General features: G+C 34.3%; 11 protein-coding genes, 1 long non-coding RNA gene and 2 pseudogenes across 17 annotated transcripts in view; 11 read left to right on the forward strand and 3 right to left on the reverse strand.

Annotated features, from left to right (window-relative positions):
• LOC123883382 (2-oxoglutarate-Fe(II) type oxidoreductase hxnY) overlaps nucleotides 1-2894 on the forward strand; it is a 13097-nt gene extending 10203 nt beyond the window's left edge. The window contains exon 11 of one of the 2 annotated variants that reach the window (XM_045932162.1): nucleotides 2245-2815. In XM_045932162.1, coding sequence (XP_045788118.1) covers nucleotides 2245-2332 — 88 coding nt within the window. In that variant the 3' untranslated portion in view covers nucleotides 2333-2815. Of the gene's footprint in view, nucleotides 1-2244 lie in introns of both variants that reach the window. The other variant, XM_045932164.1, reaches the window with a different exon arrangement.
• A 3727-nt stretch (nucleotides 2895-6621) lies between these two features.
• LOC123883383 (transcription factor KUA1) lies at nucleotides 6622-10266 on the forward strand. Its single transcript, XM_045932166.1, has 3 exons — nucleotides 6622-7184; nucleotides 8772-8980; nucleotides 9518-10266. The coding sequence occupies exons 1-3, from the start codon at nucleotides 6899-6901 to the stop codon at nucleotides 10007-10009; spliced, it is 987 nt and encodes a 328-aa protein (XP_045788122.1). The 5' UTR covers nucleotides 6622-6898; the 3' UTR covers nucleotides 10010-10266.
• Nucleotides 10267-13009: 2743 nt separating this feature from the next.
• Nucleotides 13010-20193, forward strand: LOC123883151 (peroxisomal acyl-coenzyme A oxidase 1-like). Its single transcript, XM_045931880.1, has 14 exons — nucleotides 13010-13481; nucleotides 14585-14693; nucleotides 14792-14853; nucleotides 14931-15140; nucleotides 15390-15477; nucleotides 15564-15726; nucleotides 16008-16206; nucleotides 16795-16992; nucleotides 17696-17827; nucleotides 18304-18424; nucleotides 18808-18918; nucleotides 19090-19159; nucleotides 19372-19555; nucleotides 19662-20193. The coding sequence occupies exons 1-14, from the start codon at nucleotides 13344-13346 to the stop codon at nucleotides 19869-19871; spliced, it is 1995 nt and encodes a 664-aa protein (XP_045787836.1). The 5' UTR covers nucleotides 13010-13343; the 3' UTR covers nucleotides 19872-20193.
• A 1863-nt stretch (nucleotides 20194-22056) lies between these two features.
• Nucleotides 22057-24321, forward strand: LOC123887559 (protein MAIN-LIKE 1-like). The gene is made up of 3 exons (XM_045936889.1): nucleotides 22057-22471; nucleotides 22562-23281; nucleotides 23372-24321. Exons 1-3 carry the CDS (start codon nucleotides 22430-22432, stop codon nucleotides 24122-24124), a joined length of 1515 nt encoding a protein of 504 aa, XP_045792845.1. The 5' UTR covers nucleotides 22057-22429; the 3' UTR covers nucleotides 24125-24321.
• A 946-nt stretch (nucleotides 24322-25267) lies between these two features.
• Nucleotides 25268-27754, forward strand: LOC123886826 (protein MAIN-LIKE 1-like). The gene is made up of 3 exons (XM_045936107.1): nucleotides 25268-25798; nucleotides 25877-26599; nucleotides 26696-27754. The coding sequence occupies exons 1-3, from the start codon at nucleotides 25268-25270 to the stop codon at nucleotides 27482-27484; spliced, it is 2043 nt and encodes a 680-aa protein (XP_045792063.1). The 3' UTR covers nucleotides 27485-27754.
• A 1420-nt stretch (nucleotides 27755-29174) lies between these two features.
• LOC123882794 (PKS-NRPS hybrid synthetase cheA-like) lies at nucleotides 29175-33094 on the reverse strand. The gene is made up of 3 exons (XM_045931390.1): nucleotides 32787-33094; nucleotides 30639-32458; nucleotides 29175-30536 (listed from the first exon to the last, which is right to left on the reverse strand). The coding sequence occupies exons 1-3, from the start codon at nucleotides 32818-32820 to the stop codon at nucleotides 29502-29504; spliced, it is 2889 nt and encodes a 962-aa protein (XP_045787346.1). The 5' UTR covers nucleotides 32821-33094; the 3' UTR covers nucleotides 29175-29501.
• A 5094-nt stretch (nucleotides 33095-38188) lies between these two features.
• LOC123883528 lies at nucleotides 38189-75284 on the forward strand. The gene is made up of 5 exons (XM_045932365.1): nucleotides 38189-38368; nucleotides 38492-39102; nucleotides 39202-39793; nucleotides 63192-63214; nucleotides 74808-75284. The coding sequence occupies exons 1-5, from the start codon at nucleotides 38189-38191 to the stop codon at nucleotides 75139-75141; spliced, it is 1740 nt and encodes a 579-aa protein (XP_045788321.1). The 3' UTR covers nucleotides 75142-75284.
• LOC123883531 (ethylene-responsive transcription factor ERF039-like) lies at nucleotides 54764-55804 on the forward strand. Its single transcript, XM_045932369.1, has one exon. The coding sequence runs from the start codon at nucleotides 54917-54919 to the stop codon at nucleotides 55670-55672; it is 756 nt and encodes a 251-aa protein (XP_045788325.1). The 5' UTR covers nucleotides 54764-54916; the 3' UTR covers nucleotides 55673-55804.
• Nucleotides 67762-72600, forward strand: LOC123883527. Its single transcript, XM_045932364.1, has 4 exons — nucleotides 67762-69482; nucleotides 70631-70777; nucleotides 71519-71635; nucleotides 71859-72600. Exons 1-4 carry the CDS (start codon nucleotides 68046-68048, stop codon nucleotides 72495-72497), a joined length of 2340 nt encoding a protein of 779 aa, XP_045788320.1. The 5' UTR covers nucleotides 67762-68045; the 3' UTR covers nucleotides 72498-72600.
• On the reverse strand, nucleotides 73498-82015 carry LOC123883529 (probable glycosyltransferase At5g25310). Of its 5 annotated transcripts, none has more exons than XR_006800227.1 (7): nucleotides 81772-81934; nucleotides 81043-81591; nucleotides 80810-80940; nucleotides 78519-78867; nucleotides 76928-77722; nucleotides 76150-76287; nucleotides 73498-73793 (listed from the first exon to the last, which is right to left on the reverse strand). XR_006800227.1 is itself a non-coding variant. In XM_045932368.1 (5 exons), the coding sequence occupies exons 2-5, from the start codon at nucleotides 81457-81459 to the stop codon at nucleotides 77048-77050; spliced, it is 1572 nt and encodes a 523-aa protein (XP_045788324.1). In that variant the 5' UTR covers nucleotides 81460-81591; nucleotides 81772-82015; the 3' UTR covers nucleotides 76569-77047. The 5 variants fall into 5 exon arrangements, 3 of the variants coding, with proteins under 3 accessions (XP_045788324.1, XP_045788323.1, XP_045788322.1); XR_006800226.1 differs by having other exon boundaries at nucleotides 73500-73793; nucleotides 81043-81636; XM_045932368.1 differs by lacking the exons at nucleotides 73498-73793; nucleotides 76150-76287 and having other exon boundaries at nucleotides 76569-77722; nucleotides 81772-82015.
• A 737-nt stretch (nucleotides 82016-82752) lies between these two features.
• Nucleotides 82753-87972, forward strand: LOC123885224. Its single transcript, XM_045934495.1, has 10 exons — nucleotides 82753-82981; nucleotides 84167-84226; nucleotides 84332-84371; nucleotides 85102-85280; nucleotides 85424-85462; nucleotides 85604-85690; nucleotides 86224-86284; nucleotides 86502-86626; nucleotides 87451-87542; nucleotides 87647-87972. Exons 1-10 carry the CDS (start codon nucleotides 82934-82936, stop codon nucleotides 87759-87761), a joined length of 846 nt encoding a protein of 281 aa, XP_045790451.1. The 5' UTR covers nucleotides 82753-82933; the 3' UTR covers nucleotides 87762-87972.
• Nucleotides 87973-88747: 775 nt separating this feature from the next.
• On the reverse strand, nucleotides 88748-89647 carry LOC123885225 (annotated as a pseudogene).
• A 1182-nt stretch (nucleotides 89648-90829) lies between these two features.
• On the forward strand, nucleotides 90830-100751 carry LOC123886827 (annotated as a pseudogene).
• Nucleotides 100752-105521: 4770 nt separating this feature from the next.
• Nucleotides 105522-107631, forward strand: LOC123887566. The gene is made up of 3 exons (XR_006801581.1): nucleotides 105522-105802; nucleotides 106044-106148; nucleotides 107278-107631. It is a non-coding gene; the product is annotated as an uncharacterized LOC123887566 (long non-coding RNA).
• The last annotated feature ends 1950 nt before the right edge of the window (nucleotides 107632-109581 follow it).

Below are 109581 nucleotides of genomic sequence, written 5' to 3' on the forward strand. Positions count from 1 at the left end.
AATATATGGATATTGACGCGTATCCGACATCGGGATATGCCTATTTCGAGAAGTGTCTCTATTTCATAATAAGAGATTTAAAGGTAGCGGCACTTGATATCATTCGGGAGGCTAGACCCAAAATTGAGTCTTTATTTGAAGATTCGTAAGACTGATATATTTTGGCCTTCGTGCAGTAGAGGATAGGATAGCTTCTTATCCTATTAAGGTTAAGGGGTTGTGGTTGTATTGAGTAGTAGAGGTCAACTCGTATGATTTTTTGGTTTTTAGGGCTCAGTCTCGAATGTTACAAGATCATATATGACAGACAATAGAGTATGTGGTATGAACTTTGATTTTGACAATGATTTGAATGATCTCCGTGATAGGATTTCAACTTATGACTTTAGTAGTTTCACTAGCAAGGACATCGTCCCCCCTAAAGTCCAACATGTGTTTTGGCGAGTGCCCTATTTAGTAAAATTGTTAACGACATGAAAGTAAGAGAGTATTGTACAATATCCCCATCAATGGATTAGGTCAACACATATCACCGATAGAGTATTGTACCATCCTCAAGTATCGCCTCATGATTCTATTATTTCCTATTGATGAGGTTTACCTTGTTTGCCATAAGGCATGCCTGGATAGATTTAGGGAGCATGCGGTTCATTGTAGAGAGCTTACATGCTTCAAATACCGATATGACTTTGTTCGAGATGTCCTTTTTGATGTTTTTAGGCGGGCAAGAGTATCTGGGAAGAAAGAGGCCTGTGAACTTCTTGACTGACCCACAACCACTAGGAGGAAAGATCTACATTGAGGCTAAAAGATGTTCTAGTGTACTAGTGGGTAGGAGGAAAAACAGCATGTGTAGACATGACTGAAGTTTTTCACTTGTGGAATTGATGACTGAAAATTTAACTGTGGGACAGACGACCCTCAAAGGCTCAAAGTTGCTTCAAGCAAAGTGGTCAAGCATGAGAAAGCACGTTATAACAATCAACATGCTTTAATACTATTTGTATTTTGCATTTTTGGCTTCCTAGCACCAAAGCCTCCGAACCTTCTAAAAAGAGTTCAAAGAGTAATGCACAACAATTTGTGTCTCCTAGGTCTCTAGCTAGAAATAGTTTTTGAAAAATATTAATTTTACCATCCAAAAAAGATTATTGACGCACCTTATCACACGCTGTGAAGCACGGACTCCGACAGGACACCACGACACGTCACAGACACTACGACACCGCTAATGTAAAAAATATAGGACAGTGACACCGCTACATATTTATATAACATATGAATTGAGAATCAAAATATATACATGTAAATCTAATTTGAGCAAGTTATTTCTTTAAAAAAAGTTTTAAAACTAGTATTTTACTTTTATTTATCCATCTATTATCGAAAAACTAAAAATATTATTGTTTGGACACATCTTTAACTCTTGTAGATATGTCTGATATGTGTCTAAGGAAAGTATAAGCAAAGAAAAAATAATATTTTTTGGGGCACTTGTCCGACACGTGTCGTACGAGTGTCTTACAATTGTCGGGCACCGATCAAAGGAGTGTCAAAGTAAAGGAAAACTTGATTTTTTTCCGACACCAATATGAGCTATCCGACCATGTCATACAAGTGTCATACGAGTATCGGACACCGACACGTGTCGGACACCGCAACACGCCTAATCATAGAGGTGTCCGTACTTTATAGAAGTGTAATTATCTTGAATATATATAATATGAACTTAAAGAACAAAAATTTGGCATTTTTGGAAAACTTAATTAGCAAGGAATTACCAATGGGTATCAAAATCCCTCACTTTAAAATATTCAAACACCAAGGATTGATTAAAACTATAAAAGCTTGAAAATATAGTAATTAAAAAGCTATATAAGTAAAAAGTTAATCTTTAAGAAAAGGAAGGAAAAAACCAATCTTTAGTGTTTACCAGTTTAGAAAAGAAAACAAATTTATTTTTGTCATTAAGTACTTCCTCCGTCCCAAAATATAAGCAAAAAGTGGTCAACTAAAGTGGATGTATTTGGTTAAAAATTTAGTCCAAATACATCCGCTTTAGTTGACCACTTTTTGCTTATATTTTGGGACGGAGTAGTACAATTATATTGATCTTTTTGGTAAGAAAAGTTTATATATAAATCATAGATGCTTGATGGGTAGTCTTTATCTTTATTGAAAGTTACATATAAATCTTATTTTTACATGTAAGATGTTACAAACTTTTGACAATGTTCTGTGCAGATTCCCTCCAATACGTAGTGGGGACTACTTGAATGAGAGGTTCAAGCTCACATATGATTCTGAGAAAAATCTTAAATGCTCTATCTAAGTCAAACAACTAAAGGTGCACGTTCACACAATCCGTTTCACACAGAAAACAATCCCAACAATCTCAGCTATCACACAGAAAAACAAAGTTCATGGTTACAGCAGGAAATTCAACTCCATTTATATCGCACGCGTATATATGCTTTTTTTAGAGTTTAATTATCATGCGCTGTCGGTGTAAAGATTCTTTAAGCATACATTCAATAATGTGTTGCCAGATATTTAATGAATGTGACACATCATGTGTTTTTAAATATCATACATGATGTGTCAGTATAGTATTGAATGCATGTGTAAAATAATTTTACACTGACGGTGTATATAAATTAATTTTTTTTTGTATTCCTCCCAATAATGAATCATATATTCATATATGATCAAAAGTTATAAATATGTTTGGTATTATTATTGAATTTTGTGAATAACTTTGTTTTTAACTCTTAGTGGAGCTTAAAAATAAAGACTGATGGTTTGCATGAGCCTCAAAATTTATATTGCATGTAATATACAGAAATTTAAATTTGAATTCTTTTTTTTTGTCAAGAAATTTAAATTCTTATACATCCACTTATTTATTTTAAAATATAATATCCTAACTATAAAGTTGAATGATAAAATAATTTGAGAAATGGTGATAAAAATGACCTTTGGAGTGGGGCAAAGTGGATAAGCATTCATAATCATATCCTATCCTATTGATATTTTCTCTTTAGGCCCCATGGTTCTTTTTCACCCTCTGGATTTTACTTTTTTGCCCTTCAATAAAAACTTCGGTTTCTACGAACCGAATTTTTTTTGCCTTGAAAAAAAAATTCGGTTTCTGTTAACCGAAATTTTCCTGAATTTGAACTAGAAAAAACTTCGGTTTTCTGCGAACCGAAGTTTTTATTGAGGGCAAAATTAGAATATTGAGGGTATAAAAGATACATGGGGGCGGAGAAAAAATATCTATCCTATTTTGTACAAAAGATTAAGATACCCTATATGCTATTTTGAACACAAGAATATACTCAACCTTCAACCTTAGAAGCATTCCCACGTGTACTAACAACCCTGCATAATATAGATTTGGATTTGGTGCATCAATAGTCTAATTTGAATCAACGGTTTAAATTGTTTAAATGCATTAGGGTGTATTTGATATGCTAAAAAATAGGAGACTGGATTGAACAATTTTTGTTGTAACCTGTTTGATTTGAAACTGGTTATAAGACTGGACAAATTATGTAGCAAAGGACGGGACAAAAACAAGATTTTTTGTCCCTCACTAAACAACATGACAACTTTTTGTCCACAATACAACTATAAAAAATACGAAAATACTCATTTTATTTTTGTATATAAAAATATTATAGCCCTATATCTCTCCGATACATTTTTGTCATGTCCTGTATTATCTTGTTCTATTCTGTGTTGTTCTGTCCAGATTTTGCTGTTTTACGAATCAAACGCATGTACTCCTATGATCTAAATTATTTGATCTCAAATTAATGGAATGGTATTAAGAATAGGTAAACTCTAATATGGACTATTTCATCAGGTGGTCCATGGTGGACCAGTCATGAATAACATTATAACAAATACGAATTTTACAAAATTTATATCATATAGATCATCAATAGAAAAATTGGAAATCTGTTATTGAGACCCATCAATATTAACGGTTTATTAAATAATCGTTAATCTTGATGGATCTCAATAACATATCGAATGATTTTCAATTTTTCTAAATTTTTTTATGGATGATCTATATGATATAAACTTTCAATCTAACGGTAAATTTTGTAAAATTCGTATTCGGTAGATCACTTGTCCATGATGGACCATTTGTGAAGGTAGTTCACCATAACATTAGCCATTAAAAATAATGTCAAATTGTGTGAAACTTTACAACAACATATTCATGTTTGCTAAATATATTTATAGATGTCTTAATAAAGTTTTTTTTCTTCTTTTTAACGGATGTCTGAATTAAGTTTAAAATACAATTTCAGAAAAAAGAATATATACCGACAATATAAAATAATTTTATATTATCAATCAATCGTAATCATATTTTTCGTCACGTCATCCCATTTATTTTTTTATTATATGATATAAAAAATTAAACCGTGTCAAAAAAAAATTAAACTATTCTTATTAGCTATCAATATAAAATTAATTTATACTGATTTTACATATCCTTTAGGATTCGTTTGGTTGAGCAAAAAAAAAGTAAAAAAAAAAAAGAAAAAATACGAAAATCAATGAATAATTCATCCATCAATTTTCGTAATTTTCCTTCCTTTCATTTTCTTTCCTTTAAACTCATACAATTTTGGGGATGGGATGCATTATCATGTCAAGGTTGAAATGAATAATTTAACTTTTTCGAAAAAATATACAATTCGATTTGGCTTAGGTTGAATTCAAATTATCTAGGAATATTATATCACATGGATAAGACATAATTTTTTATTATAAATAGCACGTCCACTTGCCAAGGATACTTACCGATCGAAATGGATAAGTGGTGAAGTGAAATCATTAGAAAAGTTTATATTTTTTTGTTGAAAGATGGGATTAGCAATATTAGCATCTTCTTCTTTGTTTTGTTTGGCAGTGTTCTCGATAGCTTTTCCTCCAAAGTAGATCTCTACCAACGATTTTTTTTTAATAATAAAAGATTAAATTAACGAACTAGATCGTAGTACTCTCACAATTCAGAATTAGAAGAATATGTAAAAAATTATAATCAAGAATAATTAAAATTGGGGAAAAAGGAGCATCAAATTCCTTGTTGAGAGTCGACCTATTTGAAACAATGTTAAATATTGACAACTCAATCCGAAAGATTTAGTAGATTAAGAACATTTTTTATGAGAGGTTTGAGATAAGATATGATGGTAGAATAATTGAGAACAACATCTGTAATAAGGGTAAAGACGTATGTTTCAAAAATAACACGGTCAAGATAAATAACATGAACTAAACTCCACATTTCAGCACCTTGAGAATTATTGCGGCCAAGATTGCAATAAAAACCCCGAATAAAACCACCCCTAGAGTTTCTAAGCAATCCGACACAAGCTGAAAAACCATTCCTTTTACAATGTGCTCCATCTACATTAAACTTAAAAGTAATCTCTACAAACGATTTTTGGTCTAAAGTATGTTTTTAAATTTTAATTAATGTTGTTAATTTTGTTTTACTTTTTGCTATTAAATTTTTTTAGAGCACATATATATATATATATATATATATATATATATATATATATATATATATATATATATATATATATATATATATATATATATATCAATTCAACTGACAATATTAATATTATTAGGCTACAGATTTTTGGTCTTAAGTTTATTATTGTTCCGGATACATTAAAATAGTCTCACATCGTTTGGTAATCGAGGTTAATAGTAGTTTATATATACAACACTCACATCTTTCAAACCATTGAGACGCTTTTTTTTACAAAGGGCAAAAGTTTGACGGGTTAACCCCAAAGCGGACAATCTCTCAGGGATGTGGACACATTGGTGTTGTCTGTGGGATACGAAATCGTGCATGCTCGTGGGTCGACACCCTTTAGCCCCTTAGCCTCGACTAGGGGGCTACTGTTCCGGATACACCAACATAGTCACACATTGCTTGGTAATCGAGGCTAAGGATAGTTTATATACAACACTCACACCTTTCAAACCACTGAGGTGCCTTTTCTACAAAGAACAAAACTATGACGGATTAACCCCAAAGCGGATAATCTCTCGGAGATGTGGAGTTGAGGTCGGATCGGAACAATTATCTTAATTATTCCATTTTGATTTTTTTTTTCTTTTAAAAAATCAAACCAAAGATGTATGGTACGAATCCGGATTATGTACAATCATTAACTGCATGTAGTCGTGCAGTCATTAATTCCTGACTGTTTAATTTTAGTCAGACGATCCATAATAAAAGTATATTATGATTTTATAAAAAGTGAAGTTTCGGTCAAAAAAATTTGAACTATTCAATTGAAATCGAACTATAAAAAACTCATGAATGCACAACTACGGTCTGTGAGAGTGCACTGAATCCAAATACGTATATGGTACTCCTCTACATCAAGTTGTACCTCTAAATCAAGTTGTATAATCAACTTGATTGATGATAAGTCAATCTCAAACGCCACCCAATAAAAGTACAAAACATCTAAACCTCCACCACGTCACCAATCACCAAAACCAATCAACGGTCAAAAAAGACACAACACCTATCATAAAAAAAACACCCGCGAAACACTTAATCATTACCGCTCTTTATCCACGACAAGATAAATGGATAGTGTTGGCTTATTGTTTCTCTCTCTCTTTTTCTCTCCCATCTTCAACAAAACCCGAAGAGAGACCAAACAAAAACATAACATAACAATAAAAAAAAAACCACAAAAAAAAAACCAACAAAAAAAACCCTATTCAGAGTAGTTCCAATTTCCAAACCTTAAAACCTTCAATTTCATGTCTCGGATCCTGTAATTCGGATCTTCAATACCCGATAAATCGAATTCACTTCGATCCGGTTCAGAAAACCATGACGCGGCGTTGTTCCCATTGCAGCCACAATGGGCACAACTCAAGAACATGTCCAAACCGTGGTGTTAAGCTATTCGGAGTTCGATTAACCGATGGGATCCGGAAAAGTGCTAGTATGGGTAATCTTAGTCATTATACTGGTTCCGGGTCTGGATCCCTTCATACCGGGTTAAATAACCCGGGTTCTCCTGGTGAAACACCTGATCATGCTGCTGTTGCTGATGGTTATGCTTCTGAGGATTTTGTTCCCGGTTCTTCTTCTGCTTCCCGTGAAAGAAAAAAGGGTTTGTTTTTTGTTTTATTTTTTATTTATTAAAAGTGTTTTTTTCCCTCTTCTGCTTGCATGTGTATTATTGGAGTTTAATTTAGTTCTGTTTTGAGCTGGTTTTTATTTTTATGAATTAGATGAATTCAAGTATATTGAATTAATGGTGTGATCTTAGCTTGGATTGGTGTGTATTTTATGTAAGTATTGACACTTATGATAGAAGGCGGTGCCCGACACGAACACTGACACAGCGATTACGCTGTGTAGGGTCGTGTCGGGTGTCCGTGTTTGTTTCAGTGATTCATAGTGTATTTTTTTTTTATTGCGACAAAAAATTGTACTTTTAATTTTTGGTTGGTGTCACCTGGGAATAGCTAGACAAGAAATGTACTGTACCTGTTAACTTCATTTGTGATTTTTTTTTTTGGTATATGTCATTTTTTTAATGAATTGTTGGAATTTTTTTTATCAAATATGTTTGTTGTATAAATTGAGTTTGAAATGTATTGAAAATTGGCCTAAGAAATGGATAGATATGTTGTGTGTATGTATCATGTGCTTCAAAAATAGTGTTTCTCATGTGCTTCAAAATCAATGATGCTCATGTGCTTCAAAATCATTCTGTTTGTTTCTATCGGGTTACTGTTTGTTTACTTTGTACCTAAATTATGAAGCTATGTGTTCCATTTATGTGCACATATTTCACTGTTTCAATCATCTAAACTAGGCTTTATATTTTACAAAAATGTTTTTTTGTTAATATAAGCCTGATAGATTAAATGTCAGACTGTAGCAAGTGTTTCATGAAACCTTGCCTAGCTTGTTTAGACCCCTAATGATCTGTAAGAGTTAGCAGAGTATGCACTTTTTTATGATGATTTCTTAAGTTTCTTTTTCAAATTACACAACTGTGAATAGATCCACAGTTCTTAAATGATATGCAAAATACATTATGCGGCCATTTAAGTTATTTAACTATATCAAATTAGTTCTAAGTTTTTTTCCCCATGTGTTTTTAAGTCCGTTTTTCACACGTTCTGTTGAATAAATATACATGTGTCTGTTATGTTAATGACGTGCTATGAATGCATTATGGAGTATGCCACTTATCCTATGTGTACTCCTTTCCTATCTCCTTTGTGCAACTCTTTCCTGGTTTTGAAATAGGCTAAACAATTTCGAACAAATATTATGCAAGAGAAAAGAGGAATCAGAGGGAATTGCTCTCTGATATTTTTGTACATTAGACGACGAATATTTCTGGGGATACACTGCCTATTCCTCTTCTCTCTTGCACAATATTTGTCCCAACTCGTTTAACGTAATTTTGCCAAAATGATAACATGTCTTAGCCTATTTCCTCCCCTAATACTCTGTGCAAGCTTTGCCTGCCAGCCCAACCCAAGAGTTAGCAAGGGCTAGATTAAGCTTTAGAATGATCCTTTTTTTAAGCTGAGTATTAGGTTTTTGGGCCGGCTGTTTAACTGAATATGCATTTTTGTGTTTTTCTTTAAGTTCACGTTACATTCACCTTCAATGGGGATTTCGGAGAAATTCTTGTGTTATATTTGTTAAGGTTTAATTTTTAATCTTTTATTTGCAGGTACTCCATGGACCGAAGAGGAACATAGAATGTTTTTACTTGGATTGCAGAAGCTGGGCAAAGGTGATTGGCGTGGAATTGCTAGGAACTATGTTATATCAAGGACACCTACTCAAGTGGCCAGTCATGCTCAAAAATATTTCATCAGGCAAAGCAATGTGTCTAGGCGGAAAAGACGGTCCAGCTTGTTTGATATTGTTGCAGATGATGTTTGTCACTTTTCCTCCTTATTTGCAAATACTTGTGTTGCATATATGTCTTTCCTTTACATTATGTTGCATATAATTATTGAATTGATGCTACATAACCTGTTCATTACCATTTGATAAGCTTATCCAAATATGTTTCTTTCTTTTAAAGATATTATGTAACCTTTTTATGCTTTTGTGACAAATAAGTATTGTGAATCTCGTTCACAATACATTGTTTGCCATCTATGAAATTTGTCCATTTCCTTGACATTTAAGATAATGTTCTGTTTAGATAATTTATAGAACCACAACTTTGGGGTATTTAACATTGTTTTCAGGCTTAATTGCATGTTCGGTCTCTTACGTTTATTTTAGTTTTCAATTAGTCCCCTACGTTTAAATAGTAACTACTAATTTATGTAATGTTTGGAGAAGTTACATAAATACCACCAGCATTTATTTAGTTCTCCAAACATTGCATTATGTAGTTACTTTTCCTTTGGAACCTTCTCATTTTTTTCTTCGATTTCTTGAATTTTCATATTGATTTTGCAGGCAGCTGATGCTTCAATGGTACCGCAAGACTTCATGTCAGCTAATCCGCCACAGACTGAAACAGAAGGCAATAACCCTTTGCCTGCTGCTCCCCCGCTCGATGAAGAATGCGAATCAATGGATTCCACAAACTCAAATGATGGAGAGTCTGCCTCTGCCCCATTAATGCCTGATAGCAACACACAAGCGTCGTCTTACCCGCTAGTATATCCGGCATATTTTTCTCCATTCTTCCCATTTCCTCTTCCTTATTGGTCTGGATACAGTCCGGAGCCGGCTCCTAAGAAGGAGACACATGAAGTGGTGAAGCCAACCCCAGTACATTCCAAGAGCCCAATCAATGTCGATGAACTTGTTGGCATGTCAAAACTGAGTTTAGGAGAGACTATTGGTGATGCCGGCCCCTCAACTTTGTCTCGTAAACTACTCGAAGAAGGACCTTCTAGACAGTCGGCATTTCATACAACTCCAGCTTGTGGGACTGTTCTGTGAGCATTATTATCATGATGTAGTCTTGTGTGATTCATCTTATATATGTGACTGTGGGATAACCTTAATAATTTTTTATTTTCCATTTCATAATGGTTAACCTAGTTTGTTTCTTTGCTTGTAGGCATTAGCATCTAGGAATTACTTGGGTTTAAATTAAAACTTCATGTTTGTTAAGTAGTTTTCAACTTTTCATTTCTTAGAATTATGTAAAGTTGATTGTGCAGTTTGACAATCTATCAAGTTGTGCTTCCTATTTATGTGTTTTAAGTTTTGATATCTAGACTTCATCATGGTAAAATTAATCATGTAGAACAGGATTTTACAGGACAAAATAGCACGCGACATAGGTTTTAGATTTTTTATTTAAAATTATGTAGATTGGTATCAATAAATTATTTAGAATATTCTTTGAATTTCTATTTTCTAGTATATCAATCATGGCTTTTGCCTATTTACCCTTTAAATTATGAAAAGATTAATTGAAATTATGCAAATATAATAGGAAATCATGCTCTACATTATTTGTGTTTCAGTCACTTTCAGTACATGAAACACAAAGTGGTATTTTGGAAGACATAAATATTATCTTAATATCTTAGACAAATAGAGCAGTTCGTGGCCGATGGTGCACATGCTTTGTCTCAAATGAATGTGTGGCTCGTACGACATCTCTAATGGTGATATCACTTTGGATATCATACATTATTAAGAAGTAGTTTTTACAATGTCATGTAATATTTATTCAACTAATACATATTTCGCTCTAATGGTGATGTCACATTGGATATCATACATTATTAACAAGCGGTCCCTTACATATTTATTACCTTAAATAAGATATTGTATCATCAATTTTGATATTCCCTATGTCATGTCATGGAACTCCAATGATAAAAACAATTAAGGTACAAATCATTAAACTATGATACTCTCTTTGATATTCTTATTGAAGATGCTCTTAATATCGATGACAATGTCATAATAAGATTCACAATGTGGTTCCTTACATTTGGGGGTTTGTTTAAGTACTTTCCACGACATATATACATAACTCATCTATATTATTAGTGATCGTACCTAATCAGATTGATTGGGGCCAATGAAACACTTCTTCAATACTATTATGGTGAACGGGATAGTGTACATGTAAGACATTTTGACACTCAAGGGTGATATGTTAGAGAATATATAAAAAAGATACATAATTCTTGTGCACGAGAAGGATATATACAGTCCAACGCGGAATCAATGTTATCAATGTGAGGGTAAATTTCATGGTCTCGACGTTGATGGTCGTTGGGATAACAGTTGAAACGTCATAATTGGCCGTAAATGTCAATCATTTCTATGTTTTGTCATCACAAAAATGTCAACTTTTGTGCCATTGAGTAGGAATGTGTGGCTTTGGGCCAAAGCGATATTAGGCTGAACTCGACTATTAAGTGGACCGTGCTCGACGCTGAGTTGGGCTTGGGCTCAGTTCAAAACAATTACATTTCAATAATATCTATTTATTAAAATAAAATATAAAAAAACCCAAGTTTGACTTGAAAAAAGTGAAGAGATAACTCCCCCTCCTTAAAAGGTAATTTAAAAAATTTGTTAAATGCTATAATTTGTTAAGAAAAATTATATAGATAAAAAAAAAATTCTTAATTTCTTACTATTTTTTTTTTTTTTACAATAAGTCGAAAATCGAACCCAAGATTGATAGCATATTACTCAAACCCCTCACCATACCGAACCTAGTGGTTTATTAACTACTACTAGTATAACTTACCCGTGCATTCGCACGGGTTAATGCTCAATGAAAAATATATTTAAATTAATATATTTCATAAATTTAATTAAAATTAAAATAATTTTTAGGGGCTAAAAGTAAATATATATTGAATATTGGATATTAGTGTTAATAATAGCAGGACATACATCACACATTAATCGTATGATATGGAAAAACACTTAATTCATATTGAATAGTGTTGTGTAAAATTAAGAAGAAAACTTAGGTCAATTACTAACATCCTTTTGATCATGTTCTCCACTTAAAATTTAATACATCAACATCTTAAGAGGAGAAAATAGAAAAAATTGTTGATGCGTCAAATTTTAAAAGGAGAACATGACCAAAAAAATGTATGATATTTTACTCCTAAAATTAATTTACCTGGACATAATATATCCATTAAACTTTACTAAAATAAAAATTAGTTTAGTAATTGACAAATTTATATTTATCAAAGCTAATTTATTTATTGAACTTATAAGATAATTATAAAAAAAAAACTTATAAGATAAGTTAAAGAGTAAATTAAATAAATGTAAGACCAAAAAAAAAAGTAAATTAAATAAAAAATTGAATATTGTTTGTTAAAGAATGTTACTGATATTCGCATGTTTAATTGACTAAAAAATAAATGGAAGTTTAAAAATAAAAAAAATGGTTGAGTATATCTTCTACAGTTATTTTTGTTGACCAAATCTTCTACATTTTAACGTTGAAAAAAGATTTTTTTTTTTTTGTTTTTTGAGCAAGAAAAAAAAAGGTTTATTTGTTACTTTACTAATTACTAAATAATAGGTATCTAAAAAAAAATTACTGCTAAATAATAGCAATAGATAGATAGATAATATTCTTAATTTCTTACTAATTTTTTTTTTTTTACAATAAGTCGAAAATCGAACCCAAGATTGATAGCGTATTACTCAAACCTCTCACCATACCGAACCTAGTGGTTTATTAACTACTATTATATATTCATCATTATCATCGGTAAAAGTAAAGATAATGACTAGATAAATGCTATAATTAAAATTAAATAGTTAATTTTGTGAAATATGATTTTTTTTCAATTTTTCCATGTTAAGTTTTATTTTTCAGATCAATACATTAATGAGATAGGATAAGATAATACCATCTGTCTGAAAATATTTTGCGTTTACCTAATTGACCGCCAGAACAATAAATAACTAACTAAACATAGACAAAGAAAAAATAACAACTTACTCCAATAAAATAAAGAAAAGATTTGGAATTTTTTAATGTGAATGTGAAAATAAAAGTACAAAAAATGGACTTTGAAAAGCGTATCTAATTTATCCCTTTTCTATTTTCTCGATAAGAAAAGACAAAATCATCCTCAATATAAAGAGAATAGAATAGACGCTAATCTCTTGCGTCATTCATTGCATTTACATTTGGTGGTTGTTGCAGAGATCAAGCTACTTCTCAATTTTCATTCATTCATTTCTTCTTCTTCTTCTTTCTTTTCGATTATTATTATTCGAAAGAGAAGAGGATTGTGTTGTTGTTGTTGTTAGGATAATTTGAATTATGGAAGGTGTAGATCATTTGGCTTTTGAAAGAAACAAAGCTGAATTCGATGTCGATGCGATGAAGATCGTTTGGGCTGGTTCTTCTCATGCTTTTGAAGTTTCTGATCGAATGTCTCGTCTTGTTGCTAGTGATCCGGTTAATTTCCATACACTTTATCTTCTTATTGCTTTTTCTTACTCATGTATTTAATTTGATTCAGCTGTTTAATTTTTATGGATCCAATATCTTTTGATTTATTTGCTTAATCATCGTTTTTGTATTTCTATTTTCATGTTGGTAAGCACGGACACAGACACAGACACTCGTACATTGACACCATAATAATTTGAGAAAATGACATAATTAAGTGTAATTATAAGTGTCAGCCTCATATGGTGTCAATCGACACTGTTCCACACGGGATAGTGGCTAATCTGAGTAGTGTCCGTGCTTCATATTTTGTACTCCTTCTGAGTTATTTACTAAAAAGATAGGTGATCTATGTTTTAAATGACGTATCATACAACCCGGATGACATGGAATGATTAACTCATGCGAAATTACAAGAAAACTCTTTAAAAACTTTAGTCTAAATATGATGCGTCACAATTTTAAAGTTCAAAAATGTCAGGGAAGGAATAAAACTGAGTGATTTTAAAATAGGGGACGAATTTTGTCGATGAGTGAAAATAGAGGACCAAAACTGTAATTAAACTTTTATTTTAGTACATATTTTAATAAATTAAATCAACGGATGACATTTTGAATTTTTATTTTCAGCTGATTAGACCACTTTGTTAACTGTGAAGAGGTTGTGTAAAATATTTATTTGTGAAAGGATTTAATTTATATACACAGTCGATATAAAGAATGTTTTACATTATCATCAATCATAATTTTGATTCACATTTTTTTTTTTGTTAAGTAGCCTAGTGGCTAGAAATTTCACTCTTAAGGTGGATAAGTGAGGTCCGGAGTTCAAACTCTGGCCCTTGCATATATAATGCAACATCCCTACCAACAGAGACTATTATTCACTTATTTGATTAGTAATGATTTGTTGACAGTTAATGGACAATGCATCAAAATTAAACTGAGTGAAATTTGTATTGTTGCTATGCTGATGTGAAATGGATTGGTGTAGCAATGCTTGATGAGAGTTTGATGTGTTAGTGTTTATTGTATCACTTACCTGTTCCTAGCTTAAAGCATTTTTACCTCTTTTAAGTGTGTCTGAAACTTTTGATCCTTGTGTGTAGGCATTTAGAAAGGATCATAGACCCATGCTTGGTAGGAAGGAGTTATTTAAGAGCACTTTGAAGAAAGCAGCTTATGCATGGAAAAGGATTATTGAGCTTCGTCTTAGCGGTGGGTTCTATTCTTTCTCTATTTTGCATTTGGTATCTTGTTAATTTCTTCAATGGGAAGTTCCTTAATGGTGTTTTTCACTGATATTTGTCATACAGAGGAGGAAGCTTCTATGCTTAGATCCTTTGTGGATGAACCTGCTTTTACTGATCTTCATTGGGTAAGCTCAATCTCTTGTCCTAGCGGCATTCTTATCTTTAATATCTTTACTGATTTGAAAGAGATTTGTGGATTCAGGGAATGTTTATTCCTGCTATCAAAGGACAAGGAACTGATGAACAGCAGCAAAAGTGGCTGCCTTTGGCACAAAAGATGCAAATAATTGGTTGCTATGCCCAAACTGAACTTGGCCATGGATCTAATGTTCAAGGGTTAGAAACAACGGCAACATTTGATCCCAAAACAGATGAATTTGTTATTCATAGCCCCACATTGACTTCCAGCAAAGTAAGTAAAATTGGAGATGACTTATGAGAGCCTTAACTTGTATTTTAAGATGCATTTTCATGATGTGAGGATCTATAATCTTAAGATATCGATGTTTCATTCATAAGCACAATTGGGGAAACGCAGCTGGCACACCCTTTTTTTTTTGCTATTTACTGTGCATATTTGTTTTCAAGAGTATTTGGTGAGCATGATATTTTTATACATCTGTTGGAATTATCTTCACTCTGTTGATGCTGATTTAAACAGTGGTGGCCTGGTGGATTGGGTAAAGTGTCAACACATGCTGTTGTTTATGCCCGACTAATCACTGATGGCAAAGATCACGGAGTGCATGGTAATTATATACTTAATCATCTAAATTTCTGTTGTTAGATTCAGATTTCAATTAACTAACAATATGTCCAATTGGAATATTGGAAGGCTTCATTGTCCAGCTGCGTAGCCTGGATGATCACTTACCTCTTCCTGGCATAACTGTTGGCGATATTGGAATGAAATTTGGAAATGGAGCATATAACACTATGGACAATGGAGTTCTGAGGTTTGAACATGTAAGAATTCCAAGGGATCAAATGTTAATGAGGTTAGTTTGTCTTACCCGTATATACCTCTCTTCCATCAAATGGGTCAAATCTGATACTCATAGTTTGGCATTTTAGGGTATTTAATTCATATATGATCTTCATTGAATGTCTAGTTCCTTTCATTCATTTGTCTTAATACTCCCTCCGATTTTAAATATAAGCAAAAGTCAAAATGTATTTTCAAAATAAGCAACACGTAAACTGAATTTTTAAATTGCCATCGCTTATACTTTCATGTCAATCTATACCGACTATCACTATTTTTATTTAATTCCACCAGAGTTTCACGGATTACAAGGGAAGGAAAATATGTACAATCCAATGTTCCAAGACAATTAGTTTACGGTACTATGGTATATGTGAGACAAACAATTGTCTCTGATGCGTCCACTGCTATGTCGAGAGCTGTTTGCATTGCTACAAGATATAGTGCTGTTCGAAGACAGTTTGGGGCAAGTAATGGAGGTCTTGAATCACAGGTGATTTGTACTAGCCCTTTGTTGATGCACAGTATTAGTTGCTTCTGGAGCAGTTTTATTTTATCAAAAGAGATGCTCATGGGATTTTCTTTAAATTAAAAAGAATGCAAAATGCAATTTAAAAGGGATGAATCCCAAACTTACAGGATACAAATTGAAAATGAATCACTTTTTCTTTAATGAGATGTTGCTTCTGATTTGCTGCATGTTTGGATTAAGTTTATTTTATTGGCATTGTTTTTTTGACAAAAAAAATTTGAAACCATTTTTTAAAATAATTAAGGGGATTATTTATAATAAAAAACTGAACCAAACATTTTTTTTAGTACGGAAATTTTAATCTATCAAACATATGCTGTTTGTAATGTGAAGGTGGATGGGTGTCATACTCTTCTTGGACATGAAACTTTAGATATTGATATGTGTATTTAGATATATTAACCAGGGTTTGCAACATTGTCTGCATAAAAAAAGTTTGAGAGTAATTGGATGCTAGGTTGATGTGTTTTTCCTACTGATAGTTTATATCTCTTTAATCTATTCTATAATGTGTCCCTCAGTCTGTGCCATCTTTTTTGTCCCTTTCAGGTGATAGATTATAAAACACAACAAGCTAGGCTCTTCCCTTTGCTAGCCTCTGCTTATGCTTTCAGATTTGTTGGTGAGTGGTTGAAATGGCTTTACACGGATGTGATGAAAAGATTGCAAGCCAATGATTTTTCAACATTGCCTGAGGCTCATGCATGCACCGCGGGATTGAAGTCCTTGACTACCTCAGCAACTGCTGTATGTGATTACTGATATTAATCTCCATTTCTCAACCTCTTGATTTTAGTCGATGAACTTAAGTGATTATTTAGCTCCATTTTATAGAATGTAAAATATGGTTTACTTTTGTTCATTTTGGGAGTTGTATCGCTTAACAATTTCCTGTTCTTCTGTGATAGTTTATCATCTTTTTAGTGTTTCCTTCCTTAAGCTCCTCTTTACATGTTGAACTTCATTTTCTGACTTTTGTAACAGATACATCATACTTTATGAGCTTTCTGATATTTGTTTGTCTGCTTGGATTTTGTTTTGTTGTTTGAAATATGCTGAGAGTGGTGCACTGGTGTGAGGGTGTCGATGGGTGTGATCAAGCATCAGGATAATACTATAAATCAATTTGTGTGTGATTACTAAATGGATAAAACTCTAGTAGAATTGCCAGTGTGTCTATCATTTCATGCATTACATCTAATGGAACGCTTATCTTTTCTGCATGCATTACATTAAAATCCATTAGCATTCATTTATCTAAACTATTGGTATGTTGAGTTTCAGGCTTTATTGACAGTATGCTTTTCAAATAAATGGTCCAAGTGTCTCTGATGTTATCATCATGTTTTTTTTATTGCCATTTTGTTTCGTCCTACTACATGATTTTCACTTCATAACAAATTTAAATTCTTTGAAGTTCAGATTAAGTTAAATTCACTTCATTTTCCAGGATGGAATTGAAGAATGCCGCAAATTATGTGGTGGCCATGGTTACCTTTGCACCAGTGGTCTCCCTGAGTTATTTGCAGTCTATGTTCCTACCTGCACGTATGAAGGAGACAACATTGTGCTGCTTTTACAGGTTTATATATATTGAATATACTTGCATCACATTGTGTGCTATTTGTATATTGCAGTATAGCTGTGTTGCTTGTTTTGGAGGGATAGGATTTTATATGGTTGAATTCAATGTGATCTCATTCTCATGCATATTGTGCATATCTTCATTTTTGGAGTATGACCTTTGTTTTTTTATATTGGATTCTGAAAAAAATTACATACTGATGTTTAGTTTAAGAGTTCGGAGCTGTCAAATCTATAGTATTTATATTGGAAGGAAGTTCCAAAAGGATAGAAACAACTAAAATAATAATCATTAGCTATTCTTGCCTTCTCTTATTTGGCCGTATCTTCACTCTTCATGCTTTGCACAAGTATTCTCATGTGCCCTTTCCAGGTTTCCATGCTTCGAATACCCTGTTGCAGTTGTCTTTATTGGATATTTTTAACTGAGAATGGTCTAGAGTTGTTTGATAACTTCTAGAAAATCCCTTGTAGGTTGCAAGGTATCTCATGAAGATTATTTCTCAGTTGGGATCTGGAAAAAAGCCTGTTGGTACAACAGCTTATATGGGACGAGTGCAACAACTGATGGAATCTCGGTCTGATGTTCAAAAAGGTATAAATATTTGACTGAGATTATAAAAATTATAACAAATGACTAAATTCAAACTCTTTTCAGTCTATTGATATCCCAAATCTAATAGATTGAGATGATATTATTACTAACTATACCTCTGTCGTTCTGGAGTTATAATTTGTTAGAATATATTAAATATTATTTTAGCATATCATTTATATATGTTAGAATCGGTAAAGAGCATGTGAGGAACTAATTTGCGATTGAATATCTGTATAATTAGAATCATAACAAATTAGTAATTATTACCAACCCCCAATATATATGAGAACGTATGTAGACTGTCCTGAGTCCTGACACTATTTTATCCCTAATTAATTCTTAATTTGTAAGTTAATTATAGTAAATTTGATTGCTTGCAGCGGAGGATTGGTTGAATCCTAATGCAGTGCTGGGAGCATTTGAAGCTAGGGCTGCTAGGAAGTCAGTTGCCTGTGCTAAAAATCTCAGCAAGTTTAGCAATCCTGAAGAGGGTAAATGATTCAGCCCTGCTTTAAGTCAGAAGCTATTTCGTTGTATTTCTTATGGTTGTTTGGTAGGAGAACAGGGATATAAGAATCTCTCCAGCGCATATGTCTATGTTGCATTTAATGCAGCATGGTCAGATATGATGACTGTAAATGCTAATGATTTCATGATCACAGGTTTCCAAGAACTCTCAAATGATCTAGTTGAGGCAGCTCGCGCTCATTGCCAGTTGATTGTTGTTTCCAAGTGAGTTTCTTCCCATTTGTACATGGTTCCACGTTATGTCTCCAGTTTATCTGTAGTGTGATTGATCGTCCTTTTGATGAAGAGACATTTACTGAAAGTATCCCAAACAATATCCCGATCAATTGTTCATTTGCTTGTTTAAGCTTTCTCTATTTGATGCTTGGATATTCTACATTTAAGTGACCAACTTATGCTTCTTTTTATCGTTCCAGATTTATTGAGAAGTTGCAGCAAGATATACCAGGAAAGGGAGTGAAACAGCAATTACAAATTCTTTGTAGCATTTATGCTTTGTTTCATCTTCACAAGCATTTGGGTGATTTTCTTTCTACTGGTTGCATCACTCCCAAACAGGGTTCACTGGCCAATGACCAGCTCAGGTCATTGTATTCACAGGTTTGTCCTAAATGATAGCAATGCATAGGTCACATCTAGTACGTAGGTTTATACCTCATGAAATTGCGCTTGTTGATGCGTTTTACCTCATGATATGTTTGGATAGGTTCGTCCTAATGCAATTGCGCTCGTTGATGCGTTTAACTACACTGATCACTACCTCAGTTCAATTCTTGGCTGCTATGATGGAAATGTGTATCCAAAGCTATATGAGGCGGCATGGAAGGATCCATTGAATGATTCAGTTGTGCCAGATGGCTTTCAAGAGTATATTCGACCGATGTTGAAGCAACAACTTCGTAATGCCAGACTCTAAATAAGTTTATAAATGGACCGTCGACCAAGAGGAAGTTATGTACACTTTCAATAAAGACGAGTAATGAAGTTGTATGAAAGGAAAAATAAAAATGTTTTATTACATACAGGTAGAAGTTCCCAAGCAAGTTCGTTTTCCTTGGTGACTCTGGCTGCATGGCTATTCACGAGAAGAGCTTGCAGTTTGATGTATGTCTGTATTCTTTAGTAGTGGCTAAATTCATAGGTAAAAGCCCAAGTAGACTTTTGATTATATATAGATGCTAAATTCATAGGTAAATTCCTATGAAGAATTCATTTAATGATACTTTTTTATCTTCTTACCCTTCTCTCATCCTACCCTAAAGTAAAGAAAATGTTAGAAACAATTCATTGCACAAATTTATGTGTATTCCATATCATTTGGTTTAGTGAAATGTGAAACATATTGGACAATAACTTACTAATGAATTAATGCTATGTTAAATAAGGCATAAAGGGGCTAATTAATATTGCAATTTTATTGCGGCGAAGGTTTGGTACGCTATTACGAGCTGGCTGCGATTTATCATTATTCTCCCGAATAACCTTTTTTGTCGCTTGCTGTGTTGTTATCTTTTGTGAAGAACAAGAGAAGGCTGGTCTGGCGATGATTTGGACTGCTTTTATGTGGGTTTTGTGGAAAATCAGAAATATTGTGTTTTTAACAATGGTGTGTAGAACAAGGTTCTTTCCTGGAAGTGGTTTGTGGGTAGAGTTGCCAAGGATCCTTGCCTTTTGTATGAGTGGAGATGGAGCCCTTTGGAGTGTATGCCTCGTGGTTGATTTGTTATGGTTTGCGTGGCCTGGTTTTGTTTCCTGCTACCCCTTGTTTTTCTGCTATGTTTGTTGTTATTTGACTGTTGTTATTTGGTTACCTGTGTTTGTTAGCCTTGTTTGTTTTACTGTTCTGTTTCTTTTTCTTGTTGTAACTTTATGCTCTCAAATCATGCCTTATGATTTGGTGAGTAGTTTCAATAAAATCTTTTTTGCTGCTCAAAAAAAAAAAATATTGCAATTTTATTTGCTGAGATGAGAAGCAGAAGGAATACTATGTACTAACTATGTAAGTACCTTTATAAACGTTTTTTAAACTTTGTGGTACGTTCAACCCTTGTGAGTTTCAATACCCAACTCACAACTTTATGTAAAACAAAAAAGAAAAAGACTGCCAAATTTAAAAGCGGATTTTGTGTATGCATGTCTGGCTGTGCTATGACTCAAAGGGGTCCCTGAAATAACTGCATGTATGTACTGCCAACAGTGCCAAGTCCATGTAGTATCTTTGGTTGGCCTGGCCATTGAAGATTTTGGACGCATAGCAAATACTACTCCATGACCAGAAGTTTTCTCTCCCGACCCCCCCCATTTCTTTTATACCCCCCGAATTTCCGTTTTTACCCTTGGGGGGTACTGCGGTTTATAAAAACCGAAGTCTTTTGACATCTTGAAACATTTCGGTAAATGCGAACCGAACGTGGTGTTGACATCGTTCGGTATCCACGAACCGAATGTAGGGTTGCTTCGGTGGATATTAACCGAAGTTTTGATTCGGTTGATATTAACCGAAGTTGTCTTACATATGAACAATTTCAGTAAGTTCGTTTTATTTTGAAAAACAAACCACAAAACTCCTCTCTTCCTTTCTTCTACACATTTGCGGCCAACTTCAACATCCAACTTCAAATCACATTTCATCAAGTAAGTTTCTTTCCTTTATTTGTCATTCTATGCATTCCTCATCACCATGACATTTCAAATTCATTTTTTGTTCTTCCGTATAAAAATTCCAAAATTTCAATATCTGATTATTGAGTTAAATTGTTGATTATGTTGTTTGAATCGTTGATTATTGGTTAGTTGTTAGATTGGTTACATACTAGCATGAATGAATGTTGCTAATTGAGTTAAATGTGAATATGAAGCTAATTGAGTTATAGTGTACTCTAAGTGTTTGTCAAAATGTACGAGTGAATATGAATGCATGTTTCCATTTGAATTATGTTTCCATTGTTGCAAGAATCATGTGTTCGATTGAATTATAAGTATTGTATTGACTGTGAATTTATTTATCTATGTATAGATATGGAAGAAAATCTACCTAGGGGTAGGCATGGAAAGGCAATCAATGCACATGCTTCCGCTCGTAGAGAGCTTGCTGAAAATCATCCGTCCAAACGAGGTCGTCGCAAAGGACCAACTCCGGGGCAAGGTACACATGATGCCGAGGCGGGTGGGTCGCATACACGTGGACGGACACGTCTAGGACAATCATTGGTGGTGCAAGATGAATTTGATGCCGACCAATTTTTAAATGCGTGTTTTGATTATGATGATCTTGGATCACCACAAGTCTCACCACAAGTCTCACCGCAACACTCACCGCAAGATGAACCGCAAGACCCACCGCAACAACCACCTCGACAACAACGGCGCAAACCAGTACGCCGAAAACCACCAAAGTGTTCACGTAATGATGATGAAGTAGGTTTTGGAGGAGGACCGACGGATTTGTCCTTGTTAACGGAGTACGATAAGCATATGGCTATTCCGATATGGTATGCAGACCCAAATGACAAAGAGGTAAACCAATTTAAAATACGACGATTATTTTATTAAAAATGTTGTGATTACGTTAGCTCGATAATTTTTTGTGTTATTTGAATTTTTCAGATTTTAGCGGTAAATTTACGTTGCATCGCCAGCGGAAAAAAAGTTATTAATATACAAAAACCGTCCCGCCGCACGGACAGATGGTTTTGGGATGTGGTTGAAGCATCGGGTTTGGAGCCGCTTACCCGGACTAATTTTAGCGTGCTTGACTACGGGCTCCTCTGGGCATTTGTTGAAAGATGGCATACGGAGACGAGTTCATTCCACATTCCATTGGGTGAGCTGGCCATCACATTGGACGATGTCCAGTGTCTGTTGCATATTCCGATCGAGGGAAAGTTTCTGAACCATGGCAAAATGTCAAGGGATGAAGCGGCTGACATGGTTAATTCATTTCTAGGAGTTGATCGGAATGTTGTTATGGGTCATTTTGCCAAAATGAACGGGCTCCATCTGAAGCATTCTGACGTGGAGGATATCTATAGTGTTAACCACGGATTAGCTGATAAAGCTGTTGCTGAAGGTAAGTCGGCGCATGAGATTAAGCTGTATAGGGACAGGTCCATACGGGCTTTCTTGCTATTTTTGGTCTGTTGTACCATATTTAGCAACAAAAGCAGTTACTACGTGGACGTAGTATACCTGCAGTATTTTCAGGATTTGTCGGCTGTCCGTGAATGGAATTGGGGTGCTGCTGCTCTGGTTCATTTGCAACATTATCTGGATGATGCGTGTTTGGTGACAGTGAATCAGATGGCTGGGTACATGTCTTTGCTTCAGGTAACATAAACGTGCGCTTACGAAAATTATTCAACATGTATGATATGTAATGTCCGTCAATATAATGAAACTTGTTTGTCATGCTTTCAGGGCTGGATAATTTCTCATTTTCCGGGACTTAGCGTGTGGGCGCAGGATCCTATCTATTCTGAGGGCATGCCTCGAAATGCAAAGTTTGTTCCCGGAGCTGGACATAGGGAACCAAGTAGCTATAGAAACAGTTTGGATAATATTCAGACGTACGACTGCGTATTCAGTCCATATGATGATCACCGACACGTCCGCCCTTTGATAAATTCATGCTGGTTTTCTGGATGGTTGAGATGTGGTAATTTGAAAGCAAAGCATTTGCCTGAACGCGTGCTTAGACAATTTAAACATGTCCAAGGCATTCCTAGAAAACCGGATTTGTCTGCGACTCCGGGGATGAGCCTATGTGAGATTGATCGTGTTTTTATGGAGGAGTTGGATTTGAGGATGATTGCTGAAGAGATGAGGGGTCAGGCTGTGGTTAGCGCATGGGACCATGAACCTGGATACATGACATGGTTTTACAAAGTGTCGCATCCAGTTATGCGACCCGTACAAGCTCCGGCGTCACCACCAAGGCCACCTAACTTAGAGGTGTTGATAGAGGCCGCGGAAGCAAGGAATGACCCTAACATGCTTCAGGTATGCCGTGGTGTTAGGGATGAGGTGGAGAGGTCACTTCGCGAAGGTGAGGCGGTGGAAGGAACTCCTGTTCATGGTACTTTGCGGAGGATTTTGAATTTGCTTAACCCTGTTTTGACGTGTCGGCGACTTAAGCGGGGTAGAGGGAGACGGTACAACACTCGAGAGTAGGCTTAGCTAATATTGTAACTCAGTTGTTGTTTAATGTAATTTTATTATTTGAATTTGTCGAATTTGGATGTAGTCTGATTCAAACAATTTGGTGTATTTGACTACGTTTAATTACCCGTTACCTTTTTTAAATTTCCGTTAACGTGATGTGTCTAATACTCAGCTATGTTATGATAGTTTATGATGTTACATAAACGTGCAAGACCCAAAAAAAAAAAAAAGATAATTTTGCAATTCATTTCGGTATCCAGTTACCGATATCTGGGTATATTTCGGTATATGGTAACCGAATATCATTTCGGTAGATGTATGCCGAAACAACCTAATTCCAGTGAACCGAAGAAAATTTCGGTATCCAGGTACCGATATATGGTAACCTTTCGGTACCTGATAACCGAATATACATTTCGGTAAATGTATGCCGATTAGATCATATTCCAATGAACGAAACAAAATTTCGGTATCCACGTACCGATATCTGGGTACATTTCGGTACCTTGTAACCGAAATAACTTTCGGTTTATTTATGCCGAATACGTCCTGTCCAGTGAACCAATGAAAATTCCGGGGACTAATTACCGAAATCTGGGTGAGATTCGGTACACAACTGCCGAAAACGCTATAGTTCGGTTCGCATGTACCGAAATTAACTAATATATTTACAAAAACTTTAAACGTTCACCATTTGCGCCAAAACGGTTTGCAACAGAGGCTAGGGCGATTTTGGAGGTTTCAATCGCAAATTTAAGGTTTCACCAGTAGAACGACAATTTCTCTCTTCTAAACATTCAATTTCTCCCTGATAATCACCAAGCTCATCTCTACAAGTAAGTTTTCAAACTCAACTCTCTCATTTTCTTGCTTTTTTTTTTATTTTTTTATTTTGATTTGTTAATGCTCGTGATTATTGTTTTGATTCCACTAAATTTGGGGTTGTATTTTAATTTAGGGTATATGATTGGACTTGTATAGGGTAATTTATTTTAGGGCATATGAATTGGATTTGTATTCTTGTTTATGTGCACCAAGTGTTTGACAAAATGCTTGTATGAGTATTGATTTATGTATAAAAATTGTTTGAATGAGTAACCGATGAATATTGATTTCGTAGATACTTATGGTGACTGTTTTCTTGTAGGAATCATGACGGACGACAAAGTTGGCCGAACAAGACGTGGCGGTGCAAGCAAAGCACATAGCTCTGCACGTAGACAGGCTGCGGTCAATGTAGATAAAATTCCAAGTCGAGCTAAAGGGAAAGCAGTTTCAACCACGATGGATGAGCCTCGACCGGAGGATGCAGAATCGCAAGACGAGAATGAAGACGTGGAAGAAAATATTTCTGAAGAAGGGGAAGAGGAAGGGGAGGAAGGGGAGGAAGGAGTGGATGAGGAAGCGGAGGAAGCGGATGAGGAAGCGGATGAAGAGGGGGATGATGATGGGGAAGAAGAAGTTGATGAGGAAGCGGAAGAGGAAATGGAGGAGGAAGAGGAGGCTGAACAACCACCACCAGAACCTAAAAAACCACGGAAAAAGGTTACGCGAGTAACACAAGGAAGGAACCCACCACGAGTAAAACCACCACCAGTTACATGTTATGATGGTGGTCCGTCTGACTTGTCTTTGTTGCCGGGATTTGGAAAACATGTTGCTGTACCGTTGTGGAAAGGAGAGGTAAGTTACGATTCATATAACACTATTTATTTTCGATGTCGATTGTTATGAAGTGTAATGAAGTGTAATGTTTTGCAGCTCCAATCCCGGTATTTGAGGGTAATGAACAACGGGAAAAAAATCAACAATTTCAAGATATGTCCGAAAGAGTACTCGTGGTTTTGGAATGTCGTTAATGCGTCCGGACTCGAAACTCTGCGGCGGACAAATTACAATCACACCGATTGGGGTCTGTTGACGGCATTTGCAGAGCGATGGCATCCTGAGACCGGAACTTTCCATCTTCCTATTGGTGAGATGACTATAACCTTGGACGACGTGTCCTCATTGCTTCATATTCCGATTACCGGAAAAATGCTCGACCACAACGGAACGTCATGTACAAAGGAAGATGGTGAAGAGATGTGCGTAGAGTATCTGAACTTCCCTATTAGTAAGTGCAAGAAAGAGTTTCAAAAAATGAAAGGAGCACATATAGGGTTTAAGGCGTTGAAGGATTTGTATCTCGATAATTTGAAGGATGCCTTGAAAGCTGAAAGGTTAAAGAAGCCTGCTGAAGATGTGGAATTCCTCAGGGAATGCACCATTAGATGCTATTTGCTCTACTTGATCGGTGCAACCATTTTCACCAACAAAAGTATGCAGTACGTGGACGTCATTTTTCTTACCTACTTGCGAGACCTCAGTTTAGTTAACACGTGGAATTGGGGTGCTTCTGGGCTGGCATATCTGTACAACTACTTGGATGCTGCAAGCCGCCCGAGATGTGGAAATCATGGTGGTTATAACTGTCTATTTCAGGTATACATACAAACTCAAAATGCGTTTTGCCTTTTAACTGAATGTCGGTTGTTATAATTAAATATTTTGCTTACCCATATCATGTGTTTTCAATAGGCCTGGATTATGGCGCATTTCAAAACTTTTGGTGGACGTTTTGTTGATGAGAGATACACCCACGACAATCCCTATGCGGCAAGATTTTTGCCTTTAAAAGGACCAAAATTTCCAGGGCAGCATAGGTCCGCATTGGATACAATGCGCATGGATGAAGTGGTGTTTTGCCCATATGAGGAGCACCGGCAAACCAGACCCTTTCAAGATATCAGTTGGTACACTGGTTGGATTATGTGTGGAAGTGCTATTATCAATCCACACTTGCCAGAACGTGTCCTCCGACAATTTGGACATGTCCAGTCTATCCCTAGGCACCCTGATGTATCTGCAAAGGCTGGTATGAATCGGTTTACGATTGCTGATGCATTTGCTTCCTACCTGACTGCCAACTATGTGACAGAGGAGATGCGAGGACCAAAAGTTGTGCGTGCATTTGATACCGTACCCGGATACATTCCATGGTTATACCGTGTTTCTCATCCGAAGATATTGCCACCGGTTGAAGCGGATCCACCAACACATGCTAACCTTGAGGAGGACAACGTGAGTGGTGAATGCGACGTGTCTGAAGTGACTAAGAAGGTTCGAGCGGATTTGAGGAAAGCGCTCGATGGTCAACTCAATTTGGCCGATGCTTTGGTGGTTATTGAAAAAGCCTACACTGATTTGGAGCCTGTAGATGCATATTTGGTGCGACGGAAGAGGAAAAGAGACTCGGGTGAAGGAACAAAGAAGAGGAAGAAGAAGAAGAAGACAACAACGGAAGATGCCGGAACAAGCAGCTTGTAGTTTTTTATTTTTTGTTTTCGCTATGTTTTATTTTTTTTTAAATCCTGCCGTGTACAATGGAACAACTTGTCCGTATAATTTCGTTTTGCTTGGGATGTATGAACATGGATTTATATTGAATGCGGTTTCCATTTAATTTGTTTTTTTATTGGATTTGGATTGGAATGTATGAATTTCATTTGAAATACGATTATATCCGAACAGGTGATTTCGCGTGGATATGATCCCACGGGTGATACATAGTTTAAAGTCATTTGTTGGGAAAAGATATATTTCGGTAAAACTTTGCCGAAACATACTAAAACAGTGAACCAGAGAAAAATTCGGGAGGATATTACCGAAATCTGGGTAATATTCGGGTTTCAGTTACCGAAATTACTAGTTCGTTGTGTGAGTGAGACATCCATTTTCCCGTTATTTTTTTTCTGTCGAGTGTTGAATTCAACAAAACACGTGAATTTAAAGATGGGTTTGGTGCACATTATGGCGGTAGGTGAGCGTTAATGAGGTGGATTGGTAGTTAGCGGAGTTAGGTGGGCTTAAATGCGGTAGGTGGGTGTTGATTCGTTTGGGCGAGCGTTTAGAAAATTTAGATGGAGCATAAAAAACGTGCAACATAAAAGCATTCATTAATTAAAAGGTCAACATCAACATAACTGAAAAATCAGCGATAACGTAAACGAAAATGCAACGACAACATAACTGAGAATTCAACATGAGTAACCAAATTTCAGTTTGTAACTACTAAGGTAGCATACAAACGTGGATACTTCGGATCAACTTCTACCCCATTGAACATGTCGTTCACATCGTCATCATTTTTCAACTCCTTCCACTCGTATTTTCGCGGTTGCTCATCATATCCACCGACATTATCACTGGCCAGGTCGATTGTCGATTCGTAATACGCAATTTTTTCTATTTTGATTTGTCTGCCGTATTTGAAGCGATACATGACTTCGATCTGGCGTTTAAGAGCTTGAATAGTCGTCAAATTGTTCGACAGGTCAACGCAGAACAACTCGTCGTTACCGCGAAACTTAACTGAAAATGCATGAGATGTCGCCCTATTGTTATTAACAGACCGATTTGAAGCACTCATTTTGCGAAATTGTTCAAACGTGTTTTTCACAACTATACACATACGGCGGTTTTATACTACATTCAATCTAATTACGGCCACATAATTTCGTCGGTGTAGTTTTAACCACAACTAAATGTCGGTGTAATCTTGACCACAAAAAAAAAAAAAAATAAAAAAATAAAAATTGTCGATCCAATCTCGACCACAAAAAGTGTCGGTGTAATCTCGACCACATATTTATATGATTTTTAACAAGTTTTCAGGCATATGCTTACATCTTTTCTACCCCCCAGTTTTCTTTTATACCCCCAGTAAACAGTTGTAAATTTAAACACATTTCGGTTCGCATTCCCCGAAGTTTATGAGTTCGGTTAATATTAACCGAAGTCTACTGTCATACCCCCTTATTTCGGTACCAATCTACCGAAAATTTCAGTGGGTCACTGGAATTTGTACGGTTCGGCAGATGTTTACCGAAAGTTTAGTTCGGTAACTATTTGCCGGAATAACAACATACTTCGGTACCAATCTACCGAAAATTTCGTTTGTTCACTGTAAATAGGCGGGTTCGGCAGATATTTACCGAAATCTGGGTATATTCCGGTACCTAGTTACCGAAATATATTTTCATGACAACCAATGATATTGTAACTCACGACCTTCCATGGAATGACATCCACGCGAAATCCACTGTTAATGCTGTTCATCCAGACACATTCATATTGGAAAAATTATTCATACAATTACACAACATCAAAATTACTTCAACCAATATCATTATATTGACACAAACAATTACACAACACCAAATCACTTCAATATATTTCATTACAAAATGGATGTCATTACATCTCGATTCATATCATTACAAAATGGATGTTCTTTACATCAAAATATATAACAACGTAAAATACATTAAAATAGGCCAAATGATCAGTCAATCACCAATGGAGTTTCTCTACTGCCTGCACCAACTATTTGGATGGGGACAACGTTCTCGGTGCTCATCATCTCCTCGAACCTATGTTGCGCAGCTATGAATGAATCTTCCCAACCCAAACTTTGTTTAGCACAATATTGCTTCCACGACTTGTTTGATTTGGGTATCGGACACCCAAGTTTAAGCTTTACCAAAACATAGTGATCCGGTAACGCGCCAAGGCAAATAACCCTTGAAGACGGGTTTGGTGACGGAATGGAACGCAATGGGAAAAAAGTTTCACAAGGGCCGTTTTGAAGTATGGAGAGCTGAACAACTACTCTATCCAATATGGTGGCCACGATATGTCCCATATCCGGCAACGTGAACCATTTATCCATCGGTGCAACACTATTCCTAATACTAGTACGTTGTCTCGTCCTCGGGGGTGGGAGTAGTGCATCACAGATATATTGGTAACGCTCCTCGCAACCAAATATAGCAACATACATATCCTTATTCAATCGCAACTCCCTGCTCATGTTGCACCGTATCAGTTCAAAATCATCTTCGTTGCCTCTCTGAGCCAATGCAACGGCACGGTAACCACAATAGCCGTCGCCGTCCACGTTGATGATATCTTCAATGAAGGGATGCATGAATTTTGGCATGTGGTTAATTCCAAAAATTTGAGATGATGAGGTTAGTGGCAATGGGTTGGACACAGTGAGCGGAGCTTCAGACACCGTAGGCATAGGGTTTGATGCGGTAGGTTGTGATGATGATGGCCTTGAGTGGGATGGAATTGACGGAGACGGCTTTGACGATTGCGACGCTTGTGTCTCCGTGAAATATTCTTCAACATGCTCCCATCGAGACTTATCTCTGCTGGTGGATCTTGTTCCACGGACCACCTTTTTCTTTTTAGCCCCTTTTGATTTTACATTTGTGTTCGGAGGCTCCACATCGGTGGTTGTAGGATACGCAATCTTGCGGAGTTGATCTCGGATCTCATTTTTCATGCTTACATCAGCTGTCCTCAATCGTTCCTAAAACAAACAAAAAAAAATATGCCATTAAAAATTAAAAACCAACGCATAATGATCGTAAAATCGTAAAATAAGTGTATTATGCCTTTAATAAACACGCACCTGAATTGCTTGCCACTCTGCCGTGCACGCATAATCGTCCTCGACGTCACCACCAACTTCTTCATCTTGGAAACAAATTATCTTCCAATGTTTGTAAACCTCATCGAGTCTAATAGGCCTATTGTGGTGCAGTTTCTTGGCAATCAAACACGCACATGGCAGCCCGTAGTTAGTCCTCATCAGACAACCACACTTCATGCTATCCATACCAGTAAACTCGACTCTTTTTGATTCAGTGTGGATGTATCTCATTGCACGTCTAGAGATTTTAAACATCAAAGTCGAGTAAAGTGTTTTCTTCCGGTATGTGTGTCCATACACAGACATGTTCTGGCCAAATTCAGTTTGCACTTGGGTGAATTGATTGCCTAACATTCTGTGGATCGATTCCCAACCCTTCACCAAATCACCGAGACCGTCGGTCAAGTAACTTTTCAAAACACCGTGTGCGCTTTCGGCTCTATTTGTCGTATGGTTGCCCATGTGCATATGCTTGTCCACCCATGCACTCACGAGCTTCTCTTTGTCGGTGTCCAAAATTGTCTCTTCAACGTATCGAACAAATTTTGGCCACCTCTCACATAACTTCCTAAAAGCCATAACATTTTCAGTATACTCGGCCTCAGTAGACGAATCTAACACATCCTCGAACGCCAAACAGACTCTTTCCCTCATGTCCGCCGCCTTGACCTTTTCCCCATCCCTCACCTTGACCAGCTCGACTGCCTTGGTCCTCACATTCTTCTTAACATGGAACCGACAAACCAACGCCGCCGCTTCTGGAAACACAGCCGGAATAGCATTCATCAAAGCTAAATCTCGATCCGTCAAGATAACCTTCGGCAAATTTGTCTCACGCCTTAACAAACAACGTAGTTGTTGCAGAGCCCATATAAAGTTGTCTTCCTTTTCGTTACTGAGCCAGGCAAAAGCAACGTTGAATGTCTTCTCGGTCGAAGTGAATCCGACTATCTCAAACAGCGGCATTTTGTACTTGCTGGTTTTGTATGTGGAGTCCATCATCAGCACAGTATGAAAAGAGTTGAATAAAGTTATGGACCTCGGATGTGCAAAGAATATATCTTGAAGATGTTCTACTCCATTTTCAACAACCGTCCGATACTTGTAGTAGTACTTGTTATCATCAAGCTTCTTGCATAAGTGTTGCATCTCAGTCATGGACGCCCTCATTTTAACTCTGTACCTATGACGAGCGTTGTACACTTGCTTTGCAGAGGTCTTGTTTTCCGGATCTCTCTCCTTTAATGTGGACAATATGTTTTTTGGAGCGACCGCATTCCTTGTCATCTCGTCCATAAATTCCTTCTCTTGCGGTTTCAAACGCCCCGCCACGAGATGCCCTTCAAGCCCTTTGTCCAACTCGTGGTTATGCATACCGTTGACAACAGTCAAACGCCATAGTTTTGTTGCCTTGTTGTAATACCCACGGAGTCGGAAAGGACATTCGCATTTTCTTGTTCCGGAGGTATCGGATTTCAACTTCTTCTTGGCTGGAACATACTTCCCACTACGTTCACACTCTAACACCAATTGAGCCTTTCTCTTCTCGCCCGAATCGGATCGCCTAACTATAATTGCGAACCTTAAACTTTGCGACACGCTTCGAGCCCATTTGATCAACTCATCTCTGTCGTTCTCTTCCCTATCAGTCGCAAAATGAGACGATGTGTCAATTTCTATCGGCTGCGGCACATTAGGAGGACTTCTTGGTTGACCAGCTGGAACAATGCCCGTTGCAAAAAGGCCAAGCACAACAGGTCGCCTAACTTCGACAACTTCGTTAATTTCGCCTTCCGTAACTACAGCATACGCAAATGAAAAAACAATCAATCAACCACACATAATATTTACAATCCTATTACAACACTAATTAAACACATAGGACACTATGAAGTCAATATGAAGCCAAAATAAAGCCAAGTCAATATGAAGTACAGTTTATAAGTCAATATAAAGTCAAGTCAAGCCAAGCCTAAGTCTAACGCAGAGGATCAACATTTCGGTTCGTATAAACCGAAGGTCACATAACCTGACTTCGGTTTATATTCCCCGAAGGATTACTGTCAGAAACCTTGCGAGAACAGAGTCTATGATAGCAAGAAAAAACGAATTTAAATCGGTGGTTACCTGAGTTTTGTGCTTTGGTGCGTGTTGAATCCATTAGATGATGCTTCAATCTCGATTTCAAGCCTCAAATGCGTCAAAAGTTGATCTTCTTTCCGTAAGCTTTTCAAATTCTCGTTTTGTGAATAATAAGAACTGACAGCAGAGTATTTATATATAGAAACACTTCGGTTAACATTAACCGAAGTAATTCAGCGAGTGGTTTATATAAACCGAAGTCCATGGCCTGCGGTTCGTAAAAACCGAAGTCTATGGCCTGCGGTTCGTAAAAACCGAAGTCTCTTGACAAAATTTTTTTATACCGCAAAGGGCAAAATGGGATTTTCGGGGGGTATAAAAGAAATGGGGGGGGTCGGGAGAGAAAACTTCCCATGACCATAGTATTGTACTATAGTGGGTCCTCACCGAATTGTTTCTAAAGGAACAAATTAATTTTTTGTTTTTGAATAATTTATGACTGTTGGACCTGAGTCTTAAAGCCCCCCAACCCCAATCATTTGAGTGGAATGGGGCTAAGGAGAGCCAGGAAGACAAGGTGTGTGCGCAAGTACAACCACCATTGGAGGAAGATGAAATTCTTGAGCACTTTCTAGAATTGGGATGAAGAACACATAGTTAGAGTTTTTATTGAATATATGAATCTTAATAACATATCAAATGATTTTTCAATTTTTTTTTAAAAAAATTATTGATGATCTATATGATATAAATTTTCAATCGAATGGTGAATTTTGTAAAATTTATGTTGGTTATAATGTTATTCATTATTTGTGCATCATGCACCACATAAACCACTCTTTCATGTTAGACATTGTCGTAAATCATTATTGTACATTTTCAAATTCAAACATTGTTGTTTTTCTACACCAATTTATATGATTTTCTCTATAATTAGTGTTAATTTGGAAGAAGAAAGGAAAATCAATGTATAAAAATAACTATTTTTATATATAATTAATGTTATTTATATTTTAAATAGATGGTGACATTTAAAAAAAAATAAAAATTTGACTTCTTTCTATTAGAGTCCATTTTAAAAATTAGAATAGAGCCTCCAAATTACTAGTATTTGGTATGGCCCTCCCCCACCTATTAATATTTGAACATCAGCTTCTTTCTTAATCTTTAGGTGATTATCTTGTTCGGCTAGTTGAAGTAAAACTCCTATTATGTTTGAAGCTTGAGTTTTAACTGTACCTACCACCTAGGATTTTTTTGGAGAAAACTTCTATCTGTCTATGTTCTTTATTTTTTATTTTTTATTATTGGAGGGGTGATTTTTCATATATAATTGATGTAAATAAGTGGTTTTCACATAGAAAAAAAATTCTTTTGTAGTCCATGTGAGCTTAGTTCAGTTGGTAGGGACATCACACTATATTGCAGGAGCCGGGGTTCGAATCTTGAACACTCAACTTATTCACCTTTGAAATTCTGGCAGGCTGGCGGAAAGATGCTGTGAAAGATGCTACAGCATCTCGTACCAATACAGAACATAATAGACAAGTTAAAAATAAATTAAGTGCAGGAAGATAAATAACACAGGTTATTTGTTAACCCAGTTCGGTGCAACGTCACCTAATCTGGGGGGATACCAATCCAGGAAGGAAATCCACTATGATAATATTAGTTTGAAGCCCTCAGCAAACGCCCCGGTTTACGACTTCGCGCCTAATCACTACCCATGCTAATTTCTACCTAGGAACTCATAGATATAAGAACATCTGCTCACTCCCCCTCAACCTTACAACCAGTAAGGATTTCAATAACAACAGAATGGAGACAATCTCCTAGACAACGATGAAGACACACTTCAATGACAAATACCTAGCCAACACCCTTGACTAAGTTCACAATTTGGAGTTGCTTACAAGCTTCCTCCAAGTACAATACTCAACTCATTACCTACAGGTTTCTGAGTGAGGACATAGTGACTATCTCACAACCCGAGTGGTTCACTTACACCAATTCTCCTAGAGAGTGGCTCAAAGACACGAAACCCTAAAAGACTACATCTTTGATATTTGTTTATGATTCGATTTCGGTCAACAAATTAGGTTATGCATCTTTCTTTAAATAGACAAAGCTTCGTGGATTTGGGCTTCAAAGCTACTTCTTCTCCAAGAAACTTTCAGTGGATATATTTCAAAATTAAATCTTCCACAAATATATTTGCATCAAATATTTTTGTTGTCCATAAATATATTTTTTTGTAACAACCTCCTTGAAGCACAGAAATATATTTGCATCAAATATATTTGACAGTTGGAAAAACGATGGCCACCTCACAAAGATTTTCTTCAAATAATTCTTCAAGAAAAGATTCACTCCAAAAAAATATTTGATGCATTCCAAAAATATTAAACATATTTTTGGACCGAATAAAACAAACAAATCGTCTTAGGTAACTTGCAGTGGAATGAACGTCTTGGCTTGTTAGATAAGCACGAAATTATATCTGAAACAATTCTTCCAAAGATATGATATAAAAATTAGGCGCGCTTCAGGTCAGCATTAATGTTGTACTCACATGCTACAACATTTGGTCCAACATTTGGCTAAAAGTTGTTTTTGCAAAACGTAGCCAACATACAAAAACCCAACAACCTTGAAGGTGAAATTTCTAGCCATTAGGCTACTTGGCCAAAAAAAGAAATCTTTTGTATTTTTTTGTGATTTTTTTTTTAAACATTAGCGTGCACAGGCATCACATGATAACTATGACATCCCAACTATGTTGGCACCCTATAATCATCACCTATCATTTGCAGCACCCTAATAAATTTATTAAAAAGAAAGAAGAAAAAATACAAACTTGGGGGGACTAGACCAAAACCCAAGGAAACAATAATATAGGGAACCTGCCACTGCCTCATTAAAAACCTTTCCTGGAAAATCCCAAGGGATAAAACCAAGGATAAGGGAAAAAGAGTGCGGTGGATTTAATGAAATCTAAAAGACGGAAGACCCATTAAATTATTAATATAATCTCCCTGAACACTAAGCGGAACACTATCCCACCAGAAAAAACCATTAACATGATGCCTAAAGCAGTCATTTTATCTGCACAACAGTTCCCTTCACGATAAATGTGAGTGACTTTAAAATGCATGGTTTTAGTCAACTTCAAGCAATTGAACCATCTATTACGGAGCTTCAGAGGAACAATGAGGGAGGACTTAAAAGCTAAATTAACCAAATGTGAATCAGATTCAAGCCAAAGATTGTTCCACCCTTTTAAATGAGCGATCTCGATAGCATTCATAACACCTATAAGTTCAGCATGGAGGGCGTAAGAGTTTCCAATATTAATGGAAAACCTCCAAGAAAAGTAGCATTGTAATCTCTAAAAAGACCCCCACAAGAAGCAAGACCAGGGCTACCCAGCGCGGAACCATCTGTGTTGCATTTAACCCAATTATAAAGCGGGGGATGCCACCATACTTCTTTAATGACAGGTGCTTTGGGATGATGGACACTGACATTAAAAGCTTTCAAAATGACGAATTCCTGCATAGAAATGAAAGAAACTTTTTTAGATAAATTGCCAGATAAAGAAACAATGAAAGAAGCTTTTTTGTGATTTATTAACTTGAATGTTGTGAGTATGTTCATAGATTCATCCTTAACGTTTTTAAGGATGTTGAATATGCAGTTGTATTCGGTGTATTATGTACATTTGAATGAATGATTTTTTTTTTGTTGATAGACGAAATGACAAAATCATTGAAAACTCACACACACACACAAAGTAGAGAGATTGGGGTTCGAACCCGATCGTAGCGTCTGTCACTAGCAATTTTGGTATTTTTGTCTGTTGAGGTAGAATTTATAGACGATATCATTTTATTTTATTTTAAAAACTGTACCTTTACTGTTCACGAGTCTTTTCCAACGTGTTTGTTATGTGGTTTAAGAGTTAAACATTTCACATCATCTTTTAAAATTTTACAATGCTTTGTCGAATGGAAGAATATATAGTCTAAATTAGTTGTAGCACTCCAAAATAATCTTTAACTTTAGAGCAAGAATTTGCAAAGTCATAAAGTGTCAAGTTAAGACTATGTTGAGACTTGAATTGTTATTTTAATATATTAATTAATAACTATAATTTTTTATTCATATGTGAGTGTTGGACATAAATTTGGTATTTATCAATTAAATATAATTGGTGGGTCCAATATTTATTTTGGAGGTTATATTATCAAAATAAAACTTTCAAAGTTGGTGTCGAGAACTCCCTATGTCGAAGCAGAAAAGCGTTTCGAGAGCTGTAGAGGATGCGTATAGTTTTGGTTTTACCAGGAGGCTATCGAAGGCGCAAAATCGAATCGAGAGATAGTTGGGCCAAGCCCAAAAAAGAAACAACGAACGGCCCAAAAGATCTTGGCGCGCGCTGAAGGAATGAAAGATGAAAGTGGAGAACGTGGTCGACGTGGCAAATGGAGGAGCGTCCAGATGATCGAAGAACAGTTACCACTTTGTAGTAGTATTTATAGTAGTTTTTCATTCAGAACAAGGGTCACAAAATTTATACAAACATTCTCTCTAAAAATTCTAAGTACTCAGCGATCGAACGAACGGAATTCGAAGGAGAAATGTATGTTTTGTGAACCATCTTTATTTGTAATTGTTTTTCATTCAATGCAATGCAATTTGTTTTCCAGTAATTTTTCCTAAGTCTGAATCCAGATACTTGCTTGAGAAACTGCTACTTCGAGGCGATTCGAATTAGTTTCTCTTGTGTGCTTTAAAATATTTTAATTCCTAAGTGTTTGTTTCCTTATTCAAACGAACATTCAAACAGTTTTCTTGAAGCGAATAAACACAAAATTGTCCTGAGATTTACTAGTTGGTCTCGCGAGTTTAAATACTTAAACTAGCGGTTGTTTACCAAATTCCAACGTAAACAAATTGGCACGCCCAGTGGGACTGGTTTTGTGTTTGTTAAAGTCGTGTTTATTTTTATATTGTGGAATAAAAAACTTGTTACTTGCATATAACTCATGATAAGTTAGGTTATGGTTAAAACTACTCAGAGATCTAATCCTAGTAAAACTCCAAGTTCTAGTGCGATGAGTAGCGAAGCAAGTTCGAGTGGTGGAGTCGATCCACCTCCACAAAGTGTGGTAACATCTGAGTTAGTGAATGTTCCAATATTCTCCAGTCCAACCATTTCGACTGTGCATGATGTTATTCCAACTTTGCCAATTCCAACTATGGCAATTCCGTCCGTAACTGCTAGTTTTGGACGTTCGAAACCACCGTCAGGTCAGGGTTTTATGTATGGGCCTCCCCCTACACTTGGTTTAGGGATGCCAAGTTTCGAATCTGATAGGTATACTTCGTCAAGGGTAACTCCTACACCCTTAACAACTGCATCTGTGTTGTCTTTGAGACAACAAATGGATGAGAGCAACCATGAAATGGTTAATCTTTTAACACAACAAATGGGTACTGTGTTTAATCCATTAATTCAGAATACCAACGAGAGTTATCAAATGTTGGCATTTCAAATGAGTCGAATTGCAGATTTTTTTGGGACACCCCCACCACCTCCTAGAGTAAATCCCATTACTCCACAAGTAATACTACCTGCAATGTCTTCGACTCCAGTGCAGCAAAGGCCAACCTATGTGGCTACTGAAACAGTTCCTAACCCAACACCTACACCAGTTGTACAAGAGGAAACTTATTATCCTCACGAGGTTAATCAAATGCCTCAATTAGTAAATCAAAACCCTCCTGTTATGAACCCAAATCCACAAGTGGTACATCAGAACCCTCCAGTGGTAATGGTTAGGAGGAACCAGGATCCTGATGAGGTAGTGCGAGAGGTGCAAAACAATAATTTGCTTGGCCAACACAATTTGGCTAACATGGTCGAAACGATTTTGGCCCAGAACGGCCTAAACACGGGTTGTCGAAGGCCAAACTTTGTCTCTGCCTTCACTGAATATGTGCTGCAAACCGAGTTACCAAGAGGTTGGAAAGTCCCAAAATACACTAAGTTTGCTGGGGATACTAATGAATCAACCGTAGAACATATTGCCAGGTATCTAGCTGAGTCTGGGAATTTGGCGAATAATGAAAATTTGCGAATGAAGTATTTTCCTAATTCGCTTACCAAGAATGCATTTACTTGGTTTACAACTTTGCCTCCCAATTCGATCAATAGTTGGGCCCAATTGGAAAGGATTTTCCACGAGCAATTTTATATGGGCCAAACCAAGATAAGTCTGAAAGAGTTAGCCAGTGTAAAAAGAAAAAACCAAGAGTCAATTGATGACTATTTAAATAGGTTTCGTTTGCTGAAATCCAGGTGCTTTACTCAAGTGCCTGAACACGAGCTAGTGGAAATGGCTGCTGGTGGGTTAGATTATTCAATTCGAAAGAAATTAGATACCCAATACCTTCGAGACATGTCACAGTTGGCTGACAGAGTGAGACAAATCGAAAGGTTAAAAGCTGAAAAAGTTAGAAATTCTAAGTTTCAGAAAAAGAAAGAAATAGGTTTTGTTGATTCCTATGATAATGAAATCGATTATGAAATGAGTGATGAATACTTAGATTTCGATGATAGTGATATTAATGTGGCTGAATTAAAGCCTGGGCCTCCTTACACTTGCAAATTGTTGAGGCCGTCGAATGGAAAAAATCCTATCGAACCAAAAAATGATAAGTTTGTTACAAAGACTTATACTTTCGACATTACTAAATGTGATGAGATTTTTGATTTATTGGTGACTGACGGCCAAATTATTGTGCCAAAAGATATGAAAATACCACCAATAGAACAAAGAAAGAAAAGAGGTTATTGTAAGTTTCATAATTATTTGGGACATAAAACTTATCAATGTGTTGTTTTCAGGGATTTGGTGCAAAAAGCGCTGAATGAAGGAAGGCTGAAGTATGCTGATAAGGCAAAGCCTCCAATGAAGGTAGATTCAGATCCCTTGCCACCTGCAGACGCTACCTATGTCGAAGTCTATGACTGCAACATGGTTGAAGTGATAGACGTTGCTGCTCCAATCAAGGCTGTGCCTGAAGAGGAGTATGAAAAGAGGGTACGTGAGGTGTACCCCAATGCTGAGGAAGAATTGGTGGACTTCCTAAATAGGTGCAAGCTGAAGAATGCTGAAGTGATGCTTTGCCCTAGATGCAGTGCTGTGTGCGACAAAGAGGCTACTGCAGGCCTTCAAGGTGTTGTACCTTATGCTGAAAACAAGAGAAAATGGCCAAAATCTAGGCCAAATCAGAAAGCTTGGCCTTACAAAGGGGCCAACTGGGGAAAGCCTATTACTAAAGGCCTTTCGATCCAGCAAAGGCTAGGCCCCCAAAACACTTTCAAACCATCTGGGAGAGCACCTGTTAACCAATGGGTGAGTGGACAGTACGTCACTTTCAATCGAAGGATGATGGAAAATGGAAGCTCTAGCAATGTTAATGTGAACATTGTATCTGAGCCCAAGGGTTCAAAAGTGGTAGCTGGGAAGGAAAAAGTGAATGCTGCCACTGAAGTCAACAAATACTCTTATAGGAATAACTATAAGGGAAAAAATCCTATGACCCGCACTCAGTGGCGAAGGTTCCAGAGGAAACAAAAGTTGACAACAAAAGAGGCTGAGGCTGGGGGCAAAGCTGTAGCAACCCAGAAGGCTGAAAAGGTTGAAATGGCCAAGAGGCCAGTAAAGGAGAGGCTTTCCATAATATTGGAAGAGCCAATAGCTGAAAATGCCCAAGGAGGGGCAGAAGATGTGGATGACATGGAGGATGATGATCTCCTGGATGAGGGGTCTGATTTTGATGTCATGGTCAATGTGGTGTCCATTCTGCCACTGGAATATGATGTGCCTACTGAAGTCAATGAGCTGGAAGAGGACTTCGAGGCCCTCAATTTGGCTGATCATAAGCCAATGTGTTATTATGTTATGCAAAATGGTTGTGTCGAAGAGCAAAAAGCTGTCTTCGAAAAGCCAGATCTGGGAATGCAGAACCACTTGAAGGCTTTGTTCATTAGGGCAAAAGTCAATAATGTGGGAATCAATAAAGTCTTAGTGGATGGAGGAGCTGTGGTGAACATCATGCCTCACTTCATGTTGAAGAAATTAGGTCTCTATGACACAGACCTTCATTCCCACAATGTGGTGTTGGCCAACTATGAAGGAAAAACTGGTCATTCCCTGGGGGCAGTGCAGTTGGAAGTTTGTGTTGGTAGTACAGTTCGGAAGACCTTGTTTATGGTCATAGCTGCCAAACCTAATTACAATCTGTTATTAGGTAGAGAATGGATACATGGTGTTGGAGCTGTTCCCTCAACCATGCACCAAAGGTTAATCATCTGGAGAGAAGATGGTTTAGTCGAGAATGTAGAAGCAGATCAAAGTGCATATGTTTCAGAGACAGGCACTGTGACTTTACAGAATTTCGACAAAAACCTGGCCTCGATTGCTCCTTGTGGTGAGCAAGATGCTGCCTTCGATCCAAATGAAGTGGTATCAAAAAATGTATACCACTCAGTTAAGTTACATCCAACCCATGGTTTTTGTTGGGAGAGGGAAGACATAGAGAAACCCTTGTGTGAGGATGCATACCCACCAGTGTCTGGATGGGTCAACCATGATGAGTTTGATGATTGAGTCCCCAGCATGGGATCGAATTACGGCTTACGCAGCCGAGAATAGAATCAAAATGGCTCTTGAGGCCATTAATGTTCAAGAAAATATGGCTGTCGAAGCCAATGATGACTTAAGGAACGAACTGGCCTTGGAGGCTAGTGAAGTAAATGATGGGAAGAAGCAAAGGTTAGATTGCATCTATGATGATGAGCCTTTGGGTTTTGAGAAAGATCCACATAGTTCGATTCAGAGAATGCAAGCCCAAGACCCTTTGCAGGAGGTTGATATTGGAGATGGCTCTGTTAAAAGGCCAACTTACATTAGTGCCAATATAGACCCAACCTTAAGAGAAAAAATGGTCGAGTTGCTTAAGAAATACAGAGATTGCTTTGCATGGGACTATAACGAAATGCCTGGGTTAAGCAGAAATCTTGTGGAGCATAGGCTACCCCTTCGACCAGATAAGAAACCTGTAAAGCAGCTTCCAAGGAGGTTTGCACCAGAAATCATGACAAAGATCAAAGCAGAAATTGAAAGGTTGCTCAAATGCAAGTTCATTCGAACAACCAGGTATGTGGAATGGTTAGCTAACATTGTTCCTGTTATTAAGAAAAATGGATCACTTAGGGTTTGCATAGACTTTAGAGACTTGAATAATGCTACACCTAAGGATGAATATTCCATGCCTGTAGCCGAAATGTTAGTTGATTCAGCAGCAGGGCATGAATATTTGAGTATGTTAGATGGCTATTCAGGTTATAATCAAATCTTTATTGATGAAGATGATGTGCCAAAAACCGCATTTCGTTGCCCTGGTGCTTTAGGCACCTATGAGTGGGTGGTGATGCCTTTTGGATTGAAAAATGCTGGAGCAACATACCAAAGAGCTATGAATTTAATTTTTCATGATTTTATCGAAATATTTATGCAGGTTTATATTGATGATATTGTTGTGAAATCCGCTTCCCAGGATGAACATATCGAACATCTTAAAAAATCGTTCGAAAGAATGAGAAAATGTGGATTAAAAATGAATCCACTGAAATGTGCTTTTTGTGTGCATGCAGGAGATTTCCTTGGCTTTGTTGTGCATAAGAAGGGCATAGAAATTAACCAAAATAAGACAAAGGCTATCATGGAGACAGAACCTCCAGGAACGAAGAAACAGCTTCAATCTTTGCTAGGAAAGGTCAATTTCTTGAGAAGGTTTATATCAAACCTAAGTGGTAAAGCTCAACCTTTTTCTCCACTGCTGAGGCTCAAGAAAGGTGATGTATTTGAATGGGGAATGGAACAACAAAAGGCATTTGATGATATTAAGGCATACTTGTCGAAGCCTCCAACTTTAATGCCTCCTATTCGAAACAAAGCAATGAAGTTGTACATCGCAGCATCAGATTCGACTATTGGAAGCATGCTCGCACAAGAGGATGAAAATGGCGTAGAAAAGGCTATTTACTATCTAAGTAGAATCTTGAATGATGCTGAGACTAGATATAGTCCAATTGAAAAGCTTTGTCTATGTTTGTATTTCTCTTGTACCAAACTTAAGCAATATATCAAACCAGTTCATGTTTATGTTTATTCTCATTTTGACATCATTAAGCATATGTTGTTAAAACCAATTTTGCATAGTCGAATTGGGAAATGGGCTTTAGCTTTAACTGAATATTCATTGACTTACCAACCCCTGAGGGCTGTAAAGGGTCAAGTAGTGGCTGATTTTCTTGTTGACCACTCGGTGACTGAGACCTCAATAACATATGTAGAACATGAACCTTGGATGTTGTACTTCGATGGCTCGAAGCACAAACATGGTACAGGAGTTGGAATCTTAATCATTTCTCCTTTAAAGATTCCAACAAAATTTAAGTACAAGATTAATGGAACATGCTCCAATAATGAAGCCGAGTACGAGGCTTTAATTGTAGGTCTAAAAATTATTTTGGACTTGGGGGCAAAACATGTTAAAATCAGAGGAGATTCTGAGTTAGTAATAAAACAATTGACAAAGGAATACAAATGCATTCAAGAACATTTGATGAAATACTTTGTCATTGCCTTCTCGTTACTAAAACGGTTTGATTCGTGCGACATTCAACACGTGCCTCGGATCGAAAACCAAGAAGCAAATGACTTAGCCCAAATAGCTTCTGGTTATAAGGTAACGGGAAAAAAATTAGATGAGATAGTTGAAATTAAAGAAAAACTAATCTCATGTGAGGTAATACCCTATCAGCTGGGGGCAAATGAGCCAAATGGCGAAAGGGAGTCCGAAATGGCTGATGCACATTTTGATGAAGTAATGACTGAAGTCTTTGTGATTGACAATTTGGCTGACACGGATTGGAGACAACCCATTGTTAAATACATAGAAAATCCAACAGGTACAGCCGATAGGAAGGTTAAGTATAGAGCCTTGAATTACACAATCATGGGAAATGAACTATTTAAGAAGACTCCTGAAGGGGTTTTGTTGAAATGCCTAAATGAAAACGAAGCGTATGTAGCAGTTTCAAATGCCCATAGTGGAGCCTGTGGTGCCCATCAAGCAGGCCACAAGATGAAATGGCTTTTGTTTCGACAGGGTTTGTATTGGCCTTCCATGCTTAAGGACTGCATAGAATATGCGAAAGGTTGTCAAGAGTGTCAAAAACACGCGGGGATACAACACGTCCCTGCCAGTGAGTTGCATTCGATTATCAAACCTTGGCCTTTTAGAGGCTGGGCTTTAGATTTAATTGGTGAGATAAGGCCCGCGTCATCCAAGAACCAACGTTATATACTAGTTGGGATTGATTATTTTACCAAATGGATAGAGGCTGTTGCCCTGACAAATGTGGATCAGGAGACAGTGATCAATTTTATCCAAGACCATATTATTTATAGGTTTGGGCTTCCTGAGACGATCACTACAGACCAAGGAACGGTGTTCGTTGGTCGAAAGATGCAAGATTTTGCTGAACAATTGGGTTTTAAGCTAATGACTTCGACGCCTTACTATGCTCAAGCAAATGGCCAAGTTGAAGCAGCCAACAAGGTTATAATTAGTTTAATTAAGAAGCACGTTGCCCAAAAGCCAAAGAATTGGCATAAGACCCTGGACCAAGTCCTATGGGCATGTAGGAATTCTCCTAAAGAGTCAACAGGTTCGACACCTTTTCGACTAACATATGGTCACGATGCCGTGTTACCTGTTGAAATAATGATGCAGTCGATTCGAGTACAAAGGCAATGGGAACTACCTCCTGATCACTATGAGAACATAATGTTAGATGAATTAACAGACGTGGATGAGGAAAGGTTGCAGGCGTTAGATGCTTTGATTCGACAAAAAGAACGAATTGCTAGAGCATATAACAAAAGGGTTAAACCTAAACTCTTTGACGTAGGAGACTTAGTTTGGAAAGTCATCCTCCCCATGGACAGGCGAGATCGAGTCTTTGGAAAATGGTCACCCAATTGGGAAGGACCATTTAAAATTTCTCAAGTGTTGTCAAATGGAGCTTATGAGATTGAAGAGTTAACTCCTGAGAAACGTTCAGTCAACATGAATGGCAAATATTTAAAGAAATACAAGCCAATGTTGCAAGAAATAACCATAAAAAATGAATAACGTAAGAATAAAATTTGCGAAATGGTAAAAGAAAATGCCAAGAATCAATTTTTATTCATACAAAATCAACAATACAACCAATCATTCAAGAATGTTCAAGAAAATACAAGAAATGGTTGAATGTTGAAAGATAAACACTTAAGGTTTACCCTGAACCCGAGTCCCCTCATCCTTTGAATCAGAATTGGAAAGTTCTGAGATCTGAGAGTCTTCATCCTCAGAAGAAGGAGTTGGAGTTCCTGGGTATCCTTCATCAGGCTCTAGGGTACTGAGGAACTCAAGGTAATCCTCATCTTCATCATCTGAACTAGAGCTTGAAGAATCAGAAGAGAGAATGATGGTTTCTACTACCTTGGCTGGTGCCGGCCTAGGGCGAAGGATTCTAGTGCGTGGAGGTTTGGAAGCTGGAATCTTGATTCGTCCCCTTCCAAGAGGACGTGGTGTGCTTGAGCCCGGGGTAGAGGAAGGAAGATCTTTCTTGTTATCCATTCTTGGTGGGGAGGTGTTGATGCGTTAGTTTGTATGAAGTGACGAGCAAAAAGAGTTGCAAGGTGTGGGTATTTATAGAAGAATTAAGACGCGTTAATGACTGGGCAGTTACAACTAACCACGTTCAGTTTGCATAGGAAAGGCCATTGCATTAATGCTCAAAGCCATGTAGTTAATTATGTTGACTGCTTTGGAAACACGTTCGCTTCATTCCTTACAAAGTGTCATTAATAAGGCTTGGGAGAATAGCCCAAAAGAGGGAAAGCAAGCAACAAGAAAAATAAAATACTCAGCAAATATATGAACATGCAGCATAAAAGGCCAAAAAGGGCATACATCTAAAAAAGCATGTACGACATTGTTCGACGGTTGCTAGTGTTAAAAGATTTACAATTACGACATCCAAAAATAACAAAAACTTGAGACTAAAAGGAAAATTTATAAAGTCAAGGTTGTTGTTGGGATGTTGAAGGAGGCTTTCGATTGGCCGCTTGAAATTGGTAATACTGAGTTCGAATGGACGCCAGTTTACGTTGTAGCATTTCCTTATCACTAGCAAGGTGCTCAACTCGCTTCTGGACAGCCAGACCATCACTGTAGTGTTGGATACCTTCACGTGCTAGCTCATCAAGCTTAACCTTTTGTGCTTCAATGGCCACTGCAGCTAGCTTTTCCATCTTAGCCTCCTCTTGTCGAATCTTTGCCTTTAGCGCTTCGATTTCAGATTGCCATTGAGCAATATTGTTCTCACAAGTCACAAGTTGCTCAAGAGCTTCATCAGAGGCAGCCTTGATAGTTGTGACCTCTGCATTGCAACTATTAGCTTGCTCGAAATGGTGTTGCTGGGTGGCAAGCAGAGATGTCAAAAGGCCGCTAGTCCTGGTTAGGAGCTGAGATTGACTAACGAATTGTTCTAAAAAGGTTTCAGCCTGAGTCACTAGAAGGAACATGGCTTCGTCAGTCCTTGGGTTCTGCAGCTTGCGAAAAAGGGCTTTGATATTGTAGTATATAGAAGAATCATGTTCAAGCAGGCCCAACATATCCCCATTAAGGATCTCTCGCCTAAATCTGATTTCGTGCTCAAACTGTTCTTGCGCAAGTGCATCTTCCTTATCTTCCGTGTTCCCAACAGCAGAGCTAGAGGCGCCATGACTTGATAAAAGCTTGTTGAGTGCATCTGCCGGGGTTAAATCTCTTAGCTCTTTGGCAAGTTCAGCCGGTAAGACAACAGTAGGAGGAGGTTTCGACACGGAAGTTCCCTCTTCACCAAGTGAATCACCAATATAGGAGTTCCCATCTTCAGAGTCGAAAGTGCCAGCACTGGGTGAACTGGACTCATGGTTTGACCCACTTGGTTGTGGTTGATTGGTAGTGGAATGTTCGCCATCAACGGTTGGCCTTTGTTCACTGGAAAGGTTGGCAGCAGGGTCAACTTGAAAATTGGTTGGAGGATCATTTTCAGCTAATACTTGGGCAGGGTTCGTCAAAGGATTTTGTTGCGGTGGGCCTTGATCAAGTTGGTCCTCTTCATTGCTAGGCTTAAGGGTATCATCTTCGAAAGCGTGGTGAGGCGAGCCAGGAGCTTTGGGTGGTGATGAGGTTTCAGTAAGGACGGCCGTTTCGACAGGCTGAGGAGATGAAGGTTTTTCTGCCACACTTGCAGGATGCGTACCACTTGGTCCTTCGACCATCCCTTCAGCCGCTTTGCTAGGAGTAGGCTCATCCTGAGAAATAACTTGAACAGAGTTTTGTGGCTGAAACAAATAAAACCATGAAAGAATGAGTAACATAGCCAAAAGCTGGAGAAGTAACAAGAAATAAGAATGGCTTACTTGGGTGTGAGGGGTAGCAGAAGCTTCAGGTTGCGAAGTTGTTTCTTTTGCAGTAGCAGAAGCCTCGACAACAGTAGTTGCAGCAGGAGATTTTTTCTGCTTCTTTTTCTTCTTTTTCTTCCTCTCCGATTGTTCCAAAGGAGGATCTTCAGGTGATGCCAGAGTATCAGTTTGTGCCTCAATCTCAGAGGACTTGCGCTCAGGATTACTTTCTTGGTTGGTTTGGCGCTCTTTCTTCTTCTTCTTCTTTTTCTTTTTCTCATCAGTAATGGGTTCAGCACTGGGAAAAAGATCTTGAGTGGTAGCAGCGGTAGTATGCTCAGGGATGGTCGAGAGAACAGGAATATCCTGCAAGCCACAACTCCGTAAGTTCGCAGGTAAGGAAAAGAAGAGAAAAGTCTTTTGCTAGATAAGTACCTTATCTGGAGCACTCGAACAAGTGGCTGGAACAGGCTTTTGTTTTTTCGAGACAGAAGGAGTTTCAGTTGAATGAGGCCTCTTGCGTGAAGCAATCTAGGAAGGGCATATCAAAGTTAACATAGAAATCTTACAGAAGTGTGAGAAGCTACAAGAAGATAAAAGCCTACCTGTAGTTCAACCTTAGATGGTGGAGGAAGAGGCTTACTAGAGTCGCTGGAACCTGCCTTCGACTTACTCCCTGCATCGAAGAGGTGCGCATAAGAGAAAAGCACGCAAGGTAAAAATGATGCAAGTAAAAGTAAAACTAAAAGAATACCTCTAGCGTTCAATTTCGACTTAATCTTGTTCAAAATAGATGAGTCGAACCCATTAGAGATAGCAGTGAGTAAGGCAGTCTTGTCAACCAGGCGTCCTTCATAGTGTCGAGACCACCAGGTAAAAAATTCCCTAGTGCAGGCATGTGAGGGAGCGAAGTCGAATGGGGTAAGCTCATAAGAAGGCTGATTGAAGTGGTTCAAGAATGAATGGAACTGTGGTTCTGTCATGCCATGCTTGCCTAAACAAACCTCCCTCTCTTCCAAGTATATGCTCTTAGGGAGTATTTGAGTTAAGCCAAATTGGCGAGACACCAAGTTTGGGAAGTAGCCAACTAACCCAAAATCTCCAGAGGTCAAGCCAATTCGACAAGACAAGACTGTAGGCATCAAGTAAGCATTCCAAATGCTGTTGGTTACCATCTCAAATTCTGGTGGAGAAGGAAATCTGTGAGTAAACCAAGGAGGACCAAGTGGCCTATCTACAAAAGGAGCAAAGCTAGGCTTGAACTTCTTCAGGCTGAGAAAAGCATTAAAATACTGTTGGAAGGCTACATCATAACCAAGGCCTCTTTCCCTAGGCACCATCCTCGCCAGCCTTGTGCCTTCGACTCGACGTGTTCTTGATTCCTCATAGTATGGCTCAGGCAAGAAAAGGTCAAGTTCAGCGTGAAAAGTGGCAGTTAGCCATAATTGCAGCAACCAAAAGGGGCCAGCACCTAAAAAGGTAGATCCATCGCCTGTTCTCTTAAGGTGTTCACAAGCATCCCTCATGGATTCATAAAGACATCCAAGAATAAGTCGAGCGAAGTTAAATTGCTGACATTCATGTAGTTGAATAGCCATAGGGATGAATTTCTTGGCTACTTGGAGAGATTGAGTGCAGAAGACATACTGCGATAGCCATAAGGTTAAGAAAGCGATGTGTTCTTCGTCACTTACTTCATCGCTAGTCTTTCGATTTTCCACGATGTATTTGGAGTAAGACTTGTTTCGAAAATCAAATTTGATGGTGTCGGAAGCTTTGCAAGGATCGTAAGTGTCGCCAAGAGGCGATAAGCCAGTAATGGCAGCAACATCCAGCAGTGTAGGAGTCATCATGCCACATTCGAAGTGGAAAGTGTTGGTGGAAGACTCAAAGAAGTGTAAAGCAGCAATAATCATCTCTTGCTGATATTTAAGGCCTGTCCGAGAAAGCTGAATAAGGTCATAAATACCACAGGCTTGCCAAATGTCAGCCTTATCACGTTGTACCCTGTCTAACCAGCCAAGGTATTGATCATTCAAAGAAGGAGCTGATCGAAACACTCTGTTAGGCGCCTTGATATAGCTAAAATTATAGGGTTCACTAATGAAAACCCTAGGAACACAAGGTTTATAAACAGGAAAGATAGACAGAACCTTGGAATTACGGCTTTTATCACTTGGTTTGGGTCCCCCAAACGCATGCACAAGGTTATCAACAGAATAAGGAAAGATTAATTGACTTTCCCAAAACTTTTGCAAGTCCAGACGCAACGATGGTTCTGGAACCACATCCTCATCGTAAGAGGAAAGAGTGGCGGCGGTCCACTTACCGGCGTAAGGAAGGAATTTTCTGACACCTGAATCTGACGCCATTGATGAAGGTATAAAGATGGCGTGAAAGAATGGTGATTAGGGTTAAATTTGGGAATCGCAGGTTGTTTGCAACGGTTGAGGAAAATCCGAGTGAAAAGAAAGTTGATGACTAGGTGATAAACAGAAAGGTGAGAACAAGAAGTCTTTTGAAAGCAAGAATTCAAGAAAGAATCGCGGAAGATGAAGAAGAAGATGAACAGTTGACAGAGCGAAAATTGGAGAAAAACGCAATAAAGGAAGAATCTGGCTATTTATAGAGGCACACAGATTGAGGAAAATAACAAAGTTTTTCAACTTCTTATGGTGACAAGTGTCCAAACCCCTTGACAGGTGAAAAGAAAAAAAAAAAAAAAAAAACAAGTTTTGGAGCCAATCCAAAGTTTTGAATGGCAGCCTAAACGATAGGAGAGATAAATGGAAAAGAAAGTTATCCATTAATACTTTCAAAAATGCCACTTCCTCTTTCGATAGACACCGTCGAAAATGGCATTTTTGGGGGGCAATTTGTTGGACATAAATTTGGTATTTATCAATTAAATATAATTGGTGGGTCCAATATTTATTTTGGAGGTTATATTATCAAAATAAAACTTTCAAAGTTGGTGTCGAGAACTCCCTATGTCGAAGCAGAAAAGCGTTTCGAGAGCTGTAGAGGATGCGTATAGTTTTGGTTTTACCAGGAGGCTATCGAAGGCGCAAAATCGAATCGAGAGATAGTTGGGCCAAGCCCAAAAAAGAAACAACGAACGGCCCAAAAGATCTTGGCGCGCGCTGAAGGAATGAAAGATGAAAGTGGAGAACGTGGTCGACGTGGCAAATGGAGGAGCGTCCAGATGATCGAAGAACAGTTACCACTTTGTAGTAGTATTTATAGTAGTTTTTCATTCAGAACAAGGGTCACAAAATTTATACAAACATTCTCTCTAAAAATTCTAAGTACTCAGCGATCGAACGAACGGAATTCGAAGGAGAAATGTATGTTTTGTGAACCATCTTTATTTGTAATTGTTTTTCATTCAATGCAATGCAATTTGTTTTCCAGTAATTTTTCCTAAGTCTGAATCCAGATACTTGCTTGAGAAACTGCTACTTCGAGGCGATTCGAATTAGTTTCTCTTGTGTGCTTTAAAATATTTTAATTCCTAAGTGTTTGTTTCCTTATTCAAACGAACATTCAAACAGTTTTCTTGAAGCGAATAAACACAAAATTGTCCTGAGATTTACTAGTTGGTCTCGCGAGTTTAAATACTTAAACTAGCGGTTGTTTACCAAATTCCAACGTAAACAGTGAGCCAATCTGTAAAATTGGGCATTTTGTTAGTATAAGTCTAGCTTTTTTTTTTTTATTAGAGTTTAAGATTAACAAGTATATTTTTTAATTGTTTATAGGCTTAATTGTACATTTGATCTCTTATATTTATTTTAGGTTTTAAATTGGTCATTTATGTTTTAAAAGTTTTAAGTTGGTCCCTTATATTTTAAACATTTCAAACTGGTCCCTTAAGTTTCTAAAATTTGAATTAACCCTATTTAATCAACTTTATAGTACTAACTAATTCAAATTTTAGGAAAATTGTTTTAGGCAAGAAGGAATTTAAGAAAAGAAATTGAAATTGAAGAAATTTTAGAGAAAAAGAAATTTAAGGACAAACTTTATAGGGCTAATTAATTTTTTTGAAAGAAATTTTAAGAAAAGTTCCTTTTTTAAAAAAGTTATCAATCTTTAAATATCTACGAGTACCTTGAAATTCATGAATTATCCATTTAACAAATATCTACACATATATGAAACGGACACATATATCATATTTATCTATTAAAACAAATATTGATATCATGCCAAACACCATTAAGAGCCGCCGCTAGTATAATAGAAGATTAACGATATTTGAATATTAAAAATTGGACTATAAAATTATACCTTCTATTTCTTTAAAGAAGAATAAAAATATACCTAAAACAAGTGTTTTTCTTACAATAATACCTAAACCAAGTGTTAGTTGATTAGAAAAACTCACACAAGTGATAAAATTAATATAAAAAGTAAGGCGTGGGACAATTTTTTTATGTCAAAATAACTTTTTTGGTAGACATGCATGGGACTAAAATCTTATATAATCAATAATAACTGTTTAACTTTTATCAGACAAACCATAATAAAAAGTATATATTAATTTTATAAAAAAATAAAATTTCAATCTGTACATTTTGAACTGTTTGATTGACATCAAATTATAATCACAAATTCATAACTATCTGTATGCGGGAGCAGATCGTCTCCGGTCACATTTTTCTCCCATTAAATCCAAACCACCCATTTTGTTTTTTGCATGTGTTCAATCATAACAAAAAAAAGTAATGAAGGGTGGATTTTGAAACTGGATACTCTCCCGTGGTATTTACACGGGAGACAATCCCCTCCCACTTTTCCCATCTGTATGCAAATGATGTCAAGGTAACGCTCACTCACAAGACATATGCACCTACTTCAGCCATTATTATATTCACACAAGTAGATCATAATTTATTTATATTAAAAAAATTGATAAAGAAAAAAAAATCCATAAAAGTTTGTAAAATTGATAAAAGTAAATAAATAAATCAATACATTCAAGTAGATCATAACAATCAATTTATAATATAATGTAAAAAACGAGTGCATACATGATACAAATCAGGTAGGTACCCAAAAGGGAGATATGGCATCTACTCTCTTTCTTCTTTTACAATTTTTTTAATAAAGAAAATTTATGATGATAGGATGATTTTATAATAAAACACTTTATGGTTTAAAGAGCGCTTAGAAGAAAGAAATTTATATTTATCATCTTTTAAAAGTACTAATTCAAATTTAACCGATCAATGTGAAATTTCTTATCGCACCCCTCATGTCTAGAGCTATTAAGAGGTTTCTGATAAAATTGGCTTATAAGATATTAAAATTGAGAGTTAGATCTAACTCATCTTTATAAAATTGGTTTGTAAGGTGAGAATTGTCTTTACAGTTATAAACACATATTCAAATCATTTTATAATCTATGTGAGATTTCTTAACAATTTTTACTTATTAAACTATAAGTCCTTGAGTTTGTTTTTTTTACATCTTTTTATTGGGTTGTTTAGCATTAATTTTTACATTAACAAATTAAAAAAAACTTAAAAGTTCTCCCGGAAAAGGACGTCCCGGCGGCCAAGAAGATTTTGTGGTGCACATTTACGATTTAATTACACCCACCTACTTCTATTTTTAGTATACTATTATAATTATATACAATATTTTTTATGAAATGTTATAAGTATTTATTTATATTATGTACGTACTACTACAAAAATATCTTTGGCTTGTGAGACTGAACAAAACACGTGAAATTGTGTATAAAACAATAATGCTAGCGCGGTCATTTTTTATATTCTCAACTATTTGAATGAGAGTGATTAAGGACAAAATTCATATACAGATGCAGACATAGTGACACCTAATCTCTCACGTAATGATCAATTATGTTATGATTATGATACAAAAAGAGGAGCCACTAGTTATATAATTAAGGGGCCACCTATGTTAGATTAGAAAATGCCACTAACTAATCACCCTGTTAATTGAGTATGAAATGACGTACCGCCAACAAATTATTGAAAAACCATTACAAAGAAAGTAGCATCCATACTCTAAATATATTTATCAAAGCGTTTAAAATGACTATGTGTAATAAAAAAAATGTTTAAAATGATTAATAGTACGATTCTTACTGTTATGAATGTTAAGAGTGCTTCATATGAGTTTAATCCAGTTAGTAGAGATATTGCATTATATATTATATATGTAAGGATTAAAGTTTAAACTTTGGATACTTACTTATTCTTTGTAATACAGAAAAAATATATAATATAATTATTATGTCTATTTTATGAATAAATGTGTTTAAAATGTTTTGCTTTACCTTTAAAAAATTGTGGATAACTTATTCAACACCTAATAAAAATTAAACACAAATAAATTGTAAGTTGAGTAAAAATTAATTTATGAATAGCATTTATAAATTTATTCATATAACTAATCTTTGTTCGAAATTGAGTGAATTACCCACAATTTTTAAAGGTAAACTGTCTCACTATTTAAATATGTATTGTATATAAAAAGGAAGTTAACTTTGACTTGTAATAAAGGAGAGGGCCCTAAGCCCCCAAAGAAAGAAACTACTAAGGCATGCAATCAAACTTAATAGTATTAATTAAAAGTTTATTTGAAAGAAATAACAATAATAAATGTATCTAGTTGGGAGTAGTTTTTAAAAGGGAAGAAGAGGGTACAAGTTCAATTTAAAGGGAAAATTTATACTCCATTTATAATTTAATTATAACTAAATACATTTTTTTTACTCATTTTTATTTATAATTAAAAATGGAGAAAGTACAATTTTTTTTAAAAAAAATATGTTTAAAGAAAAAGACAAAGAGAGTTTTTTTTTTGTACAAAAGAAAAAGAGAGTTATTGCGACATGGTTAATAAATAATGAAATATTTTCTTTGTTTCAAAATACCGTCAATTTAACAATTGCACACAAATTGAAAAAATAATTAATTTTGTATGTGTAAAAGAGAAATTATATATTTATATTTAACAAATTATTTTTTATTAATGGTAGTATGATAAAAATAAATTAAAAGAGAAGATTAATAAATAGTAAAAGATATAATAAAAAATGATATTAAAATTTCATTGATGTTATAAACAAACAACTATAAGTTAAACAAATTTTGTTCGCTAAAATATATTGTGGGACAATGATATATAATAAGCTTTTGATTTGATACCACAATTACATATAAAATTAAAAAAGCATCAAATGAAAAATGTCATCTAAAAAATTCAATTGATCAATCTCTAACTTCCAACTAGCTAGTGATGTGCCCTACAATCTAAACATAAAACAAAATTTGATGCCTTAATTAATTTCTTATGGATACTTAAATTAAATATGACCAATTTATTTATTTATTTATTTATATGGCTATTATTCATGGAGCCAAAACTAATAAAGCCAAAGTGAGGAATACAATGACACATGCAAACAAATCAACTGTTTCTCTTTTAAATTGGACCCATATCTTTAATATATGAAATGAATGAATTATATAAGTATAGTTCACAGCTCAACCTACCTATATATTTCAAACCTTGCTCACCACATTTTCTCTTAAATTATTTACTTTCTCTTCCCCAATGGAAAGGGAAGACTCTTTCCAAACTCATGAACTTTGTCTTCAACCAACCACTTCCTTATCTTCATCCATTATTGTCTCAACCTCTAATTCCTCTTCAGAAGAAGAAGCTACTAATATTAAAACCAAAAAATTAAGCAATAGTACCAAAAAAGAAAAGAAAAAGAAGAAAGTGGCAATGGTGAATAGAGTGATTCATAAAAATGATGATATGAAGCATCCAACATATAGAGGAGTAAGAATGCGTCAATGGGGCAAATGGGTATCAGAAATTAGAGAGCCAAGAAAAAAATCAAGAATTTGGCTTGGAACTTTTCCGACTCCTGATATGGCGGCTCGAGCTCATGATGTCGCGGCTCTTACTATCAAAGGCTCTTCGGCTTACCTTAATTTTCCTGAATTAGCTACGATGTTGCCACGGCCAGCTAGTGCCTCTCCTAAGGATATTCAAATAGCAGCCGCCAAAGCAGCCGCGACTATTTACAATCATCCAACCAATCAAGTTGAATTGGAAGCTGAAGTCGAGCCGAGCCAAGTTGTTTCTTCTTCTTCTTCTTCACCTTCTTCTTCGGGCCATAGTGAAGGGTCATCGTTGAATGGTGAGGATGACATGTTTTTGAACCTTCCCGATCTCACACTCGATTTAAGACATAATAGTGATGATGGGTTTTATTACTCCTCGCCAGCTTGGCTCGTAACGGGAGCTCAATATATAGACTCGGGTTTTCGGCTCGAAGACCCTTTTATGTGGAACTAGTATCAAGTCATCTAATCAAACATATCATCGAGTCTAGTGTAAGTAATTGATGTGCAGTGTGTGTTAATTATGTAAATTTTATGTACCAAGTTTGAGTCCTATATTTATTAAAAAAAGTTAAGCATTTTGTTACTTGCTAGAATTTTGAAGTTCTACAATATGGTTCGTGTCATGAGGTGTCACTTCAACAAATTCACTTTGACGAGTTTTATGGATTATTTCTGCATACAACTGCATAAATTAATATTTTGAGGTGACGCCAAATATAATAAAAATCTATTTCGATCAAGATTATTGTATTGACAAACATCTCTTATTTAAATAATTTTTAGTCTCTTCCACTCATATTAACTCATGGTGGTACTTCAATTAGCTAGAGATTTAATTACTGTGACTATTAGATCATCTCTCCCCCCAAATTGTGTTTATCGTTTCAAATAAGGTAATTAATTTGTTGTCCGTCTGTTTGTTTCATTTCCTCACCTTTTTCTTTCATTTGTATATATGTACGGAAAGTACTGTTGAATAAAATTCAACTTTTTTATTAGAATTTTATGTATGGAATAAAAAATTCAGCTACGCTTTATGTTTTTGGTACCTAGACGAAGTAATAAGCACCATTTGCACACATACATGAACAAATCGTAATTTTAAATTTAAATTTGGATAAAGTATTGAATCTAATAATATCAACATTTAGTTAAATCCAAACATTATGGACAAACTCGATTTTAGGGCTCGTTTGACCTAGCTTTTTTTTCCTCTTCTTTCTACTTAAAAGTAAGAAGTTAGGTCAAACAACAATTTAAAGCTACAGTAAAAAAAAAAAAAAGGTTTCTATATTTTAGGAAAAATTATAATATATTATCAAATACTATATTTTTTAACCATATTATAATAAAAAACAACAACTTTAAACTTTTTTTTTATAAAAAAAAATTAAGATTTACCAAACAATTTTAACTTTAGTTAAAAAACTATTATTTCTAGCTTTACTATTAAAAGAGCTTCTACACCTAAAAAAAAGTTGGGTCAAACAAACCCTTAATACTTGTTCATGTGGAATAAATTCAGCTGGGTTTTGTTTATTATAGTAAAGTGATGTAATTGTTTCTGGTGACTTGTTAAGAATGATAAAAAAAAAAGTCATGATAACATGTGTCTTAAGAGTACTTGTTAAACTATTCAAATAAAAGAACTTAATTAACTTAACATTAAATAATACAAAAAAAAAAGTTGATTACACAAGTAGCAAGAAAATATTTCTATATAACAGTGGCGGAATCAGAAAATCATTTGGATGGGCTCTTAAAAAAACTATATTATATAATTTTAAAATATATATATATATATATATATATAGAGTTAGGATCCGTTGACACCAGGTGTCAAATTTTATTTTGACACCAAATCTAAAACGTTCATTTTATTTGATCTAAAGGCCAATAATTATTCATTAAAAGGATCACTGAATATACCATGTTCTCACTGCAACTAACTATATTTCCTATATTTTCTCATCTAATTATCGTTCTTTTCTAAATTTGAGATTCTTTTTATACAAAGAATTATGTCCAACATCGAATTTTATTGCTTGTTCAAAAAACATCGAATTTTATTGCTCTCTTAAATTGCAATAAAGAATTAGAAAGATGCAAAGTAAAAAAGTACTATTGTCAAATTCACAAATTTCATGACAAACATGCAATTCATTGTTTTTCTGTCAAAAAAAAAATGCAATTCATTGTTTTATGATCTATGTGCTTGATAGTCTAATTAGCATCATGACGTGATTTATGTGTGATATGCAATTTAAGTGTTTTTTTTTTTTTTTTACTTTTGGGTTACATATAAGATACTTTTCTTTGTAACAATCTTCCCCTTCTTAATTTTGAAGCAAGGGTTGAGTTCTGCAAAAAATTTCAATGTGATATATGGTTTTTAATTTTTACCATGAGTGAACAAAAATAAAAGCTTTTTTAAGGGAGTGATCACTGACTGAAACTGGATTTTTGGATGAAACCAAATCTCTAATTCACTGTCCCTGAGTTCTTCAAGTTCAATCTCTGCCAGAGTCCTAATTTGATTGTATTTGATCCAAGACAATCCCCTTCCAAACTCCATCTGTTTCCTCTTATTCAAACCCCATAAAATCAAAACCGGCAATCCCATAAATAAGCATATTGTCACAATCTCTCTATAGCATATTTAAGAGGATAAAGATCGCTACGATGAAAAATAGCTACTTTGCAATCCAAAAATAAAGATAGAATGTTTTGGGACTTATAAGAGAGAGTAATGATCACGTTGAATTATGATTTTTTTTTTTTTTTTTGGACAATGAATTAGAGATTTGATTGAGAAAAAATAGGTAATTGAGAATTGATTCACTAAAGATACAATCACATGATATTTTAAGTTAATTGATCACAACTATTGAATTAAAAAATATAAACGGATTAGATTTGGTGTCAAAATAAAGTTTGACACCTGGTGTCAACGAATCCTGACTCATATATATATATATATATATATATATATATATATATATATATTGCATACAAAAATTTAAGTCATAATAAACATCATTTTCACAACCGGAAAATAATAAGCATCATTTTGATCATCAAAAATTAAATTGCATATCTTAAAATAATGTTCTGCGTGTGCCAAGTAACTTAAAGTCATAAATATTTTTTAAACTAATACTTGCACAAACTTAATAATCAGAAAATTCAATATATTTATAACATGTGCTCTAATACTCTACTACAATATTAGACTACATGTGCCCATCTTACTTCATGAGCGATTTTCTCCTTCCTAGTTCACTTGATGACACTATTGAAAAAATTATTGATGCATTTTGGTGGGGTCATGGTGGTGCAAACAGTAAAGGCATTCATTGACGGTCTTGAGAAAAGTTATCAGTTCATAATAACAGCAAAGGGATGGGATTTAAGGACATCGCGACTTTCAACCTTGCAATGCTTGACAAACAAGGGTGGAAGCTTCAATTAAATCCTAATAGTCTTGTCTCACGTTTATTTAAGGTAAGGTATTTTCCTCACAACAATTTCTTAGCATCTTCTGTTGGGCATAATCCGAGTATAGTGTGGAGGAGTATACTCCTTTCGTCCCATAACTTTGACGATTAATATTTTTATTGTATAATAGTAAAAAATTATAAAAATTTGATATATTGAAAATACTCATAGCGACGAATCCAACAACATCTTATATGCTAATATTTATTTTTATTTATTAGTAGAAAACTATGGTCAAAACAAGTTATATGAATAGTGCATATATGTAAAATGGGTCACTCATTTTGAAACGAAGAGAGTATCTAAAGCTATAAGTTTCTTGTTTGTGTCGGGTCCTGTTGGTGAATTGGTTTAGGGGCTTGTATTCCTATTTTAGAGGAACTTTGGCTTAAGGATGGAGCTTGCATCTTGATAGCAAATAATACTATAATGTAGATCATCTTCAAAATGCAACAGTTGAGCACCTCATTGATAGCTTAACTAAGGGGTGGAATCGTGAGACGATTAGTACTTTATTTGATCAATAGACACAGGAGCTATTTGTAAAATACCACTGATCCAGCAAGTCAATACGGATAAACTGGTGAGGAAAGTGGAGGCGAATGGTGAGTAATTTCATCTTTAATTTAGCTCTATTGTAAAAAAAAAAAAAAAAAAAAAAAAAAAATCTAAAAAAATTCGTTACATGATAGCACTAATTAAGCCCCCATAATAAATTAAGGTAGTTTTGATTGCTACCTCTGTCCTTTAAATTTAATGTCACGATTATTAATTTTGGTCGGAAGTTCTTTTAAACTTAATGTGTGCATATACTATATTATTGTGTTGTTTTTAGTGAATTAATTTCACCTGCTTTCTGATTAATCTTAAAAAGCACTTGACCTATAAAGGAGGGGCACATCATGGGGTGGAGACATATAATAGCCACTACAACCTTGAATTTAAGAGTACTACTTATTCCTAATTTATAAGATATTTTGGTAAAATTGTGTTGTTACATTTTAGAACACCATTTTCAAAGTTCAAGATGCATTAATTTAATTTTTTTATAAAAATACTCTTGATTAAATAAAAAAAGTAAAATAATACTATTTCTCTCTTTTAATAATTGAAGAGTAATTTTAGGAAGAGAAAATATATTATTGAGAAATTTATAATGCAAAAGATACTTTTATTAATTCTTGTAATTTTGTGAAATTGGTCTTAACGGGTGGAGAGTATAGATCATTTCTCCCCCCAAATTGTGTTGTCTGTCTGTGTTGTCACCTGCTCACCTTTTCTAGGAAAATTCTTTGATAGACACAAATATAAATACGAGGTGTTAGGCACACTCACATAAACAAGCAAAAATTAAAGAGAAAAGAAATAAAATGACGTTGATTGATGTGATTATATTAATTTTGATTTAAATTTTTGAATTAGTGTGTGTGCGCCCAAATAATATATGATTTGGGTTTGTGTCTATCCAAGTTTTTCTCCCTTTTCTATCATTTGTATATATGTACGGGAAGTACTATTGAATAAAATTCAGCCTTTTTTTTTTATTAGAATTTGATGTGTGGAATAAAATACAGCTACATATTTATGTTTTTGATTTGTAGATGAAGTGAGAAGTACCACTTGCACACATACATGACCGTATTTAGAGTTTAAACCTCGATAAAACTGTTGAATCTAATAATTTGAACATCGTTGGTTGAATCCAAACATTATAGATAACGATGATTTATTTTTAATATTTATTGTTCACATAAAATAAATTCAATTGGTTTTTGTTAATTGTTTTCAATGACATGTAAAGAATGATAAAAAAAAATCATGTTAACATATTTTCTAGGGCACGTGATAAATATCCAAATAAAAAACTTAACATTAAACAATACGGAGCATAAGAAATTTAATTTTACAAAAGTTAAGAATACATGTACCAAAAAAATATTTCTATATTAAACTTAAACTCATTAATTAACATGTGTCTAACATTTTCTCCTAAAAAAATTGAAAAATATTAATATGTGCTCTAAAGGCACACGATAAGTTGTCAAATGTGAAAATTCTATCTTATAAAAAGTACATTCAATTTCTAAAAAAAATAATTACATGGATAACACTTATTAAGCCCCCCTAATAAATTAAAGTAGTTTGATAGCTACCTTTGTCCTTTAAATGTAATGTCATGATGATTAATTTTGGTTGGAAGTTCTTTTAAACTTAATGCATGTTTGCTTATATTATTATATTATTATTGTGTTGTTTTTAATGGATTAATTTCACCTGCTTTCTGATTAATCTTAAAAAGCAATTGACCTAAAAAGGAGAGGCACATCATGGGGTGGAGACATATATAGCCACTACAACCTTGAATTTAACCTTGGTGGTCCTCAGTTGAGCAAATAGTTTTTCTTATTTGACACATTTAAGGAATAGTTAAAGTTTCAAAAAAATTTTGTTACGATGAAGTCAGAGATGATCGAATCTATGACCTCCTTCACTACTAGACCAAATCTAGTGGTTTGTAAAAAAACTAAATTTATACATGATACAAATATAAATTACTTGTACACTATATAATTGGCTTCTTCATCCATCGCCATCTTTTCAAAAAATATTTTGGGTATTACATTTCATAGCAAGAAAAGGAGATAAAAATGAGTTAAGTTTCTCTCGATTTTTTATTATTTCTATTTTCATCATTACTAAAGTTTTTTTATAATTCGAGGTGTATAAAAGATATTTAAAATCATTTAATGTCACTTTTTTGTATATATATTTGCAAAACTATATAGTAACAGAGGAAATGAAAATAATAAAAAATGAAGAGAATTCCTTTTAAAAAAAAAAACGCCTAGCTAAACGTCATTCAAATCAATTTTTACTATTTGATCAATATGTCTCACCATATTTCAATTAATTCAATAGTTGAAACTAAACTTATGCATAATACAAAAATATATTATTTGTGCACTATACAAATTACGGCTTCTTCTATCGCCATCTCATAGCAATAAAATGAGAAAGAAACGCTTAACTAAACGCCATTCAAATCAATTTTAATACATTTGTTGTCGTATTTGTGGCAGTTTCAAGCACAACACTGTCACAAATTTAGGTTTGGGAATTTCTTGGAGATGGCCCAAGAATTTAAGAAAACAAATGTCGTGAAGACACATATGTACATCAATTGTTGACAATATTGACATAATATTGGAAAATATTATTTAAAAAATGGGTGCCAATTATTGGTTCATTGTTTACGGTTTGACATATTGTCCCAATTTTTCATTGAGGCGTCATGGAAAAAGTACTGAAAGGATCATTTTACACTACACCATAAAGACTAAGCAAAATTTTTGCCAACAAAAGTAGAAACACGTTATGTCTCATTAAGTTGATTGCTACTCCAATGAAAGCATCATAGAGACCTAAGGCCATGTTTGAAGAAAATTGATACTTCTGTCATTTTCATTGTCTCTGTCAATTAAAAAGAAAATTTATTATTTTGTACTACAATTACCATGCAAATAGACAATCTTCTTGATATGCTATTCAATTGAAGCTGAAATTTGATTCACCGAATCACGCATTTAGGACATCGGTGACTATTTGATTAAGATCAATGGATATATAAAAAACAAATTATTCTATTTGATTTCTTTTTTGTATAAAAAGTGGGCAAAGTTCAAAAAAGAAAAAAAAAAAAGTTACGGAACTAAGCTAACATTTTGAGGCATGCAAGCGTCAGGAATATCGTAGAAAAGGACACGTTGGAGCTTTCTAGGAAGAGTTTACATTACATGCAAATCGAAAGAGTTCAAATTAAAACTAAAATAAGCTAGCCAATTGGTTGATTTGTTTCCTTCATGCCATGCATATATGTATGGATGATTTAAACTTGCCAATTCATGCTCTTAAGGTCACGAATGCGCCGAATCAAAGTAGAAATATTTTCGTTAGCATTGCAATTTCTTGTTACCACGTCGACTAAAACCTTAACTTCGAGTCAGTTTTAACTTGAAGATGAGTAATTCTATATCTCCGAGCTAAATATTAATTCATTCTCATATACATGCCCCCACCGATGCATGGACATAGACATTTAAGCAAGTATCACTGCTATTTGAAGACCGTCGCACCTTATACTCTATTTGATCTTTATCTTTATTATAATGAAAGGCTTGAAAAAGCATCATTAGTCATTTTAACTTTTTGAATAATTTTAAAAATATACTATTATGGAAAACTCTGAAGCATTTTAAAATACATCTAATAAACAATTAAATATAAATAAAGTCTAATTTTTGAATCAGAGCCATCTGATACTAATCAGACGACTGCTGATATTTTGAATGTGTGAATTCGTGATTGACCGACTATACAGGAGCCCGTCCAAGACAATTAGGAACAAACGTTTAACTATTTCCATCTTCTCTCTTCTTTTTATTTTTCAATTCTTAGAAGTATTTATCTTATAGAGTCTCGCATTGAGTAGAGAAAAGTACTCTATGTGATATATAAGTATTAGATGATAAATTTATATTTGCCTAAAAGATGATAGATGATGAAGTTGGTGTTCACAAAGGAACAAAGAGCATTGAAGAAAAGAAGATCAAATGTTAGTCAACAAGATGCGATCAACATAAACATTGCTTGGTTTTACATTCAAACCGAAGGATTGTCGATTCTTGATACTTTTAAGATAATGAGTAGTTTTTATACTCATGGTGTAATCATGGCTTTTTGAATTTTGAATGAATGAAATATCTACGTATTTACCAAGAAAGGAAGAAAATGATCGAATCAAACCTTTCCATTTTAATATTTACTTAATTGATTAACGGTCGTACTACAATTACCTGATGGAAGTATAGGATAATTGAGATTATAATTATTGCATAATCAAACTTTAATTTTAGTCTTTCAATAATTTACTTTTGTTATGCTTTACACTTTTCTTGAATTTAACTCTTTGTGTAACCTAATTAACAAAGTGTTAATTTAAGAAAATGAATATAAATCATGAACGACCAAATATGAGCAACACTGAAGAGAAATCAATTACTCATACTTGTATTCTTTGAGAGTTGGAGCCCATAAATTTTGTACCTTATAGATGGCCCAACATATATTCAGCACTTGGGATTTTTTATTTATTTTTAATTGGACTATGGACTTTGATCTTCACTTGTGGTTGTGGGAGAATTTTTCTCTTCCTCCCCCCTTGAAATTTCCGATTTTGCTCCTAAGAATAAAGTTCGGAACATAGTTTTTCAAAAAAAAAAAGTAGTTTTAAAAAAAAGTACATAACGCTTAGTAAAAAAAAAGAGTTCATAACAGCATGTCCCATGTTAAAGCACACTAAAAAAAATCGGAATCTATGTTTCGAACATTATTCCCAGGAGCAAAAATGAATTTTCAGGGGGGTAAGAGAATGATGGGGTAGTAAGAGAAACCTTCCTTGTGGGAGAGTAGAGATAGCTCAATGTTTCATTTGGGCCATTGGTAAAAAAAAGTGATATTTTCTCTTCCCCCCTCCCATGAATCTTTTATACCCCCCAATATTCCAATTTTGCCCTTGCAGAAACATTCGGTTCACAGAAACTGAAATTTTTCTAGTGCAAATTCAGAGTAAATTTCGGTTTTTAGAAACCGAAATTTGTTTTCAAGGCAAAAAAAAACTTCGGTTTCTACGAACCGAAGTTTTTTCAAGGGCAAAATTGGAAATTTAAGGGGGATAAAAGATTCATGGGGGGTGGGGAGAGAAAATATCAAAAACAGTTTTTTGGGCTAATGGGTTAAAACTGACTTGCTCAAATTGACCAAACAAGCTTTGGGGCTAAGCCAGCAAGTACTATGTCTGTTTAAAATTAGAATTTTTCTCTCAACACCCTCCCCTCTCCGAATTTCTATTTTTTCCCTCGAAAAAAATCTTCATAATGCATTTTCTGAAGTTTTTCTAGTTTAGATTTGGAAAAAATACGAAAAACACGGGGAAAAAATACTCCAAAGTTTTTATTCGAGGCAAAAAAAAATCAAAAATATGTTCTGAAATTTTTATTCAAAGACAAAAATGGAAATTCAGGGAGGGGGGAGAGTAGTGGGGGAAGAGAAAAAATCTTAAATTTATTTCCCTTCTACTAAAAAAATTCATTTCATGTATACATGTAAAACCCTTGTTTGAACTCTTCAATTCAATTTGTGAGTTTTTATTGAAATAAAAGTGTGCCTAGGATTTGGTTGCTCATAAGTTAGCTACGACGACCAATTCATGGGCTAGTCGCAGTGTTTTATATTCGATCCCTCCTTATATTGAAAATAAGTTGATAAATGAAATGAGTTAAGTTTATGTGTGTAAAAAAAGTGTCCACAACCCACACTAATATTTCAACCTTTCTCAAAGTATACTACTACTAATGTGCAAAGCTGTTTTTTGGTTAAAAAAATGTAAAATGTTGTACGGTAGAATAAACCAAAGTAATTACTGAAATAATAAATGCTAAATAAATAATTTTTCATTACACCAAGCCAATTTGACAAACCATATTACAACTAAAATATATTGTCCCTCTACCAATCGTTAGTTGGTTCAGTGGTGATTGACGCTGAACTTGATAACTAAGGAGGACCACGGTTCGATCCCTCGCAACTACAATTGAGAGGGGCTGAAGCCACTTGATGCTAGAACTGACTCCCAAACCAGATTCAACTTATGGTGAAAGCTAATATATATATATATATATATATATATATATATATATATATATATATTGTCCCTCTATTCCAACATTAAGTTTCTCTACAATCCCTTCGTCACAAATAAAAATCACCTATATATTATTCCTCCCTAAATTTTTTTCATTAGTTTAGTTTTCTTTTAATGTATATATTGCTCCCACATCATAAAAATTCTAACTCCGTCACCAATTGTATTTGTTATTAAGACTAACACATTTTAATCGTAAAAGAAGTATAAAATTATAAGTTTGAACCTAAATCTTTGCATATATGTTCTTACAATTAGCAACAGAACTGTAAAATTTAATTTAAGAATTTGTATTATTTAGGTTAATATTTACATTACTTTATTTGAATTAGATACTGTATTTTGGCCTAAATGGAGAGAATAAAAATGGGGAGGGAGAAGCATTGGTTAAGTAAAGTGGGTATTCGTCAAAAAAAAAAAAAAGTAAAGTGGGTACCAAACAAAATTGTGAATCGAATTAAGCAACCAATATGTAGTATTAAATATTAATACATTATAAAGAATTAGGTGACCAAAATCCTGTCCTTATACCAAAATTCAATATCATGAATGAAATGAAAACAATGATGGACTACCATGAGATCCTCCCATTTCCACGAAAGGAAAAGAAAATCACCCCACATACTCAAATATATTTGAGTTTGACACAAAATGCCATCAACCCTTTATTTTTCAACAAAAAACTTTTATATAATACAATACCAATACAACAATTAAAAACACTATAACTTTAGATTTTAAAATATATAAAAGTAAAGATTTTGTAAAAAATATATACAAAAAATTAAATATAAAATTGTATATTACTATCTTACTTTTTTAATATTTATTTATTGTTGTCGATAAAAAACACAATGTATACATAAATAATAATTGTCCTTTATACATTTCTATTGAACTTGTGAGTTAAGAAAACAAACACACGAGTTAGGCCACTAGATTCGGTGTAATGGTAAGAAATTTGGGTAGTATGCACAAGATCTTAAATTCGATCTTCATTGCCAACATTATAAAAAAAAAGTCTTGAAGAACGCAGATTGCCTAACGATACTTCAATACTCAATTACAATTTAGGAGATTGGTGATAGTCCAATCTAAATCTCAAGCAATTTTCAATTTCTTTTCATTATTAACAAAATCAAACTTGATATCTAGATTACTCTATCTCAATCAAATGGTCACACATTATATTACTGCGTGATTGCGTGCTCTCAATAACTACAAACAATTTGAATCAAAATTCCCTGTTAAAAGGATTTCACGCAATTTCATACTCCAAGAGCATGTTTATCTCTGAATTCTTAAATTGGGATTCTTAACACTATTCACATAGGTCCTACTGTGCCACGTAAGATTAAGCAACTCTTAAGGGTTCAGACACATATTTTGCTCCATCCATTGATTCTTATTTTAGGGTACTTGACACTATTCATCAGGTCTCACAATATCATATATATTTATATTATTTGTTTATGCCGATTAAAATCAAGTCTTAATTCATTATGATATAGTTAATATTTAAATGAGTATGTTATAAATAAAATTGAACAAGGTAAATTTAAAAATAAAAAAGAAGATACATTATATATTATATTACATATTTAAAGAAGAAAAGATTAAAAAGGGAAAATCTTTGTGCATAAAAAAAGATAAAAAAAAAACAATATCTTCCTGAAATTGTATTTCAGTATTGCATAAAAAAAATTTCTTCCTAATTTTAGGAATCAGAATAACAAAATAATTTTCGGAAGCTGTCGTCGCTCCACCGTGTTCAGTTAGCCACCGATCTGTGTACTCTCTATCCCACCGCCACACCACCAGATCTTCGTCCTCTCTCTTCACGGTCTCATATCTCGTTCTCTTTTCTTTCTTTCTCTTTCTCTGAATTTTTGGGTAAAGTTTGGATTTTTGTTTTTTTTTGGTTTTCTCTAGGAATTTGTTTGTTTGGTTTGTTGGATGCGATTCAATTAATTTTTGCTTAGTTTTGATTGTTTTTGGTGAGGAATGAAACAGAAAAAAATGTATAATTAAATGTAAGAATTGAATCCTTACCCAAGTATCTTTCCTTAAAAATAAAAATTAAACACCGCCACATATACTCCCTCCAACGACAACTAAATATAAGGATTAAATACTTAGTCACTAAGTATCTTCCGATAAATTTGTAAGTTGATCTAATATCAATTATTGACTTAAGATTGTAAAGTTCAAATTTTAAACAGTAAAAATAATCTTAACCCTCAATTTAAAATCAAACAATTCAATTCCAAATCTATTACATTTCATAGATTCATAGTTGATTATTTATTTGCCTTTTTTATCAGTATTTTTCAATTTGAAATTATTTTTGTCCCCACCAAGAGAGGGAACCCTATTACGTTGCCACGCCACGCTACCCAAACAGGAAACACCCAAACTCCACACTCTTCTCTTCCTCCATAAAAGGGCGCCATTTGCTTTTTCTTATTTCTCTCTTTCTCTCATTTTCAAATCACAATTCACAAACATTCTCATTTCTAAAACCTCTTTTCCCTTTCCTCTCTTCAAAACCCTAATCACTTCCACAATGCTCCCTCACTCCTACACCTTAGATTCCCTCACCAAATCCCAAGAACTCTTATCATCCATCCAATCCGCCACCTCACCTTCTCAAATAACCACCGTCTGCACTTCCATTCAAACTTTCCTACACACTCACTCACCCGATCAAACCCGTCACTTCTTCTCCCTCGCTTTCCCAACCCTAATCTGTAACATCTTCGGTTTCGAAAATCCACGCGCCGCTTCACCTTCATCTAACGGTTGGATCAACATCCCCGAACTCGATAAAACCCTATTCTCTCTCCTCTCCCCTACCGGAACCCTCGCAACCGCTATCTCCGCCGTCGACCGTCTTTCTCTTGTTAAATACCTTTTCCCCGCCGAACGTCTTCCTCTCTGGTCACGTTCACTCTCCGATAAACATAATCTCTCCGATCTCTGTCCTTCACTTTTCACTTCTTCGTCTTCCTCTTCGCAAATTCAGCTCAATGTTTTTCAATACTTCTTTTTCTGGTTCGCTTATTATTCAGTCTCCAAGGGCAATTCCGGTAATTCAAATTCAAATTCCGATTCTAATTCCGATCAAGTTTCCGTCAAGAGCAGCGCAGTCAAATTCAGGTTAGAAAACTGGACCGCTTCAATTCCACGTTTCTCCGCCTCAAAACGCCACGTGTCAGACCAAAAACCTAACTGTAATCTCTACACGCGTCTTCTCTACGCGTATCTTCGCGAAAATGTTCCTACATGTGATTTATCGTCTCATCAACCCTACCGGAGCTCGATTCTTCACTACGGTTCCGGTCATGATGCAGCCGTTGCGGCTCGAGCTGAGTTTGTTGTGAACACGCTGATTCATTTCTGGCTTGTTGACAATGATTTCTCGCCGTTTCCTGTGAGTGTTTGTAAGGCGCTCGGCGTTTCGTTTCCGTTCGGAGAAATGCCTCCTTCTCCGGGGTTAGGTGAAGTTGTGAAGCTGTTTGTGAGGTATTTGGGTTTGAGTACTGTGAGTGCGTTTCGCGAGAATGGGGATTTTGGTTATAGTTCTAGTCCTAGGTGGAGGACTATGGAGGTTTCGAAGAATAAGGATTTAGGTTATGGGTGTTGGAATCAATGTTTGCAGAGACCTTTGTATAGGTTTTTGTTAAGGACATTGTTGTTTTGTCCGATGGCTGCTTCGGTTAAGAATGTTTCTCAGGTGTTTTATGTTTGGATTAGTTATTTGGAGCCTTGGAGTATTAAGGGTGATGAGTTTTCGGAGCTTGATGCAATGAATGGTGAAAAATTGGATAGTTCTGTTTCTGAAAATGGAAGTGCTGGTGTTTGTGGTGGTTTTACGCCGCGTTGGCAGGATTATGTGCTCTCTAATTATCTGTATTATACTTCATTGGTTATGCATTTTATTGGGTTTGCTCACAGGTTTCTTCATAGTGATGTTGAAATTGTAGTCCAGATGGTGCTCAAGGTTTGTTTCTTAACTATGTTCTTTTATTCCATGTTTACTGCATTATTGTTCTGTGGTTGTTATTGTGTGTGACTAGAAATTTCTGCTTAGGATATTTTGTGGAAAGTGAAAGAGTAATAGCATTTGAGTCGATTTATCCTCTCACTACTTTGTGTGCATGGATTGATTGATGAAGATTGCAAAACTTTGTAAAAACATGGGAATGTTGTAACTTGTAAGCACTAGAATGTGGCTATTGAATGGTTATGGATGTCTATGTCTATTTAAGGAATTCGTGCACATAAATGAAATAGACAGAGGCATCCATGAAGGAAAAAGCAGGATACTTGTATTGGTGCATACCACAATTTCAGTAATTTTTGTTTCTAGAGCATCAATTATGTTTCACTCAATGTTTGAATATTCATGTTTTTATCTGCAAAATTTGAATTCAACTGTCATTTGATCGTCTGATTTTGGCTGAACTCACCTGCATGCCTGATACGCATTGAAATATAATCTAATTCATTAGACTTTCTAGAAGTCTCTGTAGCCCAAACAGCTAGAGCAAGTGATGCACTGTACTATCAGTTGACTGAGCATTTAGGTTTTAGATACAGATTATTTTTTACTTGTGCATATGATTCACGGTACATATTGTTATTTTTTTGTAGTTTCTTAAAAATATTAGATTAGAAGGAAAATGGACATTATCAGTTCAATACATTTGTATTTGTACTATGCATTAATTGCTCAGGTAATTGCTTAAATATTGAAAAGGGAATTTATAATCCATTGTGTTTCATTTCAACACAGAATTGGCGCAAAAGATAAGTGTACAAAATGTTACGGATCGCAATAACCTGATCTTTGTGGAGTTGTGTTTCTCAACTTTTAGATAGCCCTACTATTGTATTTTTTTTAAGGTTTTAAACACATTGAGATATCACATTCCGCTAGGAAATTATTTGCACTGCTGTTCATGTTAGACCTGTCTGTATAAATTCTGGTTAAAACTTTACTCTGCACGACAAGTCTCATTTTTTTATTCCTGTCATCTATGAACAATGTTTCTATGTTTGTAAATGTGAAGTTTGGTGCTCTTTAATGATAACATCCTCACAAAGTTTAGCTGAATGAAATTTTCACTTTCTAACCTTCTTTTCCAGGTGTTAGACACGTTGACATCATCCAAAGAGCTCTTAGACCTTTTGAAGAATGTAGATACCCTTTTCCATTCCAAGCAGGCCGGCTCAGGCAAACCAATGTTGAATAACTTGTTCAGATATGTTCCTATCATCCGTGAACAGTTGCAGGTGGTTTGAATTTCTCTTCTGATTTTAAAGATTTTCCAATTCCATTTATCGGTTTATTTTTGCACCTTAATATAACTTTTCACCCTAGAAGTTGATCCTATACTATACCCACCTACAGTTACCAGGATTTTTTCTCTTTTTTGTTGGTTATATATTTTGCTATCTCATGTCTTGAATCTTTACACTCCCCGAGTAGTTTGTTTAGGTTCATAGGTGGTTTAGACATAGTATTAAAAGCCTGATTGTTTTAGCATTATTTAGGATTTTTTTTTTTAAAATTCTTTTGAAAGAAAAATAATTCTCCAAGTGTTTAGGTAGTTTGTTCAAGCTTTTGAATTAAAACATGGAATTTGAAAAAAGAAACAGATTTATAATTATTTTAATAAGCTTTGTTAAGTAGTTTCCTATAATAAACTATAATTTTAATTATCTTTTTATGTTAAAAAGGTTCTTTTAATAATTATAAGTTTGTATCTAGCTGAAAAATAGTTCATACTGTATGTAAAATCCCTAAGTAATCATTTAAACAACTTGGTTTAAATGGTTCAGTTGTTAACAGGTACTCCCTCCGTCCCAACATATAAGCAAAAGTTGGTCAACAATAGTGAATGTATTTGGTCCAAATTTTTAACCAAATACATCAAGTTTCTTTGACTCATTTTTGCTTATATTTTGGGACTGAGGGAGTACTATGCATGACCAAAACTTATTATATTTAATAATATATACTGCTTGTTTCAGGACTGGGAAGATGGTTTGTGTGAGACTGATGTTGATGGTTCATTCTTGCATGATAATTGGAACAAAGATTTGCGACTGTTTGCTGATGGTGAGGATGGTGGACAACAGCTCCTTCAGGTCTAATATATTTTTATGCTATCGTTACAAATTTGTGATTCATATTATGTTAAAACACAGTCATTCATTTGTCTATTGATTGCCTAACATATCCCTTATACGGGGCTCGAGACAAACTATGCAAAGGCTGGTGACAGTGCACCACATTGTGTTTCTAGTACAGTAATCGTTATATATGCGGTATATGTTATTATCTTCTCACCACTTCTTTTTTTTTCTGTAGTTATTTATATTGCGTGCTGAAGCCGAGTTACAAGCTATATCTGGTAATAATGTTACATCCAGCCTTCAATGCATTGATTCATTGAAGGCGAAGTTAGGGTGTTTATTTGATGGGAAGACTATAAATCTATCTCCAACCTTCCCAGAACCAATGCAGCCTCAGCAATCACGCGATGAGATATTCAAGCCAAGAAGAGCTGGCAATCGTGTGTGTATGGATGTTAAATACAAAGGCGATTGGATGAGGCGTCCCATATCGAGCGACGAGATTGCATGGCTTGCAAAAGTGCTTGTTTGGTTGTCTGATTGGTTGAATGAGAATCTTGGATTAAATCAAGGAGTGGCCAATCTTGGATTAAACCAAACAGACAGCAGTAAGTCAAACTCCTCGTGTTCCTATGTGGAAGTATCGACTGATGATGCCCATATATGGGGTCCTTCAGAGGCCCTGAAGGCTTTTCTCTGTACAATTTGTTCTTGGGTTCTCTTTGTGGGTGCTGCTTCTCTGGGTTTCATGCGAAGATATGGTCTGAGGGTGAATCTAAGGATACTAGCCTCGAAGAAAGTTGTAATGGTTTTTGTTTTATATGCTGTTTTCAATTTAGTGAAGAAATCCTTTCGAGCAATCCATAACATGTAGGAGTATACATTGAACATATACAAAGTATATAGAGAAATGTAGAAAGTACAAAGAATTTTGTTACTTTGAAGTTATTGTGCTAATTTACAAGTGGTTTTGCACAGCCAAAATTAAATTATGTTAGTTTGGTATTTTGCTCAAGTTGGAATGCTGTAGTGAGAAATATAGTATCTAGCTGCATCTTTTTTATGCTTGCTTACTTATTGGTATGTGCATAAAACTTATTTGATGTTTTTCGAAATTAAAAATATTTGATTTTTGTTAAATACTTGTATTGAATCTTTCTCAAGACATTCAAATGAATAATAGTACTTGAAATTGAAAATTGAAATTGAAAATAGTATGACTAAAATGGTAATTGTCATTAATTATTTTGATTCCATTTTCGTTGTGAATATTGTGATAGACTTTTCATTATTTACTAGTTTTCAGAGGTACTGGGTTGTGGGTACGAAATGGTCCACGAATCCTCTTCTGCACATTTTTTACATATAAATAACATGATCAAGGGCCCCAATGCTTTAACTTATGGACATCTCTCTTTCAAACTTGCCACAAATATGTAACAAAAAAATGTTTTTTTTTTTTCTTTATTTAAAGAAAAATTTGATAAGTTGGGTCTAAGTTCACCAAAGTTAATTAAACATGTTATTGTTTGATTTATTTCTGTATTAATTTGGTTTTTGGAAAATAAAACTAAATTGAGTTTTATGTGTGAATAAATTGAGGAGGTAAATAGCTAAATATAGTACAACTTTGCCTATGTGAAAGTAATAAATACAGCATCATTTTCTTCTATACAAAAATCACCCCTGTCACAGTGTCACCGATCATTGGTTTAGTGGTGATTGACATTGGACTTAGTAGGAAAAATCACGGTTCGACTCCTCGCAACTACGATCGGGAAGAAGCTGAAACCACTTGATGTCAGAACTAAGCTACACATTTTGAGAAAATTACACCGTGATTCTGGTATACCCACCGTAATACTAAACATGAAATTACGGTGATTATTCGACATGAGAATGAAGTAGCAAACGCATAACCAAACACACGCTAAAGAAAGTCAAGTACAAGTGTACAACAAAACTTACATTCATATTTTTTATTAAGAAAAGAAGAAAGAAATTACCTCGAAGAAACTACCAACATAGCGTGGCACAAGTGGTAGATACTTGAGTCCCTTAACCATTTGGTCTTGGATTCGATCCCCGGCCGGTGCGTATGGAGAAGCATTTGTTGGGAGAAGTCAACCCCTTAAATGTATTAGTCTCTGCAGTTGCGTGCGAAAGATACCTTTGATTTAAAAAAGAAAAAAAAAATATTAGATTTTTCTCACACAAATATGTACCCTCTACACTAGCAATTAAATAATTCAATAGATCATGCATGCATAGACTTATCTCATTGAGTAACAATTAAACATCATTAATATATACTTACCAATAATTTTGATTAATTGGTTAAAACCAGTACACGTAGTCACTAGGTATTGGAATCTATAACTAACTGGTGGTTGGATTTTCCTTTTTGTTTAACCTTCCTTATGAAGGGTAGATACGTGAACTCACCTACATATTCCAATATACCTAGTACCATTTTTTCACACTCTTATAAAAGCTTATAGATTCTCTTAACTAAGTGCCACCACAATATCACTCCTACTCTCTCAACAACACCAAAAGCCTCATTCATTATGGCACCAAGAAAGGATGTAAAAACTAAGAAAACAATGAATAGAGGTGCATGGACCACAGAGGAAGATCAAAAGCTAGCACAATGTATTCAAACTCATGGTGCTAAGAAGTGGAAAACTGTTTCAATCAAATCAGGTAAATTATAATAAGACATAAGTTATTCTTTTAGTACTACTTACAAGTCACATGTAAAAAAAAATGTACAAGTTTAGAAAATAAGTGCGCCCGTTTTGTAACTGTTCAACGACGGTGGATACTTTGTACGTGTAATATGGTTATGACGAAAAATAAGTGTGCTGATTTTGTTTACATGAATTGTGGCAGGTTTGAATAGGTGTGGAAAGAGTTGCAGGCTAAGATGGTTGAACTATCTTAGACCCAATATCAAGAGAGGAAACATATCAGATGAAGAAGAGGATTTGATTATTAGGCTTCACAAACTTCTTGGTAACAGGTTTGTCATACTCAATGGAACACTGTGACACAGTTGCACAGATATCGGACACAACACTAACACTGATCAGACATGTCTTATGAAGTGTCTGTGCTATTTATTGTAATCATATCATATTAGCATTATTTTTTGGTGATGAATTTTTTTTGGTATGTGAAGGTGGTCTTTGATAGCTGGGAGGCTTCCAGGACGAACGGACAATGAAATTAAAAACTATTGGAATTCTCATTTGTGCAAAAAAGTTAATCAAATAGGGGAAAAACCAGAAACTTCCACTGCACAAGAAACTACAGCTCAGGACAATGTTGCTGGGGATAGTGGTATGTTAGAGAATAAAGATTCAGTTAATGGAAGTATTGATTCAGATGTTATCTTTGATGTGAATGAATTTTTAGACTTTTCTACTGAAGAATCATTTGAATTTGACTGGGTGAATAAATTCTTGGAGTTAGACCAGATTCAGTTTATTGAGAACACAGAAAGATCTGAGTGAGCATTGTTTTTTTTTGTTATTTGCTGTTATTCTAATTTAGAACTAATGCTTGTTATTAAAGTAAATATGTAATGAATTGTGTCAAATATAATATTTGCTGCTTGTTTAGCTTTGTCAAATTTATTAGGGGAATATTGATATTTTTAGACCAAATGGTTTGGAATGACAAATTAAAGGATTATTAGTTATATATATTTAACTAAGTGATCATACTTAAATGATTAGCGAATATCAGTTAAGAACAAATTGTATGAAAGAATCCGAATTTGTATCTGGACTCAAACAATCATTGATCAAACTTTATTTACCTCCCGACCAAATACTGAATTACCAAGGTATTCCCTAAACACAAGGGGGATAAGACAGGAAAAAAAAGGTTAGAGATCATTGGGAAAAAAAGAAGCAAAATTTTCTTTTCATAAACCTTTGGGATTGTAGCAATAACTGATGAATTCATTTTCTTACTATTTAACAGGTGGTCAATATCTAAATAATTCATAACTATTGGAAGCTAAATGTTGATAGTTGATACATCATACATATCATGATGCACTGTGAATCACATGGAATAGTGATTCACATTAAAAGCACATGTACTTTCATCCTAGACCTAGATACCCATACCAGGAACACAGCCACAAAAACTTCAAACCACGTACTAATTGCCTTCTGAAGCTAAATCTGTAGTACTTATTTAAATTATACTTATTCACTTGTGCTTAAAAAACAAAAAAACACCAATCTTCACTGTTTTGAAGTTTTACTATTGTTCATGTGGCATTACTTGTTACCTGAATAGATAAAAGGGTCATGTTAACATGTGCATAAAAGGCACATGTTAAGGTTCTAAATATAGAAAATTGCATTTATTATTAGAAAAAAATTTAATGCTTAATAAGTTAAATGCACATATTTCAATATATTATTTCTACTTTTACTTCCTTAACATGTGCCTTTGGTGCACATGTTAACATTTTCCTAGATAAAATTATCAATTTAATGTCTTACCATGTTAAGTTTAAAGAATTACTTTAAATGGCATGTTGGCAGCAGTAGTACTTGAAGTAGGGTCAGTTTTTCATTCAACGATGGAACAGAAGGTTATTTAATGATGTATGGCCAATTTAGTACCAAAACTGTAAGATCCTGCAATATGATCATTAAAATACCAAAGTTACAAAATTATTTCACAAGTTGAAAATTTTAGATCACATTAGTCATTTTGAGTTGCTCAACTAGTCTTTAAATTTGTGCTGGAATAAACAATGTGATTAATTATTTTCTGCTTACAATATTAGTTAATAACTTAATATAACAGAAGTTAGATTATCTGATCTCTATGATATTTATGTTTCAGAAACCATCAACCTCCAAATAAAAATATAAGAAAAACAAGGAAAAATGTGTGGTAGCAACAAAATGGTCAGTGATCATAAATAATGATTCAGTAGTAATAGATCTTACTCCATAGAGTTGACAGTTCAGGAAGAAAATACTAAAATAGAAGTAGGGAACTGATGATTGAAAGCAACAGAGCTTTCTCTCCATTAGTAGCCCCTCTACCCCCCACAAAATTTTCCCAATAATAATTATCATACATTGAAATCATTATCCAGATAAAGTAACTATGAACATAGCAAGATATTTCCTTCTATGGTTTTATGAAAGAGACAATTGAGAGTTCAAGGATTTAATGCTTTGAAAGAGGAAAAGAAAAACTATTACCTATTACACATTTAAAAATAATAGCATTCAAACTTATTTACAAACCTGTTAACCAGATTACCTAGCATAGGATCAACCATCTAGCTGTTTGGTTCCTCGCATCAAGTATTCATGAAATTAATAAATTAAATTAATCAAATTTCTGTTGTGAAGCCAACCATTAAGCAGTATATGGCAAAGTTCAAATCTGGTTTAGCTTGTTGAACCATATTGAATGCAAGATCATGTGAAATAGATCATATCTTGTTGGTTTTGGGTTCCAAAGGAAATGCTTCTGTACCATCTTCACATTATGATGCATTGCAACATATTTTCTCATAGGAATGGACAATAAAATTTCCTTTAGCCTAGGAATATCCTTCTCGGCCACCACCACAGAAAATGCGCTCCAGTCCAGAACTTCACTAAGTGGAAGGACAAAATTATCTGCAATGATCACGGGAACACATTCGTAATATATGGCTTCAACTATCCTAGGGCTATTAACTTCAAAGCCCATTGGACATAAACAATATTTACTTGATTTCATGTGTTGAATATAATTCATTTTTTTGGAGACTCTCAAAGGTAAACGTTTGTAGATTTTCATGTCTTCGTCTTTTTCACCACCCCAATACTTAAGAAGTGTGGGTCGTACTCTACCGTGCATGCTTCCAGCAAAGAAGGCGAGGATTGGACGTAGTGATGCCCTATTCCCACCAAGATATCTAAGAGGTCTTCTTGGTTCTCTTATGGTAGTTTCTGGAAGGGAAATGTCTCTTCCTGCGATGAAGATTCTTTCAGACGGATCAGCATTACATAGAGCTTTTATTGTGTTTCTGGCTAGTTCTTTATGTCCAGTCACTGTGTAAGGACCCTGCAAATGGGAGTTTCAAACAGGAGGCATAAAAAAAGACAGCTTCAATACACCAATATAAAAAAATGCAATTGACCAGGTTCTGATATGGATAGTAATGAATAGACTATACTGCAAAATGGAAATCAACGATTCTCAATCTCTCCACTGTTACAGTCAATTATGATATCAATCATGCATTAGCTATGAGCTAAGCATCACTAAGCCACCAATAAGCTTTGTGCATGTTTACATGCATATAAGAAAGAGAAGTCTTTGAAAATTTCAAGAAAAACAAATGTTCACCAAAGTGTTTTTCATTGTTCAGTAATCACTGGAAAAAAAAGAGTGCGATAAGCCCACGGGAAAACAAGTGAAAGATGTTGCATACTTTCATACACAACATGAACAACATGATAGGGCCATTCATTATTGCATATTTCAAGGTAAAAACCACTATCAAATGTTTAAGGGAAATTGGAACTTATGAAAGAGGATTAATCAGTCGAAGTAATGTGAAATAGATCGGGAGATTAAGCAGGAAATTTTTTTCTTTGCCATGCTGAGAGCTTTGTAGCACTAGGTTATCCTATTATTATCATCATCATCATCTATTATATGGGCGAACCTTTATGGATCGAAGTCATTTTAATGTTATTTTTGCTAAATAAATTCATTTTCATTTTTCCACCTAATCAGTGAAAAGAATAGCATGGAAATATAAGAATTGAAAATCGTAATGCTCTCAAATAAATACCAAATTTGGTGAAATCACATTATCAATAATCAATCAATCCAAAGGAAAGCAGACACCTACCCAATCATGGCAAGCAACAAGGAAATGGTCCGATCCATGTGTGCGATTCCAAAAGGGATACTTTGCAGCAATCTTGTTTACATAGTCTCTAAGAAAGATTGATAATGGTTTCAAATCATGTGACCCAGGCACATATAGTGCAACCTCCATTTGGCGTGCACTGTATGGGAGATAAAATAAGTGGGCCCTGTCAGGATCCTTGGTGACAAATTGCTTATTTTCCTCCATTAACTTCATAAACCATCCTTCAGAAGCATAGATTCCCTTAAGGTAAGGATTGTGAAAAACGGGCCTTGCCCCATCGCGATATATATAAACTTTAAGTGTAGTTTCCATCAATTCATAGCTCCTGAAATTTAGGGACAAATATGGGTTTAACACAGTAGATGATATGGACATACCAAAGTTGCAGTAGTACATTCCAAAGATATAATCAACAGTATTCAGCAGATCACAGTCATCAAGTTACACAATCAGTTCCACGAGCCTCCAAACGTCATCTCCTTAAAAGCTCAAAAACTCGGGGGAGATGATTATAGAAAAACAATGAAGTACTTGGACCCAACACTAACAGTTTAAATCTGCTTTACCAGACACTTAAATTGTAGACATGGTCAAAACTACAATATTTACCATGTAAAAAGACATTGACCATTCTCATTAATGTGACTGCCTAAAAATCAGCTTTCATATATCCCATTCGAATTTTGAAGGATGTATCATTACTATACTAGTACTAATTGTAATAAAAGTTAGGTTGGTCGAGCTGTCCTTTGACAAAGCAGTAGACCGAATAGTCCAAAGTTAAAGCCTTCTTGCCCAAGTCTTCCGATTCTGTGATGAATGTATGCCGTCTATACTTCTACTTGTTAGAAATGTGATATAAAACCACACACATGTCTTAAACAACTAAGAGTTTAAACTTTTCGCTTTTCAAATAGTTAATTCTTGGCATAGTATAAACTCTATAACCAAGTGGTTTCGAATTTGATCCCTACATCCCCCATTACTCTAATAAAAGAAAGCTGGACTTTAGCATGAGGTGAGTGGATTTATGTATTTCCCATTCATGATTAGGATTAGAGATGTAACATGAAACCATTCATGCGCCATCACTTGAAAATATCAAACTTGAGGTGGTTGCTCCAGAACACTAATTTAAGACTTAAGTCAAGTGGTCTCCTAAAATCTATGAATAAATATTCACATAAAGACGGCTTTATGTAATACTACTTTGTTTCTGTTGCTTTGATTGAATAGTTTTTTTTTGTGTGTTAACCCCCTGGTTAGGGGAAAGGGCCCTAGTAATCCAGCGTTCGACCGCGAGGTAAGTAATGCTTTGATTGAATAGTTTAATGAATGGAGATTTATATACATCTCTAGAAACATAAAAAAAAAAAAAAAAGAAGGCCACATTAAGTAAAATATGACTAGTTCTATGGGTATAAGAAAGGCTTACCCTCCCTCCGCTACAAAATTAACATCATAAACATTAATGCCCAGTTTCACAATGATAAAAACTGAGTTTACATAATATTTTTTCAAGCATGTGCAATATATATTGGGGTATATAGTTTTCTCATTTATTTATGCCTTTTAATTTTATAACTAGGGCTTTTATTTATTGTTATTTGTTGTTTGGGATTTTATTCTATTTTAGATTATCTAATATCTAATTCTAGCTTAGAATATAAATAACTTTTTTCGGGAGCTCAGTGTTATTGGGTCTATAATAAATAGACCTTCATTGTGAGTATTTTATAAGCTTTTTGTAATTACATGATATCAAGCTTACTTCAGTAGTGACTAGCTTATATTTGAGTTAGAGGAACATTATCTTGTAAAGAAATACTATAGGTTTGTCAAGGAAGCACCTTGTCAAAATTAACACTATAGTCTCATCTAAAGAGAAACTTCTGAGGAGTGCTAGCAACACACTCTTTAACAAACACACTCTAACACACTCTCTTCTATTGGTTAAAATTTATATGGGTCCCATAAAAGTTATATGGGTCCACATTTTTTTATGGCACCCATGTGAATTTCAACCAATAAAAAAGAGTGTGTTGGAGTGTGTTTGTTAAAGAGTGTGTTGCTAGCATTATTCTTTAGCTTAATTAAGGGTGGATATACCCTTGCTATTTTTATAGGAGTCTTTTTACTTTTTCTTCAAGTAATTCTCAACAACAAAAATATCAGAGAAATCAGTAACCATCAGATGCAATTATAACACTACTCAGTAACAAAAAGATGAATAAGTATGCAGAATTTAAAAGAATAAATAAGAGTACCTTTTGAAAACAGAAATGTTCCTAAATAAAGGAGCATAAAGATTAGGATCTTCATTCACAAAAGTAGCATGATCAATCTCTTTCTTAGCATACACAAGGGCCTCAGTAGGTGACAACAACCTAATGTCCGTCTGCGATATACACATCCAGTAAAATATTGGTAATGTCTCAACTCATTAATCATATACTTCAAAACAATAAACAACTAAATTCATAATCTAATCAACTTCTACCTGCTTACCAGAAGAAACTATTGCATTAGCAACCTTTTTATCCTTCTTTGGTTGCGCCCGATTATCTACAGATTCTACACTATCTTGCTCAACTGATGCCGATTGAACAAACTTATTAGTCGAATTAGGCGAATCAACCGAGTAAGGAAGAGTGAACTGAACCTCTTGAAGTATATCTCCTTTAAGAAACTCATTCGAATGAATAGTACTATTAGAGGATCGGTACAACGATGAATCATTTTCGCGAGGAAAATGCAAGTGTTTGTTTGGTGGAATTACATAACAATGTACAAAAATCTGAAGCACAAACCAAAATACTGTAAAAATAGGTATAAGAAGAAACAATCTTCTCCAATCAATCTTGTATACAAAACGACAACGCCACGGTAACTCCATTTGTTGAAAAAACTTGTTCATCTAAAATTCTCAATCATCACATCACATAACACAATAAATTCCGCTTATATACTGCGCTTTTGTTTTGTAGTTCGTTTTTCCCGGCCTCTGTTCGTCTTGTGCAGAGACCGGTTATTATTAATGATATATTTGCTGTTCAAAAAAAAAAATCAACATGCAACTTCAAAAAACTGAAACCTTCAATTGAAATGCAAAAAATGAAAAAAGAAGATAAATTAGTAAAAAATAAAATATAAGCAGAAATAGATAATTGATTATAATTGACATGCATGGAAAGTTGAATCTGAAGAAGAATGATGCAGAAATAGGAACCTGGATCTGAGGGTGGTAAACGGTGAGGTTAACGGTAACGGTTGTGGTGTGAAGATACAAACGGTTCTGTTAGGAAGATGGTAATTCCAAAAGCAAAGACAAAAGGAACTGAGGAAGGAACAGAACAACTCTCAACTCTTCAGCATATTGTAAAGTCAACTTTTTTTTCTTTTTATACTTTTACTGTTATATATTTATTTATGGTAGCATAATATTCATCATCGTAAAATGCGGAGATAAAACTAAATTAACGGTAATTTAATTTGATATTTAATGAGATCGAATTAATTCTGTCAAAAATTACGTAAGATGAGATACAATTAATTTGTAGGAGATTTTGATTATTTATGTCCACCTATCATAACTCAGTTGACAGAGACATTATACAAAAATTATCATCATTTTTACTTTGCATCGCTCCATTAACTTACACTCATTTTTGAGAATTTAAATCCAAAAAACAACAAATCCTTACCCAAAAAAAACCTATTTTACCATGTTAAAAGAGCATACCGGTTGTTCTGTGAGCTTAGCTCAGTTGGTAGTGACATCACACTATATGTACAGGAGCTGGGGTTCGAACCCCGGATACTCCACTTATTCACCTTTAAGGTGAGATTTCTAGCCACTAGGCTACTTGACCAAAATAAGAGTATACCGGTTTTTTTTAGTTTCACCCTCTGGTTCCCATGGGAAGGGGACCCTAGTAGTCCAGAGTTCGGGACGAGTTATGACATCAAGTGGTTCTAGTTCCTCCCAAATGCAATTGCGGGGAAGAGCATATCGTTTTTCTTTTTTTAGTTTATAACCCTATGATTCCTAGAAAAATGGGCTCTAGTAATTGAGACTCGAGAGACACTTTAACAAAAAAAACAAGAGTATACCGCTTGGAATGTTATGAGCATGACAGCCAATAGCAATTAGCCATATCATTCATAAACTCCCCAATAGAAAAAAGCCACATAAGAACAAAACACGTGTTTCCATCAAATTCAACAACAAAGCACACACACAAAGCGGTGAAGAGAACGCACAAAAACCCCGAGAACCCAATTCATCATCTTCCTCTGAATCAAACCTTCTCACATCATTGTTAACCAGATCTAAAAATCATCTTCAATTTTTCATTCTGTAAGTTGTTTCGCCACTACAGAACTTGGCCATGGCTGCGCCATTTTTCTCAACGCCTTTTCAGCCTTATGTTTATCAGGTAATTCCATCAATTCTTCTTCTTCTTCTGTTAACCTAGATTCTGTAATAGCTTAAATTAGTTTGAATCTAAATTAAAATTATGTGAAATTGGAGTGTTGATTTATGTTTTACGATTAATATTGTTATTTTAGTTAGTTTGATAAGCTGGATTTTGTTGTATGATCAACAACGTTTTGTTTGAGTGAGTTCATGATCTTGAATTCGTGATAATCTACTACTTTGGGTGATGGAGCTTATATATTTTTCTTTAGAATGTGCAAAATGAATTTGTCTAAAAGGGTATGTGATGTGACCTAGTTTTGTGGGATGTTAAAACTGATTAGTGTGTGTCTCACTGTTTTGTGTCTTTTGTTTTCATGCATTGTGGTCTCGGTAAATGAGTATGAGGGGATAAGAAGGTAATGAGCAGTTAAACTTTCAGATAATCAACAAAACAGTTGCTAGGAAATGTGTAGAGCTCGATTCCTCTCGAGTGTAATTTTCACATGGGAGAGTATACTGTGATCTCTCACTATTTTAAAAGAGAGAGAAAGAAACACGCGCGAAATTTTTATGAGCGAGTTTGAATAGTAAGCTATCACACTTTACTTACACGTGAGAGGGTCCACTTCCGTTACTAATACTCTAATTAAAGAAAATGGACGTTTATTTTTACGCATTGTGGTCTCGGTAAATGGATATGAGGGGATAAGAAGGTAACGAGCAGTTAAACTTTTGGATAATCAACAAAACAGTTGCTAGAAAATGTGTAGAGCTCGATTCCTCTCGAGTGTAATTTTCACATGGGAGAGTATACTGTGATATCTCACTATTTAAAAAGAGAGAGAAAGAAACGCGCGAAATTTTAATGAGTGAGTTTGAATAGTAAGCGATCACACTTTACTTACACGTGAGAGGGTCCACTTCCGTTACTAATACTCTAATTAAAGAAAATGGACGTTTCTTCGTATTTTGGTTCATATATTTACTTGTCATACCAAACACACTATCTGATTTTGAGCATTGCTTATTTTTTCAATTTTTTTGAGCATTGGTTATTAAGGGTGTCACCGACTCTCAGTACCACTGAACTTATTTTACGGATAGAATTCTATCATAAAAAGGAAGAATAACTGAAAATCTGACATTCTACACAATACACTTCACAATCTCATGATGAACTTTTTCGTGTAATGTTGTTTAGAGCCAGCAAGATGCAATAATCCCTTTTCAGATTTTAGGAGGTGAATCTCAAGTGCTTCAGGTATGTGCCACTACCATGAATCTTAAATTTCAATCTTTTCTGTCATTATTTTTATATTATCAACAATTATGTAACGTTGCCTGTTATTTGGTTCTTGCAACACAGATAATGCTGAAGCCACAAGAAAAAATCATTGCAAAGCCTGGTAAGCTGTTGGGTACTTTTATTCACCTGCCTTTAGAATTTTTCCACCCATGATCTTTCTTTGCGGACTTTAGATTAAAATTTTCTTCTGCTCGTGAATGGTAAATATAGGTCACATGCTTGAAATATGGTATTGATACAAACATGATTCTATAGATAATAATGTTTGCAATGGAAGCTTAGGTCTATTTTTCATCCTGATGTTTGTCTGTTCAATATGGCTTATACTGGTCATGACACTTGAGCATCTTTTGGGGATGGAATAACAATTTATTTGGTTTGCATATATATAATAATGATCCTTTTGGTCTAAATATAGTGTTCTTTTTTGCTCAAAACCTCCGGGGTTTAAATTATTTCCTTGATAGACAATTATTGAATGGTAACTCCCTAGTTCTTTAATTTTTTTATGACTTGCAAATCCACAAGCTTGTGAGTAAGCATGTTTGTGATTCTCTTAGCTCCCTAATTATTAAATGAACAAGTGTCATCAAGTATGTAATATGTATGAGTTAGCCTGAGCCCAAGTAACTTTTACTGCAATTTTGGAGATGTGCAGATATTTGTTTTTGGGATTTTTGCAATAGTCCTCACTGTAATAACGTTTTTACATATGTTGGTTCCTATAAAAAACACACATTTCAGTCTCTATGTATATGTAACTTACAGTTGAAATTGTGGAGCACACCTATCAATATTTTAATTGAATCTGTACGCTATGGCAATTGTAGGTTCCATGTGCTTCATGTCTGGATCAGTTGAAATGGAAAATGCTTACCTTCCAGAAAATGAAGTAGGCATATGGCAGTGGTTGTTTGGCAAAACTATAAATAACATTGTTGTTCGTAATTCTGGACAAAGTGATGGATTTGTTGGAATCGCTGCCCCTTATTTTGCCAGAATTCTCCCAGTATGTACCTCTCTAAATTGTTTAAATAATAGATTATTACTCCTTTTTTTCAAATTAAATCTCAAAATTCATCATTTGTTAACATATATTTGGATCTTGTCTGACTGAAATTATTTTCATATACGACTTATTTTCACATACAGATTGATTTGGCAATGTTTAATGGAGAGATCCTGTGTCAGGTATATCTAATTTGTTTTCAATTGTTTTTCAAATTAATTTCAATACAAAGATTCAATTTCTATGGATTTACTGGTTGGTAATTGTTATTTTTTAATCTAAGGACCGGAATACAAACTAACTTCATTTTGAATTTTCTGTAGCCCGATGCATTTTTGTGCTCGGTCAATGATGTGAAGGTCAGCAATGTAGTTGATCCGAGGGGACGTAATGTTGTTGCTGGTGCCGAGGTAAGATATTTGGGATTATTGAGACGTTTCCTATAATTTTGTAATAACTTTAACTTGGTCACCACATGTCCGGAAAGCAATTTTAGTTTTCTGTTTTGATTAATATAAGAAATGGACACTGTGCTTGCACTCAAAGATGTGGCAATCTGTGCAGGCTGTAATGTCTACGGTGAATTCTTGTTTGTAGCAAAATGTATCATGGACATGGAAAATATTCTTAGGATGTATTACTTGTCCATATACTGGTCTAATTGATACACAATATCCTGTTCATAAATCATTAACAAATTCTTTAACACTTTGCATTTAGTTAGTATGGTTTTACCATATAATCTACCACCTCATTTAGCGCATGACTTACGTTTGGGGATCATTTTTTTTGTGATTTTTCCTTAAAAAGTCATTATAAACTTTATTATAACCATATTCCTTCCAACATATTATGTTTTCTATTGGAAAATAAATGTGGAAGAAGTTATAGTATCCTTGTCGTGCATATATATTAGTTCTCTAAGATTGTGTTCATATTGTAGTTATTCTTGAGGCAGAAGCTGTCTGGCCAAGGGCTTGCATTCATACTAGGGGGTGGATCTGGTATATTTTCTTGACTTGTATGCATGGTTATATTATTATTATTATTTTTTATTTTTCAGTTTCCGTTGCAACTTTTTCCTCCTTCCCAGTCCATCGCCCAACTTTAAATGCTATTATGATTAAAGTCTACATTTGCAGTATATTTCTTTTGTTTTTATTGCTGCACTCCTGTGGTATTTCTCATTGTAGTGCTCTTTTGGATTCTCTTCTTTGTTAGTTGTACAGAAAATTCTTGAGGTCGGTGAAGTTCTAGCTGTTGATGTTTCTTGCATTGTTGCTGTGACGAGTACAGTCGATATCCAAATAAAATATAATGGTCCTGCAAGAAGGACAATGTTCGGAGTAAGTAGCTTCTATTTCTAAAGTATTTCATGTTGCACAGTAAACAATGTACTTGTGAACTATTCTTTATGATGTGGGCTTGTGAAACGTGGTTGGTTATTGCAGTAGAAACTTGAAATTCATATGTAAATGTTTGATAATAGTATGTCAAAATTTACATTTATGTTTTCGTGTGGATGGTGAAAATAGAAGTTAGCACTTTGTAACCTATTTGGGTTACACCAAAAAGGGAGGTAGTTTGCTCCCTCCTCCTCAATAATTGTTGGATTCGATTCCAAGTCTTTATTCATTGCTGACTTCACAAGCTGACAAATGTCAGTGGTAATCTTTGTTATTAATTGAGCATATAAAACCAACTAGGGATTTTGATATTTTATGGCAAGGGATTAAAGTATAGTTCATGAAGATTTTGCTTGGGTTTCTTTGTCTCTTGTTAGTGCATAATGTTAGTTTCATTTCCTTTTTGGACCTCAGCTCTCGCCTATTTTAGGGAGTATATCAGTTGGATAATTAAGAGTAATAATGTGGAAGCATACATTGATGCTATAATTAGGAGGCAAAAAGGAAGGGTTTGGGGGGACAGAGGAGGGGAAGGAAAGAAGGAGGAAGGATAAACTCCCTTGTTTCAACGTCAACCAAACCCAACCCCACCAAAAAAAAAAAAAGTAGAGGAGGGTTTCGGAAGATTTCTAAAAATTTGTCAAATAGGAAGGAAGGGGTTACGGGATTATCATAACCATGTTAACCTTGATCTTAGATCTTGATGACGTATCTTTCATATTGCATCTTATAGGGATGATTTTGATGTGATCTCAAAATTGCAGGGCGACAATGCAGTAACAGCTCTTCTAACTGGACCAGGCATTGTGTTCATTCAAAGTTTACCCTTTCCCCGTTTCTCTCAGCGAATTGCTAGGTAATCACTCTGCTTGTAACAAAGTGTAGTCACAACATGAATTGAATACTGTCATGGATTATTCAATGATTTTACAATATGATGATTCATTGACTGATTTTCAGGGCCGTGACATCGCCAAACATGAGGGAAAATCCAAAGTTTTTCATACAGATTGCCCTTTTCTTTTTCCTGGCATATGTTGTCATTGTATCTTCATTAATATTGACAGATGTATAAATTTCACTTTTTATTTTCTGCCGTAGTTTTACTTTTCTCCTGATTAATACTAGTATTGCTATAGGTAGCCTGGGATTCCTCTGTCAATATCGGATTTTTTTTTGGCAGATCATCTTTGCCATTTTTTTTTTTATAAATCTAAATTATATTATGTTTATCAGTAAAACAGAATTTATTTTATTTCATTAGTAGACATGTCTTTGCCGTTCTATGATGAATTGTTGGATTATTTTCAGCTTTCCAATTATATTATTTTGTCCAGTCAAAAAAAGAAAATATTTCGGAATATTTTCAAAAAGTAAGGTGTAAGTTATCATATTAATGTAAAATTGTAAACATATTTGTCTATACTATGATCATAAACTGCTTATAATCATATTTATTTCATATGCATTGCCTCAGCATTTTAAACTCAATTAATCATGATTGTTACTGAAGATATATATTTTTTATCACATGTTTTTGAAGTCGTATAAATGATGAGTTGTGATTGGTTGATGGTAAAATATTTCACACTGACATGTATCAAAATTCTTTATAATCATAAATTAAAAAAAAAAATTCTTTATAATCATATCCTTGATGTATTTTAAAAATATCTAGTTAATGGCTGATCCAAGCGGTTTTGAAATTGAAAAAAAAAAGTTCTACAGAAATGATAATATAATCATATCTAGCTTATAAATCATTTACAATATTATTGGACCGGTTATTCTTAATGGTTCCAAGCGGTTTTGAAATTGATTTTTGACTTGCGTATGAAAGAAAATATAGTTGAGAAGAAAATTTATATTGTGTGTTCAAAGATTCATTAATAAAGATTAGCCACTGTTGGCGATGAAAGTATGAAGAGGTTCAACTGAACCTCCTAAACTTTTAAAAAATACATATATATATATATATATATATATATATATATATATATATATATAAATTCATACAATAATTTTGGATAAATATTCATACAAAGAAAATTATGTTATATTACGGAAGACTTCTTTATAGACCACATTCGAATTCTTAATCATATCTTCACCATTGTCATCGATGATCAATATTTTAAATCTTTTTCAAGAAGTAACTCTTGAAATTGCAACATACAACTGACCATGTCAAAACACTGGCGACGGAAGATATATCCTAACATGCTTTAAAGATTGTTCCCGACTCTTATTAATAGTCATCGCAAAAGAAATCATTATAGAAAATTGTATCCGTTGAAATTTAAAAGGAATTCTCACGTCAGATGGTGTCAGAGAAAATCTAGGTATGAAAACCTGATCACCAATATTACTTCCTGAAATAATTTTTCCTTCAAGAGCACGTTTTCCCAATCTCGTAATAATAAGTCTTGTTCCATTGCATAATCCTAATTTTTTATTCAAATTCCTTGATAGCATAACTGCATCTCCAACTTTAAGTCTCAACTTGAGATTTGGAAGTCCCGACGTAGAAATCGTGTTCAAAAATTCGGGAGTATGAACATCATCCATTGTTTGACTATCTACATTTTGTGTGAGTGGAGTATCATAACTCAAATATGTTTTTTCTTCACCAGGAATTAAAACCAACATATAATCATTTATTGTGTCGACTATTGAATTTTTAGGAGCTAGTATAGCTCTATTTTGGAAATACGTTATATCCTTCATGTTTTGTAAAAATTGGGGATAAGTGCTTTCAACGATATAAGCAAGTGGATCACCTGAATTTGAAATCAATAAATCTGATGGAATGTCAAGTTCTAAATCATTGTCGTTGTCATCTCCATTTTCTCCATCGCCAACACTCAAAACCCATTCAGAAAACAATCTTCTTTGTTCAACGTCAGCACTCGAAGCACCACCGAGAAGCCTCATGTTTTTACTAAATGTTAAAACTTCACAAAAATTCCAAAGAACTGAAGAATTAATAGTAGCATGAACAACTTCTGGCCTTGTACCTTTGGGTATTACTGGTAGAATTTGTGTAAAATCTCCACCAAAAACAACAATTTTTCCACCGAAGGGAATGTGTTTATTTTTTTCATCAACAGACTTTAGAATATCTTTTAAAGTTTGATCAACAGCTTCGAAACAGTGTTTGTGCATTATTGGTGCTTCATCTCATATAATGAGCTTTGATTTTTGTATTAATAGCGTCAAAGGGCTTTTAGGAACTATGGTACATGTTGAAAACTCGTCAACATTTAGAGGAATACAAAACCTTGAATGTGCTATTCTACCGCCAGGTATAAGCAATGCAGCGATCCCACTTGAGGCAACTATTAAAACTATCTCACCTTTTGAGCGTAATGCGGCTGACATGACCCTCAAGATAAATGTCTTCCCTGTACCGCCATATCCATAAATAAAAAACACACCAGGTTTGTTTTCGTTACACATATAATTGGTCGTAATTTATTAACCTATTTTATATATTAAAATTGTTACCTTCTTTTTTGGTACAGATAAAATTATTACTTTAATTTTGTTTAATAATATATACCAACCAAATATTTAGTCGGTATATACTGACTAAATATATAATATGAAATTGAATTATTAACTTAAATTAAAATAAATATTATACAATACAATAGTTTAAATTTGTAGTAAATTTAACAAAATTATAATGAACTTACCTTGATTTCCAACATAAAGACCTGTAAGTTGTAACTAGTTGAGGGGCAGACTCCAGCCGAAAATGTCAAGTTTTTAGCTTAAGGCTTATTTATAAGCTCATACATGGCAAAAAAAAAAAAAAAATTCTTTTACAAGTTTATAGTTTATTTTGATAAGTTTATTTAATTAATGTACAATTTATTTGTAAAAAAGTACCTCTGGCATCATGTAATTTCTTTTCTTTACAATTCTTGTTCGTAAAAAATTAAATATTAATTTTTTTTATCAAAAAAATTAAATATTAATTAAACATATCATTTTAAAGCCAATTCATATTTATAAGTTAGTTTAAATGCTAATTTAAGGAAACACTTTTTTTAAACTATTGTAATTTTTTCATGGAACATGGTGAGTGCACGTGCTCTTTTTTCACGGACTAATATTTTGCTTTAATAGGGATTTGGGATGGCAAGGGTTGTGTTATTAGACTTTGATTTGATGACATATTAAGCACAAATTTGTAAGTTATTTGGTTCTTAGAAGCTATGTTGAGTCTTTAACTCTAGTAATCATTATAGTACAATGTGTGTAAGTCTGTTGAATACTTGAAATAATTGATTGATATCTGGTATTAATAGATCATCATGTTTTGCATGCAGATTCATATGTGGAAGCAATGTCTCTGCTGAAAGTAGTCCTATTGAGGAAGATGTTGATGTTGATACATCAAATCAGTTTACGAATATACCAGATTCTTTGATTAATCTTCCAGCCAACTCATACCCACTTGTGATAACATTTCAGAAGTTTCTAATGATGCTTGATGGGAGTTTAGGGAATTCATATTTTGAAAGATTTGGTGTAGAATCTGTTGCTTTAGAGACCTTGATGAGGAAGAAGGAGGTGACTTATGACAGGTTTGATTCAATATATTGGCCACATTTCAATTCCCAGTATACTAAGACTCTAGATCCATCTAGAGTGTTCTCTGAAATCATGTCTCATATAAAAGGGGGTATGCAAGCACTGGAGCATGGTGATGGTAAGCTAAGTCGCGAGAGTTATGTTTCCTTATCTGAAAACTGAGCATCAAGTTTGAGCAAACAGAAAAGAGAGGTGATATATAATCTTTATCAAAGCTATGAAAAAATGAAGATGCTCAGAGGGGATTTTGATTTAGCTGATATTGTAGCTGATCTTCATCTTAGACTCAGAACTAAAAGATACGAGGGTGATGAGCTTCATTTTGTGTATATTGATGAGGTGCAGGATCTAACCATGAGCCAAATAGCTTTGTTTAAATATGTATGCCCAAGTGTAGAAGACGGTTTTGTTTTCTGCGGGGATACTGCACAAACAATAGCAAGGGGAATCGATTTTAGGTTCCAAGATATAAAATCTCTCTTTTACAACAAGTTTGTTCTGGAATCCATGAAAATGAATTTAATTTATTTTCAGGGTTAATTTTGTAATAAGCTTAAAGCTTAGTAAGCTTTAACTTGAGGGGGAGTGTTAGAATAGAAAATATTATAATATTATCTGGTGAGAAAATATCTCGATTTGGTTTGTTTATTCTTAACCCTATAATAAAGGGATTTAGTTTAGATTTAAATTTATTCACTTGGTTATAAATATCAAGGTAGTATCATACTATTTGAGTATGTAAATAATGTTGTTAGAATAGAAAATATTATAATATTATTTGTTGAGAAAATATCTCGATTTTGTTTTTTTATTCTTAGCCCTATAATAAAGGGATTTAGTTTAGATTTAAATTTATTCACTTGGTTATAAATACCAAGGTAGTATCATACTATTTGATTATGTAAATATTGTAATTAGGGTTATTGACATCATTATCAATAATATTTTATTGTTCCTTATTATTTTCTCCTATTCTTTCACCTAAATTCCCCGAATTTCAACATGGTATCAGAGCCATGGTATCCCTTGAAACATAATTCCGCTGCAATTTTCCCCGATATTTAACTCTCGATTATTCTTCGTTTTACTTACCTTTTTGTTCATATATGCTTTACTTAACCTTTTTTTCATATAAACCCTAGCCGTCATTGAAATTTCTTGTTATTTTGTTACTTGTTTGTGATTCTTTAATCTGCGGGCCCCCGTTTGTGATATTTCAATCCGCGGGTATTTTTATTTAATTTGATATGGATTCATCTCTTCAGTCGCTCCTCTACTGCTTCTTTGGTTGCTGCTCTTCGTTGGCTTGCTATCAATGGATTTAATTTATTTTCAGGGTTAATTTTGTAACAAGCTTAAAGCTTTGTAAGCTTTAGCTTGAGGGGGAGTGTTAGAATAGAAAATATTATAATATTATTTGTTGAGAAAATATCTCGATTTGGTTTGTTTATTCTTAGCCCTATAATAAAGGGATTTAGTTTAGATTTAAATTTATTCACTTGGTTATAAATACCAAGGTAGTGTCATACTATTTGAGTATATAAATAATGTTGTTAGAATAGAAAATATTATAATATTATTTGTTGAGAAAATATCTCGATTTGGTTTGTTTATTCTTAGCCCTATAATAAAGGGATTTAGTTTAGATTTAAATTTATTCACTTGGTTATAAATACCAAGGTAGTATCATACTATTTGAGTATGTAAATAATGTTGTTAGAATAGAAAATATTATAATATTATTTGTTGAGAAAATATCTCGATTTGGTTTGTTTATTCTTAACCCTATAATAAAGGGATTTAGTTTAGATTTAAATTTATTCACTTGGTTATAAATACCAAGGTAGTATCATACTATTTGAGTATGTAAATAATGTTGTTAGAATAGAAAATATTATAATATTATTTGTTGAGAAAATATCTCGATTTTGTTTGTTTATTCTTAGCCCTATAATAAAGGGATTTAGTTTAGATTTAAATTTATTCACTTGGTTATAAATACCAAGGTAGTATCATACTATTTGAGTATGTAAATAATGTTGTTAGAATAGAAAATATTATAATATTATTTGTTGAGAAAATATCTCGATTTTGTATTTTTATTCTTAGCCCTATAATAAAGGGATTTAGTTTAGATTTAAATTTATTCACTTGGTTATAAATACCAAGGTAGTATCATACTATTTGATTATGTAAATAATGTTGTTAGAATAGAAAATATTATAATATTATTTGTTGAGAAAATATCTCGATTTGGTTTGTTTATTCTTAACCCTATAATAAAGGGATTTAGTTTAGATTTAAATTTATTCACTTGGTTATAAATACCAAGGTAGTATCATACTATTTGAGTATGTAAATAATGTTGTTAGAATAGAAAATATTATAATATTATTTGTTGAGAAAATATCTCGATTTTGTTTTTTTATTCTTAGCCCTATAATAAAGGGATTTAGTTTAGATTTAAATTTATTCACTTGGTTATAAATACCAAGGTAGTATCATACTATTTGATTATGTAAATATTGTAATTAGGGTTATTGACATCATTATCAATAATATTTTATTGTTCCTTATTATTTTCTCCTATTCTTTCACCTAAATTCCCCGAATTTCAACATGGTATCAGAGCCATGGTATCCACCTTGAAACATAATTCCGCTGCAATTTTCCCCGAGATTTAACTCTCGATTATTCTTCGTTTTACTTACCTTTTTGTTCATATATGCTTTACTTAACCTTTTTTTCATATAAACCCTAGCCGTCATTAAAATTTCATTTTATTTTGTTACCTGTTTGTGATTCTTTAATCTGCGGGCCCCCGTTTGTGATATTTCAATCCGCGGGTATTTTTACTTAATTTGATATGGATTCATCTCTTCAGTCGCTCCTCTACTGCTTCTTTGGTTGCTGCTCTTCGTTGGTTTGCTATCAATGGATTTAATTTATTTTCAGGGTTAATTTTGTAACAAGCTTAAAGCTTTGTAAGCTTTAGCTTGAGGGGGAGTGTTAGAATAGAAAATATTATAATATTATTTGTTGAGAAAATATCTCGATTTGGTTTGTTTATTCTTAGCCCTATAATAAAGGGATTTAGTTTAGATTTAAATTTATTCACTTGGTTATAAATACCAAGGTAGTATCATACTATTTGAGTATGTAAATAATGTTGTTAGAATAGAAAATATTATAATATTATTTGTTGAGAAAATATTTCGATTTGGTTTGTTTATTCTTAACCCTATAATAAAGGGATTTAGTTTAGATTTAAATTTATTCACTTGGTTATAAATACCAAGGTAGTATCATACTATTTGAGTATGTAAATAATGTTGTTAGAATAGAAAATATTATAATATTATTTGTTGAGAAAATATCTCGATTTTGTTTGTTTATTCTTAGCCCTATAATAAAGGGATTTAGTTTAGATTTAAATTTATTCACTTGGTTATAAATACCAAGGTAGTATCATACTATTTGATTATGTAAATATTGTAATTAGGGTTATTGACATCATTATCAATAATATTTTATTGTTCCTTATTATTTTCTCATATTCTTTCACCTATTCTATCCCAAAATTTCAACATGGTATCCACCTTGAAACATAATTCCGCTGCAATTTTCCCCGAGATTTAACTCTCGATTATTCTTCGTTTTACTTACCTTTTTGTTCATATATGCTTTACTTAACCTTTTTTTCATATAAACCCTAGCCGTCATTGAAATTTCTTTTTATTTTGTTACCCGTTTGTGATTCTTTAATCTGCGGGTCCCCGTTACCTTTAATTTTGTTACCCGTTTGTGATTCTTTAATCCGCGGGTCCCCATTACATTTAATCCCGTTACCCGTTTGTGATTCTTTAATTCTCGGGTCCCGTTACCTTTAACCACAGTTACCCGTTTGTGATTCTTTAATCCGCGGCCCCCGTTTGTGATATTTCAATCCGTGGGTATTTTTACTTAATTACGTCAACCGAAGCCTCCTTCCCTCGAAGTTACATATTTTTTCTTTTTCTTCATTTAAATTTTTTTTTTTTTCTTGTACAATTTCTGTGCTCTGTGAAGCATGTGGGGGAAGCTGTTTTAGAATAATGGCTTTAGTTGGATGAATCCTTAACTCACTGTATCATTGAACAAATTTAGGGTTTAAATAAGTTGTCAATGCATCTCCAAGTTGTAAATAATTTGCTTGTGATGATGATGATCCTGTACCTCAAAAAAAAAAATATTTAAATGAAGAAAAAGAAAAAATATGTAACTTCGAGGGAAGGAGGCTTCGGTTGACGTAATTAAATTAGAATCACTTCCTACCAAACCTAGCCAAATGCTGTTGATGTTTTGCTTCGGCTGCTTTATCAGCAGCTTCCCTTTTCAGTGCCCTCTTCGCCCGTCTCCCTGTCATACGTTTTGACTCCTCTTGCTCTTTTTTCTTTGGCTCGCGTGATGAGCTTGCTCCTGAATCCTGGAAGCTTGGTCGATGGACCGGCCGAGCTTCTTGACGCCCAGCCCTTACATAACCGTTGTCTCCCCATCTATGGTTGCCAATCCGGACACTTGCTGAACCACCATAGTAAACTTCGTCATCTAGATCATCGTCAGCTTCTTCATATTGAAAATAGTAATCTTCTTCTATTTCCTCAAAATAGATATCTTCGTCAATCACACGCTCCTCAACAACAGTTAAAGGCAAACGCTTCCATCAAGTGGTTCACGCGTTTAACTGTTGTTGAGGAGCGTGTGATTGACGAAGATATCTATTTTGAGGAAATAGAAGAAGATTACTATTTTCAATATGAAGAAGCTGACGATGATCTAGATGACGAAGTTTACTATGGTGGTTCAGCAAGTGTCCGGATTGGCAACCGTAGATGGGGAGACAACGGTTATGTAAGGGCTGGGCGTCAAGAAGCTCGGCCGGTCCATCGACCAAGCTTCCAGGATTCAGGAGCAAGCTCATCACGCGAGCCAAAGAAGAAAGAGCAAGAGGAGTCAAAACGTATGACAGGGAGACGGGCGAAGAGGGCACTGAAAAGGGAAGCTGCTGATAAAGCAGCCGAAGCAAAACATCAGCAGCATTTGGCTAGGTTTGGTAGGAAGTGATTCTAATTTAATTACATCAACCGAAGCCTCCTTCCCTCGAAGTTACATATTTTTTCTTTTTCTTCATTTAAATATTATGTTAGAAATAATATAAAACCATTGATGTAGCTCTATCCTAATAGTTTAAGCTTTTGGGATAATCGGTTATTTGACTTGGTATCAGAGCCTCTTTGACTAAGTGGTCTAGAGTTCAATACCCACTCCCCTCACTTTCTAATTAAAAAGTGGAATTTAAGCATATGGTAGGTGGGCCTATGCATTATCCACGCTTCAAGCCCAAGTGAGCTCTTGCGTGAGGGGGCGTGTTAGAAATAATATAAAACCATTGATGTAGCTCTATCCTAATAGTTTAAGCTTTTGGGATAATCGGTTATTTGACTGTTCATATAATCAGGGAAATGAAAAAGGACTAGTTTCTGATACTTTTTTATTGAATCAAAACTTTCGGACTCATGCTGGAGTGCTGAAATTATCCCAAAGCATCATTCTATTGATTCTCTAAAGCCTGAGACCAGCCTCATATATGGGGAGGCTCCATTTGTTCTTGCATTATCCACACTTCAAGCCCAAGTGAGCTCTTGCGTGAGGGGGCGTGTTAGAAATAATATAAAACCATTGATGTAGCTCTATCCTAATAGTTTAAGCTTTTGGGATAATCGGTTATTTGACTGTTCATATAATCAGGGAAATGAAAAAGGACTAGTTTCTGATACTTTTTTATTGAATCAAAACTTTCGGACTCATGCTGGAGTGCTGAAATTATCCCAAAGCATCATTCTATTGATTCTCTGAAGCCTGAGACCAGCCTCATATATGGGGAGGCTCCATTTGTTCTTGAATGTGGAAATAGAGAAAATGCAATTGTAACGATTTTTGGCAGTAGTGGACATGTGGTTGGGAAAGTTGTTGGCTTTGGAGCGGAGCAAGTAATTTTGGTACGTGATGATTCGGCACGGAAGGAAATTTTAAGCTATGTAGGGAAACAAGCTCTTGTTTTAACCATTTTAGAGTGCAAGGGCCTTGAGTTTCAGGTTGTTAAAAGATTATGATATCTAATTCATATTCTGTTATTTTTTATGTCTTTTTTGTGATGGTATTCTTTGTTCTTTCCCAGGATGTGTTGCTCTACAACTTTTTCGGCGCTTCACCTTTGAAAAATCCCTGGAGAGTGATTTACGAGTACATGAATGAAAAAGATATGCTGGAACACAATATTTCATATCCAAGTTTCAATGATTCCAAACACAATATTTTGTGCTCTGAACTCAAGCAGCTTTATGTTTCTATAACTCGTACAAGGCAAAGATTATGGATATGTGAGAATACAAAGGAGTTCTCAATACCTATGTTTGACTACTGGAAAAAGAAGGGGCTTGTGCAATTCAAAGAACTGGATGATTCTCTTGCCCAGGCAATGAAAGTTGCAAGTAGTCCAGACGAATGGAAGTCACGTGGCAAAAAGGTTTGCTTTGGTTCCATAATGAACTAATATTTTCGTTATGATTTCATAGTACTGAATTAAGTTAGTTTATCCTACACTTTTTACTTTAGCTCGAACTTAATTCAGTCATCATGATTTATCGGGTTCTTATTATAGTTTGATTTGCAACTTACAATATATGTGTACCTCAGATTATCTATCTACTTTTTCCCTCTGAATGATTCATTAACATTTTGACCGCTTCTTTGCAGCTATATTATCAAAATAACTTTGAAATGGCGACAATGTGTTTTGAAAGAGCAGGAGACTCTTATTGGGAGAAAAAGTCTAAAGCTGCTGGTCTTAGGGCAACTGCAAACCGTTTGCATGATTTTAATCCCGAGGGTGCAAATGCAACCCTTAGAGAGGCTGCTGAAATTTTTGAAGAAATAGGAATGGTGAATTCTGCTGCCAAATGTTTTTCTGATTTAGGATATTTTGAAAGAGCTGGTATGAGCTTTTGAGCTTCGGTACCTAAGTGTTGAATTTTGTGTTATTTTACAATAAATATTTAGTATCATTAGAGTTTTATATGTTTGTCTACTAAGAAATCATTTTACAACACAAACAACAAGTTTATCTTGAATAATGGTTATATCCTGTGTTCATTGGCTGAGGTTACCTAGGTTGTAGACTGGAACTTGCTCAGCAACAGTGAATAAGGTAGAATGTTTTTGTTTTGTTCTTCTGTTCATTCTCTACAAATTTCCTCTTGTGGTTTACTCAGGCCACACAAGATTACACATTTTTTATGCTCTCTTATATTAATGATAAATGTTGTTGCTAAGATCATTCTCTTTTCTGCTTTTAGGGAAGCTTTATTTGCAAACATGTGAAGTGTCTGATTTGAAAAGAGCAGGGGATTGCTTCAACTTAGCTGGATGTTATGAAACCGCAGCTCAAGTTTATGCTAGAGGCAGTTTCTTCTCAGATTGTTTGACGGTTTGTGCAAAAGGAAGATTGTTTGAGATTGGCTTCTCTTACATTCAACATTGGAAACAAAACGAAAATGCTGACCATGGTATGATTAAAAGTCTTGATATCAACACAATATAACAAAAATTCCTGGAAAGTTGTGCTCAAAATTATCTTGATCATAAAGATACCAGTTCCGTGGTGAAGCTTGTTAAAACTTTTCACACAATGGATTCAAAGTGTGTCTTCTTACGATCATTGAATTTACTGGATGAGCTTCTTGTGTTAGAAGAGGAATCAGGGAACTTTCTGGAGGCAGTAAACGTTGCTATGATGTTGGGTGATATTCAACGTGAGGCCGATCTTCTTGGAAAAGCTGGTAGATTCAAGGAAGCTTTTGAACTTCTGCTTTTCTATATACTTGCGAATTCTCTTTGGTCTTCAGGAAGAAAAGGGTGGCTTGTAAAGCAGTTTGCACTTAAGGCTGAGCTTTTAGGAAGAGCATTGTCATTTGCAAAAGAAGAGTCAGACAGCTTCTATGAGTATGCATGTATGGAAGCTGAAGTATTATCAAATGATCATAAAAAGACTTCTGAAATAATGATTCGTTTGAAATCTTCTCGCATGCATGAGAGTATCAGAGGTGAAATATTATGTTTGTGGCAACTTTTGGATGCCCACTGTCATCTGAATAACTCTAAATACGTTTGGCAAGACAATGTGATTAATGATGCTGTTGAGGGAATGATTTTGGAGAATCATCTTTCTGTGGAGACATTGTTTCATTGTTGGACATGTTGGAAGGATAACATTGTTCTTATATTGGAATGTCTTCCAAGTTTTAAATCACCGAATATTCAACAGCTTAGCAGTTATGCAAAATTTGCATTGAATTATTTGGGTGTTCGGAAGCTAACTTGTAATCTGAATGAGATTTACTCTTTGCTCGTCCCTCATGCTAACTGGGTTATAAAATTGGGTGATAGGTTTCAAAAGAAGGATGGAAGGCTAGTGTATGTTGATGTTGATTCATTAGTTTCTTCTGCTCAGAGCTATTGGAGTTCAGAACTTCTTTCTGTTGGCATGGCTGTTTTGCGCAACCTTGATGCACTCTACAAGTTTTCAGTTAATACAAACCTTTCTGATTTTCAGCAGTTTCAATCTTTACTGCATATCTACGAAGTCTCAGAATTTCTTCTTGGATCCAAATGTTTTAGCCACACCCATGGTAACTTGAAGAATTTGGACAAATTTCGCGGACTTCCAATCGACCATTTACTTCGGTACATAGTTCACCTAGACTGGAGGAAATCTCTGACAAGAGGCATGGTCTTTATAAGGACAACTGAGGCTTGTAAGGATCTGGTGAAAAAGACCATCTACGAGAACATTAGGCTGAAAGATAGGCTAACATATGGTCAAATTGGAAGGGTGGTAGTTATGATTCTCGGTACAGCTGGCCTGCTTAATGAACTGTATGTGGAAATTATGACCAGATTTAAACATAACATACCCTGGAAAAAATTCATTCAGCAGTGGAGTTCAGCTCAAGAAATTTCACAAAGAAATGATTCTCTGCAGAGCTGAATCGCGTGCTCAGTCTTTATGAAGCTCTGGAGTATACTTACAATGTGAACTGGATGAAGGAAACTGATTATCTATCACCGAGTTGTTTTATGTATCTGGTTGAACGGCTTCTGCTCTTGGCATCATGCAGAAAGGGGCTCATGTTTGCTACTAAGTCATCTTTCATTGAATGGCTTAATTACCAGGATGAAAATTCACTAGCAAATTTGAGTTTAACTCCAGGTATGAATATGACAAAGGCGCATAAGTTCATTGCGCGTATCATCCAAGAGTTGATTAATAATCAAAATGGTAGCATAAATTGGCTGAGGAAGTCAAACTTAGATGTGAAGAGTTGTTTTCTATTAACTAGTTTTCAATCAAATTTAGCATAAATTTGCACGGGTCATTGAATTTTATTCGATATTTAAGTTTGTCATTTATATTATGGTAGAAAAATTTTATTTAGAATAAAATATTTAAAAATTTGTTATATAATATTGTTAAAATATAAGTGAAACTATTGTGCTATTTTTTATAAAACTTATTAAATATATAAATTTGATTATAATTATCAATGATAAATTATCCAATATTTTATGTATTCGTCACAAATAAATAGTCCCGTGTATATTTTTTAATAAAAAATTAGAAATTTGATTAGGAATATTTACGACAATTTAGTAAATTTGATAGTAATTAACTTTATTGTATTATTATATTATATTATTATTAATAGTTAATAATAGTAACTATATTGTTTATTTATTTATTTTTAATAAAAAATATTGTTTATGTTTCTATTTCTATATTCCTAATTTTATGTATATTCATCTTATTTTTTATATAATTTTTTATTGACTATTTTATTATGGTTAGTAGTATATTGTTTATTTATTTTTTTAATGAAAAATATTGTTTATGTTTCTATTTCTATATTACTAATTTTATGTATATTCATCTTATTTTTTCTATAATTTTTTTATTGACTATTTTATTTTATTTTTTTTCTCTTAATAGATTATTTATGATGTATTAATCTGTTTTGTTACTATTTTTATGATTATAGATTGTTTTGTTTTATTCCAATCTATAATCTATTTTTAAGCATATCATTTTTTTTGTCTTTATCTTATATTATTTCTATATATTTTTTTATTATTTTTTTTAGTGAAATTACAATGAAGGATATAAAACTTGCAACGTGGTTAAAAGTAATAAGGATAAATTAGTAAGGTGGTAATCGATTTTAATATATTAGTAATAGATGCATTGATTCCTCAATTCCTTCAATTATGGCAACTAGGGGGTTGAAATATGTTGGGTTAGGCTAGATTTTGCCTAAAATGGCTTACTTAAAGGGATGGAGCTTTTGCCACCCTACCAGTTTCTTGCGCGCCCTATAAGTTCCAATTTTACCCTTAACATAAAAATTTCACATTTTTATAATGTCATTTACTTAAGTATCTCAATTGCTAGTTGAGCTAATGGTTAAGGAGTTGGAGATCCAGAGTTCAAGTTCTGGCAAGAAGAAAAACTCTGATTAAGCTCATAACTACATGACACTTGATAATAAAAGTAAGATATTCATTTAGTCCAATAATTGATAAAAATATATGATATGCAAATACAAATTCAACTTTCGCAAAATAAAAAGGATGAATTTGCGAACAAACTAGCATACAAAGGCAAAATACCTACAAATAATACGATAAAATCAACGTGATCGGAATATCCATACTTCCGGATCTGCAACGTTGACGCCCAAATCATTAATTGAATCTGCAATTGATTGAAATTGATCTTTCAATATAGACTAAACAAACGTGGGCTAAGACGCCGAAATAAAAATAAAACTAAAAAACTTAATTATGTTAAAATTGGGTAATGTTGTTGGTGCTAGAGAGGTTTTTGAGAGGTGGGTGAAATGGATGCCAATTCAGTATGGATGGTTGTGTTACATCAAATTTGAACTTAGGTAAAATGAAATTGAACGGGCGAGAATTATTTTCGAGCGATTTGTTACGTGCCATCCAATATTAGCATAGCTGACATTGATAACATAATCCTAGAATGTTCTGATATTTTATTTATGCTTTGTAGTATAGTTTTTATTAGAAGATGCTAAAATGTATTTGACCATAGCTTAGTGGGATTAGCAAAGAAATTTGGTCCAAGTTCTTGGGTGGGATATGTCTCAAAACCAGCAGCTGCTGCTGTTTGTAAGGATTTGCATTCTATGAATTGAATGAATGTCTCAGTCTTACCATAAATATAAACAACCATGTCATTTACTTGCATTTTTGTTTTCAGATTGTTTCAATCTATTAACTTGCATTTTCCTTTTACAATTTTAAGTTCAATTTGAATATATCATTTTGTATAATTTTGTTTGACAGTACTATAGTTATGTGATTAATTAGTAATTACACCAAGGTTGGTTTCTAAAAGATTCGGACGAGTCACTACTAAATACACAAGATTTAGTTACAAAAAAATTAGTGACAGGACAGAATCCCTTCACTAATTGCGACGAAATATAAGAGACAAAAATATTTATCTCTCATAAAACTCAAATTGATGAACCTTAACGATGAATTTCTTGAAAAAAAAAATATGGAGTTTATAATAAAAAGTTGTATATCTTTTTTTTTTTGGTAAAGAAAAAGTTGCACTATATGAATAAGTTCACAACCATATGACACTTATGTATCATCATTCAAAGTAGTAAGCTAAACTAGGGCACTGCTATTATGCACAAGTTACTTAAGTCTTTCATGGTGCACAAGTTATCAATATTATTGTAAGGAATACAAATTTTATAAAATCGATCGTTAGATTGAAAGTTTATATCGTATAGATCATCCATATTTTTTTTAAAAAAAAAAATTGAAAATCATTTGATATGTTATTGAGACCCATCAAAATTAACGGTTTATGGGCTTTTATTTAATACCGTTAATTTTGATTGATCTCAATAACCTATCAAATAATTACCAATTGTTTTTTAAAAAAATTATGAATGATCTAAACGAAATAAATTTTCAATTCAACGATCGATTTTATAAAATTCATATTCGTTATAATAATATCGACAACGAATCATGAAAGACTATGTTAGCCAAAACCGCTAAACTAATAATAGGATGGAACATGAACCAACAACTCCAGGACAACATGCAGTACTGTCAAAGGACGGAGTTGTAGTCCTTATCCATATCAAGTCATAACAACTCTAACACTAAAGACAAGAGCATAACGTACGATTATTAGCCAATCAGAAAACAAGGGGTGCAAGTGTGTAACACATCTTAGGGAGAGATGAAACTGCTACTTTTGTAGAAACCTTTTACGGAAATCAAGTTAGAAGTTGTTTTGACTTTTGACTGTCTAAAAATAGGAGTATGTCTAATTATAAGGATTTTTCTATGTGCAAATTTACATCAGTATGTTAAAATGTTTTGTACTGAAATTGGATAATTTTTTGATCAAATTTATATTATTTTGTAAGCAAAGAGAAAATAGAGAAAATATTTTTAAGCTCAACTTAAAAATATAAATAAATATATAAATGTTATGTAAAAGTTTGTTTGAAAATTTCTAATTTAAGAGGGGTAAAATACAATTTTAATATAACTACTAGAACATGTTCGAGGACGGAGTTAGAATGAGTATCGATGTCTCTATTATTTGCCCTAGCCTCATATTTTAAAATCGGAGAAAACACAAATCAAATTTTTCCCATACAAAAAAAAAAACCTTTAATGCACTTTTGATCCCCTATTTTGAAAAATCTGAACTTTTGATCCCCTATTTTAAAAGTCATCTTTTTTATTCCCCTATTTTGATAAATCTGAACTTTTGATCCCCCTATTTTTGAAGGTGTGAAAACACAAGAAGGGGGGGTTGAATTGTGTTTTAGCCAAGTTAAAACTTTTTCAAAGTTCTTAACTTAACTAAGTTAGCAGCGGATAAGTAACACAAATAATAATGAGATAAGAGAGAGAGAAAGCACACAAGCAATTTATACTGGTTCCTCTCACAAAACGAGAGTAGTCCAGTCCCCTTGCACTTCCAAGGGATTTCACTATAATCGCACAAGATTACAAATGCTCAAGCACACAAGCAAGAGACTTCACAACAGTGCTCAAGCACACACTACAACATTTGTAGTCTCTGGCAACACTATTTTACGCAACCCATGACAATTGTTGCCTAAAAATAGTATAGGCGACAATTTATGCATGTTACTGGGTGTTTTTTTGCCACACCATAAAACTGTTCCCTAAAATATAATAGGGGACAATTTTCAACTGTAACTAGGGAACTTTTTAGGCAATAGCTATTAAATGTCGCCTTAGCCATATGAGGGAACAATTTTCAAAGGTTGCGTTATTTTTAACAAAAGACTACGTTTTCCAATTGTTGCAAATAAAAAAGATATTTTTTTATTTATTTTGATATCCCTTCAAATATAATTAATAAATAATTTAATAATAATAATCATTATATTTTTTTTATAAGAATGATCATTATATTTTGTTATTATATATTGTGATTTTTTTTATGGGTCTACTATTGTGATTTCTTTTTTTGTTACTTATTATTATTATTTTATTTTATTTGTTATTATTTTTAATTAATTAATTAATTATTAATATATATATATATATATATATATATATATATAACGCTTTAACGAATACAAATTTTATAAAATTCACCGTTGGATTGAAAACTTATATCGTATAGATCATCCATGTTAAGTTTTACAAAAATCTAAAATCGTTTGACATGTTATTGAGACCGGTCAAGATTAATGGTTTATGCGCTTCTATCGAATACCGTTAATCTTGATTTATCTCAATAACATATCAAACGATTTTAAATTTTTATAAAACTTAACATAGATGATCTATAAAATATAAACTTTCAATCCAACGGTGGATTTTGTAAAATTTGTATTTCGTTGAAGCGTTATTGAGCGGTGTAACATTACTCAAATGTTACACCGCTGTAATTTGATCCTTTCTTATATATATATATGGCATTTACCTATGTAAAAAAAAAAAAAAAACCAGTTCCACTTTTACCTATGTAAAAAAAAAAAAATCTTGTTTTCCTTTTTCCTAATTAACTTTCTTTTTATTTTCCGTCAAATTTTTTTGAATTGAAGCAATCAACCTTTTAGTTAAAATAGCCAAAAAAAACCCTAGATACTACACCTCGCCTCCATTTTTTTTGTCTCCTTCCTTCTCCGCTTCACACCTCGCCTCCATCCTTCAATCTACTTCTCACACCACTGCTTATCTCTCTCTCTGCTTCTTCTATTTCAAACAAATCGAACACTGACACACCGCGACGGTCGTTCCGAAGATGAATTTTAACTACATCGCTAGAAGCTCTGCGAATACGGTGAGAAACTCAATAGTTCCAAAATCAAATCTCAGGTCATTGTCACCTCTATAATTTCAATGTCTCTTTGTTTTTTATTTAGTGTTTTAGATTAAGTTTTCTTTCAATTAGGGTTTTGAACTGTCGTTTTACTCTCTCTCTGTTTTTTATTTTAAAGAAACACTCAGATCTTTAGGGATTTTGTGTGTGTTGATGTGAAGAAACACCTAATTACTTGATCTTCTACTTTACACAAGAAATTTTTTTGGCAACTAATGAACCCTTTTTATCGTGTAGACCAAGAGAAGCTCTGTGTTTGCTATCCGGGACTCCATTGTTTCATTCATTTTGGGGAAATTTTGGTGTTTGATTTGGTGCTAAAAGCTTATTCCTATGTGGAAGGTGGGTGGTTACTTTTATCTTAACTCTATAAGGGTATTTATTTATTTGATTATTTGATAATTGGCTAATCAAAGTCTTGCTTATCTATATGGTAATGAAAATACCTAATTCAAGAATCCATTTTGTAACACAAATGGTGTCAATGAACTAAAGTGGAAGTGTTAGTCCTCTCCTCATACAGTAGACATAGCATATGATGTTTAAAACATGATTCAGAAGTTTGAAAGAGTAATTACTAAGGTTTAAGTTAGCTAGATTTGGAAATTAGCTTCAAATTGTTTTAGCCAAGGCAAAGTAATAGCACTCCTTCCTTTGCAAAAGTTATAACAACGTAACAATAGTTTTAAGTTGGCATATAAACAACCTGCATATTCCTAATTTTGTGTAATAGTTTACAATAATTTGGTTTCATTGCTAGTAATTAATAGGAGGTTATTAATATGAAGGTACTGAATTTGTGCTAGATTATGCAAATATCAATCTGAATGAAACTATTGGTTTATTAAGGTTTGTGTTTTTGCTCATGTTGCTTCTATAATTTTTTCTGGTTTTTTCAACCTGCTATGTTGTGATTTTGGAATTGTTTGTGGTGGTTCTGCAGCAGCAGCAGCTTTGATTTTTTTTCCTAGTTTTTCCCTTTGGTTGGGTCTGTTTTTGTTGCTATTTCCTTTTTTCATTTCATTGTTTTGGTTCTGTTATTTGTACCTGGGACTTTTGTTTGTTTATTGTCTGTTCGGGTGCTGGTTTTTGAGGCTTGTACCTGGGGCTTGTAGCAAAAGTCGTTTTGGTTTTTTTAAGACTTGTGGTTTTCTTTTGTAGTTTTGTTGGCTTACTGCCAGCGCAATGTTCATGTAATCTTTCGCAGTCCTCTGGATACATCTTGTGAATGGAGTTAGGCATAACTAGTAGTAGGTGTTCTTGCTTAAAATATGATATATGATTTAACTAATGAACATTACGGTCATGAGCAAATGCATCAATTATTGGGGAAATTAATTCAATTGGATTTGAAAACATAAACATAGTCTTTAAGTTGGTTTGTGGTAGCATATGCCATCTTTGATTGATGTAGTTTTGGGCCTTTATTATGTTTTTGTTCAACTATTGATTAATTAAGTTGGTGTATCAGGTTTTACATAGGAGCATTACAGTGAAAAGGGATTAGGATCAAAGAAGGCATGTCACAGGTGCTTCTTCATATGATTATGCAGCCAAGATAGTGGGGGTATTGAATGGAAATTTTTACTATTTTACACCAAGATTGTGCCAATTTTAGTTGTATACTTGTATTTATGGTTGAGTAAATATTGTCTTAACTTGTATATGAGAAGTCATGGGAGCAGTAACCATGACTTTAGGTTTTTTTTATAGTAGTAGTACATGTTCCTACTTTTTAGTACCTATAGAAAGGATGTACTCTACTATTCATTTATTTATGTAAAACTGCAATCATTTGAATAAAGGAGTTCATGTATTTGCCTCACTTGTATTCCAAATATAAATTGAATGTTAAATTTGGTTATAATCATAGCAAAATTATTGTCTATTATAAACATAAATGTTTAAACTGTTGTCCATAAGTTATGGCAACTGTTAAGAAGTGTTGCCTATACGTAATGAGGACACTAGAAAACTGTTACCTTTGCTTATTCTTTTGGCGACAGTTATGAACTGTAAATACAAATGGCAACACGTAAAAAATGTCGCCTAAAGTTTGCAGACAAACTGTTCCCTATTCTGGATAGCTTAGGCGACAGTTTTTGAAAGTGTGGCTAAAAAGCGCGAAAACTGTAACCTAAAACAATAAGTAACGCTCGCTTACAAAACGGGTGAAAACTGTTCCCTATACCTTTTGGTTACAGTTTTGACGGTTTAGGCTACACTTTCCAATTGTTGCCAAAAAGCAAAAATGTTGTAGTGACACAAGCTTAAGACTTCTCACTTAAGCACACAAGCTTAAGTTTTCTCACTTAAGCACACAAGCTTAAGTTTTCTCAAGTACCAGAGATAATAAAGTAGTTGAAAGTATACAACTGCTCTTAAGAGAATCTTAAAGAGCAAATACAATGAATACAAAGTATTTGGACTAAGAGTGCAAAAACACTAGTTCAGAGGTTCAAAGCTTGTATACAAAATTCAGAGTTTGTTCGAGCGCGTGTGTAATCCTTGATTAAAAAGATATATTGCACAACTGATCCTTCTAGTATATATATAACCAGAAAAGAGTCGTTGCAGAGATGACCGTTGAAGTAGATAACCTTTTGTCTTCAAGCAGCTTGTCTTGATGCAGTTGGTTGTTTCTAAAACTGAGTAAGAGTTTCAGACACTTTGACCATGTGCAGAGAAGACTTTCCTTATTCAGCTAACAAGTCTGATGTCCCACGTTCTCAAGAGTGGACAGACAAAAAGAGAGTAGCTGTTCTGATCAAGCTTGAAAGGTCCTTTTCTTCATTGATAGAAGAGTTGACTTGCAAAAGAGAATCTTTACAAACTTCAAGAAGATCTTCAGAGTTTGATGAAGCTTAGACCTTAAGAAGTTCTGACGACTTCATCATCTGAAGGTTGTAACCTCTGAAGTTCAACATCTTCTGAGCGCTTGTGAACTTCTGAATACATATCTTCTGAGCTTTATTCAGAGCTTATCTAAAGCTAATATCTGCACACTTAAATTAAATTTTTAGTCCTTCCAATTGTTTATTAATACTTTGTTATCATCAAAACCTTAATAGATTTAGGGGCAAACATTTTTTAAATCAATTTTGTTCCAACAATTTTAAAAGCCAACTTTTTGATCTCATATTTTGAAAAACCTGAAGTTTTGATTCCCTATTTTAGATTTTTCTGAATTTTATTCACCGAACTCAATTTGGTCAAATTTTTGCTGATGTGTCAAGCTTATTATTGACGTGACAGTGTCCATGATGACAAAACGTTTCCACGTCTTTAATTTTTTTACATCAAATATTTTAAAAATATTAAAAAATAAAATAATTAATTGATGATAATTTTAAAAAAATTAAAATTAACCTCTATACATGTATATATATAATAAAAAATCAGTAAATTATCCAAAAAAAAAATTAACGATCGAGAACAAAGTCAATGAATGATTGAGAGGGAGCGAACAAAGACGAACGGTGTTAACACGAGCGTGATTATTTTGTTTCTGATTTCTTAGGGTATCATAATTTGGGAACCAGCATTTGCTTTTTTGACTTCTTTGAGTAATTTATTGATTTTTAGTTATATAATAATGCAAAAAGAGTTTTATTTTAGTTATTATTATATAATGTAAAGAGATTTATTTTATTGTTTTTTAATTATCATTAATTATTTTATTATTTTAATACTTTTAAAATATTTGATTTAAAAAAAAATAATTATATGGAAATGTTTTGTCAACATGGAAACTGTCACGTCATTAATGAGCTTG

This window comes from Trifolium pratense, linkage group LG5 (assembly GCF_020283565.1).
Source record: "Trifolium pratense cultivar HEN17-A07 linkage group LG5, ARS_RC_1.1, whole genome shotgun sequence".
In the NCBI taxonomy this organism is placed as follows: Eukaryota; Viridiplantae; Streptophyta; class Magnoliopsida; order Fabales; family Fabaceae; genus Trifolium; species Trifolium pratense.

What these genes read in the sequence shown, in the direction of transcription:
- LOC123883383 (XM_045932166.1), top strand. Translation starts at nt 6,899, where the DNA reads ATGACGCGGCGTTGTTCCCATTGCAGCCACAATGGGCACAACTCAAGA. An exon ending in TTCCCGTGAAAGAAAAAAGG is followed by an intron (nt 7,185 to 8,771) that starts GTTTGTTTTTTG and finishes TTTTATTTGCAG; the next exon opens with GTACTCCATGGACCGAAGAG. An exon ending in TTGATATTGTTGCAGATGAT is followed by an intron (nt 8,981 to 9,517) that starts GTTTGTCACTTT and finishes TTGATTTTGCAG; the next exon opens with GCAGCTGATGCTTCAATGGT.
- LOC123883151 (XM_045931880.1), top strand. Translation starts at nt 13,344, where the DNA reads ATGGAAGGTGTAGATCATTTGGCTTTTGAAAGAAACAAAGCTGAATTC. An exon ending in GTCTTGTTGCTAGTGATCCG is followed by an intron (nt 13,482 to 14,584) that starts GTTAATTTCCAT and finishes CCTTGTGTGTAG; the next exon opens with GCATTTAGAAAGGATCATAG. An exon ending in TCGGTCTGATGTTCAAAAAG is followed by an intron (nt 18,425 to 18,807) that starts GTATAAATATTT and finishes GATTGCTTGCAG; the next exon opens with CGGAGGATTGGTTGAATCCT.
- LOC123887559 (XM_045936889.1), top strand. Translation starts at nt 22,430, where the DNA reads ATGGCTATTCCGATATGGTATGCAGACCCAAATGACAAAGAG. An exon ending in CAGACCCAAATGACAAAGAG is followed by an intron (nt 22,472 to 22,561) that starts GTAAACCAATTT and finishes TGAATTTTTCAG; the next exon opens with ATTTTAGCGGTAAATTTACG. An exon ending in GGTACATGTCTTTGCTTCAG is followed by an intron (nt 23,282 to 23,371) that starts GTAACATAAACG and finishes TCATGCTTTCAG; the next exon opens with GGCTGGATAATTTCTCATTT.
- LOC123886826 (XM_045936107.1), top strand. Translation starts at nt 25,268, where the DNA reads ATGACGGACGACAAAGTTGGCCGAACAAGACGTGGCGGTGCAAGCAAA. An exon ending in TACCGTTGTGGAAAGGAGAG is followed by an intron (nt 25,799 to 25,876) that starts GTAAGTTACGAT and finishes AATGTTTTGCAG; the next exon opens with CTCCAATCCCGGTATTTGAG. An exon ending in GTTATAACTGTCTATTTCAG is followed by an intron (nt 26,600 to 26,695) that starts GTATACATACAA and finishes TGTTTTCAATAG; the next exon opens with GCCTGGATTATGGCGCATTT.
- LOC123882794 (XM_045931390.1), bottom strand. Translation starts at nt 32,820, where the DNA reads ATGGATTCAACACGCACCAAAGCACAAAACTCAG. An exon ending in CACCAAAGCACAAAACTCAG is followed by an intron (nt 32,459 to 32,786) that starts GTAACCACCGAT and finishes CGTATGCTGTAG; the next exon opens with TTACGGAAGGCGAAATTAAC. An exon ending in CAGAGTGGCAAGCAATTCAG is followed by an intron (nt 30,537 to 30,638) that starts GTGCGTGTTTAT and finishes TGTTTGTTTTAG; the next exon opens with GAACGATTGAGGACAGCTGA.
- LOC123883528 (XM_045932365.1), top strand. Translation starts at nt 38,189, where the DNA reads ATGGATGAGAGCAACCATGAAATGGTTAATCTTTTAACACAACAAATG. An exon ending in ATGACTGCAACATGGTTGAA is followed by an intron (nt 39,794 to 63,191) that starts GTGATAGACGTT and finishes TTTATCTTATAG; the next exon opens with AGTCTCGCATTGAGTAGAGA. An exon ending in CTCGCATTGAGTAGAGAAAA is followed by an intron (nt 63,215 to 74,807) that starts GTACTCTATGTG and finishes TGGTATGTGAAG; the next exon opens with GTGGTCTTTGATAGCTGGGA.
- LOC123883531 (XM_045932369.1), top strand. Translation starts at nt 54,917, where the DNA reads ATGGAAAGGGAAGACTCTTTCCAAACTCATGAACTTTGTCTTCAACCA.
- LOC123883527 (XM_045932364.1), top strand. Translation starts at nt 68,046, where the DNA reads ATGCTCCCTCACTCCTACACCTTAGATTCCCTCACCAAATCCCAAGAA. An exon ending in TAGTCCAGATGGTGCTCAAG is followed by an intron (nt 69,483 to 70,630) that starts GTTTGTTTCTTA and finishes CTTCTTTTCCAG; the next exon opens with GTGTTAGACACGTTGACATC. An exon ending in GTGGACAACAGCTCCTTCAG is followed by an intron (nt 71,636 to 71,858) that starts GTCTAATATATT and finishes TTTTTTCTGTAG; the next exon opens with TTATTTATATTGCGTGCTGA.
- LOC123883529 (XM_045932368.1), bottom strand. Translation starts at nt 81,459, where the DNA reads ATGAACAAGTTTTTTCAACAAATGGAGTTACCGTGGCGTTGTCGTTTT. An exon ending in AACATTTCTGTTTTCAAAAG is followed by an intron (nt 78,868 to 80,809) that starts GTACTCTTATTT and finishes CCTAAATTTCAG; the next exon opens with GAGCTATGAATTGATGGAAA. An exon ending in TTGTTGCTTGCCATGATTGG is followed by an intron (nt 77,723 to 78,518) that starts GTAGGTGTCTGC and finishes TCCCATTTGCAG; the next exon opens with GGTCCTTACACAGTGACTGG.
- LOC123885224 (XM_045934495.1), top strand. Translation starts at nt 82,934, where the DNA reads ATGGCTGCGCCATTTTTCTCAACGCCTTTTCAGCCTTATGTTTATCAG. An exon ending in ATTTTGCCAGAATTCTCCCA is followed by an intron (nt 85,281 to 85,423) that starts GTATGTACCTCT and finishes TTTCACATACAG; the next exon opens with ATTGATTTGGCAATGTTTAA. An exon ending in ATGGAGAGATCCTGTGTCAG is followed by an intron (nt 85,463 to 85,603) that starts GTATATCTAATT and finishes AATTTTCTGTAG; the next exon opens with CCCGATGCATTTTTGTGCTC.